General features: G+C 47.2%; 1 protein-coding gene across 1 annotated transcript; it reads left to right on the top strand.

The window, feature by feature from the left end:
* The first annotated feature begins 57,978 nt into the window (after positions 1 to 57,978).
* Positions 57,979 to 110,305, top strand: LOC135914755 (cytochrome P450 3A41-like). Its single transcript, XM_070528775.1, has 10 exons — positions 57,979 to 57,995; positions 59,242 to 59,341; positions 60,943 to 60,995; positions 64,714 to 64,810; positions 69,579 to 69,704; positions 74,619 to 74,856; positions 90,163 to 90,293; positions 93,335 to 93,431; positions 107,076 to 107,213; positions 110,172 to 110,305. The coding sequence occupies exons 1-9, from the start codon at positions 57,979 to 57,981 to the stop codon at positions 107,144 to 107,146; spliced, it is 930 nt and encodes a 309-aa protein (XP_070384876.1). The 3' UTR covers positions 107,147 to 107,213; positions 110,172 to 110,305.
* The last annotated feature ends 33,874 nt before the right edge of the window (positions 110,306 to 144,179 follow it).

The following is a 144,179-nucleotide window of genomic DNA, read 5'->3' as shown; positions in this document are numbered from 1 at the left end:
TGCTAATCTACAGTTGATTGGCTGAACCTTAAGCCAAACTTCGAATATATTTCAAAAGTTTTTTCTGAGCACACTGTCCTCAGGTGTCATATGCTAGTGAAGAGAAAAAAAAGTTGATTTTATCGGTTTGTCATGTTTGAGAAGTGTGGAGTAGGCCAGTTGTGTGAAGTTGCCTGTTCTAGCCATCTCTTACGGTGCAGGGCTAGCCTAGTTACTGATTTTATGCAAACGGTACATGAGCCTTTTGTAGTTAACAAATGAAAATTGGCTGTGGTATAGCTCTGGTTAAACCTGGTTGAATTGCGAAAGCAATATCTGCATGGCTACGCTTGTAGTTCTGCCTGTGGTGCAACTTGATGTTGGACTTGGTTTAGCTTGGAATTGCTTCGGCTTCTCGTCGTTTTCGCAATCGTTCTGCTTGTTGTTCCTCTGTTTCCTGGGCACGTTGCAACCTCTTTTTCTCATTCTTCCTAGCTTGCATAGCTTTCGCTTTAGAATGTAACTGTTGCGAAGCAATAGAGCAACTAGATTCAGATATAGACTCTTTGTCGGGAACTTCCATGGTGTGACTGATGAACCAACGCATAGCGCACCGCTATTGGGGGTGAGCTACACCACTGGAAAAGCTAGCACCACTGTCGGCGTGACGTTACATGAGGGATCACGTGGACATAGCGGCCGCGTCGGCTGCTTCGCAAGCGCCGAAGTGAGCTGAAAGCGAAAGATTTAAGTCCCACTTGCGCCGCGGTTCTGATTAAGTGGTGAGGCTTTAGCGCCTTGGGTGTCTGCTTGACAACATATGAAAGTACTATAATAGGTAGTGGCTGCCTTTGGAGGCGTGCAGCATGGTAGGCTACTGCTCGGTGCCGCAGTGTCGGACGTACGCAACGGAGCCCGGTGTCAGCCTTATTCACATGTAGCCGCAGGGCAAGAAGCTGCGTGAAGCTTGGCTGGCGAAACTTAGAACCGGCAGACTGCCATCGGCTACAACTCTGGTATGCAGCAAGCACAGACGTGAGGAACATTTCTGCTACGGCGCCGGGACTGCGCGATGTTCGGTGAGTAGCAGAAAACGCGCACTGAGACGCTCGCCGGCGCCCGCTGCCCGGCTAATGTCATGACGGTTTGGTTTACGAACTTCTTGATGCTAGTTACTGGCAAGTTCACTGGAACGGAAAGGGAGCGGTAAGACGCACATTAAAAGAAGGCACGGCATATGGTCATGTTTGTGTTATGAATTAGTGCACTGGATTGCAAAAACAAGCAGAGGGAAATCGCACGCTGAGAAGACAGATAAAGATACAGTGCGACACAACTTGAGAAATAATATTGAAATGTCCAAGAATTTAGAAGACAAAAAAAAGATTGAATTGTCACGACGGCACATCATAGTCGCCGTAGCTAGGCGTCGAAGTCCTTATAAAGGAATTATCTTTGAACAGTTCTGGTAGCGTCCACGCAACAATGGTTGCTAGTGTAATGTCAAATATGCTCATATGATGAGGCCTAAAGCTCAGGGCACGGTGCGAAAACGCGCTCTCAGCGAAAGCACAACTGTGCGCGGACATGCATGCAGACGCGCAGTCGGTCGCTGCGAACCCGTGCGATCGCTGGATTGAGGCTCCATTTTGTTATGCCCCATTTGGTTATACAGACAGCCCATTATAAGAACATATTTCACATAGTTTACTCTCAGCGTTTGTCTACCTTACACGCAAGAGGCCGGTTCGGGAGACTCCATCGCGGCGACCGCGCGCAGTGGCGTTCACTGTACATTCGTTAAAGAGATAGCGTCTGTAAAGGATTCTGTGCTTTCAGTTCGCCCAAGATTATTATATCGACAGTCAAAATTTCCCTCGTTTTGAGAGTATCCACATAAATGTCCAGGAGGGCTGCCGCGTGGTGTTCTTATTGAGCACCGTAAGCGAAACCTATGAGGAGCGCGCCGCGTGATCCCTCATAATACGCAAGGGAGGCGCTTCTGACAGATGGCGACTCCGTACCTCTTAGCCGCAAATATATCTCAGTGAAGCCGCCACGGAGCGAGCGCAAGGCGAGGAGGTCGTCATGTCAACGGAGACCACTTGTTAGGCGCGGCGCCGGCTCTGGGGCCACGGCACACGCGACGAGCGAGTCCCTTCTAGCTAATGCGGGGAGCAAGCTGACGTCACGCGTCGTCATAGCAACGGAGAAAGTTGACGTCACACCACCTGCTAAGCGCAGTACCTGCTCTGGGAGGGGGGGGGGGCACGGCATACACGACGAGCGGTTAGGCCTGGCGTAGTATTGCTTTCGCAATAAAAAATGCAATATCAAGTTATAATTCTAATCCTATCACTTACCATCTTAACAATGTTCCCTTAGATTTCATCATGTCATATAAATATAATGGTGTACACATTACAAATAATTTAAATTGGCCCAATATAGAGTATGTCATTTACAATGTTATTCACCTGCTCAGGTACTTACAGTGCAACTTTTACAAAGCACTGTCTACCTTAAAACACCTTTACAAGGCGTTAATATGCTCAAAGCTTGAATATACATCTGCAATATGGGATCCCAGTCGCGTTAGTCTTATTACGTCGCTTGAACGAGTACAAAATAGCTCTCCTCCTTCATTCTTTCTAAACCGAAACTAACCAGCACTTATTCGCCATATTTCGCTATTTCATAAAATTTTCCGTCATACCACACTTCACGACGACTTCATACCGCGGCCTAAAGTACATTTCAAACTGTATCGATCATTGCAGTAACGCCGGGATTGAGTCTTGCTGCACGAAGTCTTCCTTTCAGTCTTTCATACCCCGCACATCTCAGGAATGGTATCACCTTCCCTCAAATATCGTAGCCATCAAGGATAACAAACTTTTTTTGCAAACCATTAGCTCAAATTGTATGATCATTGTCTTACCAAAACTCACTGCTCTTGTTTGTTTGTTTTACTCTACTGCTTTGTAACCACTCCCCTCTTTAATGGCATATGGCCCTGAGCGTACTTTAAATAAAAAGTAGAATAATAAAGTGAAAAGTGACTGCCAGGGTTTCAGTGAACTGAAGTAACGTTTTCTCAAAATTGCACTGAGCGGTTTTGAAGGCTTTAAAGTTATTTGCAGTTTCACATAACAAATTAACGCTATGAAGGAGCATGCGATGCTTTTTGGTAACGCCCGTAAATCTGATTTGCAAATAGCAGATGCCGAAATTTGTGCATTACCAAGTAAGAGCTCGCTACATGATGAGAAAAAGAAAGTTGAAACTCAACTTGTTACTTCTCCAACTGTCATAAAACGCCTTTAAAATCAAGCAAGCTTGTATGCCAAATTTTAGCATTCCCGCTTGGTACGATACAAAACTACAGACTGGTGCTTTCCTCATAGGGCTCACAGCCCTCTATCTGGTAAACTTGCAAACATTTCTTGGTGAGGCACGTAGTTCAAAAGGATCTGTTGTCATCTTGGTGACCGATGAGCTTCTTGTGTGGGCAGCTTGCAAGCCAATAATCTCTCTTTTGTCCTTCTTCCTGAAAACAGAAATCGTGAAGCCATGACAAACATGTAAGCAAAGAATGGTGAAAGAAAAGTTTGTCCAAGAAATGAACAAATCACAGTTCCAATTGTAGTGTTCAGAAACATACCTTGCGAGGATTCTGGCTCTGTGGTGACACTTGTCTGTTGACCTGTACGTCCAGAGACATTAGAGTCCAAAGGGTAATCAATCATGAGCAGCATCTTGGAGGCTGGAGGCAGAAGAAGAACCTCAATTACTATGGTGGAAGCGTGGGTGAGTTTGTGATTCATGTATGACTAAGAACAGCGCACAAAACACTCCATGACAGAAAAGCACACACACACAACACTGTTTTGAGTGTGCATTTATTTCAATGGTATCCTTGTGTGTCCCTGCTTAGTGAAGCCTCGAATAAATTTTTTTGCCAGCTACTAGGTGTTAAACAAGTCATTTTATTATGTATGACATGATAATAATCCAACTGTATCACCAGAAGTACACTTGCGCTAATGTGCTGTGAATTTATCGCAGTGTATCATTCATGCAGACACAGCCAAAACTATTTATTTCTTATACTGTACTCCGTGTAAGGAATTTTAGCAACGTGGAAAGATAACAAGAGCCTTGTTTGAATTGCCTTTGAAGAGCACTAACTTTATTATGATTTCCCACTTTGAAAAAAAAAGTGACTACAGGAATCTGTTTCACCCGCCTCGCACCCGAACAAATTGAAAGTTGAAAATACGAAGCAGTGTTTTTTGACTCACCGGTGCACACACCCAGAGGCTGCAAGGTTAATCCGCTTTCTTGGGAGGTTTTCAGACAGACTTTGCTCGGTTCCAGCAACGAGGTATCACGCTAGCTAGCACTTTTTTTCTCTAACAACCCGTTACTACGTGGCTCGACGCGGCAAATCACTGACGATGGAAGCCGTGCATGTAGCCATTACGCCAGTGAAACGCCGCAGCTGATAATATTCACCGTCTTTAAACACGATCGTCTGGTAGCGGCTATCGAATATCGGACGCATAAGCTGGCTGATATAACATTGTTGCCTAACTAAAACGAACCCGTGGGGTGCTGCATCAAGGAAACGTCCACCCTTTCACACGCAACGAGTGCTCTCAGGGCTTACGCTTTCTCGAACTCGCTTCTACCACCACCATCGCCAGTTCTTCCTCCCTGGAGTTTTGTACAGCTGAGTGACAACAAGCCAACTGATATACATCGCCCGACATCAACTCACGCGGCGGCATCGCTTCGTGACCGAATTGTAGATCAAGATGCCCACCTGCCGCTTGGCTCCATTGTCCTTTACGTTGATGCAAGCATTAAGGGCTGTGAAACAACCACTGCAATTTATTGCCCATGCGCACCTGCCCTTAATAAGACGACCCGGTTTCAAGTCCAAGAACCTCCTTCCTCCTTTTGTGCTGAGCTCCTTGCTGTCCGAGAAGCGTTGTGCTCTGTGGCCGCCTTTCCCTTGGTCCCCACGGCCCGCATCGTCATCCACACTGATGCTCTCCAGGCGACGCGGCTTCTGCGACGCGTCAGTCGCAGCCCTGACATATGCCAACAGATCCATCTTCTGGCGGCACGCATCCCGCAGTCAATATCTGTCGAGTGGATCCCACGCGACCTTCTAAGCTTCCAAAGCCGTGCGGATTCTGCGACCCGTCTAACAACCTCTCCATCGTCACCGCCTCAACTCTTTCACCTAGATGATGCCACCCTCCTTTTAACAAGAAAGGAGCACCTCCGGCGCCGCACACGTGCTCTCATACCTCCGTGTGCGGTAAACTTTCCCCGCGGTCTTACCCGTGCAGAGGAGGTTGCGCTTCGGAGGATCCGGGTCGGGGTTGCCCTCACTCCTGCCGTGACTAGGAAGTGGCCGCACTTTCGCCCGCTATATCCTCGTCCTGAGTGCCCACTCTGCAAGTCGCCAAACGTTGAAGCCGACATCCACCTCCTGCTGTGGGTTTGCGCTGCTCTGAAACCGACGAGGCTCCGGCACCTCGCAGCAGCGGGGCTCTCGCCGCATAATCTGAGCCATTACACTGCTTGGACGCAGGGACCGCATTATCGATCCCTCTTGGACTTCATTAGGTCAGCAAATCTATTTTCATTCATATAATCATCCTTGTTCACCCCCATCCCATACCCTTGTATGCCCTGAGGCATTTATCCTCGCATTAAAAAAAAAAAAAAAAACGTCCGCCCCGTTCGCAAATATAACCACCGAACAATTTGAATCGATAAACGGCACGGACTGCAATCGATACAAGTGGGCTGCTGCTTATCGCACGTCAGTGAGGTCTCAAAACCTTTATTCATGCAATTAAGCACAGGCTTCAATAATGGAAGTTTAATAAAAACAATTCTCTGTTTATTTTGCAAAAGTTATATGTTAACAATGTTTGACGGTAATTACGTGTACATTTATAGAACAAATATTTAGCCGCGTTGTGCGCCCCTAGCAGAAAAAATACAAATTAAAATATGCGACCAAATAACAGTAGCTCTACTGGCGCGCTTATGCTGGAACGCGCCGCGGTTGATTTTTCGCCCTCTGTGGCAATTGCTAGAACATGAGAACGTGCCGGGCCTGGTTGTATTGCCTTGTTCGCTGCTGAAGTGCCTTTTCCACTGATATGACTTCCACGAGAAAGTCTGCAATGGTCTTTGGTGGCTTGCGTATTAGGCCACCCAATAACTCCTGCTTGATACCACGCATCAAGTTCGTGAGCTTCTTTTCTTCCGGCATTGAAGGATCCGCGCGTTGGATAAGTCGGCGCATATCTTCAACAAATATTGCGACGCTTTCGTTCCAGCGCTGTACTCTCACCTGAATTGCCGATTCTGCCCGCTCCTTGCGATCGAGGCTGGCGTATGTGCTGGTTAGCTACCGTCGCAATTCATCCCATGTCTATAGGGCCGCCTCACGGTTCTCAAACCATGTCCGCGCATAGTCCTTGAGGGCAAAGTAGGCGTTGCGTAGCTTGCGCTCCGGAGTCCAGCCGTTGAATTCTGCGACACGCTCAAAGTGATAGAGCCAGTCCTCAACGTCCTCGAAGGTGTCCCCATGGAAGGATGTGGGGATTCGCGGCTGGTTAAGGACGACCTTAGTCAGTGCGGTTGAGAAACAAGACGGAACTGATGTACTCATCCTTCTGACTTGAATGGGTAGAGGCTTTTGCTCAGGTGGCAGTCCCTGTAGTCGACGGCTTGTCCGTACGTGAACAGGAGTCAGCTCGACCAGGCTTTGTACTGGGCTTGTAGACGGTGTTCGATCTGGGAGTGGTAGCATGTACCCAGCACCTCCACCAGAAAAAGGTCAAGCAGAAGGCTTGACAAGAAATAAGGTTCCTGAAACTAGTTGCAACACACAAATTTCTTACTATGGAGGTTGCGGAACGCTCAGTAAACAGATGGAGACCGTCTTTTTATGTGGCATTCCTCAGCAATTTTTTGGCCAAATGGTTGCATCATCATCATCATCATAAAAACTTTATTGTAAGACTGAGGAGTTTGGCGCACGCAGGCACCTGGGCCCCCGCACGACCCCACTCCACTCAAGCGTTTATGTTGCTTCGCTCCATAACGCTGGCAGCCCGATCAGTAGCCATGGTCTGCACGACCGGGTCTCCAGAGCGCAGCAGGGTCTCCATGTCCTCCCAGGTCTTCAGGTGTTCGAGGCCCCGCGGCGCAGGATCCGCCGGGCAATGAGAAAGGAGGTGTAGAGCAGTAGCGCGAGGTTCGGGACAGAGATTACAGGCTGATGTGAGGAAAAGTGGGTGATAGTGAGAAAGAGTCAGAGGAGATGGGAGAGTGTGTGTTTGTAACCGGCGCCAAATGGTTGCTTGTCGATTGCTAAGGGATTTGTGCGGTGCGGGGTACAGCTGACGCGCCGCCTTGGAGGCATTCGTCAGCTCTTTGAAAGTGTGCGCGCGCTCCTTCCGTGAATGCCGGATCGGAGGCCGCAAGAGCCCGGTTTAAAGAACGTCGGGCTAAGAGGTTGGCGGCCTCGTTACCAGGATTCCCGCAGTGCGCGGGCACCCAAATCAGCTCCACATGACGGGGCAGGGGTTCAACGGGCGAGTCCAGTATGCAAAAAGCAGGGACGTGGACTCGGCCTCGTGCGAAATTTAGGATTGCAGTTTTGCAGTCGGATAACACATACCGTGCTTCTGTGTTGATGATAGCTAGGGCAATGGCGGCTTCCTCTGCAGCTTCGGGAGAGGTGTCTGGGGGGAGTGTGTGCGTTCCAATCGGAGAGAGAGTGTGATCCACCACGACAGCGACCGCTTCATCACCCTTGCAGGCTGCGTCTTCCCATACGGCGTCCGGTTCCGAGCCGTAGTAACGGTGCAGCGCTGTAGCTCGAGCTCTGCGGCGCTTATCGTGGTGGTCGGGGTGCATGTTACGGGGGAGTGGCTTAATGAGCGGTTCGCGGTGTAAGGATTTTGGTATGGGGCGTAATGTCGGATCGTTGGCTGGTATCTGGATTCCAAGGAAGTGCAGTATGTACCGGCCAGTGTTGGTTTGTGTGAGACGAAGGTATTGTGCTTGGCGGTGCGCGTCTACAAGTTCCCCGATTGAGTTGTGGAGGCCTAATTGTAAGAGTCGGTCGGTAGGTGTATTTATGGGAAGGTGGAGGGCGACTTTGTATGCCCGGCAAATAAAAGCGTCCATGGCGTCAGTTTCACGGCGAGAGAGCTTCAGATAGGGGGTGGAGTAGAGTACACGGCTGAGTACAAAGGCGTGAACAAGTCGGCATAGATCCCGCTCCCTCATGCCTCTGTGGTGGGCCGAGACCCGGCGGATAAGGTGCGAGATTGCCCCTACTACCTGCCTGAGTCTCCGGAATGTAGTCGTGTGCTTACCATCACTCTGGATATGCACACCAAGTATCCTGAGGCTTTCGACCTCTGGTATCGGTCTAAGCAGTCTAAATCTAGCGCGCAGCCCCAGTCCCATCGGTGCGTGGTCAAATGGGACAAACATACTGTTCCGGTGAATGAATTATGGTGCTCTGTTAGGCATGTTTTGAGGCACCGGCCAGTCTGCTGCATGCACATTTGACCAAATATACACATGATCACAGGAATCGACTAACACTACCCCTGACAGACACAAGACAAATTTAGTGATATCTTTAAGCAAGCCTTTCTTGTCAGGGTGCCTATATATCCAGTGAAAAAGAAAGTATGCAGCATGCGCGCAGCAGTGTGCAAGTGAATTGAGAAAGGCAACCAGGCAAGCGAGGCTTCCTCGGTGAAAAATACCACCAAATTTGTACAATGTGTGTCACAGGCAGTGTACGGTAACACTTTCACATGTGGTCAAGCGCACGTAGGGCAAACTGGCCGGTATATATCATGTGTATAAGAGATCACCATATTTGATTCAAAAGACCAGTGTAGTTGTCCAACTTCGCCGTAGATTTCCACGACGGGGCTTCATGTTGGAGTACAATCGTTCATCTGTTTTCATCCACCGTAAAAATAGACAAGTGAAATCAATGAGGCATACCACATATATTGCAAGACATATGTGGGCGAGCCCCCATTTTTAATGCAATGAAAGAAAAGGCAGCTTGGACAAGGGATCCAAATCAGTCTGTGCCCATTTACTACTGAAGTAAATGCAGCATAGAAAATACTGACCTTCATATTAATTGTAAATAATTTTTTCTTTATTTCTTTATTGATACTGTTAACCCTCGCTTGAGGCTTGTTACAGGGAGGGAAAATAGTAGAACACAAGCAAATTTGACATTTTATGGCATCAGGTTGGGTGCCCACGAAACAAAATATCAATCGAGCATTCAAATTTGTGCACATCTGTCTGGTCTACAACAACATCATGTAAGGCATTCCACATTTCAGTTACATACGGGAAAAAAGAATAACGAAAAACATCAACACGTGTGTTATAAGGCTTGACGGCTCTGCTGCGGTTTATTATTTCGCTACGATTGGCAGGTAACTGAGCGTGTTTTTCCTTTTCATCTTCAAAAGCCTTTGAAGTATCTGAATAAAAATCTTAAGTCTGGCTTTTTTTACGGATTCCCAGCAACTCCAGCCCACACGAATGCAAAATTGTTGTTACCGAGTCCGTCCTTCGGTACCTTGAAGCAATCAAACGAGCAGCCATTCTCTAAATTCTTTCTAGATTGTCTATTAAAACGTTTTGGTGGGGCTGCAGACAACACAAGCATATGCCAAAGATGGACATATAAGAGTTTTATAAGCAATTAATTTGGCATCCTTCGTTGCATGTTCCAGCTTTTTCTTCAGTGAATACACTTTTTGTGAAGCCGTCAAACACAGGTTATCGTTATGCTTACGCCAGTCTAAATTATGTGAAATTGTGACACCTAAATACTAGAATGTATCTACATTTCTTAGTTTGTTACTTGAAATGTTATAAGAGAATGGCGCAACACTTTTTTTGTTAGTAACATATGTAAAAGTCGATTTGTTGTAATTGATCTCCATGTCCCATTGTTCCCACCGAAAGTGAAGGAAATGAAGGACCCGGTTAATTCTGAATTGGTCATCAATGTGTGTTACCATAGAGTAAATTAAACAATCGTCAGCAAAAAGCATCAATTTCACAGGAAACTCGACAGTCTCTGTAATATCATTAGCATAAACCAAGAACAGCAACGGGGCTGAAACGGACCCCTGGGGAACACCAGAGACCACTTCTAACGGAGGGGACAAGCACTCGTCCGCACGCTCAACCGGCCTGCGATTGTGTAGGTAGGCTTCAATCCATTTTACAATAGTATCATTTAGTCCTGCTTTATGTAACTTGAAAAGTAATTTGTTGTGCGAGACTTCGTCAAAGGATTTCGCAAAGTCTACGCAGATGACGTCAATTTGCTTTTGGGCGTCTATAACTGAAGTAAAACCATGAATAGGTTCTATGAGCTGGGTTGCTGGGTTGCTGTAGACAGTCCCTTTCGGAAACCATGTTGTCGCTGATAAAAAAGTCGTTATTTTCAAGAAAAACGAGAATATGCTTACTTATGATATCCTCTAAGACATTACAACAGACGCTAGTCAGGAAAACTGGGCGATACTTATTTGTGAGCAATCAGTTACCGCTCTTAAGAAGAGTAGTTGACTGCGCAACGCCAGCCTTGTGGTAACGAGTGAGTTTGCAATGATTTTACAAATATTATGTTTACGAAAAATGACACCCACTCCGCGTATCACTTTAGAAGTTCGGTTGGTATTCCATCCGGCCCACTAGCCTTCTTAGAACCTAAAAGTAGTAGCTGGTTAAACACACCTGCTTGAGCGACGACAAGATTTTCCATCCCACATGAAAAGGAAGACGACAGACAGGCGTCTGCGCAATAGCTGCTAGGTACTGAAAACAAACTGATTGGAAAAAATTATTAAAATGACTCGCAATATTTGCTTTTTGCGTTACCATTACATTGTTCACTTTAGACCTTGTTTATTTGTTCTTTTTTGTCATTCAAATAAAGCCAGAATTTTCGAGGTGATGTTTTCATAAAGGCATTTAATGTTTGGTTAAAGAACCACTCTTTTGATTCCTTCACAGCAGTTTTCAATGCCCTTCGCCATATCGACACTTCGGCGGAGATACCTGGCTTTTTGCGTAAGCGCTTTATTTTGCGCCTAATATGAATGATATGTCGAATAATCCAAGGGTTCCGCCATTTTATATATTTAACCGAGTTGGGATGAAACTGTCAACACAACGTCTTATGATTTTCTTGAGGCGCTGCCATGGTTCGTCAACCGACTCACAATCGCAGACAAGTTCAAACTGCTCAAATGACAATTCTAAGAAATCGATAATAAAAGTGTCGTCTGTCCGACTATAGTCCTTGACTCGCACAGGTATAAACGGCTGGAAACGAGTGCTTGCGCTAGATACTATGTGTACAAGAACCAACTTATGATCTGATAGAGCATCTTCCACAGATACTGTATAGTCACCTATTTTATTCGAAAGAAACACTAAGTCCAACGACGACCGAGATTCAGGCGTTGCCCTCGTGTTTTCTTTCACGATTTGCTTTAGATTGTGTGAGGTCATTATTTGAAGCAGCTTTTCGCTACTAGAAATTTCTACGTTTCCACGTAGTAAACTGTCCCAGTTAATGTTAAATAGATTAAAGTCCCCAGTCATTATTAGTCTGGTGTTACGGCCCAAATGATTGCATAGGAAATAATTCAGCTTATCCAAAAACTCGGGTGCAGTGGCAGGTGTCTTATATACTGCGCCAACAAGATATAAAGTGCTCGCGTAAGCAATTTTGCGCCACACTGTCCCAGGGATAGTACATTCAGTCATTACAACATCAATGTGCTGTTTAACAATAATCGCAATGCCTCCACGGTGAGTGTCTCTATCCCATCTAAACATTCGGTAGTTTGGTGCCACTATACAGTGTCTAGGTACATTGCTGTTCAGCCATGCTTCACTTACCACTGACACATGAGGGGTCTCCGTCAGCAGCACGTATTCTAACTCGGTTACCTGATTAACAATACTGCGCGCAATAAGCGACAAGATTCGGAGCTATTAAAGCGTTGAAGTACACGGAGAATCGCTGGGACTGCCTGAGGGACCAAAATCGTCATGCGTGTCATCTGTCCTTTGTGCGCGGTGTTTGTTCTTATCTCGGTGGATTAGAAGGAGACGTACGTTGTTTTCGTGGTCCCATACGTAGAGCTTATCATTTACCTTGAGCTTGTCGTCGATCAAAAATACCTTCCCGCCCTTCGCCCTTTCGGCAGAAGCACTCGCCCCCAACTTCCATCTCACATCGACTGTTTCCTTAGCATAATCATTGCTGGTACTAACTGATTTTCCTTTAAGTTTTTTGCAGATCTCAGTACGTGCTCCTTTTCTCTGGTATCATAAACCTTCATAATAACTGGTCTCGGTCATTTACTGTTTTTTTTTGCCAATGCAACGAATTCTTTCTGCAATTTTAACTTGAACCCCCAGTTTTTCAAGAAACAGTTCATCAACGACAGCTGCCCTCAAGTTCGCCTCTGAGTCACCGCTTTCTTCAGAGATTCCAAAAACCAACAAGTTGTTAGGCCGGCTGCAATTTTCATACTCGATCAATTTTTCAGCCTGCTGCCGAACTGTAGCCTCAAGATGCCCAATTTCCTTGCTCATTTCCTGTATCATGACAAGAAATTCAGTCAGTCGATCTGTCTGCGTTTAACTGCACGACTTTCTCGCTTATTGAGGATAGCCGGTAATCAGTCGTCGCCTGAATCTCTATAATTGTTTGCAGCAGCTCGACCGATTTAGGAGCGGGATTTTCTTCTATGTGTCCTGGCACTAATAGCAACAGCATGGACCAACAGTCAATAAGGATGCAACAAAACCTGCGAGGGTACGGCAGGATTTCCACAAATTTGTTGCCACTTCGGTAGGAACAATCAGTGCACTGAGGACCAACCGGCACAAAGAGCAGAAGCGGGTGAGCCAATGTGTCCGCAGGCCAGGTGCCTTGCCTTCTGATCCGGTCGTAGTCGTGTCACTCCTTTAGTAGGTCTGTTGCTGGTGACGTCTCACCCTGCAGTTCGTATCCCGCGAATTTAAAAAAAAATTAATTTTGGGCTTTAACGTGCCAAAACCTGATTATGAGGCACACCGTAGGGGCGGACACCGGAACTTTTGACCCCCTCGAGTTCTTTAACGTGCACCTAAATCTAAGTACACGGGTGTTTTCGCATTTCGCCCCCACCGAAATGCGGCCACCGTGGCCGCGATTATCCCACGAATGAAAAGTTCGTTGTCACGTGGTCAGAGTGAAACACCAAAAACAGCATCATTCCAGCGCTAGTCATCGTTACCGTGGCTGGCGTTTCATGCAGGATCCATGGCAGTACCTGCACAAGCAGCAGAAGCGGGTGAGCCCTGCTGTCCGTAGGCCAGGTGCCGTGCCCTCTTACGTGCAGGCCAGGTACCGTGCCCTCTGAAATTCAAGCTCATCAAATGTGTATTTGCCAGTGGCTGTTACTATGGGAACAAAGAAGTAACTGTAAAGGTGTGAATGATAAACAATAGTGTGCACACTACGTGCTTAGACCTGTGACATATTTAGCCCACTACACTTCCAATTCCTATATGCACAGCAAACAGTACGAGATTGTAGCAGAAACAGACAAAAAATGTAAATAAGAGGTAGAGCATAGGAAATAGTTTTCAAGGAATAAAACCACAATAAAAAGTGATAAATATACTATGTACAAAGCAAAACTAAAATTTAACTTGCAGGTAAGCAATTTATACAAAAGAAATACTAAACATTCGGAATGGTTAAGTATTTCATACAGAACACGATAATGTGGGCATAATGGCTGTGCACACAAATAAACAGCAAGTTCAATAAAGCTGCATAAACGTTTAGTCTCTTTAGTAAGCTGCGTTAAGTAATCTGTTGATAAACTTCACCATGTATGATACCAAGCCCACGTTTTGGAACATGTACATTTCATACACACCTGACATGACCATCCAGATTACACGCCATGCTGCTGCAGGCATATATCCACGGTGTCTGCATATCTGGGGGCTCTTCAATCTTGTGGTTTATGTTGTGGGTCACGGCCTCACCACTACAAAATGAGTTCTATGTTAGCTTACAGCAGTGGCACAATAATGCTGTGATATCGTGAAAGTATGCAATCAGCACCTAAAAGAGTCATGAAAACAATGTGTGCACTAATGTGGAAAGAGAGCAAATGCTTGAAATCATCGATGTCACGATAACAGGGACCTTTTGATCAAATAAAATTTTGGACACACCGCAGCAGCAAATTACAATTTAATATTTTTTTTCATTACTTCGTTTAGCAACTTTCTCCTGTCATGCTTAGTTAAGTCAAACTTCTGTCAATACATCTTGCCTTGAAAAATTGGAGGGTGCTTAAGCTTCGCCTTCAAGAGTGGAACGCGATAGCGTTATCGCACCCCGTTCGCACCGCCCACTCATTCGCTCGGCATGTTCTTGAGTCACACAATGACGAAACGTGTGCCTGAGCAAGCGGAATGAACGAAAGAACTCGGTGTCTCGAAGGGAAAAGCGATCTACGCGAGCCAAACGTTGCAATCGGCCCGGACAGCCGGGCCGCGACGCTCCATGAAGGCGTACGAGATCATGGGGCTGACGCCTCGATGGGATCGTCCTCTATTTCGCTTGGAAGCAACACGCCGACGCATGGCTCCTCGCCAGCAGCATGGCACATATCGCAGGGGACGCTTTCCCACCAGACGCGCTACGGTGCAGCGATCACGTCAGAGGCGCCCCGCATCGAACGCTGCACCTAGCAATCACGCTGTGAGCGGAAAGAAGAGCCGCGTCGCGCGGGGGAGTAGCGCGCCACCTGTCGGGGCAGCGCCGTACATTGCGAGGAGGGGGTCTTCTGTGTTTGCCGCAAAATGGCTCTGCGTGTGCGCAGAGCGCAGAAGAAATGTAACGGAAACATACTTTCCTACTCGTGAAACTGCGACTTCTGTACTTTACATGCTCATAATTGCCGATATACACTACAGTATAACTTTCTACGGCACGTTTCTAAGGCAACACCGCATTCACTAGAGGCGCTTTTGTCCTACTTGGAACCTTTAGGACTTTATTCATTATGGAGAAGTCGAATGATCGACAGACATGCCGAGTCACCTCGCTCGACAAGGTCTATCTTCCGAGAAGAGACTGCTCAAGTCCGTAGTGTGGTGGCTGCATATGATCCCGTCCCTGAATGGATTTCGCGTCTGGACGCTTGTGTTTGTTTGCCAGAATTTTGAACTGTCATTGGACTGCATACTAAGTGTGAATCTGTTTCTCATGTATGTTCATATGTATTGTAACTGCATTGGTTTGACAGTACGGATAATTCCATGCAATAGAAAAAACTCGAGGCTGAGTGGTAGCGTCTCCGTCTCACCCTCCGGAGACCCTGGTTCGATTCCGACCCAGCCAATCTTGCAAGTTGTGTTTTATTTATGAAGCGCCTTCTGGGATTTATCGCTTACGGCCAACGCCGCCGACGCTGACAACACCGGTTTTTCGGTTACACGAGCTCCTTAACGCTTTCGCGTTAAAATAAAGCTGTACTAGTAGCAAGAACGACAGAACGACAGAAAGCTGAGCTAGTTGGTAAGGATTCATTTTGCAAAAATAGAAGTGAGGCGTGCAGACAGTCACAAGAGTATAGAAGGGGACAACACGAACGCCGACTATCAACTGAAGGGAGCACTGAGGCGAAACAAGAAAGAAGACACAAAACTCATCTGCGCATGCTCAGTAATGGTAACACCACGTGTCAATCGGGCACACGTGCCGGTCTACGTGAGAGATAACTGTTAAGGCACTTAATGTCTTCCTTATGTAAAGTAATCGAAGGCTGACTCACGCACGCACTTCCACCACTAGTAGCAAGCTGTGATTGGCTTATATTTTTTCCCCAGACCTGTTCCTTAACCGAAAACCTCGTAAGCAGAAATTGTGCACAACGTCGAAGCATTTATAAACGAGGAAACGTTATTGAAGAAAGGATCGATGAAGACGTAGACGGGTCTTTGCTATGCAACTTTAGCAGATAAGCGGCAGCTCACGCACAGCTGCACAGGGTGAACACGATTTCCGAAACCTTTCTCAGCAGAAAGAAACGCTTATCAGGATTATCTATTCCGCACTGTGACAACAGAGTTGGGTACGCAATTTTGACAACCAGCGCGCATCAAGCATCAGCACAGGTTTTATTGTTGTCGTGGGTGTTCCACTTACTACGTTCGCAAGGCACTCTATACAGACAAGGGAAGCACACACAACACGCATGAACGCACGTGTAGTTGTGGAGCACGACTGCTTACCGTTTCAACAGTACGGCGAGGTAGAAAGGCGCTCTCCAAGTTTCCAGTGCTGCGTCCACGATGTTACTCGCAGCTTACATGCCACTGCATAGTGGACGAGCTGAGGCACTCTAATAATACGCATTACTTCTTTGCGACGTCCACCAAACTTTTCACGACAACCAGCGGAGACAAAGGGAACGCACTCCACGTCATGAAAATCATTGGTCTACATTTAGCTGGCGCGCCACGAATACGGCGTGTTTACAGCGAGACGCAAGCCAACTTCTGGTACTTTCGTGCACGCGAACGTGTCATTTCATTAGAGCAAACCTAATAACACATAATCAAACAAACACATCGAAGCCCCTCAGACTACCGAACATGCCGTATTTTCGTATTCTACCGGTCCCGTTGAATACGAGAATACTGGTGCCGCCAGCGCGCTCTGTACAATTGTGCGGTCGTATGGCCTCCGTGATTCCTACAATAATAACCACTACAGTTGGTTTTGTGCTATTTTGGGCCGAACTACATACCTGTTTCCCGAGACAAGAAGAAACATTGACCTGCTATATTGTATGCTATAGTTCAGGGAAGAAATAAATTAAGTGCAGTATTCTTGCTTTTGAATCGCTTATGCCGCATGCCGTCAGCAAAAGCATGACCTTCAAGATGTGAACAATTTACCCTGAAAAAGCTATCGCTGGCGTGTGATTTTAATGATTTCAACTTCGGTCACTGGCCTTAAAACCCCAAATGATGTTATGCGCGGCCGCTACCTGCACTACCTGCGCCGTCACTTCGTTTCTCATGGAAATAACTTCCTGCTGTCGTTTAAATGCAGCCCAGGAATTGCCGACACAACCTCGGAGGTACACGTGTGCAGTGTGGGATGTTTCCGTGCGCTTTCTAACTGGGTCCGTCGCGCAGCAACAAATATACGATTACTTTTAATTTTACCTGTGAAGGGCAGGTTACGCTTATGTGTTCCGTACCTTGCTTCCGTGGCGGTGTGCTTATCATGCGCGGATGGCGCTCATGGTGCCCGTGCCTTCTCTGTGCATTGTGTGACCCACGAAGATTACCCCCCCAAAAAAAGACTTCACGTCTATGCAGCGTGCATTTGTCGCATTTGAGTGGTGTGCGCCAGAAATGTGCGGCGGCGTTCGATGTGTTCCCACCCGAAGTGCTGTAGTCACTGCATTTCAGCAAATAGATATGACGCGGCTGCTAACGCGCAGTTTTGCTTAGTGTTTCTTGGTTGTCCTTGTGATTTACCTGCATATGCGGTCAAAACTCTAATGCGCGCTTCCATTATATTGCTTTGGTTTTTCTCATTTCGATTAGTGTCTTCTTCGCCTTTCTCAATGAGTGTCTTTTTAACGATGTTCTTGCTTGATGGTAAAAAACCTCTGAAATGGGGTTGAAATAATCAGGCTTTTTAATTCCTCGAAAAGTGCGTGAGTAGCAATTTTATAAGAACTTAGGGATACACCTCTGTACATCGAAGTAAAAAACAAAATATCTAAACGTCTTACAGTGCGTGAATCTTACGGTGATGTGTCAATATCTCTGTACGCTTCCACAGCACTGAGACACAGCACATATTTGACGTTAACGTTGTGTGAGGCAGGCCTCTCACCACGTTTACGGCATATGAAATTGTTTAATTTTGCTCTAATATAATGTACATCACTTTTTCATATCATTTATTTCATGTACAAAATTTTCCATGGGTGCACTGTTACCTTCCCAAGTTAGAAAGACACTTTGAGATATTATTCAACAGTATTGAACACCTTCTGTTGAATGTTTGTAAAGGGCAATTATAGAGCCGCTCTTAGAGAGGCCGCACTTTACCTTCCTTATATGTCCTATATAAACGTTCCTTTATATAATTCAATACATATGGCATATGATGGCACATCTTTACAATGGGAATAGAGAGCCAGTCTATAAACAGGCCGCCCTAAAAGTTCTGAAAACGTTCTTTAAACATTTTTCTACCGAATTTGGTACCTAAGATGTCAATACGACTTCTATAAAACGTTTATGGAGGGTGGATGTAGAGCCATTCCATAGACAGGCCGCATTTGAAGTTCTGAAAGCGTTCTATAAACATTTTCCTACAGAATGGGGTACATATGATGACAATAAACCCCCTATAGACCGCTTGTAGAGAGTGACTGGAGAGTCAGTCTATAGGCAAGCCATATTATAAGTATTAAAAACGTTGTACAAACATTATTTTATAGAATTTACTACATATGATATCAATACACCCTCTATAGAACACTTATAGAGCGCGATTGAAGAGCCATCCTGTAGACAGCTCGCGTTAGACGTTTTAGAGATATTCTATAATAATTACTTAATAGAATTCAGTACATATGACGTCATACACCCTCTATTGCACATCTAATGTGTGTGAAATGACTTGTTTCTATAGACAGGTTTCTTTAGACTTCTTATAGAGATTCTATGCGGACGACTCTATAAATCGCGAGTTCCTATAGAGTCCCCTTTCACTCTATAGGAACTCATTAGGAGTTTAAAGGAACTCTAAATCCATTTTAATAAGGGCCGCCTGGTTCCTGCCGACGAGGGGTCACTGAAGGGATTTAAGAGAGAGCCGCCCAGTTGGTCTGATGCGCTGTTACTGCTACCTGTACGCTATCATCTACTATCTGTAAATATTGTATAATGTTTTTCGTTTCTTCGTCTACAGAACGAGTCCGTCTTTCGTCCTCCACCCCGAAGTCACAACACTGGATGGCAACCTGTGGGATTCGAAGCCAGATAACGCCCGCTACACCGCTCAACGACAGCCACGAGGACCACCGGCGTCAGCTACTTTGCAGGGGGTGAATGCCCGACGTTTGCCTTTCGCATCGCCAGACCTTTGTCACACACGTAAATGCTGATGATCTTTGCTGAAGTATTCTGAAAGGGTTGTAGTAGTTTTGTCTTAGTTCGCTTCAGGCCTTGCATAGATTTCCGGCTTCGGAATCAAAGCTAATTTTGAGGCAAAACCGGAGACGAGCCGTCAGATCGCGATGGAGAAGCTCAGGATACAAGACTTTTTTTATGTTTGTCGGGAAATGGGCCTTTTGGTTGCCGGGGCAAGGCGAAAGAAAGTCATTCTGGACGTTGTGAGGGCACAAGAGGTAACTGAGGAGGAAGTCTAATAGGTTTGGGGAGAAATTATAGCGAGGATAAGTGAGAAAAAAATGCGTGGCGAGGCAGAAGAAAAAAAGGCGCGAGGAGGCAGATGAGCAGAAAAGGCGCGATGAGGCAGAGGACAGTGAAAGACGCGAAGAGCGAGGTTATGCTCTTAAAATGAGAACGGGAAATAGAGCAAATTCGAATCAGCTCGGCGCGTTCCAGTCCCCTTTCCGGTGGAGACGATACGCCTAAACTGAGAATACAGGACCTGATGCTGCCCTACAGGATAGGCGGTGATATTGCACTTTTTCTCGTGAATTTCGAACGTACGTGTGAAAAGATAGGGCTGGACGAAAGTCTTTCGTCTCAAAAACTTCTTTCAGTTGTCCCAGGAGAGGCCGCGGAAGTTCTCGCACGCTTGTCTAAAGAAGACTACGAGAACCATGGAAAGGTAAAAGCCGCGCTCCTTCGCAAATACCGCCTCTCTGCCGAGGCATATCGACAGCGGTTTAGACAGGCAAAAAGGGACAGCGAGTCGCACACTGAGTTCGCGTACGACTTAAAGACTAACTTAAAAGAGTAGCTCAAAAGAGCAGAAGTGTATGGCAACCATGACAAGGTGCTTGAATGCATAGCACTGGAGCAGCTTTCCCGAGTTCTTCTAGAAGAAGTTAGACTTTGGCTGCAGGACAGGCTAACGGAGGCAGACCTAGGGAAGGCAGCGCAGTTCGCGAAGGAATATTACACGCGCCGAAACTTCGAAGAAAAACCGATTCAGGAAGATAGGCTAGAAAAAATGACTTCTGTAAAGTGGCTTTCCCCTCGCAAACCAGTTTTACCGAATAAGAAATCATCCATGAGCGACGAGCTCAGCAAGGGAGTATCGACTAAGGATGAGGTCGTGAGGGAAGGGCTAGCAGAGACAGCCCAGTTGGCTGAGGCCGCTAAAGCAAAGGTAGACGTAGAGCGTGCGTTCGAGGCCCTAAGACCAATTATCTGCTTCCGTTGCAACAAGAAAGGCCATATTTCCTCAAATTTCAAGGAGCGAATCGCGTTCGCCAGCATTACCCATTCAGAAGAAACTCTGAAGCTGCTCGAGCCATATATCCAGGAGGTCGTGGCAAACGAGAAAATATGTCGGGCAAATCGCGATTCCGCCGCCACCATCGATGTGACTCATCCGTCCTGTGTTTCTAACTAAGTTAACAATATTACAGTGGAATTGCAGGGGTTTTAAACGTAAGCGGGAGTCTCTGCAACAGTATGTGGACTGTCTAGATGAGAGGCCGGATGTAATCGCGCTACAGGACGTTAATGTGGCAGTTAAACTCAGGTCATACAGTACGCATCAAACTAACACTTTGACTTGCATACTTGTACATAAAGACAGTACGGCTTCAACTATAGACCTCGAACTTAATGCTGAAATAGAACATGTGTTTACTCGTATCCTCCCTGTTAGGCCGCTCATCTCTCGAACAGGAAGAATGGACGGCGTAGGGCTGCATGATTGTTTTGTATATACTTTTGAAGTGCCGCTAGTTGCACGTGCGTTTTGTGAATGGAGAAGCGTCCACCCCCCAGCGCCTCGGGCGGCAAACGATTCTGTTTGTGAGGGGTCGGACGGCCCGCGTGGTGTCGGTAACGAGCCGAGGCGCGCGCCGCCGCGGGGGGCGCGGTGCAGAGGCGCAAAACGGATTCGGAGCAAATGCTTTTGCGCGGGCTTTGTTGACATTCCGCCGATGGTCATAATAGGGCCACGCGGACAAAGCTCGAGCGGGACGGTTGTATACGCGACGTTGTGGCGCCGGCTCTTGAGTCCCCTGCTAATTGGAGACGCAGCTGCTAGCAATGTTGACCACGTCTGGCGCGTACGGAGCGGGGGGTTCGCGCCCCTCGCATTCGGACGGCAGCCACGTGCATCTTGTTTTGAGCACTGGGGAGAGCCCGCTTTGTGTCGTGTTGCAACATGCAGTGCGCGCCGCAGAGAGGGGCGCGGCGTCGTTTGAAGAGCACCCGAGTCCGGATGCCGCCAGCGGTAATTAGTTTTCTACCAGGAAAAACCTTGAGGGGGACTACGGTACGCGGTGTTGGGACACCAGCGCCCGAGCCCCCCTTGCTGGCTAGAAACGCCGCTGAGGTGCGAGATGGCCTCAATAAATCATGCATGCCTGGCGTGTTTGACGAGGCCGTCACTGACCACGTGGAAATAGGAGGGGGAGAGGAAGATGTGGGAAGAGGGAAAACAGGGTGGTTTTCCAATAGATTCACTTATGAGAGTAAGCCCATCCCTTTGGGTTGTGGCTTAAGAAACTGTCAACTCTCATTGGCAATTGCTTCCGTGGGATGGGCTAACGACCCTACCGCCCTTTTTCTTTGTCTCTTTCCCCTATAACAACCGAGACGAGGTGCTTGTTCCTCAGTCTAGGCTGTAATCACTAAACCTGATAGAACAGTAAGACTCCGTACGATGCAATGCTAGTCTGGGCCGTAACCACTTAGTGGTAGAACACTGATACAAAACACACAAGTAAACAGCGCCTTACTCTTCTACTTTGTCTTAAGTTAGAGCCTAGGACAACTGTCGCTACATACGATCAACCGAGTCTCACTGTTCTACCACTAAGTGGTTACGGCCCAGACTAGCATTGCATCGTACGGAGTCTTACTGTTCTATCAGGTTTAGTGATTACAGCCTAGACTGAGGAACAAGCACCTCGTCTCGGTTGTTATAGGGGAAAGAGACAAAGAAAAAGGGCGGTAGGGTCGTTAGCCCATCCCACGGAAGCAATTGCCAATGAGAGTTGACAGTTTCTTAAGCCACAACCCAAAGGGATGGGCTTACTCTCATAAGTGAATCTATTGGAAAACCACCCTGTTTTCCCTCTTCCCACATCTTCCTCTCCCCCTCCTATTTCCACGTGGTCAGTGACGGCCTCGTCAAACACGCCAGGCATGCATGATTTATTGAGGCCATCTCGCACCTCAGCGGCGTTTCTAGCCAGCAAGGGGGGCTCGGGCGCTGGTGTCCCAACACCGCGTACCGTAGTCCCCCTCAAGGTTTTTCCTGGTAGAAAACTAATTACCGCTGGCGGCATCCGGACTCGGGTGCTCTTCAAACGACGCCGCGCCCCTCTCTACGGCGCGCACTGCATGTTGCAACACGACACAAAGCGGGCTCTCCCCAGTGCTCAAAACAAGATGCACGTGGCTGCCGTCCGAATGCGAGGGGCGCGAACCCCCCGCTCCGTACGCGCCAGACGTGGTCAACATTGCTAGCAGCTGCGTCTCCAATTAGCAGGGGACTCAAGAGCCGGCGCCACAACGTCGCGTATACAACCGTCCCGCTCGAGCTTTGTCCGCGTGGCCCTATTATGACCATCGGCGGAATGTCAACAAAGCCCGCGCAAAAGCATTTGCTCCGAATCCGTTTTGCGCCTCTGCACCGCGCCCCCCGCGGCGGCGCGCGCCTCGGCTCGTTACCGACACCACGCGGGCCGTCCGACCCCTCACAAACAGAATCGTTTGCCGCCCGAGGCGCTGGGGGGTGGACGCTTCTCCATTCACAAAACGCACGTGCAACTAGCGGCACTTCAAAAGTATATACAAAACAATCATGCAGCCCTACGCCGTCCATTCTTCCTGTTCGAGAGATGAGCGGCCTAACACGTTCCCCCTAAAGAGTATACTGGGCTGATTTTCGCTCAGTGATACGATAAATCACTGCCGCGATTACGTAATGAACATTCTAACCACCCCCTAGCCTAATTACATCACAAGAACAAACACTTTCAAGTAACAAAGCAAGAAGAGAGTAAAAAGAAATACACAATACATGTCATCAAACTATTAAGTACACGATTGCAGTTCCAAACTGTAAGAGCACTCTAGTGTCTCTGGGTCTTGAATCGGCACTCACAAAGTCCGCAATATACAGCGCCAAGTGAGCAGGAACATTCACGCCCATCCAGTTGGCATGGCACTATAGTATTACGCTGGCTTCCATGAGCTGTTGTGAAGCCTGGACAAAGCATCCGCGTTACCATTACTGACACCCTTCCGATGTCGCACTGACACGTGATATCGCTGTAAAGCCAGCGCCCATCTTGTCAATTTTGCCCCGTGTGGAGTCGAAGTTGTAAGGTACGACAATGGATTGTGGTCGGAAACAACGTTTATCTCGGCACCAAAAAGCCAGTAGTCAAACTTCTTTAAGGCCCATATAATAGCAAACGCTTCCCTCTCAATTGTCGACCATCGCGTCTGAGTCGGCGTGAAGCGGTGGCTGGCAAAGGCAATAGGCCCCTCCTTTCCCTCGGCTGTCATTTGCGCCAAACAAGCGCCCGCCGCCGTAGCTGACGCGTCTGTGAAAAGCCAGTAGGGCTCAGATGGGTCTGGAGTGCTGAGCGCCACGGCCTCGCACAGGGACTGTTTCAGTGTCTTAAACGCCGTCTGAGCTTCCTCTGACCAGGGTATGCTATTGGGTACCCCCTTCTTTGTTAACCGCGTGAGCGGGCTCGCCACCTCTGCACATTCTCGGACGCACTCGCGATAGTAGCCGCACAGTCCTAGCAGGCTGCGTAGCTCCTTTTTAGTGCGTGGTGTCGCCACATTCTTAATTGCAGCTATTTTCTCTTCGTGTTCTGGGGTTGAGAATCTTGGTGCGCAACCTAATTTCTCGAGCATCGACTGTGTGAGCTGTGATTTGAAATTAGTGCCCTGGTCGGAACAGATCATTTCCGGAACGCCAGTGCGACTGAAAATTTCAATCAACGCGTCGCAAGTCGCCTTAGCTGTCAAAGAACGCAGTGGGACAACCTCTGGCCACCCTGTGCAAATGTTCACCAAGCAAAGCGCGTACCTGTGACCTTTCGCTGACGGTCTGTCTAAGGGTCCAATGATGTCTGTACTGACAATTTGAAAAGGGTGATTTGGCCTAGTGGGAGGAGTTATAGGTACTCCGTCCGTGCGACGCCTGTCAGAGCGAATTTGACAATCATGGCACGAACGACAATGCTCTAATACCTCCTTCTCCATGCCAGGCCAAAAAAAATTACACCTAATACGCACTTTAGTTTTCCTTGGCCCTAGGTGCCCTCCGCATAGTGACTCATGAGCTAAACGCATCACCTCACTGCGCTTGTCTTTGGGAACAACTAGTTGTCTCACTCGGGTGCCTACTATTGAGTCCCAGTGGTGTAAGAGTCCATCAGAGACGAACATGCCGGATTTCCCACTCCGAGCATCTTCCCAACCTTTCTTTAAGGTAGCGTCAGCTAGCTGCCATCTGCGGAACTCTTCTCTCTGGCTTATTGACGCATCCCTCTCTTCATCAATTAGCTCAACTTCTCCAGAAACACCTTCCTCCTCCAAAGTAACATTGCAGGCTACTGCCTCGGCTTTCTCATTTGATCGCTCTATCCTCTGAGCAGGCTCGGCCGGTGCTACAATGGATTCCAGAGAGCTGCTGGCCTTGAATAAATGTTCCCAATCTTCCTTGGTCAACAAACAATCTGTGCCCTCGACGAGCTCATTAGTCAACGCGCAGAGTAGGTCAATGTTCTGGGGCTCCGCCGCCATTTGCGGGCTATTTAACTTTACCGGCAACGTTGCTAGCTTTGCCTCGATAGTTTTACCAAACGCAGACACCAATCTTATTGTGCCTGATGGCTCCACGATACTTTTCGGAAGGAGACTCTCGCGTATGACAGTTATTTCACTTCCCGTATCTAGAATCGCATCTGTGGATACGTTTCCGCATGAGATAGGGATCAACTGCAGGTTAGTCATGCCTTCGCCTTTGTGTTTCAAGGCCTCTACCTTTGCAGTGAGGACTCCATTCGGTATCTCACTTCCCGTCTCGTGGGCTATCGACACCCTTTGTGCCCTCTGCCTTGGCTCGATAGCCTTCTTTGGCTGATTTTCCTTGTCACTAGACATCGGGCAATCCTTAGCGAAATGGCCTGAGCTGTGACATACGTGGCACCTGAGGGCGCTTTTCGCTACGTGCGTCTGCTTTTGCCCCATCTCTGCCACTGATGACTTTGAGGCGTATCCTTTGCCTTTGGCTTGTTCCAAAGTTTGTAGTACTTTGGCAATCTCAGGTGGCTTAAGCCATCCCTCGCCTTCTCGTAGCATCACGTATTCAAGACCCTCTATACTAAGGCCCGCTTTTATACGATCCGCTACCATGAGTTCTGCCATCACTTCTACAGTGTCGGCTCCTCTTACTTGAAGGTAGTAGGAGAAATACGTTTTCACTCGCGACGCGAACTGTGACCACGTTTCCTCCTTCCGCTTCACTGCTCTCTCAAACCTTTGCAGATACTCTGCCGGAGAAAGCTTCAGTTCCATCAACACTGCCTGTTTAACTGACTCGTAATCTGTACTCTCTTCCTGGTTGAGGTTACGCAGTAGGTAGCGAACGCGCTCAGTTAGAGCTGGCATGACTAAATGCACGCGACTCTCATACGGTACCCCGTAAGTAGCAAAAAGTCTCTCTACCTCCTCAAACCATAAGGGTACATCCGCGTCACCCGGCAGGCGGAACCCTTTCAGCACTTTTGCGCATTGCTCGACGGGGTCGAAACCCATTCGCCTCCGATCGCCCCGCTCCGACTCAGCGCTGGACGACGTGCCATTGAGACGTTCAGCATTCGTCCTTGCCTGCAACAGCCTTTCGTACTCGATCTGAAGTTGTATACAGGTAGTCTGAGCATTGAGCCTTTGAATTTCAAGTTCAAGCGTTCTTGTATCATTCGGAATTTGCAAAGGCTGAGATGCCTGCTGCGAAAATTCCTGGCTCTGACTGGGTTCTCTCATTTCATTTGACTTATCGGAATTTAGCCTATCGTCATTTGATAACTCCCGATTCCGATCCATTTCCGCCACCGTCGCACCCTCAACTCCATTAGACTCCATTGTCTCTGCGCCCCCGCGTGTCCTCACCATTTGCTCTACACATCAACTGCCATGCCAACTTGAGAAAGACGCAAGAAATCCTGCTCACCCTTTGCTGAATGCACTGTCGTTTTCGGATCTCCTCCACGGTGCCGGGCTTGGCTGCTGTGGGATCTTCTCAAAGGTGCAGGAGGTGCTCGTTGGATGACTTGATCCCTTCACCACTGGTCCAGGATTCGATGTTGTAGAGCTCGCCGATCCTGTCGGCTGCGCCAGTTAAGTTTTTTTTTTTTGATTGTTTTGTTCTTTTCTCCTTGAAGTCGACCAAGGAAGATTGGGAACATTTATTCAAGGCCAGCAGCTCTCTGGAATCCATTGTAGCACCGGCCGAGCCTGCTCAGAGGATAGAGCGATCAAATGAGAAAGCCGAGGCAGTAGCCTGCAATGTTACTTTGGAGGAGGAAGGTGTTTCTGGAGAAGTTGAGCTAATTGATGAAGAGAGGGATGCGTCAATAAGCCAGAGAGAAGAGTTCCGCAGATGGCAGCTAGCTGACGCTACCTTAAAGAAAGGTTGGGAAGATGCTCGGAGTGGGAAATCCGGCATGTTCGTCTCTGATGGACTCTTACACCACTGGGACTCAATAGTAGGCACCCGAGTGAGACAACTAGTTGTTCCCAAAGACAAGCGCAGTGAGGTGATGCGTTTAGCTCATGAGTCACTATGCGGAGGGCACCTAGGGCCAAGGAAAACTAAAGTGCGTATTAGGTGTAATTTTTTTTGGCCTGGCATGGAGAAGGAGGTATTAGAGCATTGTCGTTCGTGCCATGATTGTCAAATTCGCTCTGACAGGCGTCGCACGGACGGAGTACCTATAACTCCTCCCACTAGGCCAAATCACCCTTTTCAAATTGTCAGTACAGACATCATTGGACCCTTAGACAGACCGTCAGCGAAAGGTCACAGGTACGCGCTTTGCTTGGTGAACATTTGCACAGGGTGGCCAGAGGTTGTCCCACTGCGTTCTTTGACAGCTAAGGCGACTTGCGACGCGTTGATTGAAATTTTCAGTCGCACTGGCGTTCCGGAAATGATCTGTTCCGACCAGGGCACTAATTTCAAATCACAGCTCACACAGTCGATGCTCGAGAAATTAGGTTGCGCACCAAGATTCTCAACCCCAGAACACGAAGAGAAAATAGCTGCAATTAAGAATGTGGCGACACCACGCACTAAAAAGGAGCTACGCAGCCTGCTAGGACTGTGCGGCTACTATCGCGAGTGCGTCCGAGAATGTGCAGAGGTGGCGAGCCCGCTCACGCGGTTAACAAAGAAGGGGGTACCCAATAGCATACCCTGGTCAGAGGAAGCTCAGACGGCGTTTAAGACACTGAAACAGTCCCTGTGCGAGGCCGTGGCGCTCAGCACTCCAGACCCATCTGAGCCCTACTGGCTTTTCACAGACGCGTCAGCTACGGCGGCGGGCGCTTGTTTGGCGCAAATGACAGCCGAGGGAAAGGAGGGGCCTATTGCCTTTGCCAGCCACCGCTTCACGCCGACTCAGACGCGATGGTCGACAATTGAGAGGGAAGCGTTTGCTATTATATGGGCCTTAAAGAAGTTTGACTACTGGCTTTTTGGTGCCGAGATAAACGTTGTTTCCGACCACAATCCATTGTCGTACCTTACAACTTCGACTCCACACGGGGCAAAATTGACAAGATGGGCGCTGGCTTTACAGCGATATCACGTGTCAGTGCGACATCGGAAGGGTGTCAGTAATGGTAACGCGGATGCTTTGTCCAGGCTTCACAACAGCTCATGGAAGCCAGCGTAATACTATAGTGCCATGCCAACTGGATGGGCGTGAATGTTCCTGCTCACTTGGCGCTGTATATTGCGGACTTTGTGAGTGCCGATTCAAGACCCAGAGACACTAGAGTGCTCTTACAGTTTGGAACTGCAATCGTGTACTTAATAGTTTGATGACATGTATTGTGTATTTCTTTTTACTCTCTTCTTGCTTTGTTACTTGAAAGTGTTTGTTCTTGTGATGTAATTAGGCTAGGGGGTGGTTAGAATGTTCATTACGTAATCGCGGCAGTGATTTATCGTATCACTGAGCGAAAATCAGCCCAGTATACTCTTTAGCGGGAACGTGTTAGGCCGCTCATCTCTCGAACAGGAAGAATGGACGGCGTAGGGCTGCATGATTGTTTTGTATATACTTTTGAAGTGCCGCTAGTTGCACGTGCGTTTTGTGAATGGAGAAGCGTCCACCCCCCAGCGCCTCGGGCGGCAAACGATTCTGTTTGTGAGGGGTCGGACGGCCCGCGTGGTGTCGGTAACGAGCCGAGGCGCGCGCCGCCGCGGGGGGCGCGGTGCAGAGGCGCAAAACGGATTCGGAGCAAATGCTTTTGCGCGGGCTTTGTTGACATTCCGCCGATGGTCATAATAGGGCCACGCGGACAAAGCTCGAGCGGGACGGTTGTATACGCGACGTTGTGGCGCCGGCTCTTGAGTCCCCTGCTAATTGGAGACGCAGCTGCTAGCAATGTTGACCACGTCTGGCGCGTACGGAGCGGGGGGTTCGCGCCCCTCGCATTCGGACGGCAGCCACGTGCATCTTGTTTTGAGCACTGGGGAGAGCCCGCTTTGTGTCGTGTTGCAACATGCAGTGCGCGCCGTAGAGAGGGGCGCGGCGTCGTTTGAAGAGCACCCGAGTCCGGATGCCGCCAGCGGTAATTAGTTTTCTACCAGGAAAAACCTTGAGGGGGACTACGGTACGCGGTGTTGGGACACCAGCGCCCGAGCCCCCCTTGCTGGCTAGAAACGCCGCTGAGGTGCGAGATGGCCTCAATAAATCATGCATGCCTGGCGTGTTTGACGAGGCCGTCACTGACCACGTGGAAATAGGAGGGGGAGAGGAAGATGTGGGAAGAGGGAAAACAGGGTGGTTTTCCAATAGATTCACTTATGAGAGTAAGCCCATCCCTTTGGGTTGTGGCTTAAGAAACTGTCAACTCTCATTGGCAATTGCTTCCGTGGGATGGGCTAACGACCCTACCGCCCTTTTTCTTTGTCTCTTTCCCCTATAACAACCGAGACGAGGTGCTTGTTCCTCAGTCTAGGCTGTAATCACTAAACCTGATAGAACAGTAAGACTCCGTACGATGCAATGCTAGTCTGGGCCGTAACCACTTAGTGGTAGAACAGTGAGACTCGGTTGATCGTATGTAGCGACAGTTGTCCTAGGCTCTAACTTAAGACAAAGTAGAAGAGTAAGGCGCTGTTTACTTGTGTGTTTTGTATCAGTGTTCTTTTGCTAACTCTGTATTTGACTGTGTAAATATTTCCGTTGCAATATATCCTCAAGTTTTGTTACCTCCAACCTGCCTCCTGCTTCATCAACGCCGATAAACACCTTGAAGAGACTTTGGTCGACTTCAAGGAGAAAAGAACAACATCAGCAAAAACTTAACTCTCCCTAACACTCGTTCCAGTAAAGGGGCGTGCGTACGTAACATATACAGCCACCCTAAACACAGGACAGCAGACTTCGACGAAATTTTTCGGAAAGCAATGCAGGCTGCAAAAACTGCGCCTCTCATTATAGTGGGGGATTTCAACACGCACAGCTTTCTTTGGGGTTACAACAACGAAAACGTAAAAGGCAGGAAACTGGCAGCAGCAGTATCGGATATGGCTCTTACTATTCAGACGGACCCGCAGCATCCTACAAGAATAGGCAATAGCGTTTCAAGGGACACATGCCCCGATTTAACGCTAGTCAAAAACGTTAAATATTGCGAGTGGCAAAATACGCACGAAACCTTAGGCAGTGGTCATTATATACTCCGAATTTGCCTAGACCACAACAAGCATCGTAAACACAGGGGACAAGCCCGGCTTACGGATTGGTCGCTTTTTCGAGAGTCCAAGGGTCCTCAAGTCGACTCACCTATTGAAGATTATGAGCAATGGGCTGAGTCACTTCTAGCTGCCAGAGAGAAAGTCACGAGCACGCTGCACACCTCAGAGGATGTCCCGGCAGTCGACAACCACCTTCTCCACCTCTGGGAGGCTAGGAGAGGCCTCACCAGAAGGTGGAAAAAGCAAAAACACAATCGCAAGCTTAAAATCAAGATCGCTGAAATTGCACGACAAGCGGAGGAATACGCGTGGACCTTAGCCAAAAACAACTGGCTAATCAAGTGCGACTCATTGAGAGGCGGGCTTGGCGTCAAGTCGACGTGGAGCCTCCTGCGATGCCTCATCGAACCCAGCAAGACGAGCGGAGAGCAGCAGCGGAACCTCAATAGAGCCCTCCACGGCTATGAGGGTACGGATGAGCAGCTGGTGGCAGCCCTGACGAGCAAATACCTCTCTACGACCAAAGATGACGAGCCTGTGTTGCAGTATCAAGGCAAAGATAATCCAGAACTCGACAGAGACTTCGAAGTAGAAGAAATACAGGCGGCGCTACTAACCATGAGAAGTGGTACGACGCCAGGACATGACAGTTACAGTCGGCTTGCTCGCCAACATGAACAAGAAGATGCTAGGCCAGCTGACGGATTATATCAATGAGTGCTGGAGAGCTGGCAGGCTGCCCCTGACGTGGAAATCGGCAGACGTCAGCTTTATCCTTAAGCCGGCAAAGAGGTAAATATTAACACCCTCCGTCCGATTTCGCTCACTTCATGTGCCGGCAAGCTGATGGAGAAAGCAGTGCATGCCAGACTATCAGCGTATTTGGAGGAAAACGATTACATGCCCCACACCATGTTTGGCTTCAGGGAGCGCCTATCCACGCAAGACGTACTGCTGCAGCTCAAGATGGAAGTTATTGACCCACCCAACAAACGCAGCAGCAGAGCCATCTTAGCCCTAGATCTCAAGGGCGCTTTCGATAATGTGAAGCACTCAAAGATCCTGGAGAACCTGCGGAAGACACAGTGTGGAAGAAGGACTTTTGAATACATCAGAGACTTCCTACTAGACAGACAGGCTCATGTAAGAATTGGAGATTTTAGGTCCCAGCCATTCCCTATGGGCACCAAGGGTATGCCACAAGGAGCCGTCCTCTCCACTCTGCTCTTCAATATTGCTCTTATAAATTTGCCTGAGCAACTCGATCGCATAGAAGGAATTCGGCACGCCCTCTATGCAGATGACATCACGGTCTGGGTGACGAAGGGCAGTGTGGGGCAGATGGAAGAGGCGCTCCAAGAGGCTGCTTCGACAGTTCAAAAGTATGCCGAGGAGTGCGGTCTGCGCTGCTCTCCGGAAAAATCGGCACTTCTAACCATGCGCAGACGAGAAGATGTAGCCCCGGTCAAAATTAGGGTGCACGATGCTGCGATCCCTGAAGTGGAGACAGTGCGTATCCTGGGATTACTGGCTAACAACAAGGGTGTCAACGCAGCAATGATTACTCAACTCCGTACATCCTGCGAACAATGCGAATGATCACACGTATCACCAATAAAACGAGAAGGATGATGGAGAACGACACTCTTCGGTTGGTCAAAGCCTTTATACTCAGCAGAATTGTATACATAGCTCCGTACCTTCGGATGAGGAGGTGCGATTTAAAACATTTCGATGTCATGATCAGAACAGCATATAAGAAGGCACTAGGACTGTCGGTCAAAACATCTACAGAACGCTTATTGCAGTTGGGGGTGCACAATACAACAGATGAGATAATTAAGGCCCACCTATTAAGTCAATATGCCAGATTGGCAGGAACGAAAACAGGACGCAAGGTACTAGAGGACCTAAATATCAGCTGTCCTTACTATACGACAACAAGACAAGACATTCCGAAAGAGTGGAGGGGTGAATTCGCGACACTGCCCCTTCCTAAAAACATGCACCCAGAATATCATCAAGCAAGGAGGAGGGCAAGAGCCAAGAATATGGACCAGATCTATTCTAAATTAGAAGGAGCCTTCTTTGTGGATGCTGCAGGTCCGGCGGGAGGAGTCTCCATAATATCGGTGGTGCATCAAGGGCAGGCGGGCAATGGACTTTCTGTTCGGCACGGGGAAAATGCAGAATTGTAGGAGACGGCGATCGCCATGGCGGCTTCGCATCCTAGTTCAGAATACATCATTACAGACTCGCAAACTGCATATAGAAATTAGACGCGGGGCCGAATTGCACCGCTAGCTTGCAGGATGCTCAAACAATCTGGGGTCTTCACTTCGCGCAAAGAGCTGATTTGAGTGCCAGGTCACGAGGGTATACAGGGAAATGAGCATGCACACGCTGCCGCCCGAGCTTTTCTCTCCTGGGGTCCCTCCTCCTCCCTCCCCGAAGACTCGGATTTTTCAGTGCCATTGATAACTTATGCAGACGTATTACAACACTTGCGCTTATCGCGACGAAAATAGCCGGGCCCAACTAAGGGATTAGACAAATCAGAAGAATGTCATTTACGAAGGTTACAAACCCTGTGATTTAATAACCCAGTCAAGCTACATGCTATTCAGCCACAATCTTTTTCGACCGAGTATAAATTCTGCGGGCTGAAAGCAGATTTGTACCATATGGTATGGGCCTGCCAGGCTAATAATGCCTTAGAAGCTATAAAACAGCCAACGTGGGAAGGATGGGAGGCAGCCCTGTCGCATACTTCGAGCCGCATCGAGCAGCTCGACTTCTGGATGTATTATCTTGCGGCGGGGCTGCTGTTTTTCCATACAAGCACCACGTGGCTACAACGAGGCGACGAGAGCTGTCATACTACATCTTCTTCGTGATTTGGGAGAGGGAAAGTACGCGTGATTATGCAGCCCATATGGGAGCACGACGCATTGTATTGGGGATGGGGCGGGAGATGAAAGATGAGGAGATAGAGGGGGAAAGGGAGAGTAGGTTTCAGGCAGCACAGGTCAGCATCATCCAGGGACGATGGCCGAAGAGTGAGGCAGAGGCTCAGGCCGAGGACTAGTGGGGGTCAAGGAGCCCGTTTGTGCATACATATTCAAGCAGGCTTGCCAGTGCTGGAAGGAGGTAGCGGACCGGGAAAAGCAGGTGTGTTTCTGAGGTAGCCAGGAGTGTGTACCCTCGGTAGGTGGCAGAGACTTGAGCGCGCTCCTGGGCTAATGCAGGACAGGTGCAGAGTAGGTGCTAGAGGGTCTCGGCGTCACCGCACCTTCTGCAGGCCCGCAAGGCAATGCGTCCCTTGGCGTGAAGTCTGGCCGCCGTCCACACGGAGCCCGTGCGCAGACGCAGGAGTGCGGAACAGTCCCGTCACGAGAGAGCATTCTCAGAGAGGAGGTTTGGGGCTCGGTTGGTAGCTACCCTGCTATCCGGATGGCTGGAAGTGAGCAGCTGTTTTAGTCGTTGCCTGGATAAGTCCCATGCTGCGACTGCTCTGGTGAGTGGAACGGTTGGATGGTGGGCGGCCTTAGCGAGGACATCCGCCTCCTCATTTCCGGCGATGCCTACGTGGGAAGGCAGCCAGTGAAAGGAGTTGGCTACCCCCCCTGCACAGAGGGCCAAGATTTTTGCTCTCAGGAGGGTCTCAGCGACTCCGTGCCGATCGTGATCGGAGAGTGCCTGGAGAGCCGGTCGCGAGTCACTTAGCACAGCCACTGGTTTTGTCGGGGGGGTCCTCAGCCAGAAGGTCTGCAGCCAGATGGAGTCCCGCCAGCTAAATTGCTGTGGAGCTCGCGCGAAAATGTTGTCGGCACTGCCTGCTCCTGCCGTCAGATGGGATGGTACCGGCCGCCGCTGCGTAGACGTTGGAGAGCACGGAGCCATCCGTGAACACGAGCCGCCTGCCGTCCAGCTCTTCCAGGAGTTTGCCAGTAGCAGCCTGTTGTAGTGCTGCTGCTGGCGTCCAGCGCTTTGATGCTCCATTCAGGAATAAGTGCACCTCTGGAGGTTGCTCGTGTGGTGGAGATGTGACCATGGGCACTGGTCGCTGCACAATCAGCTCCTCGTAGAGCTGACAGAGGCTCCCCATGCGAGATAGCGGCTGGCTCTGCAGTCGGCAGAGCAGAGCCCCATCATCTGGAGCCCGGTGCAGATGGTCAATGTGCCCAAGGGCACGCTGGATGGAGCACGTGCAGCGACAATGGCCATTAGCCAGCCTCAGCCAGTGTGGCAGCAATTCGGGAGTTCTTGGAAAGACCGAGGATGCTCCTTGCTGTACTCCTGTGCAGTCTCTCGAGCTGTTGCTTCCCGGCAGGAGATAGTAGACCCAGCAGCAGGGCATAAAGCAGGATGGATGTGGCCGCAGCTTGGTTCATCCGCAGCGCCCACGTAACGGTGCAGCCCCTGCCACGCTATTGCATCTTGCTCACTGCCCCCTGGACTCTTTGGACTTTGTAGGTGACAGCCTTAGCAACCGGAATCCAGGAGAGCTGGTGATCAATAGTTAGGCCCAGATAGGTGACCTCACCCTTCCATGGGACGGTGGTGTTCGTAATGCGCAGCTGTTTAACGTAGTGGCGTGCGGAGGCCAGCGGGTGTACAAGTAGTGTCTCTGTCTTTGCCGGGGACACAGAGAGGCCAATGCCACCGAGGTAGGAGATAACCGCTTCTAATGCCCTCTTTAAGGAGCCCCGGATGGCAGCGATGCTTCTACTAGGTCGTCGTACCCACAGCGCCACGTCATCTCCGTAGATAGCGCAGCAAACTGGATAGCGGCTGTCAGCCGGTAGTTCTGCTGCGAGCCCTGCCAGAGCCAGGTTCAAGAGGAAAGGGCTCTGCACCGATCACTACGGTACACCTGAAGTGATGTCTGTGATCGCTGAGCACCTTGCCTACCCGCACACGAAAGCTCCGGCCAACTGGTAGGCAGAGATGAAGCCCTGGAGACATCCCGTGACACCTAAGCAGTCCAGTGCAGCCACGGTCCCCTCGTGCGGCAGCCGGTCAAAGGCACTCTCGACGTCCAGGAGCAGCAGCATGGCGACGTCCCCACTGCCCCTGGCATCCTCCAGGGTGGGTACCACATCTTCGATGGAGTCCGCTGTTGAGCGCTTGTGCCTCAACCCACATTGCTGTTCTGCAAAGTACTCCAGCTGGGCAGCTACCCATTGGAGCCGTGATAGGGCCATCTTCTCCATCACCTTGCATGCTGTATAGGTAAGGGAAACTGGCCTGTAGGAGGAGAGCGAAGTCGTAGGCTTCCATCGCTTCAGCAAAGGCACCACCACAGCCATCAGCCAGCTCTCGGGCAGGACCCCAGTGCTCCAGGAGGAGTTGAACTGCTCCCGGAGTCGTACCCGTTGCGGTTCTGCAACGTTCGGCAGCATCTGGCAGGTTATGCCGTCGGCTCCTTCAGCACTCCGTCGTCGTGTGAACGCCAGCGCCGACTCGAGCTCGTGCATGCGGAGAGGCTCGCTGATAAGGGCGGAGATCTGTGCTGCCACCCACTCTGTATGGTGGCTGGGAGGCAGGCAGCGTCTTGTGGCGACTGTCGAGGGCAGGATCTGCGGGACTGGTGACCTCTCAGCAAACCGATCGGTTAGGCGCTCGACCAGGACCCGCTCGCTGATGCCCATGAGGATAGCCACGGTTAAGGACAGGCGTTGAGCACTTGGAGCATCCATCAGTGAGCTCAGCAGGCGCCATGCTCGAGCACCATCTGGATTGTGACTGATGGTGGAGCAGAGGCTCTGCCAGCTTTGGAGTCTGCGTCGTCGGGTGTGGCGGTGGCAGACAGCATCCACCCGGTGGTAGGCCGTCGATAGTTCCGGAAGCATGGTGCGCTGGGCCTTGCGCTCCACACGACGCCGAGCAGCTCACAGTTCTAAATGGCGAATATCCGGAACTGGTCTGCCCTCTGGGACAGTAGAGCGGATGGTAGCGGTATTGGCGCACTCCACGATCATCTGCAGCAGATGATCGTGGAGTGGAGCCTTCCGGAGTGCCTGCGGGGCACTCCGGAAGGCTCCACCTGGTGCAGATGTGCGGAAGAGCACCGTGCCGGTGACCGCAGGGTTCACTGAGATGCTGCATTCTCTAAAGCCCTTGCACGGCGCCGATATCGTTTCGACAGGACCAGCTGGACGCCATCCCCAGGTGACTCACGAGCTAGGAGGCCCCCACGTTCCACTGCCTTTGTAGTGGCTGCAGTCGCAAGAGCGTGCTGCGAGGAGTCGGACACCCGGGAAGTAGAAGCTTCTGAAGCGGTTGAAGTGTTCTACTTCGCCTTCTTCTGCAACTGCTTCTTTTTCTTAACTTTGACGGGAGGACCTTGGCTGGAAGCACCGACGGGGCCTAAACCCTCGCATCGGAAGTGTGTGCGGCAGCAGTCGTGGTAGCAGACAGCATACCGCCAAAATTAGCAAACGTGATTGTGTCTGTGACCGCAGGCGCGCCTTTGCTTCGAGGGAGTGCGAGGAAAGCGGCCGGCACCTTGTCGAGAGGCCGAGAGATGGCGTCCTTGCTCTCCATCGTGAAGGGAGCCGCAGCAGACTTCACTCTTTCGGCAGCCGGAGCGTCGTCTTGTGCGTCAGGCAGAGAGGAGGTAGCGACCGTCTCCCCGGCGTGTCGGGAGATGTTGCCGCCGTTGTCCGTCCTTTCAGCTTGGTCTTCAGGAGATTCGTCGTGAGAAACGCGCTTCTCCGAGTGGGGAGAAACGCACGGTGCCTGCTTGCGAGGGCCGGTCACCCCCTGGTCCTCGCTCTCGATTTCCCCGGCGCGTTTCGGCGAGCTCGACTGGTCCATCTCTTTTTCATCGTCTGAAGAACTGGGCAGCGGGACTGCGACACTTTCAGCAAGGGATCCGTCCTGCGTTAGAGACAGGGTGTTCGCCGGTGTCGACTCCACAGCTACTGCAAGGGCCACTGGGGTCTTGGTACTGTCAATTGGGGCCCCAGGCAGGGCGACGTCCGCTGGATAAGAGGTAGTGGTTTGCTTTTTAAGCCACTATTCAACAATGTTCTCTGCACGGCGCTGAAGCTATTCTCTTGCTTTGAGCTATTGCAGGGTTGCAGGCACGAGAGTCACGAACGATGTGCTCGCGGAGCGTCGGTGGCCCATGTATGGCGGGCGGCGCCCCCCCCCCCCCCACCGGCACGCGAAAATCCATGTTGAAAAATAACAGAGAGAGAGAGAGAGAGAATGCGAGAACAGCGCACAACACAGTCCAACACGTGGCACGCGAGCCCACTCCATACTACATATACCACGTGGCTCCCACGAGGCTACGGGAGCTCCCACTTCTCCGCGACGAATCAAGAATTCGACGCGGGCGACGTCGTCACCCTGCCCCGCCTGGTCAACAGCCCCTAGATAACTTAAGGCCTTCTGGCTGTGCCCTTTCTCTCTCCCCTTGAGCTACGTCACGCAAAACGGGCTCACGTAGAAGTTCCATGCAGCGTGGTACGAAGCTAGGAGCCGCGCACCTCTGTTGAAAATGAGACGCGGAAGACCCAGTGGGCGACGACGGCGATAACAATTCGATTAGTTCAGGGAACCCTGGCGCTCCTTGGAAAGCTTCGAGGTTAAAGTCCTGGCATGCTGCGACATGCTTCCGAACACACTTTTTTTTCTGGACGTGAACCATGCATGTAGTCTCTGCGCTTGTGCTGTGATTGCGGTTGTGTGTGCAGGAAGCCTTCATTGCCGCGGAATGTGCATTACGGTCATGCCAGGAGATGCCTAATAAGTGCTGCGTGCCGAATTGCCGGAGCAATTTCAAATCAGGGCCGAAAAATCATGCGTTCATGTTTCCGCAAAATCAATGACAGAATATCGGGTGCCAATGCTAAGACAACAAAGAGAAAAACTGGAATTCTGCGGAATAAGGCAGCGGCTTCTGTGTAAATAGTTGCACTACTGTTTTGTATCTCCATTGCTAAACTCCATTGAGGCGTTGAAAATATGCGGATTGCAGTACTGTATGTAACAATGCCTCGAAAGCGAAATTATTCGTTTAGAGCATGATCTATTGTAGCAGACTAGAGTGGACTAGCTCAGGTCGACTTCTCTGTCTTTCCTATCAATAAATTATGTTCTATTCTATATTCTAGACTGGAATAAATACATGTGTCCCGAGTGCGAAGAAGGGCACACCAGTGAAGTTGTCATGAGATACGTGTTATGGGGCAGTGCTAACACTTTGTTGAAGGACTTTGTGATCGCATGAATGGCAAACTCTTTGACGGCAAAGAAGCTACTGTAAAGAATGCAGCACTGTGACTTTTATATATAAGCCATGCTCCCTGTCATCATTTACCCAAGATTCGTTCTCAATCCTAAGGTTGAACCATATCATTTTCATGGACGGCCTTTTTAATAATACAGCGCGTAAATAGTTTTGCATAAATAAAATAATCTTGGAACACCCTTTGTTCTCTGTGGGCCATCTGCTCAACTATGCCCTAAAAACAATAACAGCGCTCTGGTTAGCGTTGCCCATAAGGGCGGGATCCCTTCATTCAACCCGCATTCCCGAACACGCCGCCGGTCTCTTCTCCGTGAGGTCACTCGCCGAGCACTCAGGCGTTCTCTTGTCTAGGTGGTGTTGACCTGGGCCCTGCCGACGAGAACTCGCCCAAACTGATTCCTGCCGACGAGGGGTCGCCGAAGGGATTTAAGAGAGATTAGATTCCAGCCGCCCAGTCGGTCCGATGCGCTCTTACTGCTACCTGTACGCTATAATCAACTATCTGTAACTACTGTATAAAGTTTTTAGTTTGTTATTCGTCTACGGAACCAGTTCGTCTTTCTCCTCCACCCCGAAGTCACAACAAGACGCTCTGTTAAAGGGTGCCGTTCCACGTTTCTCGACGACGAATGGACACGTGTACCGGCATGTGCTGGCGCATGTTCCTAAGCTGAACGCCGATCAGATCAACTTCGCATGTCATCCACCTACACACAGTGGAATGGCTTGTGAATTTTTGTAAGGAACAACAACTTGCTGCCGCCGGCGGGATTGACGCAGGCGCTATTGTAATGCCGGCGCAGTCGGCATCAGCTGCGTGGGCTGCATTTTTGAGTAAGAATGGCCTATCAGCCACCTCAAGCAAGAGCAGATGGGTTAGCCTGCATTCTGTCGAAGTAGGGTACTGCAACAGTGGCGGGCCTTGACTTATGCGACGTCACTCTCTTCTCTTCGCAAAACCAACAAATACCACCCTCTCAAGAATGAAGCGGAGGAGTTATAATGTTCCCGCACCTCTGAGGTGCCGTGATTGAAGCAGGGAGCGGCAGCAATGTTGGACCACGGCTGGGCCTTGCTTCTGGCGCTCACTGTATGCGCATGCTACAGCCTGGCCCGACGGTTGATCAGGTAACGCATTTTCTACTTTGCGTTTCCACGCATCCACATTGATGGTCGTCTTGCGATCAGGCTATGCTTACAGCACAACCCCAAGTCAGGCGACCATCGAACATACCGTAGTTTTAAACGTACGCGCGGCTCTGCACAAAAAAAGATCTTTCTACTTTAACACACTATTTAATTACTGCAAAACTGGGCAAGGATAATGCAACGACTTTGTTGCAATTTTGGTTTCCACTCGTCGACAGTGGTCCAAGTAGAACGGCACGCCGCCATCCATGATCGCAACGATCTGCTGGTTATTAACGAGCAGTTGATGGTAAGAACGGAATAGAATACAGTGAAAGGGAACACAAGAATATACAGGTCTTGAGAAAATGCAGAACGAGGTGCTACTTAGCGTTATATTACGTATAAATGCTTGAAAATGGACAGTTTTAGAGTAGCGTTTGCAACAAAACGTAAACACTCTAGGTACTTAAAAAAATAGCGTTGTCTTCACTGCGCATGCTTTTAACGTTATGGGCATTTTTGTGGTTTACGTTTGCTATGTTCACGTACATTATATCGCGAGTGTAGCGTTCTTATTAGGGAATGTTAGCATAGCATAAAACGCTTGCGGTAGCGTTGAGAATGGCTGCACTGCATGGCACATACTGCTCTTTTACATTTTACATGGATGGATGGGTGGATGTTATGAGCGTCCCCTTTGGAACAAGACGGTGGGTTGCTCCACCAAGCTCTTGTTATTATAATGCCTAATCTCCTACCTAGGTTAAACAAGAAAAAAAGAAAAAAAACTATGACCTCCAACAACCAAATTTTCTGATCCCCTATTGCGAACTGTGCTTTTGTACGCCTCCGTTTCTTGTCGCTTCCCTACTTTTCTTTCACCAATCCTCCAATCGTATCTTACTAATCCCTATTGCGGACATGTTTACTTTTCCACTGCTCTCGCTGACCCCCAGGTCTTCACGGAGGCCAGTTGTGCCTAAATAGACCGCTGGGCAGACGTCTTCACATTCTAATAAAGCATGCTCCATAGTTTCCCTAGCTTTACCGCTGCAAGCACATGCTTCTTCTTCATTCTTATATCAAGAATTATAGGTGCGGGTTCTAAGGCATCCCGATCTCGCTTCGAAAAGTAATGAGCTTCGCTTGGAGTTATCATAAATTGTTTCTTTCTTGATTTCTTTTTTTCCTCTTAAGTAGTTACTCATGGCAGGTTTCTTTTCCATTGCCACCGCCCATCAGATTATTTCATCCTCTCTGTCTTTACGCTTGACGTTCTTTGTTGCTGTGTTGCCCACCCTACAGGCCGCATACTTTCTTATAAGCTTCCTAGTTCTTTTCCTCTACTGTGAGTCAATGTTTTCCCTGTACAGATACCTCAACACTCTTTTCAGTCGTTCTTCATACCCAATTTTACTGCGAGCTATCCTCACTTCAAAACTAGTCCAGCCCATATCAAACTGCACAGCTCCATTTGTAGTCTTCCCGTGAGCGCCCAATGCAAGGCGTCCCACTAACCTTTGGTTCCCATCGAGTCCTGATTGTGCCCCTGATTTAAAGAAGCAAACAACTGCATTTCGAAAAGTAAGTCCTGGAACCACTACACCTTTGCACATACATCGAAGCACCTCGTACCTCTTATATCCCCATAGCGCTCTGTGCTTCATTATGGCTGCATTTCTCTTCCCCTTCACTGTAATTTTTTTTTCCTGTGTTTCCATATATCTATTGCCTTCTTTTATCCATATACCAAAGCATTTTTATTCTGTTACCCGAGGTATTTCCTGGACCTGTATCACTACTGTCTGTTCACTGTTTTCATAGACTACCATCACACCTGAATTTCTAACACTAAACTTAAAACCTAAATTTGTTGCCTTCCTGTCCACAGATATTAGCCAGACGTTGCAAATCACTTTACTTGATAGCTAGCAACACAATGTCGTCCGCCTAAAATAAGCCTGGAAGCTGCTGCTCTACTACTGTACCCGCTTGTTTGTATGCGAGATTAAACCCAATATTACTTCCTTCTGGCGCCCTCTATATCCTCACCATGTACATCATAAACAGCAGTGGGGATAAAGGCACCCCTGCCTCAGTACCTTGTTGACATGAACATTCTCCTCGTTCCTCATCCCTTCCCATTCAACGGAAACGGTATTTTCTAGGTAAATCTCTCTCAAAAGCTGTAGACAATCGTCACCTAAGCCTTCCATTTCCATAATACGCCACAAAATGTTGCGGCCTACGTTGCCACACGCTTCTGTAATGTCTAAAAAAGCTGCATATAACGGTCTGCTTTCTACTTTTGATATTTCAATACACTGAGTAAGGACAAATAAGTTATCTAAATGCCTACCTATTCTGAAGCCATTCTGAAGTTCTTTTAAAATTCCATTATTATCTGCCCATGCTTGAAGCTTTAACTTGATTGCTTGCATTTCTAGCCTGTATATTACCGATGTAATGGCAACGGTCTATATACGACTGAATTCTATTTTTCTCCGCCTTACCTGTATAAATTAAATTCATTCTACTTTTTCGCCAACTGTCTGGTATTCGCCTATCTTTCAAAGTTTTTTTCCGCTGCTTTCACCAGAGCTCCCTTACTTTTTCGTCCTAGTTTATTAATCAGCCTAACGGGAACCTCGTCTAGCCCTGCGACTGCGCGCTTAGGAATTTTCTCTTCGGCTTTCTTCCAGTTGAAATTTCTCAGCACAAGCTCCTTTTCCACCTGGGCCTCCTACATGCTTTTTTTCTTCAAATACAACCTCGTCATTGCCTTGGAAAGATTCGGCTGTTATTTTTCGGATGTAATTTATTGCCGCTTCTCCTTCCAGTGTGTTTCCATCTTTGTGTAGGATATGTTGTTGCATTGTTGTTGACTTCCTGCCTCATAATTTTCTGTGGTTCCAACATTCTGCCTGCGGCCTTCTTTTTCACACGTATTTCTGATAACCCACGTTCACTTTCACCTTTTGTCTTTGCTTGCACCAGTATTTCAACCACAGACTTTTTCTCCCGGTATATTTCCCATTTATTGGTTACTTCATCCTGTTGCAACTGCGCTTTCTTTGCCTGCCTGTGCTTTCGGGAGGCTCTCTGTCATCGGAGATCGCTTCTCGTATCTCCCTGTTTCACCAGCTTTTCGGTTTCTTTTTTCCTTTCCAACGAACATGTTTCTCTTTCCGTATTTCTGTCGTTATTGCACTTAGAAGCTCATTATATTCCCACTTTTTATTTGGCCATTTGCCAAGTTCTTCTTCGACTCAATTGACTATATTTGTTATTTTTTCAGCGTTCATGTTTGGACTGGCCATATTTGCGCTTCTTGCTCTCTTTCCCAACTACTTATCCCATTTTGAAAATGATGCGCTTATGGTCGCTCCCTATGCTGCTATACCCTTCATCAATGACAATTTACTTATCAACTTATCATGAGTTCCTTCTGTCATCAGACAGTGATCAATAGTTGATTGCCTGCTTCCCACTTCCCACGTGATCTGCCCTTCACACTTAGGCCCCGTATTCATGATAACAAAGTTATGTTGTTCCCATTGACTTCCCGTTGTTGTCCGTATAGCGATCTAAATCCTGTATGTGGGCATTCATGTCACCTAATAGGACAATTTCAGCACCATTTCCGAAACCATTAATATCAGCGCTTATGTATTCCACTAACTCTTTATTGTTCTCTGTGCAATTATTTCCGGTCCCCAAATACGTAACGCCCAGCTCAGTTTTTTCCCACTCATTGTACGTGATAACGAAATATGTTCTTGACGTGTTGAATTTACTTCTTTCCATTTGGCTCCTTGATGTATGAGCATTCCGACTCCCCCTCCCTTTCTTTCGGACTCTTTCCGAAAATTCTTTCCTTTGCACTCTTTCCAAAAATAATGCTCAATCACTGGTGGCTCTTCCGAGTCTCTAAGGTGCGTTTCTGCAACCGCGTACACTTCTATTGTTTCTCTATTTAACTGCTCCTCAATCTCTGCCCAATTTTTCTTCTTCTGCCGCCCTGCATGTTTATGTAGCCTAGTGCATGGCGAGCTCTCTTTCTTGCTTTCCTCCTTTTGCTGTTATTTACGGCGATGCTATACTGAAGTTCCCTGGGGGGCCCTCTTCATTACCACCTACTCTGGCCTCCTGAGCGCCCGTGGCCCCCTAAAAAAGCAACAGCGCGACCAGCAAGTCGCCAGCCCACTTCTCGGCCCACTAACGGCCCACTAACGCAAGCATATGCGGCGCCATCTACACGTAACTACGCAAAGTGCAGGCAAGCCAAATCCATACGAAATGTCGAGCTAATCCAATGCCGAATCTTTTTTTTTATTCTTTTTAAATGCGAGGGTAAATGCCTCAGGGCATGCAGGGTCATGGCATGGGGGTGAATAAGGATGATTAAGTGAATGAAAAAAAGATTTGCTGACCTAATGAAGTCCAAGAGGGATCGATAATGCGGTCCCTGCGTCCAAGCAGCGTAATCGCTCGGATTATGCCGCGAGACTCCCGCTGCTGCGAGGTGCCGGAGCCTCGTCGGTTTCAGTGCAGGGCAAACCCACAGCAGGTGGTGGATGTCGGCTTCAGCATTTCGCGACTTGCAGAGTGGACACTCAGGACGAGGATATAGCGGGCGAAAGTGCGGCCACTTCCGAGCCACGGCAGGAGTGAGGGCAACCCCGATCCGGATTCTCCGAAGCGCAACCTCCTTTGCACGGGTAAGACCGCGGGGGAGGTTTACCGCACACGGAGGTATGAGAGCACGTGTGCGGCGCCGGAGGTGCTCCTTTCTTGTTAAAAGGAGGTGGGGGACGCATCCTTTAGGTGAAAGATCTGAGGCAGTGACGATGGAGAGGTCGCTAGACGGGTCGCAGAATGCCGAATCTGCATCTGCCTCGCTAAGTCAAGCGAATGATTGAAAGACAAGCTTTGGCGCCATCATAACGCAGCTACAGGAAAGATGAGCAAACATGAGCAAACTCTCTGGCAAAGTTTACTGCTGTACGCTAATTGAAAACCTATCTCGAAAATAACGCCCGTTTGTCACTAGTACGCCGCTGTGGAAGCATCATCGCACAAAGTTAAAGCAAGTACGCACCATTAGTGAGGAACGAATAAGCCGAAAAGGGCAGGCCGACGGCTCGAGAGCTCCGAAGCGATCGGCTCGGAGTGACGACACGTTGCCCCTACGTAAGGCTCCCCTCGCGTGCGTCAGCTTTGAACGCTAAATCACTAAACTAAAATTGCCGCGCGTACAGCCGCTCGAGGTCCTCGGCAAGTATTCACGGGATTTTTCATGCACGGGCAAACACTTTTGTGTAGCACGTATTGAACAACATAAAGCTGTATCGGGAGTTTGTCATGTTGCTTACAATTTTCTAATTGACACTTTTCATCTAGTTAAAATAATTGAAAATTTGATTGACTAAGGCTAATTATCTAATTAGTCGGGTCGCAAAAATAGCCTGAATATCTCCAAGCGACCGCAAACAACAATACCTTGCTTCTTTCCAGCTGAGTAGCATTTGGATATCTTTAGGGTTTGGCACAAGTAAAACACTCTATGTATATACAGAGTGTTTCAGCTTAAACTGGTGAAACTTTAATAACCTCCCCAGTGAGTTACGAGAATACAGCCAACTTGGTATTGTTCACATTCCTCTTGACCAGCAAAATGCTGTATCCTTTACTATGACCTCAAGTAATTAATTAGCAGCAGATAATTAGCCAACCTTTAAAGTCTTGATTTAAGCGCAGAACCTTCAATGAACAAGTTGTTTAGCCTGTTTGAAAAATATCCAAATAATTTCTTTCCTCGCTGATAGCTGCTGTAGTTTTAATTTTTCGGGGCTACAAAGAAAGCGCACGATATTAAAAAAAAATACCATGTGACTACGCGCAGCGTCATTAGTGCAAACATTCTACCAACGAAGGATCGACGCTGCACGGAGACTGAAGGCATAAGTAGGCTCCATGAAAAAATGACAGGCGATGGCTGCACTCATCATCTCCGATAATCTTCCATCCGGCTCGAAAACCTCCTCACCCTGAAAGACGTGAACAGCAAAAAACACTGGCACAACTTTAAATATAGCCATGCATTATTTATTGCGTGTCGCCTAGATCCTCGCACCAGAGCACAACTACTCAAGCGAAGGAATGGCTGTGTGAACACCCGCCGCGGTTGCTTAGTGGCTATGGTGTTGGGGTGGCGAACACGAGGTCGAGGGTACTAATCTCGGCTTTGGCGGCTGTACTTCAATGGGGGCGAAATGCGAAGACATCCATGTACCGAGATTTAGGTGCACGTCACGGAACCCCCGGTGGTCCAAATTATTCCGGATTCCCTCGCTACGACACGCCTCATATTCAAATCGTGGTTTCGGCACGTCGAAGCCCGTAATTTAATTTATTTCGGCTGTGTGAACGTGCGCGAACGTTTATTCCGACCAGGACGTGTGCATGACGACGGTCCCATTGGGTACGTCTTGCGGTGGCTGCGAGACACTTCAGCAGCTGATGTGCATAGCCGTATCTACCGGGGGGTAATGGGGGCACTTGTCGCCCCCCCCCCCCCCCCCCGTATGCCAGAAGGGGACTTTGCCCCCCCCCCCCCCCCCGTTCTCCCACTTTTGAAAGCGGGGACTGGCACTTCGCTCTGGCCGCTGGAAAGTCGAACAACAGTACAGCTGAAGCTGAATTGCCTTTGTTAATAGAGTGACAGCATAATTAATGCTTTTCTTTACTACGCATACCCTGCTTGGGCAGCGAGGATTGTCTTATGTGCCTTGTGGGGATGTCCTACAGTGGGCAACGCACGGGATTCACAAACACGTTCGCGTTGCGGAGAACGCCTGGCGCTGGGCGGTTCCCGCCCTATCAAGCTGTCAAGCTGTCAACTTGCGCAACTTACATCACGCCCAGCTTATTGGGGACTGCTAAAACAGTATTCGAAACCTTAATCAGCTTGCTACATTTCTCCTGGGGGTTCGGATAAGGTATTATATTCAGCCGTGCCCAATCGTTGGATCATAAATACTGGAACTATTTAATCTATGTCTAGAGATAGCCTGCATGCAGTTGTATTCTGAGCATCTTATCACTGTCAAAAATCTGATCAAGCCTCTTACCGGTATAACTGTCGAATTTCAGTGTGTTATCACGACTTATCGGAGACAAGCTCGCGAAAATGACCAAGGTAAAACGCGCAGAGCCATTCCAGTAGCAATAGAACATTGACTTGAATTTTACATGTAGGCATGTGTAACTTCTGACACACCGTGGTTGCTCAGTGGCTATGGTGTTAGGCTGCTGAGCACGAGGTCGCGGGATCGAATCCCGGCCACGGCGGCCGCATTTCGAGTGGGTCGAAATGCGAAAACACCGGTGTACTTAGATTTAGGTGCATGTTAAAGAACCCCAGGCGGTCGAAATTTCCGGAGTCATCCACTGCGGTGGGCCTCATAATTAGAAAGTCGTTTTGGCACGTAAAACGCCATAATTAATTTTTTATTTATTTACTTCTGTCCTGGAGGATTTCCTTTGATTGCTGTTTCTAAATATGAGCTACACATCACTTGTTTTTCGACAGGAGTAAATACAGCAGATATTTCGCATTTTGAAAAAAAAAAACATGAGGAACACTTTTTAGTGATGTGTAGCGAACATTTTCACTGGTTAGGTTGCTTCTGTGCTCTGAAAACAGTTACTGAACAACCGCTTTCTCTCAATTTTTATGAGCTATACACTGACTTTGTTTTCCCCCGGTGTCCTCGGTAAAATATGCGGGGCACGGTGTTTATATTTAGCCGAAATATGATGCAATGTTTCGAGTGACAAACCATATGTGTTTATTCTGTGTAGGTTGATTACAGCCTTTGTAGGAAGTTACTGATTGAAGCCTTCCAGGGTGTCATACGTGCCGCTAATCTGAATTTTTCCCAGACTCCTGGAACAACAGCAGGATACACGGACGGGAAATACCGTGCAAATAGAAAAATTTTAAGGGCAATGTGTCGCGAAACTTTCACTTTCTTGTTTTAAATAGAAGTGTCACAAATAATTGCTAAACCCTCGTTTTTTTTTCATGCATGTTCGTGCATATTACCAGTTTTGTAGTTAATTTCTCCGGTGTCCTCGGTGAGCTAAGCAAGGTATCTTGTTTGTATCTGGGGAAAATCAGCGGCATGGTATGGCCATTGTGTAGGCAATGTTCCCCAAATGGGTGGGTTAAATGCGCATTTTTTCAGTAGAACACGTATTCAAGTGATCAATGCCGTTATTATTTGCCGTTATTTGAGACTTAGATGGCTGCGCTGGCATAATTACAGCTACAGCTGAGGTCAAATTTTGTGCACATAAGCGTAAGAATACGACAAGTTCATGTGCGATGGTAAATACGTGTTGATCAGATGCAGTGTTAAAAAAATTGTAAGCAAATGTTCGAAAGTACCGCGCTGCTACATTTAGCTAAGTTTCCCAGTGCCCCAAGATGACACTGCGTTTGAGATATTTTATACTTTGAAGGAATAGGCAGCCTCTCAGGTGTAATGCGTTGCGCACTCTCAACGTTTCTGGCTTATTTAGAGGAGTTACGAATAGTTATTGAACCGTAATCTCTTTTTAGTCTACTTTTTCATGCGTTATAAGTTTCCCTGGTGTCCTCACTGAACTAAAGCAGGCAGCTTCGTTATGTTTGGTGACTATAAGGACAATTAATGGGTGTTGTGCAGGTGCAGTTCAAAATAGATGTGTTATTGAGGCTTTCGCAATAAATTAGCTATGCAAGCACTCTAGAGTGCATGGCCATGTCTAACAAGCGGAAGAGAATTGAGCCCGCTGCCTGAGCAGCACTATAAAACCAAACAAGTGGCCAAAGGCTGACACCCTTTGACCACTTGTACGCGTTTCTTCATCAAATGATTCCATTTTCAGTATATTTCATCACTTTTTTGGAAAAATAAATCAGTCGTTTATCTGCGCTCGCATCGTCCACTTCCTTTTGTCCGTCGTCCGGGTTGCGCTTCTCATCGCTAGAACCGTGTTTAGCTTATATTTGAGGAAAAGAAAGGGCACGTTACGGGCACTATGTAGGTAAACTTCAAAGACAAGGGACGAATTATGACACTTGCAGAAATTACGCATTCAAGCAATCCAGAGCTTTATAAATTTGTTTTGCGAACAAAAAGTTCATCCCGTTTCCCTGGAAGATATGTCAACTGAAGAAATATCAAACCTAGCGGAGGGGGGAAGGCAGGGACGTAGCACACCATGATAAATGTTATGGTGAAGTAACATGCCTATTCATGAATTACTGGTGTTTGAAAATTCCGAACAAGAAGTGCTCTAAATCATCACATGCGGGCACATTTTCAAACTACAGTAACGCATATAAGGGCAAGATTTAAAATATGCAATATAATTCATAGAAACTGAAACTTTTATTGCAACTGTTTGATAGAAACAGCTTCGCTGGAAATCGGGTTGTAAATCTGCAGAGTTGCACAGACCTGCTGTCTTTTTTGCAATGATGGCGCTATAGCCTCTAGTTGGTGGTATTTCTCGTGTCATCGTCCATGGGCAAAAACATGGGCCGATTCCGGAAGTGACCGGAGGGGAAACCGGCTTTAGCGAAAAGGGCATACATTCATTTGAATTAGGCATAGAACGTTCCTTTAAATAAAAAAAACACGAAAGCATCTGGACCACGCATTGATGACAAGACTCTTCTGATAACAATGCGAAGCACGTAGTGTTCCTCGCATACGCTTCACGGTGAAGATTAGTATTGCGCAAGTTGGCTCGGCGACGGCAGCTTGCAACGTGGGGAGTGATGTTACAAGCGTTTTGTATATAATAGAACCAGCCTAGCAACTGATTATTGTTCTAGCAACGCTATGGGTCGGCAACACATAGGACTCCCGAGAAGCAGCGCCATTACGAGGTGTGCTGTCAAAATTACCATTATTCCCATTACTTACTCTTGACCGGCGATACCCTGGCGGGACAAGAAGCTCTCGTCCAGCAAGTACGTCGATCAGCCATGGCCAGTGGAGTCCTGGAGTGAGGGAGGACACCACCCACTCGATCTCAAGAGCAACCACCTCGATGGTTCGAATAAATGTTTTTTTTCTCTCTCTCTCTACCATTACTCTAAATTACCATTGCTACCATTACCTTAATGCAATAAAGCATTACATGCCCGCCTTAGCAGTTGTGGTGGTGGTTCTCATCAACTTCACAGGATATTGACTTTCGCAGGGCTGGGAGGGCGAGCCAATTTTTTTTTTTTAGTTGTCTGTGAATATTGGAAAAAATTTGTGTTGATTGTATTTCGCTGCGTTTAACCTCCACAACACTATTATCTAAACTAGCGAGACATTTGTGCTGTAGAGTTAAACACCAAATACAATTATTTGTTTACTTATGACAATTGTTTGTAGCAAATGTGTATTTTTTATGTGCGCTGTACTGCGGCTACTGGGAGGGATCCGGGACCTCCGTGGGTCACTCATTGCTTTGTTTCCCTGTATCATCTTTAGATTTTATGTAGCTGCAAGAAGTGATGGCAAATTCGGATGATTTTTCGGGCCCCCATGGTCCACCATGTCTGATTGATAGATAAGTCTATGGCTGTTAAATATAAATATAACTGACAGAATCATTTCCAGCCTCTTTCACTTATTGTAATAATAATTCGTATATATATATATATATATATATATATATATATATATATATATATATATATATAGATATATATATATATATATATATATATATATATATATATATATATATATATGCCAACAAACGCTGACGCCAAGGACAACATAGGGGAAATTACTTGTGCTTAATAAATGAAATGAACTCCTAAATATAAAAGCGGCCCCCAAAGAGTTTCGCCGCGCTTTTCGCCGACTATTCCAGCTGTTTCGCAAACGACACTTGTATTGCCTAACTCGTGTTGGCATCGGTGTTGCTGTACAAAAAAATTCAAGCCGCGTGAAAATAAAAATGGTTGTCGGGAAGACGATGGATGAACGCGATGATCGCCCGGTTACCGCGAGAAGGATCGCACTAGATCCCGCAAGACCCGACACCAAACAGCGATGCAGCCGTTATGAGAAACTACACAAACGTGTAGACAGCATCGAGAAGAGCCTCGAGGAACGTTTTACAAAACATACGGCTCACATGAACGAAATGTTCAGTAACGCGCTAGCTAAGCTCTCTGAACAAATAACACAATGTTCGCCGCGCACTTGGCGCGCATAGACGACATAGAAACGAGGCTATCGCCAGCTGCAGGCAGAGCAATCAGAACAATGAGCAAGGCGTACGCTAGACAGCAACAACACAATCAGCAGCAGCAAAACACGCTCACAGACGTAGAGACGCAACCGCAGCTGCAACCGCAGCAGCAACCACGTCACCTTGATGGCGACGAGTTAAATTAAACGCAAGCATCGCCATGGCTACACACGCAACGAAGCACACCAACACTGGGAAACAACAATACACAATCTGGCAGTGGAACTGCCGGGTGCTATACAGGAGGAAGCGGGGTAATCCCCAGCAATTCATACGCAGCCGCGAGACGAAACCGGACGTGATCATTTAACAGGAGACAAACCATCCGGTTAAACTAGCTGGCTACAAAGCCACGGACGCGACCGCGACGGAGAACAGGCAAAGACGGAAACGGGCTACACCCTCCGTGGCGAGTGGCGCGGGGACGAGTGCGACGGTGGCGCGCCGGCCGTCTCCCCCGCCACGCCCATCGCCGGTCGCCGCCGTGCTCGTTCGACATAACGTCACTGTGGCGCAGCGAGAACTTGCCTGCGTAAAGATACCTCACGTGTTCATAGAATTGATTCCTAAGGGCGGCCGAGGACACTTTGTCCTTAACGTGTACAGTAAACCCACCCTGCAGCACAGATTGGGGACCTGCTGCGGGGCACGCGCGCGGCTTCCGGCGACGAGCCTCTATTTGTTGCGGGTGACTTTAACGCCGCCCACGGAGCCTGTAGCTACACCCGAGAAACACCCAAGGGCAAACACCTTTGGGAAGACTCGCAAGACCAAAGGCTTGAACTGATCGCGAATCGCGCCGATCCTACACGCAGAGGGAACAGCGTGAGGGCCGATACGTTACCATACCTTGCGTTCGTTTCGAATGTAACAACAGCGCACTGGCAAAATACGCAGGAAGATTTGGGGAGTGACCACGCGCTGATCGAGATCACGATAGGCACGGGCCCGAGCGGTCGTCGTACTAACCCTGAAGGCAAAGGTCGTAAGCTCAAACTCGTGAAGTGGGACACGACAAGAAGCGAGAAGAAGCGTGGCGAGGCGTCGAGCCGATTACAGACATAGATGAGTGGACCGAGACGCTCAGAAGGGACGTAGACGCGGCAACGACCGACGTTCCGCCCGAGGCGAACCTCGAAATAATTGACAGCAGGCTCCTACACATGTGGGAAGCGAAGCGAGCACTCCTAAAACGATGGAAATGTCAAAGACATAATAAGGCGTTGCGCAAACGCATAGCACAATTAGACAGATACATCGAAGAACACGTACTCCAGGTATGCAGGGCACAATGGGAAGACACGTGCAACAGCTTCGAGAGGCAGATGACCGGGCGAGCCCTTGGCGCCTTTTTAGACACCTATTAGATCCGGAGGAGACACGGGCCGCATAAGGCCACAAGACTCGTAGACTAGTAATAGATTATAAAGGCGATAACTTTCTCGAAGCAATACGTGACCATTACTTTAAGAAGGTCGAAAGCATCCAGCACGCCGAATACGACGGCGTCGCAAACGAGAAAGTGGACGCGTAATTTAGTGAATCAGAAATTCGGATAGTCTTGTTCGAATTAAACACTCGATCGGCGCCCGGCCCTGGCCAGGTTACCAACAAGACTCTCCACAACCTAGACGAAAAGTCAATCTCCCGACTCGCGGCCTACGTCAATGAGTGCTGGCGAGGGGGTTCCCTTCCCGAAGCGTGGAAACGGGCCCGCGTTATCATGATTCCTAAACCTGGCAAGCTAGTTACGCTCGATAACCTAAGACTGATTTCGCTTACGTCTTGCGTCGGCCAAGTCATGGAACACGCAGGTGTCACCCGCGTGACTGAATTTCTCGAAGATCATGACGCGTTCCCGCACACCATGCTAGGATTCCGCCGCAACCTCTCCGCACAGGACGTATTGCTTCAACTTAAGCACCAGATCGTAGACGACACTACCAGCTGTACTAAGGCAATTCTAGGCTTAGATATTAAAAAGGCTTTTGACAACGTTAAACACGAAGCGATCTTAAAAACAATTAGAACATTAGGACTAGGCCAAAGACCGTATAATTAAGTTAGAGATTTCCTCGCGGGCAGGCGCGCATGCGTCGTCGGCGACGAGGAATCGCCGGAATTTGAGACGGGTCCGTGCGGCACGCCGCAAGGATCCATCATATCACCATTACTCTTTAATTTAGTTCTACTCGGTCCACCCGAGAAATTAACAGAAATAGAAGGATTACATCACAGTCTCTACGCGGATGACATCACCCTCTGGGTTCCCGGAGGGGGATGTGACGGTCATGTCGAGCGAACGCTACAGGCAGGAGTAGATGCGGTTCAGAATTACTTGCGTGGAACGGGCCTCGAGTGCTCGGCTACCAAGTCCGAACTCTTACTCTACAAACTCACAAGGAGAGGTCGTAGAACCCTGCGCGAAGAGGAACGGGAATACTCCAAAATACACATTACATTGGCAGATGTTACTCCCCTACCGCACGTAGAGGAAATTAGAAACCTAGGGTTACACCTGCAAACAAACGGCTATAACGGAAAGACGGCGCGAATACTTCGTCGTTCGGTAAATTACAGGATCCGACTCTTGCGTAGCATCACGAATAGACACAATGGTATGCGTGAAGAGTGCGCGATCCGTCTCGTGCACAGGCGTACGCGATAAGCCGCATAACGTATGTTGCCCCCTACCTGAAGTGGATCGGGTCCGAAAAAATTGGCGGACGCTTAAGCTTCGCCTTCGAGAGTGGAGCGCGACAGCGTTCCCATCGACCAGCCAAGGGGTGTAAGACAATGCGCTAAGGCGCAGGGATCACTCACGAGTACAACAGTATTATCGATTGTAAATTGCATATTCTAGTTCGCTTGCAAAAGAATCGGTACGTACTTTTTTTGGAATTGTTCGCTGCTGTTTAGCTTCCTGCGGACGCTACCGCATACATTCGACACGTCGCTGGAACAGCTGCACCCCAGCATCACGAGGCAAGACACCAATTACACGCCTGTAATCTGTCATGTTGGCGTGGACCGTTTTAATTACATTCCTGTAGTCTGCAATGGAGGCGTGGACTTTGTATATTATGCGACGCAGGAGGACGCCGGATGAAAACACACGCTAGCATAACTTTCAGCGCACTACTGATTGGTTTTGCAGTTTTGCGACCAAGATCGCGTGACTGGAAGATCGAGCAGTGAGCGACTAGCCCAAAATATTCGCCTTTTGGGAGAAGCCACCATTTGCGACTGGTGGGTTTGCGACCAACATGGTCGCGCGACCGCTGTCAGTCGCCGGTGTGAATGAGCCTTTAATGTATACGTTCTTATAAGGGACTACCCTCTTGGCGCACTCAGTTGAAACTTTTTAATACTCGTCCGGCATATTGAAATAAAATTTTATAAAATTTTGCCAATGTAGTTACGCATGAGCTCTGCCTTGAAGTTCCATAAAATGAGAAGGTGCAGTCTTCAGAATTCCTGAGTATGTCCATGCTACAAGGCACGATATCATTTTTTCACGTAATACAAAGACATGCGCATGCTTGTTATTTTGTCCAGGGAATAAAATTAGAGTATAAAGGTGACTTAGCTAATGAGCAACGCACTGCTACTTTTCAGGAAAAGAAAATAGCAAATATAATACTTGAAGAGCACCACAATAATGGTAAGCATCTGTGGCAGAATGTCATGGATCTGGACCTGACACTGATCACTGACTCTAACTTCTGACCTAAATCGGGATATCCACGTGCAGAGACTCTACCCCTGATCTCATCTTTGTCAAGAACGTGAATGAGGTCAAATGGAATAACTTGGCTGAGAACCTCGGTAATGACCATTATATTTGTGAGGCCCTGTTTCCTATCGCGGGTAAAAGCGCGAATTCTCGTACACGTACTGGGATAAATTCCGCAAGCTTCGGGAGGAGTGGCCTCCCTCAGATTCCCGACCTACCATAGTGCAATCGATGGGTCAGGTCCAACAGGATGTTCGGCGTGCAGCCTCTAAGGTCTGCACCGACCTTCCTGTTGGGAAAATGGACAGCAGGTTAGCCTATCTGTTAGAGGACAAACAGTCCATTCTCAACAGATAGAACTGTCACCAACTTAATCGTAGGCTGCGCAAAAAGATATGTGAGATTAACAAACACACTGAGGAGCATTGTATAACCCTCTCTGAACAGCAGTGGGACGAGGTTTCCGATTCGATAGACGGCCCCATGCGTAATGATAATACTTGGAGCTTGCTTAAGCATCTGCTTAACGAGACCAATACTAAGTCTTATCAGAGGCATGTCATTGCTAGAACCAGACACGTGGCCGTACGAATGACCTCTGAGGATGAGATATTCCGCACGCTTCCTGACAAATATCTCCGAGTCGGCTCAGGGTGGTCTCCTTTACATCTCGATCACCAGGGCCAGGCCCAGTTCCTACCTGGATACGGAGATCCGTAGGGCTCTACATGAACTCAATGATAGATCCACACCAGCGTCGGATGGCATCTCGAACAAGACATGGCGAAATCTGGTTGATAAATCAATCGCATACCTGACAGAGGAAATTCATGAAATTTGGAAGAATGTAACTGTCCCATTGCCTTGGAAGACTGTTCTTGCAGTACTCATCCCCAAACCTGGCAAGACACCTAGCGTTGACAACTTGAGGCCCATCTCGCTTACATCCTGTGTGGGTAAGGTAGCGGAGCATGCGGCCCTGCATCGACTCTCCCTGTTCTTGGAGAATAACGACATTTACCCACACAGTATGATAGGATTCAGAGCAGGCCTATCCACACAGGATACCATGAAACTCATTAAGCATCAAATCATCGACAGCGACTCTAGCGACACTCGGGCCATTTTGGGACTTGATCTTGAGAAGGCCTTCGACAACGTTCTACACTCGCATATCCTAGCCTCGATACCTCGGCTCAATCTAGGTGAGACATTTTACAACTATGTTAGATTGTTCCTTTCGGATGCCCTCCGGGTGGACAATCTCGAATCACAACTGCTGGAACTTTGCGAGAGGGGCACCCCACAGGGGTCAGTAATTCCCCCTCTTCGTTCAATATAGCCATGGTCGACCTTAGCAGAAAGCTTCTAGAGATTGAAGGCATCAAACACACTATGTATGCTGACGATATAACTATATGGTGCACAGGAGGCACTGATGGTCAGGTTGAGGTAGACTTACAGGAGGCTATAGACACTATCGAAACCTATCTCGACCTCACCGGTCTCAGATGCTCCCCCGTCAAGTCGGAGCTCTTACTGTATAGTCCCAAACGCGGTCCAAGGCCCAAGGGGCCGACATCGTTAGAAGACAGAGACATTAACCTATACACAAGAGACAGTTGCCGCATACCCAGAGTCAATTCAATCAAGGTCTTGGGCATGATCGTTTAGTCAGGGGGTATAAATGGCACGACTATAGACAAGCTTATTGCTAAAACTGAAAGTGCCATTCATTTACTTCGGAGGGTATCAAATCGGCAACATGGACTCAAGGAGGATTACTTCATTCGACTAATGAATTAATGCATGCCTTCTTTCGCTGACACTTTACATACGTGGCAGCCATGCATCGATGGAAACGGGCACAGCGGGATAAACTGAATGCAGAGCTTAGGGAGATTGCTAAGCGGGTTCCTGGGCTACCCGTATACCCTTGTACAGAGCGCTTAATGAAGCTTGGCATTCATAATACTCTGGAAGAGATTGCAGAGGCCCAGGAGCGCGCACAGCTAACTCTCCTCACTACAACGAAGGCAGGGAGATCCATCCTGCCCGACCTCAGATATCAGCCCGGTAGAGTAGCGGACCAGTTCTCTGACGTTCCTCCGTCAATTCGTTGGAATATTATGGTCGCGCCCATACCTAGGAACATGCACCCCGATCATAATTGCGGTAGGAGGATGGCAAGGGTGGCCAACCTCTTTAGGCAAATACACAGTGGTCAGTGAGAGGTCGGCTTTGTGGATGCCGTTTCTTGTAAAGGACGTCGGGTGTTCACCGTAGTCACTGTCGATTATTGGCAAGGAACCACCAAGCTGCCTCGGCTGGGACGAGGGACTCCGAAATTGCTGAACAAATGGCTATTACACTAGCCCTGCTGGATAGTTCATGGGATGTCATCTATCGTCATTCAAGGTCAGCAGTCAGAGCATTTAAAAGAGGCACTGTTTCCAAACAGGCCATCAGGCTTCTTGGGGGCAAGGCAATAACGCACCACTTCATTTATTGGTTTCCCGCACATCAGGGTCAGATAAAGGGTGCTCCTCCCAACCTCAACGAGTCGGCTCACGGGGCTGCGCGTGAACTTGCCCACAGCGCTAGCTACCCTCGATGAATCGGAAGTCGACTCCACAGAGAACAGGGACACGCCGACCACTTACAACGAGATTACTAAACACTACTATCTCAGCCGTAGAACTGACTTCCTTCCTCATCCGCGGCTCAATAGACCTCAAGCATTAACGCTCCGTCTACTACAAATGAATACGCATCCCAATCCGTCGCTATTACATGAAATCTATCCGGATACTTACACCAATGGTACTTGCCGCGATTGTGGAGAAACAGCCACGTTGGAACACATGCTCTGGCGGTGTGCCAGGTCACGCTCTATCATCGCTAACAGCTCGGCCAGATGGGAGGCGGTTCTCCGCAGCCTTCTTCTGGCTGACCAACTCTGGGCTGTGCAGCAGGCCCCCGATGCGGCCGCGAGGCTCGGCGTCCGGGTTCCCACGTGGGAGCGGCCCGCTTCGTGAAGACTAACGACCTGCCGGACTTCAATAAAGTTTCAAGATACCATACCACGAAAAAACTAAAGCTTGAGTTTCGTGTTCCTCCAGTCTGGGGAGAGAACGTGGAACTAAGTCCTATGTAGCTCGAAGAAAATATCACCGATATCACGGAGCACGGTATCGAACCGCTGCCAGCATGGCGCAGGACGACAGGCACGTGCAATCCAACCACTCGACCGTGGCTGCCATCGTTTCCGCAGTGATACGCTTTGATTTATTAAGATACCACGTGAATTTGCAGGACTGTGTTTCAAACATCGCTTTTTTGGAACAGTGTTACGTGTAGACGCGTAGAGAGTCTAGATAGTCATCAATCGGAAGCTGTCTCCGGACTACGCACATTGTAGCGGCTATCACGATAGCAACCGTTGTTTTATCGCAGCGACCATTTTTGTCTCGAAAATCATGCACAAATTTTAGTCGTTTCCATAGGCTCATTGTTGAAACTTTAACCGCTCTGGGAACAAAATTCTACATTTCCACAGTATGATCACTGCATTTGTCTCGTGTGCATTCTTTCTAGAACATGTCCTTCACCTGTCTTTTTCAATTATCAACCTGTACATTTATTTATACTTGAAAAATTCGCCCGTTCCATTCAAAACACGCTAGCTTCGTGCCGCGGAGGCTTGGGGCGCTATAGCTAGTTCGTGTCCAGAAAAGGTGCATACGGGCAGTTTTATCGGCCGTACCCATTTGTAAACATTCGCTGGCTAACTAAATTAACCAGCATGGCATCACGCACAAACAGGCAAACACGAACACATCACTCAAGTACTGCGGACACTCGCTGACAAAACGCTGGCGTGAGGAACAGCGACAGCAGTAGCGAGGCAATTGTCCTTCGTGCTGTCTCTCATTTGAACGCGAAATAAGTGGCGAAAACACAGAGCACACGAAACCATCAGACGTCGGCTCGCCTAGGCTTTGTGCCTACCGTGAATCGTTTCCAAGACGGGGCCCGTACTTGCACGTTCAGCCGCGATGGAAGACGACGCACTTCCTCCCTTGTGCACGTGAAATCGAGCCACCATCCTTCTCGGCTCACGTTTGCACGCTTTCACTGGAACCCACGGCATGCGCCCACAATGTTATCGCACTTGGGCTTCATACGGAACATCACAACAGTGGCGACGGTGAGGCCGACGGCTGAAATGCGCCTGGAGTGTCCATATAATCACTATCGCACTAAAAAGGCGATTTCATGTTCCACTTCTGTGCTGAGCGCACTGCGCAGGACTTAACAATCTGGCTGATATGTTGACAGCAGTATATGCTATCTGCAGAAGGAGTTTTTTCGCCAATCCCCGGGGCTGGTTTAGGTGCCTCTAAAGCTATTTACTCGAAACTGCAAACAACGTCGCATACTTATTTCTAACGCTTCTCATGGCTGGTGCAGGATGCGTCAAAAATGCTTTGACGCCTTCGAGGGCACGGCAGTACCCACAGTGCCACTTCACAGCTTCATCAGTGGAAACTCGGACGAGTTTTGGAAACCGGTATGTAAAAAACGAATTGCTAAACTACACCGAAAATTCTGTGCAAAGGTGTCAGCCACCGCACTACATTGCAAAAGAAAACGTGCCATGTCTTGTCACAGTAAAATGTGAAAACAAATAAAAATAAGAGCAACTCTACCGCGTGTATGCTGGAAGGTGTTGCTCGGTTTCGCTCGGTAACTGGTCGGTAAAATTGTTCCCTTGCTGAAAGAGTTTTAAAAATTGTAAGCACTGACCTATGCACCATAGTGTGAAGAGTTGTTTTATTTTATTGTTATGTTTGAGTAGAACTTTGTACGTGTCAATGAAGGAAAAATGCTATGCATTTAAAACTCATCGTCTCAGATTGTACGACATATTCAAACGTCAGCTTGCGTGGGTAATATTACCAAAGTATATAACCAAACCCGAACCGAAAACGGTACTCGAACCGCGCTTTTGGGCTAACTGAACCCGAACCCGAACCGTTATTTTTGGAACGTGCCTTATCCCAAACCGAACCTGAACCGAAAAAATAATAATAATAACCGGTTCGGCACGATACTTCTCAAGCATATGAGGCACGAACGGGCTCCAAAGAGCTGCGCTCTCAGACGGCACTTTTGGTGTGATTTCGCAGCGTTACGTACAAAGCACTGAGCTCATTGTTTGTGACAAGCATTGTCCATTCTGAAAAGTTTCAAACCCTGAAACTACAAGCAATCCGTTCAGAACTCCTTTGCGATGCTTGTCCAAGTATGCGCATAGCCGAAACGTGTCACGCATGAGGCATGTACTGCAGCCGCGTTCCACTCTCACGCTTCCCTCTGTACACGCTGCGGCTTCTGGCGGCGCAGCCGTGAAGTCCACACATACGCAGCGGCGCATTCACAGTGACCCAGGTTGGCATCAAGGAGGTTAATTGAGGAGCGGTGAGTACTCGGTGGCACATAACCTGTGGCGCCTACCCACGTGGACGGCGCACATTGTTGTCCTTCACCATCATCGAGATCAGTGAACATTTTCTTTGAGATAGCTAGATAACCGGAAAGAAAACTGGTCGGTCAATGCATATATGAAACGCTGTTCAACAACAAATGGAAAAGCTGAATGACTAGTAATGGAAAAATGGTTTCCATGGTGTGCATACGGTAGTAATTTACGCGTAAATAAAAGCTTTCTACCTTACACAAGCGCTAATTTTGCGAAATGCGCAGATCTTAGCCGACGGCAAATCATGCAAGGGATGAAACCTTGTTGAAACCTTGTGAATCCTCTTCGGTGGTGCTTATTGGCTATGGTACAGCACTACTAAGCTCGAGGCCGTGGGTTCAATCCTCGCCGCGATGGTAGCATTTCGATGCGGTGGGATATCTAAAAACGCTCCCATTTAGTTGCACGTTAAAGAGCCCAAGGTTTTCGAAATTAATCCGGAGTTCTCCCCCTCCTCCCACCCCCTACGGGCGTGATTCATAATCGGATAGTGTTCTGGTACTTAATGTCCCATGATTGCAGTAATTTTTATTTCACGACACCTTGTTATCACTGATATTTAATTTTTATTATGTTCTGTACCTCTGCCTGCGAGCTAAACTGTTCATTTTGTATTTCTTTTACTTCAGAACATCATCAAAAGCTTGGGTCGGTGGATAAATGAATACGGTGATATTTTTGGGTGAGTCATTCAGTATGGAACCGGTAGTATATGATAGTCTCGTCAAGCTGAGCACGGTAACTTTCTCCTATTTTGTTGATCGACCCCATTGCGGCATTTTGTTATTTCTTACCTTGACGAATAAGTATGATGAATGTCACATGACGCTCTCGTTACGGCAAATGTTCACTTCTCCTGACATTGGGTACATTATAGCCTGCCGCATATTGAGCACGCGTACTCTAAGACAACTGCATGGAGTAAGTCTGTACTAGAGGGAAGCACAATAGAAATTCTGTGTAAAAACGCTGAATGGCTCCCTTTAACTCAACAGCTTTGCTATGTTGTAGTGGCGAACTTGCGTTCAGTGTTGAAAATATTCGATAACACTCTTATAAATAACTTACTGCAATTTAAATAGTGGAATCGCCTTGAGTTAAAATAGTTATACTGGGTGTTTCGTCTACCTAAACCAAGCTCTAAAGAAGGTTGTAAATCTTAGGCGGAACGCTCCAAAAGAATATTTCTTGTAGTCCTCTTCAGTTAATCAGAATATTTTACGTAGTGCGATTACGTACCTGATCGCCTCAGTTCAATTATGCTAAATCCTAAATATCAGTTTTATGGCAACAAGTGTAGTCGAAAAGTTGTATAGAGTGTGCTAAGCAAGACCAAATGAAGCTGCTTCAATAATCTCATCTTTTACGCAGTATTTGAAGAAAACATCGCAAAACAGACGAGAACGAAAAGAAGACAGGTACAACGGACTAGCGCTTCTTCTCGTTTTTGTCGCTTTTGCGCTGTTTTCTTCAAGTATGTTACGCCGACTCGCCCACATCAAACTCCTCCTGCTTTGCGCAATACTTTTTATCGGGCTCTAAGGAAATCCCGCAAGATATCAAAAATGAACACATTTTCATGTGTTCATTTCATGCATCCAAAAATCATGCATCCCAAAACGAAATCCAACATACCTATGAAAAAAGAATGCCAGACGTGAATGTTTCGATGGATGTTCATAGCCGGGCTGTCTCTTTTGCTAGCACGATGGGTTTACATTTTCACAACGACGATGTAAACAGTACCTTAATCTTGTTTTTCTGCCATTTTTGCGGTAATTGTACGGGCTTCGTTCTTGGAAACGTGATGGAGAACACTACATGGCTACTGGTCAGATTCGCAGGTGCACCTTGGCATCATTTTTTTTAAATCATATTTCTTTGGAATACGAAAAAATGAACGTCATAAAAGAGAGCATCGTTATAACCACTTCATTGAATGTTTCTTAGCACGCTCTACAACTTTTCCAATACAACCTATGGCTTAGCACACATCTTTTTTACAATTTGAATAGCTTAATTTTACTATTTCAGCACTTTAGTGTACTTAAAGACAGACAAAGGGTACCAGTCTATACATAGCTGGGGCCCGATACTCATCTTCTTTGGCGTGATGATCATTTGTGCTCAAAATTACAGTCATAACAGAAGCGAGGATTTAAAAGAGACAGTGACATCATTTATAAAGTTCGTGTATACCAAAATATCAATTTTAACACAAAATTATTCCTTCAGAAATAAATATTCTTGGGTGGCTCAACACAAGGTCACTCTGGTTGCCACATTCCAAGTACAACACTCGTGAACATGGCCACAAGAGCCGCAGGAACATGATAACACAACTAAACGCACAAGCAAATATATGTCCCATTCCAAAAGAACGATACGAGCAAGAAAAAAAACAAGAAGATGGCAGAAAAGAGCTAAAAGTGCTACTATTTGATTTACTAACTCCAATATTGCCTATTCCTCGAAAAACTCTATAATTGCTTGCGTAGGAATTTGTTGCATTTTTGTCTGACGGCGATGGATCCAAAAGCTTTCCTAATGAGTAGTGGGCGTCTATATGAAGCATTTATAGCACTGACGAAACCCTGGTATGGGGATTGTCACACTTTGCCAGTGTAAAGGTTGTGATTCTATGTGTTCAACCTCATCACATAATCATTTCTTGCTGTCAGATCCTCTTGTTTTAAACAAAAAGCTCTTAGTGTAGGCTGTAGCTAGCCATAGTCTATGAATTGTTTGAGCGGAGCGGCTGTTTCTATTTGGTATATGGAATTCCTTGCCTGGGTTGCAAACCGATTTGCCCTGGAATATCGGCTCCATATTTATAAAAAACAACGAGCGTAACTGTTCGCTTTAGGTACTAGCGACAATGCATGATTTTCGTGAGCCGTATGCGCCAACTTATCAGTAGTGATATTCGCTGTTTTTCGCACTGACTTGGAATCCACGGGAAAATTGTCATGCTAACTATCTCTTGCTATAGCGCAAGCCTTGCGTATTCCATCGTATATTATTATGTAGGTATAATAATTATGAATAATTTGCAATATATCTTATGCATAAATAATATGTATATTACTACTCATAAGGAGATACCTTTCATGTATCATACTGAGGCTTGTGAATCAATCAGATCTGCCCAGCTAAGGGGTCCTTACTTAATTAAACTTCAAAACATATCCAGTGTAACTTATGGACACTACAAGCAATATTAATTTGGTGTTATTCACTTAAAATGTATTTCTTCTTTAGAGATTCGTTCAAGTCGCGTGAACCACTAGCCACCAGTGTGTCATACGCAGTTCACCTGAATGGTGTGATATGTGTTTCATAAGAGGGTGTGGCGTGCTCGGCCTGGTCACTGAGTAACTTCGAATCACGTGATGTCAAGCACCGACTGGTGATAACATGGCTATGGTACTACAACTTTTTGCTCACTGAACAGGAGCATCCAACAATATTTTCTGTACATCTCGACAAGATGATGAGCATGTTGTTAGATAATAAGCATAAACGAGCGTCTTTATCATGCCGCGGTCTCTTCCACTTCATACTCGCCGGACAGTGAGGCGGAAAGGATGTCGTCTCTCATGGGCGTCTGCTATGCCGCCGCCTGCTGTGCACTCCATCCTCGTAGAGTTGGCAAAGTGGGTGTATACGCCGGAATTCCACACTCCGCGAAAATTAGCAACCTCATCCTTTTTAGCAACTATTGAAGCGATTGGGAATCCTTGAGATCAAGGGCTTGATGTTTCGTATTTGGCTGAATTTACACGACGGGCCAAATTCTGCGCACAACCATTACATGGTTGAGTCCCGCCGAATCATGTCTTATGCAGCGACCGTGCAGACGAGCTGCTAGCAGCGCGATTCTTCGTAACTGAGCCACGTGAGGCTGGTCACGTGGAGTGAATCCACCATCCCTTCCATGGTGTGAATTTTGCTTTAGGAATCGGTTGTCTGTCTCTTTTGTTTAAATAGATAATTATTTACCCGTTTAATTAGTGCACCTCGAGGTATATCAATTTGTGTGGCCCCTGGTTTAATCGCTAAAGTACCTCGCATTCTTTTTTTTAAAGAAATTTCCAGCGCACTACAACGGGCCATACTGATTTCGAAGTGGGGTAAAATGAGTCGATGACTGGCTGTTTTACGGTGTTCAGCTTGAATACATTGTTCAAAAATACTCTGTAGCAAGTACGTCTAGATTAGCAGGATCAACTTTTCGAGAAGATGATGACGGTTCATGTTTTACTCAAGCAGTGCACAGGAAACGGAGGACAGAAACCGAAAATGCTTCGAGTCCTTTGTGATCTGGGTACTCCGTAAGCCACAGACTATTTTCCTATGGATTATGACCTCTCAGTGTAACATTCTATTTCTCCGACCAGGTTTTTTCTAGGTGATACCCCTTTCATGGTAGTAAAAGACCCGGAAATTATAAACGAAGTCTTTTTCAAGGAGTTCAGCAAGTTTCAAGGTCGTGGTGTGAGTACACGCTCTTGTGCTAATACCATCCATCGAGCGATTTTTCTTTCGCTGTATGGTATGCTTTCAATTGCATGACGCGTTCTTTATGCTTGTGGGAAAGTCAGTGATTTTAGTACTGTAAATAAATGGCTCGCACAGTGTTACCTTTTTCCTGCACAAGTGTGTTGAAAACAAGACCAAAGGCTATGACAGCTGACATTTCATACGTGCATGTGAAGGACACGGAAAATTTAAGAAAAGAACAAAATGAAGCGAAATTCCAACCTTTCAATTTGAACAAGTCCTGATGCAGAACGGTAGGAGAATATACGTATTCGGATTGCAATTTATATCGGAAGAAAATGTAGCATTGACCTTTATGCGTGCTCGCGTCACACCGTGCAAAGCATGCATATAACGAAAGTGAACGTGTACCCTCTACCATATACGACGACCTCTCAAAACGCAGACAGGTGCATCGATTGCACTTCTGTGAGATTATATCAGTGCTTGGGGTGTCACACTGGCATGACATGCATGGGCAAGCTATCGATGTGCCGATAAGCCAGCTATAAGCGTGATATGTCTAACAGAAAGTAACAATTGAAGCATTTGCACGATTGTAACGCCCACCTTTATTCGGATAAAATGCGCGTTCTAATTTGCATGTTTGTTACAATCGTAACTAATTTTATTCAAAATCAAAAACGAAATTCATTTTAAAAAAAAGCTCATTGCACAGTAGCGTGCCACACTGCCATCGAGTGGATCTTGTTATTATCTACCTTGGTTTGTGGTCGCCATTTTCCCGTTCGCTGTACGAGTGGCACTTCTCATGCATTAGAAGATCACTTTTAAAGAGGCTCCGTCAGACTCCGACAGCCACTATCCGATAAGAATCATCGGTGTGCTTGCCTGTGTGTCTTTGTATGTTCCATAGAAGTGTTTCAACGCGGTACGCGTATACTCAGGTTTCGCTACTTAACGGGCATGGTAGAATCGGCACCAAATTGTTTTATTGCGATAACAATTATATGTATACTTCAGGCGCATTTTGACGCGATAGCGTTAAAGAGCCCGTCTCGCAGAAAATTTGGTGCCGTCATCGGACTTCGTTTCGGCGAAAATATTTTCGAACTGCCCATACCTAGTCCCTCCATGTGACGCAAGGAATTTACTGAACTAATTCAATTTCGCAAGCTAAATTACGCCGACAAATCGTAAACTATGACTTACACACAACTTGCAGACATGATAGCTCTCCGATTGTAATTTCAGTATACCAGAAAAAATTCTGTTGCGAGAAAACTCCAAGAAACCCCTTTTCCAGCGTTTCTACGTTTCACAAACCAACCGCGGCATCCACCATTTGCGCGTGTCGGCGCGCGCGTGTCTCGGGAGGCCACGGAGCGGCGCGCCCACTTCCTTGCGATACCTCCAGCTGGCGCTAGCCTCCGTCACATCGCGGCCCAAGCAAAAGGCAGTGCCTCTACCAGAAAGCCCACCTTTTTGCATAGCGTTCACGGCGAGCGTTTTCCGGTAAAAATAAGGGTTAGATACGCTCCGGTTGCCGCGAAGCGTGAGAAGCAGTCAGGGATCTTTGAATGCTATTGCGTTCCACCCTTAAAAGCGAATCTGAAGTCTCCTCCAAATTTTTGGCATCGCCATCGGCGTCGCCGTGATATTCCGCACAAAGTCCAAGGGCGATAACACCCTAGCCGCGCGTTGTATGCTGTATGTGCGACTGAAATTACGAGAGAGAAGCACACGATCGCGGCTCCATCTCGCGCACGCGAAGGAGGAAAGCGGAGAGCAAACGCGCCGTCTTACGTCGCGCGAAAGGCCGTGGGGAGATGGGAGGGAGGGGGCGGCGCTGTGCTCCGGCAGCAACTGCGTATTTCGCGACCGGGCGCACGGGAAACTCACAGTCTCAGCTCTATCTCACGCGCGAAAAGGAGGAAAGCGGGAGGTAGCGCTGGAGGGAGGGGAGGCCTCTGCCAACCAGTGCGCACTCTGTATGGCCGCGCGCAGGCGTGCTCTCCGTATCTTGAAAGGAATATGCAGACGGCTCGTACATTTCTGCGCGCTGTGTTCTCGCCTCTTGCTTTGCAGCGGTATACAAGGCGCAGATCACTTCGCTCGCTGCAGCCGCCGCGCTTGCTCACAGCACCGTTTTAACAGCGAGTGTCTGCGCTCATCGAGTGGGATGTGCTCATGTTTGCTTGTGCACGCTAACCCATGCTTGTTATTTCATTTAGTGAGCGAATGTTTCTAACTTCATATCGTCGATAAAGCTACCATCATTAATTCTTATAACTCTCTCTACTACTTTCTTATTGCAATCGATGCTTCGCCTTTGAGGAGAAACTGCCACTTTTTTATATTTGAGCGACAATTAAACTGGGCGTTACAATCGGGAACGCGGTAGAATTGTGCAAATATTGTACATTTCAGTCAAGATGTCCCAGAGTATCCAGTGTCTCGTAGGACCGTCACGCCAATTTTGCGGCGGTAGCATAACGACGATCATCTGTATTCCATGGCTCTTTTTTTGAACTTTTTAAAAGCCGTCACCACATGTGCGACCCATATGTACGAATATTACAGCGATGGCTGAAAAATAAGCACATAGGGTACTTGAGCTTCTGCTGGCTTTAAAATTAGAAGCTCATGTTCCACCAAAAAATGCATTCAGTGAGAGCCTCCTTTTCATTTCTGTCTTAGTGGGGTCTAACAATTGAATTTTTTTTTTTGCTATAACACGGGGACACGATGTCGAGTTGTGAAGAATAGGTGCTCTATAGCACAATGCAAAATTATTTGAAGATAGCAAAGTGTACAACTACTTTATAGGGGAACAGTGGACTCTATTATGCGAGAGTAAAGTAGTCAATAAGTTAACGTTGTAGAAAAAAGCACTCCATTGCCAATGTGCATGTCACGTGTAGGAAGGTAGTTTATCTCTGTGGCGCAAGCCCAATAGCGCTTCACATTATGGATGGCAAGTCACTTCTTTAACGGGCCCCTGACCCACATTTCTTTGAAGCTTCAAGGACGCCGTTAAATGAGTAAGCTAGCTCCCACGAATATATCGCCGAAATAATGTTTTGAAAACACCTAGTACGAGGGTAAATGCTCCGATCAGGCGGTGTTTACCTTTCCCCTGCGCCCTCAACGTTCTCCTTTCCGAAGGTGCAGAGAAGCGCCGCTGGCGATAGACGGACGATACCCCGCTTACGGCGTTGCGGCGAGTGGGCTCGTCGTGGCACTCCTCGGCGGTCGCGGCATTTACGCTGCGCAACGCACGCAGCTAGGTGTGGCTGGGCGCAACTGTAAGTTTGCTTCAGGGTTGGAACGCACACTCGCGTTCTCCAGCCTTGCCGTGCTGCGTATCGGCTTGGTCCTGCATGGATAGCAGGCAAATCCAGGTTATGCACTCTGTAGCGCATAATATGAAGCTCAATACGAAACACGTCTAGCCTGCTGCGGCCCGGAGTAATCGCACAGTGGCGCGCGACTCCATCTCACAACTCCTTTGCTGCAGTGTCGAAGGTGCGAGGAGCACAGAGGCAATATCCTTGCGCAGCAGATATTGCCTATTGATATCGAATAATAAAGATTAGTTAGAGACGACGGCTATGACACCCCGATAAGGAGCGTAGCCAAGAGAGAGAGAGAAGTCATAAGGGAACAGCAGGGTGGTTAACCAGGCTGAACCGGATAGGTAAATCTACAATATGGAAGAGATAAAGGGGATTGCAAGAGGAGAAGAAAGAGTAAAGTTTCCTTCCTAGGTCGGCGAGCGCCGCCGATCGGCTAACGCTTCTTGATTGACATCAGCTATTGGCCAATAGCAGGCGGGTATGGCAATGTACCTTATGACAAAATATGGCAGCCCCGTAAAGGGTGAAAAGGCTTCTATTGAAAAGAGCGTCTGAGAAAAAGTTCACCGACGGTTGCAATGATCCATAATGCGAAATTTGAGTGGAGCTTTATACACGTTTTCATTTCACGATATGTTGGCGGGCACGGACAATCTGTCTCGTGCGGCACATTCTAAACGGTGCGAAGTGTGGCGCGACTGCCTCGCTAATCGGTTGATCGCTAGAGGCAGCGCGTGGGTGGGGCGTGGGTGCGATTAACAGCAGCCGCCACAGACAAACCTGCGCACACGCAGCGCTTTGTTTGCATATATGGCATCGGTGGATGCGTTCACCACATGCCAACGGTGAAGAGATGACGGCGCGCTACTTTGGGCGCCATCTCGTAACGGTCGTCGCCGTAGAGGCCGCTTTTCGCGGCACTATACACTTTTCTTCTTACGCCTGCACCATACCCTCGGCTTCCGCTTCCCGCCTCATGGTTCCACTGTAGCCTCCTCCTGCGCTTTCCTCCTCGCGCTCCCTTCGCTATAGTCGTCTTTCATCACCCGCTGCGCTTCGCGTTCTTTCTTTCATCCTTTGCTTTGCTCGTTCTCGCGGTAACACCGAGGGCCGACGCCGAGGGAGGCCGACGCTAAACGCACGAACGTGCGCCGAAGGGCTGCGCTCTAAAAGGTGAATTCGCGCTCCGCTTGTGAATCGTACGCGCCACGCACGAGTGCAAAATTGTAGCTGAGATGTTCACAGCAGCGCATGCTATCCGCGGAATGTGTTTTTTTCACACCTAGCTCGACGGGTAGTTCAGACAGCTTTTAAGCCCCGATAATGGCAGTAGTTTTCTAACACACACATATATAGCATATAATATGCGTGCAACCAATGTCGTGTTGTTCGTTTTGCCTCAGCGCATGATGCACATCTACGAGATGGACCCCGTCTTTTCGAGATACATTGTCCTTTCCAAGGGTGAGACGTGGAGGACCTCGCGGGCCAGCATGTCACCCTTCTTCACTACTTCCAAACTCAAAGCGGTATGTGAGCGCACTCTGCTTTCTGTAGTTGTTACCGTTGGTTTGTTTTGTTGCTTTTTAGCAACACAGTGTAATTTTGTTTCAATATCGACACGAATAATTCAATAATACCTTTCAAGGTAATGTGAATTTCAAAGAGAAATGTATTCTACGAACGTCATTGCATAACGGGGCAATTAAAAGTGAGAGAGAGGATGTCATCAAGGGTGTTTCACTTAACTTAAGCCAAAGCTTTAAATTATGCGAGTACCTCGTGGCTGGACAGAGCTAAGGTAATTGTGTTTGCCGTCGATTGGATATACTCAAATTACTTTTGCAATCCGGCTAATTAGATAATTACTCGTAATTATTTAACGACCTTATGAATTATTATAATGACATGAAAAGCGAAAATTAGAAAATTGTAGAGCAACGTAAGAAACTCTCGATGCAGCTTCCTGTTGCTCAATACGTGCTCCATGAAATTTTTTTTCCGAGCGCGAAAGAAGTCCGCGATTACACGAAAAGTGCCTCGAGTGGCCAGTCGCTCGGTAATTTTGCGTGTATTCGCAGGCTTCTTTCAGGCTCAGAAAAACACTTTTATGTAGCATATATTGAGCAATTGAAAGCAGTATCGGGAGTTTTTCACGTTGCTCCACAATTTTCTTGCTGACACTTTTCATCTCATTCCAATCATTAAAAAGGGGATTAAATAATTAATGCTAATGATCGAATTAATTGTCGATGACAAACATTACCTTTGTTCGGCCCAGCTAATTGACATTTGCATATTTTTAAAGTCTGGCGGAAGTTACGTGCAACACCCTGGTAATGAGCAGGCTACGCTAATGACATTGCAAAACCAATGTAGTTTGTGTGATAATTGTCTTTGAATAAGCTTCATTTGCTTAGAACATCTATAGAGTCAATTAGAGATCACTTATGAAGGAACTGATAGCGTTCTTTTAAACGAAGAGAAAGAAGAATATATCATCGGGTCTTACGTGCCAAAATCAAGGTTTGATTACGAAGCACGCCATAGTGGGGGACTCCGGCATAATCTGGACCATCAGGGCTTCTATAACGTGCCCCTTAATCTAAGTACACGGGTGTTTTCGCATTTCGCCCCCACCGAAATGCGGGCTCCGTCGCCGCGATTTGAACCCGCGACCTCGTGCTTAGCAGCCCAACACCATAGCTACGAAGCAACTACGGCGGGTAAAGAGAAAGGAGACATCAAAGGCGTGTGCCTGATCCAGAGTACCAACAGAGAAAATTTATTAAGCATTAAAACTAAGCAAGCGTAATCGGAAAGAAGTGCCTGAAAACGATTAAATTCCTGGCTTTTAGATGCTGAAGCTACCACATAATACGAAACACGCGGTATAGTGGGCACTCGGGAATTATTTTGACCACCTGGTGTTTTTAACGTGCGACTAAATCTAATTATAGGAGTGTTCTTTGCATTCTGCCTCCATCGGAATGGGGAGAACTGGCGATCCCGATCCCAGCAGCGCAACGCCATAGACATTCAATTACCGCGGCAGGTGACGTAAAACAATCACAAGCTGCCAGACGGAGCGACAACCAGTATGGCTACCCTCTCTGGTGGCGTTGCCGCTTTGGCGTTGCACTGCTAAGCCCGAGGGTGCGGAATCAAAACCAGGGAGCGGCCGCATTTCGATGAAGGTGAAATGCAAAAACGCCCGTGTACCATGCATTAGGTTGGCTTAAGGTATCCCAGGTGGTCGAAATTAGTTCGGCGTCCCTCACTACGGCATGGCTCATTATCATATCGTGGTCCTTGCACGTAAAATGTCACGTTAAAGAAATAATAGGTGTGGATATAATAATTTCACTTTCACGAGATCAGCGAACCCTTCCGGTTGTGATATTCCAGTGACTGTCGATACGGTAAGGAACTATTTGAAAGCGTCTGCATCTTAAGAGGTACCTACAGTTTGGCAACCGCAGGTGCGGAAGATTTTAGCGAAATTTATGCATGTAGTCCGTGATAAGCGAAATGAGGAAGTGGGTATGAAACTAAAGTTTTTTTATGATTTTATGTGGTGGCTTCCGGCAAGTTCGGTTATGTTCGAGAAACATAACGGGAAAGCGTTAGCATATAGAAAATAGATAAAATGAGCGCATTTTTGAACACCTTGCAGTTTGGCAACGTAACACAACTTGTGAAGGGACAACCGTCGCATAGTTAAAAATAAATGGCCATCGTTTGCATATTTATCTAGGTATCCGGGTGATGATAAGGTAATGTTGTGCATCATTTGTATCCGAGTTTTTTTTTTTTGTGCTCACGTGCAACCTCTATAAATGTGTTCAGGCTAGGAATAATTGGGTAAAGGTAATACACTCGCAAATAGGGCTAAAAAACCCATGACTTCCGGTGAACTATATTAAAGATAACTTTTTGGTGTTGAAGGCACTGTGGTTGCAATAACATAACAGCAGTTCCGCTAAATTCATAAGATTATTTCTTACCGTCCGTCAAACTCCTATTGAAACAACGTACGAAGAAGGTGCTTAATATTCTCACTAAAGTGATTTATATCCTAATGCAATCACTCATCGGTGTAAGGCGACTGCTTGAACACGTGTTACAGGTCCAATTCATTCACATAAGTTAAAAATAATAGTCGGTAAAGGACCGACCCTTCAGCGACTGCAACGGACACTATAAGGACTGAGCAACCTATGGCGTTCAGATTCACATAGTGCGAACACTTAGATAAAACCTTGTAAATCAATAAAATAAGGCTTGATTATTGTAAATTATACTTCACAGTAGGCTAGAATAACTACGGTGGCAGAAGCTTCCAAACAATTGGTGGAAATGACGTCCGTACGATAACCTAGACCCACTGAACAAGCTATCTCGTGAGCGAACTAACTGTTGGCAATATTATTGCTGTGCATCTATTGTACTCGTTGTACCGTTGCTTGAAGAGTAAATCGAACGAACTAACTGCGCTCATTGCCTCCTGGGCAACCACCTCGGATATGGCTCCCATGCAACAAGGGCTGCTATGGTCGTTGGTACGCGTCAAGAGAACTTAGCTAACATCATTCGTGCGTTGACACGCGACAACGATGTAGGTGGATTTCCCATTTCGCCCCCACCCCCTATTTTCAGGTTAACTTGTTTTCGAAGAATAATAACTATTGCTTTTTTTCTGGTGTTGCAATCGTTCTGTCGCGATTCCCGATGGCGCTGAGGGCGTCGGCTGCGAACGTCAGCCTAGAAAAACCAATCACTATTAGCAGAAGCCAACACCAAGATCAACTGCTTGTCACTTTCAGGTCGTTGTCGAGTCAGGCAATGCGCACAGTCAATCCTTTCAAATTAATTTTGGGACCACTTGGCTCACGTGGCGCGGGCGCTTAGCTACGCGGTTCTTTTTCAATTTCTCACGCTCGAATTGAAAATAATTACGCAGGACTTAGCTTTAAAATTAGACACTGCGCGTTGTCGAGGCAGGGCGCTGCCTGAGTATGATACGGCCTCCAACTACGAACTTCTTTCAGACCATGCTGGTATTTATAAGTACCTTATAGAGGCCTCGTGAGGCATTGTGCAAGGGGGGTGGGGATTACATTAAATACGTACCTAAATATCAAGATACATTAACACTTTAATAAAGTGATTGATTAGTGCAAAAAAGATACGAATGGACCAAATAACTTAACGAGATACATCATATAAACACGGGAGTAAGAATAGCATTCACAATTGAAAGAAGATAAAAATATAAAAACGCAACACCGGAATTTTAACTCAATAGGAACAGTAGTATGGAGAATGAAAACCATTGACAAAAAATCGTTATCCCGCAAAAAAAGGCGCACATATAGGCAACAAGGGCATTGATGAATGTGGCAGATGCAATACATCAGGTTTCGGTGCATAGATGTATATATTTTTATGCGAAGCATATTACGAGAGCTCACCCCAGCTCCTCAGGCGCGGTGGTGTCGCCTTGAAACCACGTGACACCGTGACGTCACGACAGAGGAGAAGTGGCTTTTGGCTCAATTCTTGCAAGATGGGCTGGGTGGGAATCGAACCAGGGTCTCCGGAGTGTGAGACGGAGACGCTACCACTGAGCCACGAGTACGATGCTTCAAAGCGGTACAAAAGCGCCTCTAGTGAATGCGGTGTTGCCTTAGAAACGAGCTGTTTCTAACGCTCAGGCGTGCGTCGCTTGCTCAGGCGCACATTTCGTTGCCGCGCCGAACGCTGCGTTGCTCGACGCTCACCGCGTCCAATGCGGGGCGTCCAAGGCGAAGCAGAGTAACGCATGAGTTGTTTCTTCGTCTAGCCGAACCAAATATAGCCAAGCAACAGCAGTTCACCAGGCTAAACAGTGGTTCAACAATTAAAATAAAGGCTAGTATGCTTCGCATCCTGGGCTCAACCTTACCTAAGCCACAGCCATTTTTTTTATTATTGCAGTACTTTACGTGATATCGCTCTGATACGATGTTATCCGGAAGATCGTTCCACAAACGGATAGATCACGGAGGAGCCGATAATTTAAACGCAGCAGTATCACCGTACACGCGCGCCAAAGTTGTTACGTAGTCTGCGTGAAGTTCGATAAGCAAGATTAAAGTGTACAGAGGGTGCCATACTGCTGTGAATAAATTTGCGGAATTGTGATAGAAGAGCAATGTTACGACGAGTAATTAATGACTCAAGCGAAAGGTATGTTGTTGAACTTGTGTTATGCAGGGTGGGTGTCTGTAATTATGCACATCGATTGGCTGCCTCAGTCACGTCCTAAAACAGGCCATCGCGGTGGCCGTTCTAGATACGGTTGGACAGCATGCCATGGGCCTCAGCTGTGGACATTGCAGTGATAATTTAAGTTATGATTGACCCAGAGGTATATAATGCCCGCTATTTTCTCCACGCAGGTGATGCCCTCGTTGCTGCACGCCCAGCAGCAGTTTATTGACGTCTTAGGTGAGCACGCTGATAAGGGTGTCGAGGCGGACATCAACAGCCTTTGCGAGCGGTTGACCTTCGACGTCGTTGGCAAGGCGGCGTACGGTATAGACACCAATGTACAACGGAATCCTGAATACCCGATGTTTAGGAATGCCCTCGCCATTCTACCGAACCTGAACGCTGGATTCCTTTATAACCTTGGCCGTAAGTGACGCCCCAGTAAATCGAACTCCTTTGTCAGGTGCTCTCAAATGCGCTTGCAGTTTTCACATGGACAAATGCTGCGTCACTCTCACTCGTAAATATTGGTAAGCAGCTAATGCCGAAGAGCAAAGACAAGCAGAGAAAGCCACATGCAAAGATGAGTCGAACGGGAGTATAAAAAAAAGGAGAGATCGTGCACACTGACATGCACTTTGATTGTTCATTTTTAATTTTATTTTTCAAGAGTGGTTCACGAAAAGACTTACTGATGAAATTTGATTTTGTATAGTGACAAGGTGCAGCGATGCTTTTGTTTGTTACTTCCTAGCGTCCCTATGCGATCTTGTAACTCGTAGCTTGGCAGCCTTTGCGATCGTCATGCGTTGTGTGCGTCACAAGCACTCGGGTGCCGAGAATTGCCTGTTTTCCAGTAAAGCAAATCTGGACCGTAAACTTGACCATGCCAGGGCTATTTCAGTATAAACTTCTTTCTCTAGTTACAAGTATCGCTGACAGAGAGTTGATAACTAAAGAGTTGTAGATTTGACTATTGTGCGACATTGAGCTTTGCCGAAGCAAGAATTGCAGCAGACTGAGAGGTACATTTGGTTGTTTATCTGTGCAATGAAACATAATTACATTGTAATAATGCATGCGACCCGAGATGGAAAACAATGATTTTTAGAGGGTTACATTGTGAAATTTAAGCGAAAATAATTCAGTGGCGATTAGCGGTAAATGCGCGAGAAATGCGTAACCGGCAACAAATGGGCTTACCGAGCGTACCAACCACACACTGGTGAACATGTTGCCTGTGTACGTCGCATCGGACCATAAAGACTGCGACGAAATTTTGACGTTATTACACACGCCTCTAACACTGCAAAGCTGGAAACTAGTGGCTGCGGCCCGTTTTTCTTATTCTACGCTCGCCCGCCGCGCCACACACCGGACACCACATTTTCTTTCTCAAACCACGACGATATCTCCATTGGTGGGATTATGTGCCTCGCTGAAAAAGTTCGATGCTTGCCCCGCATGCGTACTATGGCTTCACGAGACCGGACAAAAGCACGCTGCGACAGGCACCATTCCCCAGGGGATCAAGTCTTGCTGGGGTGTCCGGTGCGCAAACGTGGCCTGTGTCAGAAACTTCTCGCCAGCTATAAAGGCCCCTGCGCTGTTGTTGACAAGCTCAGTGCAGCAAACTATCGGCTGGCGCATCTAGCCGCAACTGGACGACGCTCCGCCAAGACTGATGTTGTATATGGCACGCGTCTGAAGCCCCTCACTCGGGGAACTTAACTGACTCGCGCGGCAGGCTTCGTCTAGGGGGGGGGGGGGGGGGGGGGAGGGAATATTACGGCAAATGTAGCGCATGAGTCGAAGAAGTGTTGGTGGAGAACACGAGAAAGAGGAGGCCGATTTAACCACGCTTCGTCAAGCCCGCAACCGACTAGCCCATCTAAGTCTACTACTGCCTCCAAGCAATAATGGCCGATTAATGTGTTGAGCTTTAATGTCGCCCTCGTTTCGCATCACGTTTACAGTTAATGACGCCGTAGTGATATTTCTAAGAATGACTTGCGCGTAATACATTCTCATAAAAAAACAGAGCACAAAAGAAAGCACAGCCGTTTTAAATGCGTAGACAATATCAACCTTACATAACAATGAACCATACACGTAATCCTTCGGAAACTGCGCAGTTCTTTAAGTGCAGAAACTGGTGCACTACAATTCCAGTCTGGATGAGACGAGCGCAGGTGGCTTTCTAGTATTTTTCTGATGGCCCGGCAGTGTTGTTTTAGAGTTTGGGAAAATGCGGGCACCAAACACAAAAAACAAAACAACACCAAATAGCCTGTCAGCCCCGCACGTATAACTTTGTTATGTCGTCGTGATTACGTAGCTTAGCACGAAAATACCATCTCCTTGCAGTAGTCTGATGGATGATTACCTGACGCATTGTTTGGTGATTCTTATGCTGCTTCGAATGGTTCCAAAGTATACCGCTCTGTATTTCATTTCGTACAACAAACAACTTCCTTCTTTTTATACATTGGTTTACTTTGTCCTTTTGTACTTTCTGCGCACTGTGAGCTAAACTAGGGCGCGACGAGTTGATGAGGATATCGGTGATTTTGCAGTCTATCATTAGCGCACGTTGCCGTATGTATCAGCCTCACGTACTTCTTGCCACAGCACAGCCATTTGACACGCGCTTCACATCACATTTAATTTAACACGCTCGTCTTCCGTATTAAAAACTTTGCATATTTCTTGTAACCTATTTCGCACACCGAACAGTACATGTGGAAAGCTTCCAGCAACCTTCACCTTTGCGACACGCCACGTATACGTATGTTAGGGCAGCGCAGCAGTGCTGGCCTCTGAAACAGTTGACAGCGTCTACAGCATTGAACAGCGAGATTTAGTGGCGTAGTTCGGAACCTCACGCTTGACTAAGTGGCCTTGACAAGTGGTCTAGTCTGCAGGTGTTTACATGGAAGCGTCCCTGCAAGTCTTAGCTGCGGCTTTTTGCTCGAATTTCTCTGGTTGTGCATAAAATAACCAATCGAGCTTTATGATACCGACAACCGAGCTCTCCCCTTGTTCCAAGTGAAAACGTGCAAAGAACAAAATAAATCGATGTTTCGATGCCGTACATGCGTTATTTACATTTTGAAAGTACAAGCGATTGCCTTGACAGTGGCAAAAGTTATATGTGTAGTAGTCAAAACAACCACAGCACCGCAGGGAGCTCCCTCCTCGGCAGTGCCTTGTACTTCGGAAAAATGGCGTCCGCAGACTCGTCCAAGCTGCTCTTTTACGCGAAATGAACGAAGCAGGTGGCATTGAACTTGCTTGGAACAGTGCGGAAAGAATGCTGTGAAGGTGCAAGCACGAACTGTCCAATTAAGAAAGCAGCTGCACGTACGAATCAGCGAGCGGGTCATGCGTAGGCTGAAATTAAAGAGGGATCGAGAGATAGCGCCCCCATTCCGTGCGTTGAGTGCGGTATTGCACTCTGGCCGAGCGTTTTTTTTTAATCCCCCGTCTCCGCAACCCACCGTCTCCTCTGTGTCTCTAATATGCCCGTATTAACGTTTCCAGAGCGAAATTCATCGGTGCTACCACATCTGTTAATCCCGTTCTGCAGCTGTAGAGTCTTAATAGATGCTGCCGCTGCCTGAGCAGCAGTGGTGGCCGCTAGCAGACAAGGCGCCGAAAGATCTAGTCGCTCTCCCAATTGTTCGAGAACACTCGTAGCTTGCACATTGGTGAGAACTTTTGAAATATTGAGTTGCTAGGGTTTGTTCGACTGCTGATGAGATAAGGCTGCCTGTGTAATTACTACCTTTCGGCTCACCGACCTGTTACTTTGGTCTTTCTTTTTGGTCTTACGCGTAGACGACTTCATTAAATACCGCCTAGTGCAGTATGCAGCTACTATCACGTCAATCAATCCTGGTTTCAACCGAGTGACACCTTTGCAGTGCTTTTCTCCCTGTGGTCTTACACATCCAGGAGGGGTGGGATTTGTTGGCATATACATCGATCTCCATGAACTAACACTCAACCTCATGGCTGAGAGGTTGTGGTGTGATGCTTTTGAGAAAGAGGTGGAAGGCACAATGCCCGGTCATCGCGCCTATATTCAGAAAGGTGCATTGTAATGCAAGAAAGAAGGAAGGAAAGCAGCCACTCGTGTGCCATGCTTTGGATGCATGTTAAACAACTCTACGGATTCCAAATGAGTCTAGAGTACAAGAGCAAATACATTTTCATAAAAACATTAAGGCACAACTAATCTCACGATTTCTGTCGACGCTAATGCGATTAGCATTCTATGTAGCGACACAACACACTATTACGACAAAGAAATGACATTCGTTGAGCAACAAAGGTAGTATGACGACAACGGCATCACGACGATGAGGGGACCATCCTTAAATGATGAAGGTGGTACGACGGCCAGTGACGATGAATACAGGAGGATGGCGACGAGTGTACGAAGATGATGGTGCAACGAGAAACAGACGACGAAGTAGGAATGAAGACGATTGTGGGATCACGAAGGCATGACAACGACAACATAAGCACAATTGAACCATGACAGCATGATTACAATAGAATGGCGCAATCGATTAAAGCATTATGACGACGACGGCCAGACGACGATGCGATGACATTGGTGAAGTGATCATGATGGTAAAACGACCGCGTGAAGATGATGGCATAACTACAATGACTGCAATGTGTGACAGCGATGGCGTGACAACGGCGGCATGGCGTGAGTTGGAGGACGAAGTTAGAATTACTATAGAACGATCGTGACGGCATCACAACGACGGCACGGCGACGAATGCATGACGACGATTGTAGGACAACAGCGCAATGTCCACGCTGGCAGGACAAAGGTGTAAGGCCAATGGGATGACGACGACTGTATGACGACAATGGCGTGACGATGACCGTATCACGAAGCTTGTGTGACGACGATGGCGAGGCGACAACGGCATGACGAGAGTCGTGTAACTAAGAGTGACGACAATTGAACAACCACGACGACATCACGATGGCTTTGTGGCAACGAATGGACGACGGCTGTATGACGACAATGGCCTGAAGACGGCCGCACGATGTTAGAAAAATGACAAAGCTGGAACGACGACGATGCGACTACCATGACGGCATCACAAACACGAACTCATACGTAGTGGCCCAAGTGATTAAGAAACTTGAGCTACAGGGTCGCAGTAGAGTGCGCGATGACGGCGGCATGATAACTGTCAGCATCATTAAGTTAGAATGACGACGGTGAAACTACTACGATGGCATCATGACCACGAGCACATACCTAGTTACCCAAGCTGGTAGAAAGCTTTTTTCCACTGCGTCGAAGAGGCTTCATTAGCTAGCTAGCTAGATAGATAGATAGATAGGAATTAAAGCATTTTGAGCGACTCTAATGCAGCTCTACATTGCTTGCTTTCCACCTTACTCCGTGGAGGCTATGAACAACCATTACTACAAATTCGAGAGCTCCTTCATCGCCTCGTCGAGCAATGACACGACGTCACATTTCAGTGGCTCCCTAGCCACTCTGGCATTATGGGTAATGAACAGTCCGAAGAAGCTGCTCGATGTGCTCATGAAGACGACGTGCAGTAGTCAATCCCGCTGTCAAGAAAAGATGCAGCAGCGCAACTTCAAGTGGTTGCATACGATGCCTTACAATTGTTGTGAAACACAGCTAGTTTCAAGCACAGACGTCTACATCCACAAGACCCCTGTGTGCAACTTCAATCTCTACTTGGACTATGCTGACCCGGGACAACGGTACTTTACCGATTGTTGCTTCACGTCGCATTTACGAGGTCGTTTGCTTTCCGCATCGGTTGGGAGGATAGAGCTGCGTGTGACCACTGCGGCGACGAGGAAACTATCGAACACGTTCTTCGTCCTTGTCCCCGATACAGCACACGCAGGCAGTCACTCACGACCGCACTGGCACGTCTTGACGACCGACCGCTTTGGGTGCAGACATTCCTTGAACGCCGACTTATTGGCGGCGAGGAGTTACGGAGTCGCCATCTATCGGAAGCGCCTCGCTCGCGTAGTATGAGGGATCACGCGGCGCGCTCCTCATAGGTTTTGGTGTCAGCGCTCACTGAAAACACCACGCGCGAGCCCTCCCGGGCATTTCTGTAAGTACTTTCGAAACGAGATAAGTTTTTTTACTGTCTAAATAATAATCTTGGGCAAACTGAAAGTACACAATCGTTTACAGAGGCTATCTCTTTACCGAATACGTACAGTGAACGCCGCTGCGCGCGGTCACCGCGATGGAGTCTCCCGAACCGGCTTCTTGCGTGAACGGTAGTTAAACGCTGATAGCAAGCTATGTGAAATATGTTCTTATAGTGTTTGTATAACTAAATGGAGCGTAATAGAACGAAGCCTCAATGCAGCGATCGTGCAGATTCGCAGCGACCGACTGTGCATCTGCATGCTTGTCCGCGCACTGTTTCGCTTTCGCCGCGCGTGCGTTTTCGCACCGTGCCAAGAGCTTTAGGCCGCAGAATATGAGCACTTGACAGTATACAAGCAATCATTGTTGCGCGGGCGCTATCAGAGCTATTCAAAAATAATTTCATTGTAGAGACTTCGACGCCTACGGGGACTGTGATGTGCCGTCGCGACGATTCAATCTTTTTTTTTTCTTCTGAATTCTTTGCCTTTCAATATCATTTCTCGAGTTGCGTCGCACCGTATGTTTATCGGTGTTCTCAGCGTGCAATTTCCAGCTGCTACTATTTTTTGTAATCCAGTGCATCAATTCATAACACAAACATGACCATATGCCATGCTTTCTTTAAATGTGCTTTTTACCGCTGCCTTTCCACTCCACTGAACTTGCCAGTATCTATGGCATCGGCAAGTTCTGTGGGAGAGATGTAGGGTTCTCCTCCGGTACTCTTGGGAGAAAGGAATGACAACACAGTAGTGCAAACAGTCACAAGGGCATTTATTGCACCTTTCATAGATCAATGCCAGCGAGCCGAGTTGCTATCTACAAAACATGCCGATGGGCGCGCGACAAATCTAGAAGTCCGACTCACCACGACCGGAAGCGAGCGAATATGTTCGCTCCATGCTGGATCCCAACGCCTGGTCGTTCGCGTGTTCGGTCACGCCAACGGTGGCGCGTTCCAAGGCGGCCACGCGAGGCGGTCTCGCAGAAGCATAGATTGGCGCACGCGCGGCACGTCCGAGCTGCTTGCCGTATCACCGCCAAAGAGAGCGCGCCTTGTCTTTACCGCCCCCAAGTAACCGCGCAGCGGCGCGACACTCGCGCCATCTCTCGCACCGCGCCTCAACCACTCCGACCGCAGCGGGCGCCAGGCCACGCGGCGAAGCCAGATTACAGGAGAAGCGTTATGCGGGAAAAACATATCAGGGGACGCGCGAGAGTCGCGCATCCCCACAGTTTATAGACCAAACCGTCATGACATTAGTCGGGCAACGGACTCGGGCGAGCGTCTCAGTGCACGTTTTCCGAACATCGCAGACCGGGCGCCGTAGCAGAAATCTTCCTCGCGTCTGTGCTTGCTGCATACCCGAGTTGTAGCCGATGACTTAGAACTGAGGTGAAACAGCGCGAAAAAGACGAGGAGACAAGGAAACAAATACCACAGACAAGCGCTGACTGCCAACTGGAAGTTTATTTGAAAATCACCGGACATTTATAGCTTTCATCAGCATAGGCATGCGCACATCATTCACAAAAACATCTGAAAATCATCATTTTAATCTTTCTTCCAAAAATGTTATTTCTTTTCCCGACAAGGCAAGAGAGGGAGAGCTCACACATTTATCGCCTTCCTTTCTTATATGAAAGGCCTCTATTATCTCCCTTTCCTTCTTGCTCTTTCCTTTCCCTATGAATTTAGTCTTTTCAAATAAGGGGGTGCATTGACACTTGTTACAGTGTCCAGCTAAATGACTCCCATAGCCGTTCTTTAGGTTAGTGCTGTGTTGACGAGCTCTTTCATTGAAGCACTGTCCCGTTTGACCTATATAAGATTTCCCACAGCTTAGCGGTATTTGATAGATGACATTGCTCCTGCACTCAGTGAAACGTGTTTTATGATTAGTGGTGCACAAGTGCCTTTCACGCTTGTTCATGCGATTGCATATCGAGGACAACTTGCACGGGGCACTGAAAACCAAATTAATATTATGTCTATTAGAAACTTTCTTCAGATTGTGAGACAGCTTGTGTAGGTATGGCACCACTTGCACTAGTCTTTTGTCTTTGTTTTTTTCTTGGGAAGCATCGGAACTTCTTTTCTCTTTCTGCAAAATGGCTTCGCATACTGAAGTGATCACAGAACTGGGATAGCCTGCGTTCTGTAGTCGCGATATCGGGAGGACTTAAGATCACGTATGAATTGCCAATTAACAACCGTATTCAGTTTCTAGATATTAACCTCTGTTTTTCTTTGGACGAGCACGTATGCTTGCGATATCATCCCAGATCTAAGAAAACTTTGTTGCGTTACGACAGCGCACACTCTAAATTGATTAAGAGAGGCTTAGCGACAACGTGCATTAAGGCAGCACTTAGTAAGTCATGTGAGCATGAGTGCGATCATAGTTCTTTAAATCAGATATCGCGACTACAGAACGCAGGCTATCCCAGTTCTGTGATCACTTCAGTATGCGAAGCCATTTTGCAGAAAGAGAAAAGAAGTTCCGATGCTTCCCAAGAAAAAAACAAAGACAAAAGACTAGTGCAAGTGGTGCCATACCTACACAAGCTGTCTCACAATCTGAAGAAAGTTTCTAATAGACATAATATTAATTTGGTTTTCAGTGCCCCGTGCATATTGCCTGTAGTTCTGTTGTCTGTAGTGTGACGTCCTGTAGTAGAAAGTTCTGTAGTTCTTGATCAATATTTAATTAAAAATTGACAGAGACGTCCGTAAGGTTATGTAAATTTGTTAGTACAAAAAAGAAAAACATAAAAGTAAAAAAAATAATAAAAAAACGCCTTCGCGTAGCATTCGAACATGCGACCTCACGATTCCCAGCCCGTCATCTTACCACTCCACCACCGCTGATTTTTTTTCTTTATTGCCTGCTAGGCATACAACAAAAGCAGATACAGTGCATTGTCACTTTTAAAAGTGCTGTCACATCACTTTCAGCACGTAAGGCGTTAAAAACGCAGTTGTTTCATCATAGAGAGTTCCCCTAAAAGGGGGTACCACTCAGGCTTTTCAGTTTGAACTGTGTACACTTCTCTCAAGTATTCTACACTCTCAATGAAATACTCTCGTGCCGGTCGCGAATTCAAGTCCTCGTTCCGCACGGCCATCCGCGTCCTCCACACGCTGTGGAGTACTAGTGCCATGAACATGTCGTAGGGCACACCCCCTACGTTCTTGACAGGCAGAAAACGGATGCCGTACGGGGTAATGGGCAAGTCTTTCTTCAAGGTCCTCTGGAGGATGTCCCAGAGAAAGACTGCATCACAGCAATCCAGAAATATGTGTTCAACTGTCTCCGGCTTTTTGCAGATGATGCAGTCCACAGACCAGGCAACAAAAATGCCCTTTTCTCGCAGCCAAGGTTTTGTAGGGAGTGTGCCACTATGTAGCTGGAAGAAGAACGTTTTTACTGATGGTCGTACAGGCATCCTTTTAACTCTTACTAAAACATCGTCCCCTGGACCCCTTGGGTACAATGATCGGTATACAGGAAGCGGCAACATGGTTTCTACAAGATCTTTATATAATTTCTTACGCGTCACCACAGAGAGATACTCCATTGAAAAGCGTACTTTTAGGATTTCAAAAGCATTAATGATTTCACGCATATAACCTGACATGCTTTTCGAGGGTACGTTTTGGCCATGTGAATAGTACGACGTGCTGATGCGCTGATGTTTACATTTGCATTTTGAGAGCCAAGATCCGCTATCACTCCACGGCGTCAAGTGCCGCATTTCTAGAAGAGCAAGAGTGTTCGTACCATCGACAGGTACATCGTGCAGTGCTAGAACATCGATTTTGATGTACGATATCCATATTAAATAAGGAATTCAGAAATAGACAACGTTGACTTTTAGGGTTATTACTGCTAGTTTCGACACTGGTCTCTCGTTGTTTATACTTTTGAGCGCGCATATAATTCGTGTGTTCAATGCAAAATAGCTACATAAACATTCGTGGATGAGAGTTCTTTCTGTCAGCATACTTGCTTCTCACGGCAGCACTGTACCAGATTAATGAGACCCGAGCGAGACAGCTTTTCACGCAACTTTGTGGAACAACCCAAATCTTCTTTTCCGCTTCGCATAAAGCTTGTGAAATATTCCTGGAAAATTAACTAATGTGTCAGTGTAACAGCACATGTAAGTCCACAGGCCTGTGTGCCACATCCTACCAAAAAAAAAAAACGGATACGCAGCCATTCCCGCAGATGGTATGATTTTGATCAGCGGCCGATTTTGAGGAGGCCGGTAGGGCGTTGCTGGTGCCGCGTCGTCACGGCACATTTATAACTATTCGCCACGTCGACTTTAATACCGGTGTGGGTGCCATCAGCATTGCCGGCTTCAGAGAAGCGCGATTGAATACCGCGCAAGAGAAAAGTACAGTGTACACCACCGATGCGAAAACATACAATTTTAAAGCACCGCGACGGAAAGCGCTTCTGTTGCGACTTCGGAACTCTTGGCCATCGCGACCGAATGTTTCTGCTGCGATGTCAGAATTGGTGTCGTAACGTCGGAGTCGCTGTCAGGATATAAAGCTGTTGTTGCGACTTCAGAACTCTTGTTGTCGCGACAGAATGCTTCTGTTGCGAAATCAGAATTTCTGTCGTAACGTCAGAAATGTCTCCCAATTAAGAAATGTCAGCAACTTCTGTCGTACAACAGAATTTCTGTAGTTGCGACAGGAATTCCTTTTGTCTTTTTCAACCGGGCACTACAGAAGCTTGTCGCATCACACAATTTCAGTGCACTTCTGTTGTCATCATTGGGTACATGCTGCGGCGATAGGTTTCCGTTGTGGAACAGTTCTCTGTAGTACAACAGAAGTTTGTCCATTACTTCAGGAACACTTCTGTTATGACAACTGGGGGCCTGTTGCAATGATAGGTTTCTGTCGTACAACAACATTTTTCTGTAGTACAACAGAAGTTGGTCGCATTACTTCAGGAACACTTCTGTTGTGACAATTGGGGGCCTGTTGCCACAATAGGTTTCTGTAGTATTTCAACAGCTCTCTGTAGCACTACAGAAGTTTTTCGGGTTACTTCAGGAACACTTCTGTTGTGCCAATTGCGGGCCTGTTGCCACAATACGTTTCTGTAGTATTTCAACAGCTCTCTGTTGCACTACAGAAGTTTTTCGGGTTACTTCAGGAACATTTATTTTGGGACAACAGGGTGCCTGTAGTGATGACAAATTTTTCTGTAGTACTACAAAAATCTGTTGTAGAGCTTCAGCTTTCTGTTGTAACAACAGACATACAACAAACTGTACTTCTGTAGTAGCAACAACAAATGTCTGTTGTACATCAGAAAAGTCTGTCGCTCCATCAGGAATCTGTAGTTACTACAGAAAAATCCTGTTGTACAACAGAAATTTCTGTAGTACTGAACACAACCTCTGTTGTCATTTTCAACTGGGAAGCGGGAAAATTTCGCCACTAAATGAGGACCTCAGCGTACGAGGAAATTTAAACTCGTTTTCAGCTTGCTTCGGCGCTCCCAAAGCAGCCGACGCGGCCGCTATGTCCACGTGATCCCTCCTAGCACGTCACGCCGACGGTGGTGCCAGCTTTTCCAGTGGTGGAGCTCGAGGCCAATACAGTCGTCACACCACAATACAGTGAAGGCACTCTTGAAATTTTCACGTTCGAGTGGCCTATTGGAGAGACTGTTTTCCTCATGGACATTCACCACCTTCCCTACCTTTTTTCGTTTCTTTGCTTTTTCTTTCCGATGTTTTTTTTTTCGTCTTTCATTTCCCCTTACTCTTCCCCCAGTGCAGAGTAGCAAACCAGAATCTTATCCAGTTAACCTCCCTGCCTTTCCCATTCCGTTTATCTCTCTTAGATAGATAGATAGATAGATAGATAGATAGATAGATAGATAGATAGATAGATAGATAGATAGATAGATAGATAGATAGATAGATAGATAGATAGATAGATAGATAGATAGATAGATAGATAGATAGATAGATAGATAGATTCAACACGCCTGAAGTAGGCAAACAATTCTAATCGCAAACAAAACAAAATTCGGTGCCTTTCCACTCTGTGAAGAATGATGACCAGCGAAGCTGTGTATGTGGGCCCCTTAATGGCGAACTGCACCACCGCCGCGACTCCGCCCGGCACTGCACTATCTTCGGAATCGACCCACGTATGTGGAATGCTTAACGCCTGCTTCACCTCCGCCGAGGGTCGGGGCGGAATTGCACTATCTCTGGGATCGCCCAACGTATGGGGAGTTTTTGCTTACCACGCCAACAACGACACCTAAATTTCTTTGGAGGGTAGAGGTATACAACTTCGCTATAAAAAGTTCACTTGCTAGGCTTCATAATGGTTTCCAAATAATTAAAGAAACCTACCGGACAGGCCGCCATTGGAATCTGAACCTGGCAACGTTTAACGTTAGAACGTTATCTAGTGAGGCGAGTCTAGCAGTGTTATTGGAGGAATGAGAGGGTACTAAATGGAATATAATAGGGCTCAGTGAGGTTAGGAGGACAAAAGAAGCATATACATTGCTAAAAAGCGGGCACGTAGTGTGCTACCGGGGCTTAGCGGAGAGACGAGAACTAGGAGTCGGATTCCTGATTAATAAGGAAATAGCTGGTAACATACAGGAATTATATAGCATTAACGAGAGGGTGGCAGGTCTTGTTGTGAAACTTAATAAGAAGTACAAATTGAAGGTGGTACAAGTCTATGCCCCTACATGCAGTCATGATGACCAGGAAGTCGAAAGCTTTTATGAAGACGTGGAATCGGCGATGGATAAAGTCAAAACAAAATACACCATACTGATGGGCGACTTCAATGCCAGGGTAGGCAAGAAGCAGGCTGGAGACAAGTCAGTGGGGGAATATAGCATAGGCTCTAGGAATAGCAGAGGAGAGTTATTAGTAGAGTTTGCAGAACAGAGTAATATGCGGATAACGAATACCTTTTTCCGCAAGCGGGTTAGTCGAAAGTGGATGTGGAGGAGCCCGAATGGTGAAACTAGAAATGAAATCGACTTCATACTCTGCGCGAACCCTGGCATCATAAAAGATGTAGACGTGCTCGGCAAGGTACGCTGCAGTGACCATAGGATGGTAAGAACTCGAATTAGCCTAGACTTGAGGAGGGAACGGAAGAAACTGGTACACAAGAAGCCAATCAATGAGTTAGCGGTAAGAGGGAAGCTAGAGGAATTCCGGATCAAGCTACAGAACAGGTATTCAGTTTTAACTCAGGAAGAGGACCTTAGTGTTGAAGCAATGAACGACAATCTCATGGGCATCATTAAGGAGTGCGCAATAGAAGTCGGTGGTAACGCCGTTAGACAGGAAACCAGTAAGCTATCGCAGGAGACAAAAGATCTGATCAAGAAACGCCAATGTAAGAAAGCCTCTAACCCTACAGCTAGAATAGAACTGGCAGAACTTTCTAAGTTAATCAACAAGCGCAAGACAGCGGACATCAGGAACTATATATTGATAGAATTGAACAGGCTCTCAGGAACGGAGGAAGCCTAAAAACAGTGAAGAAGAAACTAGGAATAGGCAAGAATCAGATGTGTGCGTTGAGAGACAAAGCCGGCAATATCGTTACTAATGTGGATGAGATAGTTGAAGTGGCTGAGGAGTTGTACAGAGATTTATATAGTACCAGTGGCACCCACGACGAGCGTGGAAGAGAGAATAGCCTAGAGGAATTCGAAATCCCGCAGGTAACGCCAGAAGAAGTAAAGAAAGCCTTAGGAGCTATGCAGAGGGGGAAGCCAGCTGGGGAGGATCAGCTAACAGCAGATTTGTTGTAGGATGGTAGTCAGATTGTTCTAGAGAAACTGGCCACCCTGTATACGCAATGCCTCATAACCTCGAGCGTACCGGAATCTTGGAAGAACGCTAACATAATCCTAATCCATAAGAAAGGGGACGCCAAAGACTTGAAAAATTATAGACCAATCAGCTTACTGCCCGTTGCCTACAAAGTATTTACTAAGGTAATCGCAAATAGAATAAGGAACACCTTAGACTTCTGTCAACCAAAGGACCAGGCAGGATTCCGTAAAGGCTACTCAACAATAGACCATATTCACACTATCAATCAGGTGATAGAAAAATATGCAGAATATAACCAACCCTTTTATATAGCTTTCATTGATTAAGAGAAAGCGTTTGATTCAGTCGAAACCTCAGCAGTCATGGAGGCATTACGGAATCAGGGTGTAGATGAGCCATATGTAAAAATACTGGAAGATATCTGTTGCGGCTCGACAGCCACCGTAGTCCTCCACAAATAACGCAACAAAATCCCAATAAGGAAAGGCGTCAGACAGGGAGATACGATCTCTCCAATGCTATTCACCGCATGTTTACAGGAGGTATTCAGAGACCTAAAGTGGGAAGAATGGGGGATAAAAGTTGATGGAGAATACCTTAGCAACTTGCGATTCGCTGATGATATTGCCTTGCTTAGTAACTCAGGAGACCAATTGCAATGCATGCTCACTGACCTGGAGAGGCAAAGCAGAAGGGTGGGTCTGAAAATTAATCTGCAGAAAACTAAAGTAATGTTTAAGAATCTCGGAAGAGAACAGCAGTTTACGATAGGTAGCGAGGCACTGGAAGTGGTAAGGGAATACATCTACTTAGGGCAGGTAGTGACCACGGATCCGGATCATGACACTGAAATAACCAGAAGAATAAGAATGGGCTGGGGGTGCGTTTGGCAGGCATTCTCAAATCATGAACGGCAGGTTGCCACTATCCCTCAAAAGGAAAGTGTATAACAGCTGTGTGTTACCAGTACTCACATATGGAGCAGAAACGTGGAGGCTTACGAAAAGGGTTCTGCTTAAATTGAGGACGACGCAACGAGCTATGGAAAGAAGAATGATCGGTGTAACGTTAAGGGATAAGAAAAGAGCAGATTGGGTGAGGCAACAAACGCGGGTAAATGACATCTTGGTTGAAATCAAGAAAAAGAAATGGGCATGGGCCGGACATGTAATGAGGAGGGAAGATAACCGATGGTCATTAAGGGTTACGGACTGGATTCCAAGGGAAGGGAAGCGGAGCAGGGGGCGGCAGAAAGTTAGGTGGGCGGATGACATTAAGACGTTTGCAGGGACAACATGGCCACAATTAGTACATGACCGGGGTAGTTGGAGAAATACGAGAGAGGCCTTTGCCCAGCAGTGGGCGTAACTAGGCTGATGATGATGATGATGACCGGACGTAGTTCAGTGGAAAAAACTGCATATTAAACGCGACCAGGTAATGCTGAATGTATTGCTGTCAGAAGCCCGTTTTTTTTTTCAAGCTCTAAATCACTGCTTTCGCGACATCCATAACATTTTAGAATATTGCAGTCATGTGAGCCCAAGCGGTCGCCACATACATGAACAGCAGACCCATTTATTTTCTTCAAGAATATGTTAAATAAATCTCTGAATGTTCTTAATATTCATTAGTCTCGGAAAATTTGTTGCCGTCAAGGAATGTTATGTGCCATGTTTCAGAGAACTGCTACCACTGGCCTTGGCTTTTGAAATTGCCTGTGAAGCTCATGGGCCTAATTTATGCCAACCCCATCGCAGACATGAGGAAGAAGGCGGAAGAGATCATCCAATACCGTCGTAAAAATCCAGAGGTTTGTGATACACCTCTTGTTTTGCACATCTTGTTGAAAAGTGTGGAGTGAGGAAAGGGGAGCCGTGACGGAAAGGCTTGTTATATGGTACTGTCACAAAGCCCGTGATAAGTTGCTTGTGAAACGGGGACATTTGGTGCCTTATATCAAGAAAAACACCCTAATTCATATCAACTTGCTGCCGGGAATCAAGAACTTGGTGTGATTGCTCACGAATAACTTTAGAGCGTCGGTGGCTATAGCGGCTTTATTTCAAAGACAAACAGCATGTCGCTCGCTGTAAAGCAAGGAGATAGCGGCTACTGCCATTAATGGGTTGTTTTATAAATGAACGGCGTCGAATCTTCCATGATTTGTATCGATGATCGTGTATTGGTTATTCACGTCACGTCCGGTGAATTTCGAGAAGACAATAACCTGCACAGGCAGTTTCCAACAAAAAAAAGTGAAGAAAATATACTAGGGCAGGAACTTATCAATTGAAGATTGTCATATCGTGCGTAGCATTCTTTGGAATCATTTCTTATGAAGCTTATACTCTACCCATGAAACAAGGACTGGCTTATTTTAACAATAGTTTGGGCCATAGAGGAGGAGCAGGAGGAGTAGATGTTAATGAAGTAAAAGGGGGAGAGGTCGGCATGGAGAGCGTGTCTTTAGACTGCTACTCATCACTGGGGAAACGGGAAGTCGGAATTACAGGGAAAGGGAGGTGGCTGGTTTATATTTTATGGTACAATGAGCTACTTATATATACGTTGTCCAATACGCGGATGCGCGCTGTAGACACAATACACGCAACAGTGATCTTGTCCACACAAAAACTTATCGCGCAAACACATCTCGCACTGTCTGCACATCACACAGGCTCTAGATGCGATCGTCTAAACCAGTCTCACGTAAGAAGTTCAAAAGTGTCTTTATCGCACGTTGGGCGTGGTCAACTCTTCTCCACGCGCAATTATATCTTCCGAAAAGGGGCGGGAGTCCAAGCAGTCAACACAAGACTTAAGTGTTGTTCGCGCGACCGCATATGAGAGAGCACGCAATGTACGTGAGCTATTGTCTCGAGAGTGTGACAGACGCTAGTCAGGGTGCCGTCCTTGTCCAATCTTGTGAAGGTATCGATGAGTGTACGCCACACCGAGCCGTAATCTATGGATTAGTGTTTCCCGGCCTCTCCGCAACCGAAGTGTAACCTGGATTCGCAAAGCACAGTAAAGTCTATGGAGGCACTCTTGCTAGTGTTCGAGGTTGTCCAATTGTCGCGCCATTAGATTTCAATGTAGTTATGGAGCAAGGCGTCGATGTTATACCGTGAAAAATGAATTTGTATAATGTCGCCATCAGTATGCGCCTTTTTCGCTTCCGTGTCACCTTGTTCAATTCCAGCTATTCCACAATGGCTAGGAATTCACTAAAAGCACGATGGTATGCCCGGGTTGGGGCGCCTCAGAAAGCAGAGACATGATATCATTAACCAGACGACTATATGCGGTGCTGTGATTCATATAATTGCTGATGAGTTGCAGTGCTGCTTTTGACTCACAAACACTGTCCTTTTTTCGAGGCCGTAGAGCTTCCTACAATATTTATTACAGAGAACTCGACTGGTGCTGTGATAGTTCAGACGCCATGGGAATGATGGTTAGTACAATCATGGATTTTTCCGATATACGTGCTTGTGGCTTCACACGTTCTTGTGGATTTGTTTATTTAGCTTTATCTGCCTTCAATGTCTTAAATTTCTAAACAATCTTTAGTTGTAAAAAAGAAAAAAGAACTCTATGAACACGCATCATCGCTACTAATTGCAGTAGTTCAGCCTGTGAGGTGACTAAATCGAAACGCGCTTAGCGCATCAATGGGCTCGCTAGCCCGCAAGAATATTGTAAGTGACTTCTCTGTCACTTGTCGATGCATGCGTCCGTGGCGTAGTGGTTTCAACATCGGGCCTGGGCACTGGATGTGTTGTGTTCGAATCCTGCTATCGGACAATATTGATGGCGGTAAATTATTTATAAGTATTTATAAGAAAGTATATTGTATAAAATGATGAGCGTACAAAGTCACGAAGCCGTTTGAAGCCAGAAGGGCGAAGTTTAGGCAAATCCATGTGTTAACCATCATTCCCATGCTGGCTGAACCAAGCCGTTCGCAGGTCTCGTAGACACCAGCGCCAGGGTTTCCTATGGTCGAAACATTTATGGTTTGAGCTTCGGGTGCATGCGTATCGTCACTTGGCTGCTTTCTCACAGAATATTGCGCTGGGGGCTCGTGCGCCCACAAGCAGGTGGCGGTAGGCGTGGAAAAATTCCTCTAATTACAGGAAGTCACCTATTCAAACCTAGATGGCGCTACTGGTTTTTCGAGACACTAAACTGAAGGGCCAACAGAATGGAGAAGAAAATGAACCCGGGCAACTAGCCAAAATAATGCTACGCATTAAAAGAGCAGGAAATGTGGTACCAAATGGTTTCAATTGCAGGACCTTTCACTATATTTCTGCATGTTGGACAAGCCCGTTGGACTAGAACGTGTTTGCTGCTAACCATAAGAGACATGGATGTAACAGATTTGTCATTCTTGGAAATTCATCGGAAGTCAAATTAAAGGGTAAAGTTTAACGGGTTAAGATATGCTAAAAGCCTGCCTCATTGATCCGCTTCATTTGATTTTCGGTCACGTATTAATGCCCGCGCGTTCACTCATGATTTGACACCTCTACCAGCCACCTGTACAACTCGCCTTGCAACGTTGACAGTCCAAATCTCCAAATAACTCAGCATGCAGTAGCATTTACTTGCTAATTATCAGGTTACAGTGAGCGCAAGCCAAAATATTGCACTGGTTAATATATCATTGCTACAAACAGGAAGATCATTTATGTACCTATGTTATGTCCATTTGTATAATAAAAGAGAAATTACATTTCACTGGAGAAATGTACGCGGTTGGTAAGATTATTCCTGGAGGTCTAGCAGAAGCTTTAGACCTTGCGGTCACCTAATTTGTCTGCTGGTTACATATTTATTTTCCAGGTGAAAGTACCAGACATGGCTCAGATGCTTCTTGATGGTCTTCTCCGCGCAGAACGTTCGGATGCGGAAAAATGCTTGGCCAAAGCAGAGAGTACAGGTACAATATAGACTTAATGGGGTTTTTTCCGGAGTCGTTGAATTAGTAAAGACGGATAACAGCATCTGTTGATCTTAAATACAAAAAAAAGATACGCTCTCATTTAGCAAATAAATACGGGAGAATACGGGAAAATCAGAGTTCGTTTGTATAAGATTATTTGTGTCTGCCAAATCCTTGGAAAGACTGTTCAAGCATGAGCTCATTAAATGAGACGCGTACTTACATATTTTATATAGAAGTTTCTATTTTCTAAACACCGCGTTCTTTGGGGCGTATCTCGCTTGGTGAATATCTTACCTCTCCGAAAGCAGTTACAGGAATCGTCAGTTACGAACTGGCTTGAAGGATTCCCCCTCCAGCCCTGAAAAACATTCGGAAATCGCACGCTTCAGAAACTACAGCTAACTGCATCCTCTTTTGTCATCTCATTTGTCTGTATTTTCGGTGAGGCTTTCTTTGTAAGCTATGTGAGTAAATGGCGGTGGTGGCGCAGACTGTCGTGCCAAAAACAGCTTTTCTCGCTCATACATGACAGCAGGTGGAAGGTACCAATGTTTAATTTCGAAAGTGGCCCCAAAGGCTCTTGTCCCTGCGAATATTTTACTGTGGAAATATCTCCATGAATGTCCAAAAAATCAAAAATGATAATAAATTTCGCAGGGGCAACGAGTCTGAATACAATAAACTTCTATCAGAGAACCCTGCACAAAACAGTAATTGTCGACGAATATTTTGCTGCAACACATTCAAAAGTTTTGAAGTGAGCTGGTCAAAGTGCGAGACTATCAAGCGTGGAAAGCAGGTTGCACGGGCTGCATACTCATAACTGGCGCAGTGGCAAAAACTAACTCTAAATGTCCGAAATAATGTCCACAACACGAGCTAATCAGTGCATATCTGGAGTGGTTACTGTTTCGGAGTGCCCTTTAAGTATACAAAAGGCTGAGACAAGTACGTTTTCAAAGCCGTCGTCTCTTGAAAGTTATCTCATTGCGAATCCCGTGACTCGCGCCTGCGTAAAATAACTAGAGGCATGCGAATATTCAAATTTTCTGAAACAATGGAGTAATGATTGCGATTTGAATAGCATTCAATTCGGGCAAAAAAGCATTCAAACTTCTCGCATATTCGTTGCTGTTCAAATAAAAGTGATAACAACCCTTAGTGGAGTCGCAATGGAGGCAGACTGATGCAAGTGAAAGCTGGAAATAATTGTGGCGCATGAGATTATTTTTGTTGTGCAAAAGCAAACCTTAGCGAACGCACACCACTGATAACTTCGGCTCAGTGTTTTGCAGTCCTTAATTAGGAATGTTTAGTTTGTTGTGCAGCTTCAATACGAATTGTCCCGCCCATTTGTCCGGAGTAGTTTATTATTGGACATGTCTCACCCTGTTTCTCCCCTTTAAATCACTGTGCACTTCTTTAGTATCAGGCTTCTCTCCTTCAACAAACTCAACAATCTACATGCATCTGGTGGAGTACAGCTTCCTTGTTTCATTTCTGTTATTTTTAATTGTGCGCCCGTTAGCAGAAAGCAATTGTTTCTCAATTACAAAGTTTTCAATTAACCGGACATGCCAAGTAGTCTGTTTCATTTAGAGAACAGACTCCACACAAACTTTGCATTTCACAAGGATGAAAAAACACTCGATATTCGACTCGATGTTCCAAGACCATTTGTCTCGAATATTCTTCTTCTATTCTATTCGACAATTTCTCGATTCGAACACCCCTAAAGATAACGTTTACTTCTTCTGTAACCTTAGTATTTACTTTCTCTCCGTAGCTCCTCTGCCTCGCGAAACTCTGAACGAGCTGTCCACAAACTGCATGACAATTTTCGTTGGCGGGTGAGTTTCAATAATTGCCAAATGAGACCGAAGAAAAAAATTAACGCACCCATTCTATTGTGCTTTTTTTGAGCGCTGATATGATACGACACGACTGGTGTTGACCTACTGGTTTTACGTATGGGAAGACATCCAGATATCCAAGAGAAAATGCGCCGTGAGGTTCTTCAAGCTTTCGAAAAAGAGGTGGGTTTCTGTTGCACCATTTGAAATAAAATATACAGATTTGATTGCCACGGACGAACGCCTAAGCGACACACTTGCGCGAAAAAAGTTTTCACAATCCACGCTCACTTTGCTTAACCTTGTACCTTGATATTCTTTGCTCTTGATCGAAAATTCGTTATTTGAGCCGCCGAACAGGAGCTGACGATCCTACATATCTATCAGCGCTTCCCGCAGCTATTACAGTGTTTGTTACGATTCCATATCTTACATTTTAGACCAAGTCACTCGTTGTTATATTTCCCCTAATACCCAAATATTCGCAGCATAAATCAGAATCGTGCCTAAGAAATATGCCCATCGTGTTCATTCCTTTGTCATGCTTTGGTCATGGTACAGCACGACGTAACCTAGGAAAAGGAGTCGAACCAACTGTCATAGGTTTGAAGCCAAGCGTTCCAAGCCAAATATGCTGCAACCAACGGCCACAGCTTTGTGAAGAAGCCGGAATTGAGATTAGGCCAATTAGCCTGATTGAGTAATTATGTGCAAACACATAATCACAAGGTGTCATGGTACACCACGCGGCAACATAAAGTTCCAAATGATGAGCCGCCCTTCAGTGCCTGCATTATAGCTTGAGATGTAACACGAAATGAGTGCAACTCGACAGCTTTCATTGTAGCAATCTTGTATTGAATAAATCTGCTGTTTTTATGGTGTCATTAAACTACAACCATGGCGCAATTTGTATTATATATCTACGGGTATAGCAGAATTATTGCCCAAATTTTCGCCGTCACTAGTTTAGTTCGGAAATAGGGAGCCGCATGGAGCGTGAAGATATTTAATTGCATTGCACTACGTAACGAAGAATGCTTTTATGAATCAAACTATTTTATATAACTTCAATCACTATTCAAAATAAGCCTAAGTGCAATTTTGACAAATGACCGCAATAATGATGATGATGATGATTCTATGCACGATGGTTGGGGCCCCTACTCCAGGGCCCCACTGGCACGATCGCCTCGCTCCAGACCAAATGCCTCTACTTTTTTCTCCATGTTTCTTGCGATCTCTGTTACTTTCCTTGCATTCATTTTTAGAAATTTTGATGCTGTTGGTTTATGTTTTGCATTAGTATCTCACAAATGTTAGGGTTACACGTTCGTGATTGCTACCCAGACTATTTTTTCATGTTCGTTTAGCATTATTGAATCTTTTCGTTCGTAGACCATTTCTGAGACTAAGACGTAGTCGATACATGACTGCCTGCTTCCACGCTCTCATGTTACCTGTCCACGACACTTATTCTCCCTTTTAATTGATATAAGGTTCTGTTCATCGCATTGATCCAGCACTACCTAACCGTTGTAATCCGTATGTCCGTCTAACTCCTTCATGTACGCCTTCATATCACCTGCTAAAACAACGTGTCCAGTGAACTAGTTAATATCGCTTCTATTGTGTTCAATCAATCCCTCATTTTTATTTCTGCTTTCACTACCTGTCTGTAGGTGAGATTTCCCATGTGCCGATGATGTATAAATGCTCCTTACATGCCAATATTTCCTTTCGCTCTTCGTACCTCCCCTAATTAGCATGCCTACACCTCCGCCTTTCCTTGACCTGGTCAATCTATTGCACCCATCCTATATTAGATTGCCAATAACGGGTGCAGGCTCCAAGTCGAGTTGAAACAAAACTTTGTTTTGGTGCGCCATCTCGTACTGAGATGACAATTTAGCTTCCTCGATCCACGGTTGCTTTTATTTGGTCGCTTTTAGAAAATTTGTCGCACGGCTGCTTGCACGGCGGCTTGGTTACTTGGATGATGTTTAGTGTCATGCACTGACTTCGCAGTTAATTGAAATCAGCACACCGTGGATATATCTGGATTTATATTTCTTAGTGAAGGTAATACAAGACACTGCATTGCATAATGCTCATTTAGGTCTCGTGCTAGCGCCATTTACTTTCGAAAGAAGTCTTATATATATTTGAACTGTTTTCTTTATTTCTTTAGGGCGAACACCTGTCTGTGTACACTCTTAAAGAACTTCCGTACACAAACCAAGTAATTTCTGAGACAATGCGAATGTATCCGCCAATATTAACGTAAGTATACTTGACTAGTTTGGTTTATGCTTATATTTAGTACCGCTTTCCCAGCAGTATATCAGGTTTATCCCAACTGTTCTCGGTGCGCTAGGCCCTACAGCACAAAGAGCTGCCAGGCCACTTTATTGAAATGTCCAAAATTCAGTGGGCCCTTCCATAAATCTTTGAATGGCTGCCATTTGAATCGCAAGGAATTGGCAATATTGATGAAAATGGTCAGAAACCATCTATCTTACATAGAAACGGCCATGCCTATTAATTAGTGCTCCAATGTGGACTCGTTGGTGTGGTATCTTGGATTAAGATTGTAGCGCATATGGACGAGGAGGCGAGAAGGGACACGAAAGTGAGACACGGCGCTTACTTTGCGTACGATGGAGATAAGTTCTGGCTTGCTCTGCGTAGTTTCCATGGTGAATTTTTGTTGCAAGTGCCAAGACATATCGTACGCCACCCGTTAGGCTCATGCCTTCAGAAACATGAAGTCTTCCACTCACAGTTAGGCGGTCATTATTTGTATAAGCTCTTAGCTGCCGCAGCTGAAGCTGGCACAAGTTCTTAGTTCTCTGATAATATAGCCGCAAGGATAGGATAGGAATAAAGTTTATTTGTCCAACAAATACTTGCGCATTTGAAACTTGGCCACTAATGGCTCTCGGGTGTGTTGTATATATGCGTCCAGATAAGCCCTGTAAAGTCGACCTTGTCTCAGCCACTCTCCTTGCAGAATCTTGGGCACCTTTCTTCCATGTCCAATTGAAGTAATGAATCCCACAAACAGCATCCTGACACTCTCCGGTAGAATATTCGTGCGTAAAAAGAAGATTATAGAACGTGCTTTATTTCTAGTTCAACGGGCCCTATCCTACACGTACTTCGGGACACATGTGGTACCGTTGCCCTCATCACCGCAGCAGCATTCAGAGCCTGTTCTATAAGCTTCTGTTTACCCACGAAATGCCAGGGTTCTGTTTGGTGGATTTATTCCAGCAATTAGACATGGAAGAAGGGTTCTCAAGATCCTGCGTGCAGTGGCTGTGATAGCGTCGATTTTAAAGGGCGCATGTGGGTGCACAATGGCAATGCACCTTCGAACCATCGTTGGCCAAGTGTGAAGACCACAGATATTTGCGCCTAGTTGATCAGAGAACTGAGCACCTATGGCAACTTCAGCTATCATACAAATCAGATCATAGAATAAGATCATACAAATAAGGACCGCCAAACTCTGACCGGAAGTCTTCACCTTCCTGATGGCATCAGCCTAACGGATGGCACAAGACATGTCTTGGAACTGGAACATAAATTTGCCACGGAATTTACGCGGACAAAGCCATAACTTCTCCCCATTCTACGCAAAGTTAGCGCCGTGTCTATGTACTTGGCGTGCCTTCTTGTGTCCTCCGCTATATGCGCTACAATACTACTCCAAGTCTGTTAAGCCACGATGATCCCGTCTCCACCTCCCTTCAAGAACATCCAAAGCCTCTGCACAACGCGACCAATTACCATCAGCACAACGCTTCTGTCGACCAGGCATTCGAGTCTAAGGACAAAGAAGATGTGAACAAAATGACAGCTGACGCTTGGCTTCAGCTCTTGAGGCTTCATTTTCCAACTGAATGACAACGCGCTTGGACTGTATTAGGCATAATGTCTGCTCCTCGTAAACCGACAGATAATATCAGCAAATGAAGTCATTGCTTATCTCACTGGTATATGCTCTTCGCGTGCTACTGCACAAGCTGCAGACACTGACAACTTAAAGTGCATTTCAACTACTGTATGCCCTCAATTGAGTTCTCGCAAGTCTTCAGGAGGCCAGGCTTGAGAGCCTCTATAGCGATCGTATTGGCAGGTGGCCTGATGTACTATGATGAGCAATATGAGCTGCACCACGCGAACGCCTGACAAATAGCCTCGAAACATAGCTGGAGCGATACGCGGATGCCACTGCTGAAAACAAAGGGGAAAGGTGGATTCCCTTCCGCCAGCTGTTGACACTTCCTGGACCTTCCCGCCTGCATTTGTCGAAAACGGTAGCTTAAGCCATTTCACTGGCCGCCGACAGCTGTTAAGGCGGTTATATGTTGCAGTGACTTACAGCGAGTCATTTTTTTTCTGTCATCCTTTTTTAATTTTTTTCTTTGTGCAACGAACTGTCTGACGGGACTTTAAGATCTCGACTCGTATTTTCAGCCGATCCTTCCATTTCATAAGCCCAAAACGCCTTGTGCAGTCAGGAAATGTTTATTTTAAGCACAAATGCTTTTACCTCTCGTTGTCGGCGACCTTCAAGAGACCTTGAGCCAAAGACATGAGCCGTGCCGTTGTCAGATTGGAAGAGGACTTGGCACCCGGAGTGGCCGCGTTCATGAGCTTTCATGTACTCATCAACACAGCATCATTCGATACAATGACCCCGGCCCGCCCCCTCTACCCGGGTTGACTGGGCGAGGGGCTTTGATTCGGGCCAACGGTCCTTCCCGGACAGGGGGCTGTTGTGGTGTAGCACAACTGAGGAACTGCGCTCAACACGCAAACAGCCATGTCGGTCTTACAGGACACAACCCTGACTGACCCTCCGACTGCCTTGACGCAAACAGGCCAAGGCATACAGCCACGGAGAGCACCAAAGCCATCCGCGGGGCAGCGCGACCATCCAACGGTGCGCCACCACCGGTTCCGGCTCTGGGTTCTGCTGAGCCAAACAAAACCCCCTAGATCGACTGGCACACACAGCCGAGTCGAGCGAGCGTATGAGCATGCATCATAGCTTAATGGATAGCTTTCCACCTGGCTCATCGAAAATCACGGTAGGACGAGCCCCCACTTCAAGAAACTTCTTCTCCTCCAAGCGGTGCCGCTCCCAGGTGCGGTGGAACCAGTCCTCCTTCCGTGCTTTTGCGTTATATGGGAACTCAAACCAGATCATCCAGGCAACCAGTCAAAACTACAGAAAATGTGGTTTCTGACCCTCAACCCCTTGCACAGGAACACATTACATACGCTAGTAACTGCCCGAACAAGTTGCAAAAAGTATTGCTTCCCAGTTATTCCTAATGGTTGTTCACAATGTCACTAAACTGTAACTTCTAGTACGCTGAAATTTTATTCGTCATTTCCAATAGTGACGTTTAAAAGGCAGATACAGAGCATCATATACTCGATTGTCATCTTTTGGTGCTGAGGCAGCGTTGCCTGGGGCCGAATCTTATAACGGTTCGGTTGGAGAACCGTTCCTTTGGCCTCACCTGATTGGCCAAAATTTTGATTACGTCACAGGTCGTCAGAGGCAGCGGGGCGGTATCGCGATTTTCGAATACGTCACGCATCTGTCAATCATCTTCAAAGCGAACCGGTCGTAAGAACCGGCGAAGGGGTAGTCCGCTTTGGGTTCCGTTGCTGTGGCTTGGCTGTTGGCTTGCGACCCTGGCCGCGCGCGCCGGTCGCGCGTCCCCGGAGACACGCAGGCGTCGCGCGCGCGTTGGTTGCTTCGGAGGCTCGTCGTCTGCTTGGCGTTCCTCTTTCGGTGTCAACCACGGCTGGAAGCGCGATACGCGTTCGAAGTGACGGATAATGAGTTGCACCGCCCTTGCTGGCTTTCTAAGTAAACCTTTTGCAGGCTACGCTATCAAATGTAGGGGACTCAGGTGCAAGCGTACGAGTGGCCATTCCACGCAGAGGAAGGAATATTGCGCGCTGCGGTTCATTGCCACTGGCCTGCAGCTCCCAGAGCTCAGTCGGACGCGAAGCATTCGTCGGAATTGCCTAGATCTCTGCTGCCGACATTGTCCACAAAGTTGCTCTCGTAATTACTGTGTTGGCCCGTTGAAGGGCTGGGTCAGCTTTCCCGTGACCTCAGCTTCAAAGTAAATGCCAAGGAGACATTTGCATGGTGAGATCGAATTCCCAGTGCTATCGCCAATGTCAATAGCTCGCAGATCGCCGTTCAGCAGTCAGAAGGGTTCAACCTAGGCTGGTTCAGCACTTCCATCGTTCGGCTGATAAAACTATATAGTCAGGACGGGAAGATATTGTGGAGATCTCTTATTTGGCTGCCGTTTTTTGTCTGGTTCGGGAGTGCCGCACTTTGTTACTCAATTTTACGGCACAGCGCGCACCGTCAGCACCACACTATTCGATTTGACTTCACGCAGGCAATGCAGGGCCCGTGTATCGTAATGTTCGATTTCAAGTTCCATTGCTTTTATCACGCGACGCGCCGTGGGGCTTATCGCAGGGACAGCGGCAGCGCGGCGGCGAGCGAGTCATGTCCGAGCCGATGACGAAGGGCGAAAAAAGATGGAAAATTGATATAGTCGGCTAGTAAAGGTGTCCCTAAGAAACAGTTCACCGTTTTGTCGCGCTCGCTACTTGAGAAGTGCCGGCAGTGCGTTGCTGTTGCGTGCATCCTGCGAGCTCCTGGTAGCAGACGACATAGCGCTGCGCTCTGCCAACTCATTTACGCTTGCGATACCGCCTGTCGGCTGAGAATAAAAAAGAATGACATTAATAAATTACTTCTGCATTGCGTAAACGCCCGGCACCACAAGATTACACTTCAAAACTTGGCGAATAATATTTAATTTATATCTTACGTTTATTTAGCAAGCGGAAACATTCTGCAATTCCTCGATTAGCTCGTCATATAATGACGTACACTTCAGAGGTGGCACCCTCTCATCTATTGGTCGCGTCCTCCCCATCTTCCACCGCCGGCTTGGGAGTGGCGCATCTAGTGACGTAAGCGGCGAAGCGAACGGTTCGTATTCCGAACCGTTATAAGATTCGGCCCCTGCTCAACGCCGGCGGTCCGCCGTTTCCGCGGCTCGAGAGATGGCGCCACGCTGCGTGACCAAGCCGGCAGCGTCCTGCGCTCTGCGGATGGCTGTTTGGCCGAGACGACACCTGCAGTGAGGTTCAGTTCAAACAAGATTCTGTGCTGCGGTGTGGCGCGCTTTGGTGGGGTGTGCCGTTGCGAACATGTACTATACCCATACTAAGACGCTGGCTAGTATCATCTCCAATCTTATTTTCCGGTAGCCATTTCATGCTCACATCTACTCTTTATTACGGGAGAGCCATAATTTTTTTCCATATGAATGCTCCTTCCCTGTTTTTTGTGCATTCATCCAATGTTGTGGCAATGTTGTGGCAACGCAGTAGCAGTAGTTCCCGTACGAAGCTGCAACGGCTGGCATCAGTTGAAAAAAATTAAATTACAAACATGTGTTATTTTTGTATTGAGACCGTATGGGAAAACTGCTTGTAGAGGCGAAACGTACGGAAGCGGTGAACGCCCAAGGTTACGAACAAAGACATTTGTCTTTTGCAAACATGCTGTAGAAAACGCCTGACTCACCCGAAACAATACCACACATAAAATATGACGAAAATATCCGGTTTACCAGCATTCCCATATTCCCGGGCCTTATTTCCTGTTATTTAGGAGCACAAATACATAGACGACAGCACCTCTTCGGCTCAACTTGGCGTTAGCAGACGCCATATCATGCCATGTACACACAAAGGTGGCCAGAACAGAGGCTGCCAGCCAGACTACGCTAAACGCTCGGGGAGTACCTTCTACACGCACTCAAGACAAATGCGTTGGTGCAAACAAAGCTTGTTTGCATTCGCTCAGACGACGGAATTATTTAGATAAGAGTTCCTGGTTTTTGAACTACTCTGTGTTAGGTGTTGCATGTTCTGACGACGCCAGCAACACACTCCCGTGTTATCACTCTTGGCAATCGCTCATCGCGTTTTGGACAAGCGTGAGTACCGAAATAATGTATATGTTGTTGGGGGAAGGGAGCAAATAAAAAGCGTCCCAAAGTTGCCCCCGCAAGATTCAGTCAAGGTGAAACTAAGCAAGGGTCAACTAACCGCGCCACAGCGGCCGACCTGTCTTTGGTTAACTGTGTCACAACGCCCTGTGCAGCTAGCATGCCCAAAAAGTACCGAAATAGTTGCAGTAATGTTAGGGTCCATACATAGCTGGGTAAACATGTCCCAGTATGATTCAGTACACGCCTAACTAACTGTGCCACAGTGGCCTAGCTGTCATTCGCTAACTGCGTCACAACGCTCGGTGCCATGCCTTAAGTCTCATTTGCTTGAAATGCAGCTCAGACTGTCAAACAAGTATTCAGCGCAGACTGTCATACAAATATTCTCAACTTGCCAGAGTCCAAACCCGCAGGAATGTAGTGTCGAAGTGCAGAAGGAACGCAAAAATACGCCGAGAGCTGAAGAGACCAGAGCTGCATCGAAAAAAAAGACAAAAGGCACGTCGAACAGCCAAACGCTCACATTTGCAGCCGGCCTTGCTCGCTTCGGTGGTGGGAGCTGGCGCATGCATCTGGGGCGTCATTGACTTGTCGCTTGGTAACTGAAAAAGAATAAGTCGCAATGCATAGCTCATTTATACGCAACATGTTTCAGTTTCAGCAGGAAAGTATTAAAAAAATTAAACAGTGGCTGTTAACTTCATTTCACGTTATTATTTATCTGATGCTCGCGTTAGCTAACGGCAGATGTGAATACCATCGCGATTTATTTTCTGTTGCCAGTTTTCGGCGAATGTGTGCTCTTGTTGAATTTCTTCTTCTGTTGTGGCACCTTCGACAGCGGGGCGGTGGCGTTCAAAGCAATGACGACGGGAGAACAGAATCAAAAGGAAAATATTGATGGGTAAACTGTGGTAAACTTTTAGAAACATCTAAAAGAGGTAATACGCAGCGCAATATTGTTCTCGTGACAAGCTGTCCTTTGAAGACTGTCGACAGGATTGTCAAAACCTACCGAAACGATGGACGCATAAACGATGCGCCGCGCCAGAGACACATGTCTCTGGCGCGGCGATGGAAGTGCACCGCGATAACAAAGGTCACTGCAGCAAGTTAAGACGTGCAACTCCAGCAGTTATGTTACAGTTGTGTTGCTGTGCACGTTCACATTCCTGGCTATTTAGTCATCTACTGGCGAAGCAGCGCAAAATAAAGCACCCCCCCCCCAAAAAAAATAAAGGTGTCTTTCGTGCTTGTTTTTTCTTCCGCTGCTTCGCCGATCAAACATGTGTTCAGTATGTTCCATTCACTTTCCATTTTTTTTTCGAGGCTTCAACAATTTTAATGTCTTACAAAGTAGCCGATCTTAAATCTTTGTCTATTTCATAGTTTGGCGCAACGAGAACGGTCGACTGCAATGCCCGGTCCACGTGTAGTGCTTGCGTTGACAGCGAGTAAGAACGCGCCATTGCGTTGGTGTTCGCCGTCAACGCGAAGCACACAGAGTCATCTACCACATGCTACCATAGCTGCGCAGCACTAGAGAGGAAAACATATCCCCCCCCCCCCAAAAAAAAAGAAAAGACTGAGTCACTGAGAGGAGGACTAGTCCGCGTGTTTGCTTTCGGTGCCCAAGCTCCGGAGCCGTCACACCTGCGGAGGTGAAGGCACGATTTGCATGGAACACGAAGCTCTTTCAAATGAGCGCTTGCTTTATTCATTTTTAAACAACTCGACAAAGGCAAAGCAGCGTAGCAAATGTGCGTACCGTTTTCTACAAACCGAGCACATCAACACTTACCGCTGCTCATTGTCTGAGGCCGCGATGAAAACTGAGGGAAGTGAACAGTGTCAACAGCTTCAGTAACGTTTGAGTAACTGTTCGTGCACTTAGGAAAGCAAACTGTTTATCCGGGTTTGGTTCCACGTGGGAGTTCGGCGACACAAAAGATACGAAAGGAATGAATAAAGGTAAAATCAGACATCCACCCGTTCGTAGCAATTGCTACAAAGGAAACCCATACGGTCCGTATGGGTTTCCTTTGTAGCAGTTGCTACGAACGGGTATATGTCTGACTTTCCCTTTATTCATTACTTCTCTCCACCTTGCGGGTTTCCGCAAAACTGCTACGTCAAAAGATACGAAACAACAAAACATAATCAACAAGCGTAGAAGGCGGCTACGACGGCTGCGCTCGGCCTATCCGTCATATGCCGTTAATTCGCGGCGCCGCCACATGAAGGCGCCACCGGTCCAAACTCACGCCGCGCCCGATGCCCGTTTTTCTTATAGCAGCAAACGCTACGAAGAAATTATGCGACGTTGTACCGGCTTCATGATCGCCCAAGTTAATCAGCCTTTAACATCTCTTCGCTCGAGTGCGAATGCCATCGTAGTTTTGATATACCCCATGTGACATAGCCATGGGTACATACGATTGCATTACACGGTAGTCATGCTGGCGTCGCAATGTTTTTGTCTCGCTTACGTTCGTCCGCTATCTGTGCAGAAACCAACAATTGCCATACCGTCAGCTAAAGTTGAACGGCATGCTTAGAAATCATGCGGTTGCCGCCGTACGATCGTCTTCAATGTGGTCGTCGTCTTGCTGCTGGACCAGTTCCAGTTCGACCGCAACCCACAAACACAACTAATTTTTTTACGCAAATCGTTGACCCACCTGCGGTTGACCCGTGCGATGCCAACCCACAAACACAAGTGATTTACACAAATCATTGACCCACCTGTGGTTGACCCGTGCGATCGCGACCCACAAACACAACTTACTAATTTAAACAAATCGTTGACCCACCTAGTTTCGCTTTGCAGGACTCCAAACAATGATGGATAGCCCTGTACCTGCAATATGCTTGGCATAATGATTGCCACAGTGCGTGGGATCTGCAGAATCTTCTTGCTTCTTTATAATACTCAGTCTCTGGTGTTTATTCTTTGATGTATGGAATAGCCCTACGTTGGCCCATTTTCCTGGATGAAGCAAGAACAACAACAACCTTATAACTTAATTTGGGTCCCTAAGCTTGCTTCTCCCTACGTCTTCACTGCAAAGCGTTCTATGATCCAGTGAAGATGTAGTACACTGCTTGGAAGGTGGACTGATTATCGGAGCGTCACGAGGATCGGGGCGGCGGTAATGACACTCAGCCCATTACTGGGTCCGCTACAGACTCTCAATAATAGCGTGTTCCGAACGAACACATTCACACGTTTTCGAGCACAAAACTGCTGTTTACAGCTGTAAAACAAGAAAAAAGAAGAGGCAATCTACTTTTTCGACTTCTTGGCTAATGTTCAATTCGCATCTGAGTGTAAGACTCGTTGTTGGCTGTCTTATGATGCAAAACCCCTTGGGAAGATACTTATTACTTGCATCCGCAACAATGGTAATTTTGTTCATAAATATTTGTAGAGCAGCTGAACAGTGAAGAAAATGAAAATTCCGTTGATGTAAAACGTCCATGAGGTAACACATCGCTTCAGTCATGCATCTTTATACATAATCTTTGCCGTTTTCCATTGTTCCAGTCGCTTGCTGGTTCATTTTCTTTTTATTTTTACTGTCCATTTTCAGTATTCGCAAAGTATGCTCTATTATATTAGAAGTTGCAATGAGAATTTTCTTGTATGCACCTAATACTGTTTCTATGCAGTTTGACCCTATTGCCCTTGCACCTCTTTCCAGACAATCACGGTGTGCCGACGAAGACCATCGGTGCGGCAAGTACCTTATCAAAAAAGGAACTTCCGTGGTAGTCCCCACGTACCATATCCACCATGATCCTAGACACTGGGAAGAACCTGAAAAATTTAAGCCAGAAAGGTAAGTGACGTATGCTATCGCGTACACCTTCAACATAATCGAGAGAGTGAATCGGCTTTTGTGGATTCTACCAGCTATCAATACCGAGGGATACTCAAAACTTCCAAAAAACCTAGATTACTGCAAGAGAACGTATCTATCTTTAGAACGGCTGGAAGGTCAGCAAGTTCGTAGGCATTCACGTTATTCAAAGGCAGGCGTGCCAATACAGAGACAAACTATAGTAGCGAAAAGGACAACACTACAGCCCCTACGTTAGTGTCGCCCTTATTGTTCTTTTAGGGCTAGTGTGGCTGCTTGGTACGCCTACATTTCAGTAACATGGACGTATCTATCAGAGTGCTGTTCTATGATGTCTTCCTTGTCTGTGGTGTTCTAAACAAACAGATTACAGAGAAATTTGTAACGCATTCTATAACACTGAAATCACACCAAGATGTTGTAAATGTTCAACTGTAACAATTATTTCTCCCTTCATTCAACCGAACGAAACGCTGTAGTAGAATTTTGCGTTAGTGCAACTTCAAACCAAAGCACAGCAAAACTATTAACACAGAAGGAAGCAAATTTGAAACTTCAAGCCACTGTTGATAATCGAAAAAAGGGCATGTTCTATAGGTACAACAAGCTGAAATCTGTTCAGCATATATTCGGTTAATAATGTGGCCTCTCTGTTTCGCAGCTCTGTTGTAGGCAGCCTGAGATAACAGAGCAATCCAAGAAACTTACACCGCGCTGTTTCAGATGGTATACCATCTGCAAAGTACACATATTTAGAAGGGCTACCTTACGACGTCGGTTGTCGAGGACTACTAATTTGGCAACGCTTGCACCATGCTGTATGGGCATCACAGTATTTGTGAATAACCTACAACGAGGTTCTGTGCGCGCATGGGCTACACCTGTTGGCATGAGAGATCATCAAAATCCGTCATGCACGTTAACGAAAATGCTGCAAGCTAATGCTTTCATAATTTATGGCTAGGCAGCAATCACTGTGCGCCGATGTCAAAAAAGCTCATCCTTGCTTGGTCATGGTTGAAGCTACTTTACGTGCTCTAGTCACGGTGACCGTGTCGCACCACGAAAGAACTTCTGCAACTGTTTTTGAGCTTTTTGCTGTTTTGTACTAACGATTCGGAGGTAATTTTGAACACTTCAAGCTGACATGTTCTATTATTTATTATATCTAATCTTGATCGCTAACTCAGTTTTAGATCACGCCTTATTTATGCCTCGTAGTCTTAAGACCGTTTAAGTTTGGAGATTCAGCAGAACTCGCACTAGGCTAATGAACTAATTATTCGCGTAGTACAGCAAGCTTCTTAAGGGCAGCTTGTCAGACGATTAAAGTGACTAATTTCAATCACTTATCGATAGAGCGCGATAATGCAAACTTCGCTTGCGCGATGTTGCCTACAAATGCATTGAGAGCAACTGCCGTTCCCATGCGTCGGCTATAATAGGGGTACGCGTTTTCATGGGTCGAGGCTAAATAAAGCGGAATAGGGTGGCAGCGGGAGTGGAATGGAGGGAAGGGCGAAGTTTTGCGGGTGGGCTTGCTCAGCGTCCAAAATGGCGGTACGCACTAAATAAGAAGGGTACCCACCTTGCGTTACATACTTCACGACTTATCATAAGAAGCCAACAAACACTGACACCAAGGACAACATAGGGGAAATTACTTGTGCTTAATATATGGAATAAAGAAACGATAAATTAATGGAAATTAAAGTAGATGAAAAAACAAAATGTCGCAGGTGGGAACCGAACCCACAACCTTCGCATTTCACGTGCGATGCTCTCCCAATTGAGCTGTACTTCACGACTAGGCACACAGTAAGCGCATACGGTGTGCGCTCTTTCCCTACGCCGCCAACTTGCACATCTTGTGAACGTGCACATAATACTTCCCCTGCTTCTTTCTTTCTTCAATCCGCGTGGCATGAGAGGCCTGCGGCCGAGTTGTAAATCAGCTGTCGCTCCACCCCACAGAGGGCAGACCAAAGAGTGTTTATTGGGTCACTTTAGGCTCGAGTCGAGCCTTGTCTTTTTTTTCTGTCGATCGCGAGATACACGGCCATGACAGCGGGCTTCTGACCTCTTCGGAGGGAGAACGACGTATTTTTGTGTTTTCCTACCGTAATGACTGTGGATACCCCGACAGTTCCTTTAAGTTTGTCCAACTTCTGTATTGCCTTTCACCGCTTCTTCCATTTCATGTAATTCTGTTCGAAAACATCAAGGAACAATAAATGCGGAACAATGTATACAGAGGAACTACTATACCAGTTTGCAGGAAAGCCATCATGAATGACACTCCTCTGCCCTTTTATTTATCCATGTTTACTGTAGAGTTTGGCACCGTTCGCTGCTCTTCTATGAGAAACGATTGCTGCTCTCGGTGTACGAGATTTTAGGTGATAGTACAAGCTAAATAACAAGCCACATTGCAATATTAAATACCGACTCCTGTAAGTCCCTTTTGACATTATATGCATCAGTGAGGCGTTGCGCCACTTTACGTCATGTACATCCACTTTTAGTTCCTATTAGTGTGCAAAGAAACAGCAAATTTTCTTTTTAATTATGACTATGAAAGCTACTTCGTTAGGAATCCCAGCCATCATGATTATCTATTGGTTCGCTCACAGCAATCAAACAGGACAAGATCTGGTGCTGATTCAAGGTTAAAGTAAACAGAGTTGAGCAAAACTATAAACTGGAATTTTTTATGGTATACGTTTCTTTGCAAAGCCAGGACGGTCAAGCGGCGTCAACCGAGCTTTCTCTAAGCACATTGTACCATGCATTTTGACCTTGTTTGAGCCCGGACTGCCCACGTTTATGTCATCCCCGAAGGCGAATTTCAATGCAATCAGCCAACTTTACCTCCCCATCATTTGCTTTTTCTTATTATTTTCGTGTTCTTAGTAATGTCAGTTGCTCTTATTGCAGGTTTAGCCCTGAAAACAAGCATCTGATCAACTCAACTGCCTACCATCCGTTCGGCCTGGGGCCACGCATGTGCGTCGGCTCCCGTCTGGCTCTACTCGAGCTCGCCTCGGTTACTTCTCAAGTGCTCCGTCAATTCAAAATAACTTTGGCTCCAAGACAGAACGTAAGCCTTTTATTTATTTTGCGTACATTCTCTTCTGCTATTTTAATGCGCAGCATAGAGACATAGAATGAAAGGGAGTGATGTTAAGTGGTTAAGTTGCATCTGATTTTTTGCCTTTACTGGGGGAGGAGGTAGTAAAACAGAAGTAAAAGTATGAGAAGTGATGCGCACGACCAAACAACAGCGTTGTTCACCATGCCGTCCACAAATGTGGTCTCTTGCTGAGCGCATTCACTTTGAAAAAAAAAGTGATGCAGGGCTGGAGCGATTCCCTGCGGATTACGGTCGTGTCTAGCGTCCCAATACTTTAGCTTCTGTGAGGGCACTTTCACCGATTCGCTATAGCATGGGACAGCGAATGTTTTTTGTCACCGAAAGAAGGGCAGCAGCAGAGGTACGGGCCCAGTACAAGCCTCAGTTTACCCGCTGAGAGCAAGCAACAAGATACGAAAAATACGTTTCACACCATCACATTTCATTTCATGCATCGAGATGGCCCAGTAAGACAACATAGACAAGCTCTTCAACCGACGTACTGCAGAGCATATTTAGAACCGTCAATCATAGGAAAATCACCTTTAAGGTCCAGACTGACGGCGACGTTACAACTGTGCCCGTTGGCTGCACCAACAGTGGTGTGATGGAGCCACTCCAACCACCGGCGAATACTTCCTTGATCCATGTCTTTCTAAGCTTCCAACAGAAGTTTACTGCACATACTCGTCAAACGAAGGAGAAAGTGTACTAGAACGTAAACATTTTTTTTTATAAGACTTGTGATATCTGCTGGTCATTCTTCGAAAACTATTCTAAAAGCATTCCATTAAGATTTGCTACTGACACTATTCGATTCGGTTTCAAAGTTACTTTACGCACACCACTACCAAAGCCACCGATTGGCTGGCTTGTCTAAAAATAGTGTCGCTAAGAGAGTACTAGGCTTATAACAACGCTGACGCAACCTACGACCGGAGGTAGAGTGTGATGGGATTTCGCGCTAATTAGGCCGACAAAACTACTCATCAGCGATTCAAATACGGGAAATTCAGCAATCCCCAGCCACCCACGTCAAGCTTCCGGCGACGTCATTCCAGTTAAACGGAGCGTAAGCCCAGCGCGCCTGTTGACAAACAGAAAGAGAGAGAAGCGAAATGTAGTGAGGTAGTTTAGCAGTCGCTACTTTATCCGTGGGAAGCGCATAGTTGAGTGAACGAGAGAGAGAGAAGACAGGAGTTCAGAATATGCACACGCACTTGAGGGGGTTCGTCATTCTGTTGCTAGGTCATACGCAACGCGCAAAAGTGTCGCAATGCTATTCACTTGTCCGTTACTTGATTTCTGCAAACTTCGTGTCACCGTGCTGGACACAGCATAACAGAACGATGAAGCTACATTAACTAAGCGCTTTTCAAGCTCCGCTTGCTTTCACAGGATGAAGGCACGCCGTTTCTACAGCGTACCCCTTGAGTTTGCGTATGTACTACCGGTCAAATTGACGTAAAACCTAAGTAAGCAATTGGGGAAGAAGAAAGGTAATCTAAGAGTTCATTTTAGACTATCGATGTTTAGATATAGTGTTTTTGCGTCGAAGAATGTGTCTAGAACAAGGAAAAACCGCCAAAACGGCACGCGGTCAACACACGATAAATACTAGGGGTGTGCGAATATTGAAATTTTCGAATACGAATCGAATACGAATAAGGCGAAAAACTGTCTTCAAATATCGAATCGAATATCGAATCGAATATCGAATATATGTGTAGTATTAAAAAATTGCAAAACGAGGTAACAATAGCTTTATTGCCCTTTTAAAAATAATATTGCATTTTACGAAGTTGCTTCAGGTTAAAGAGGCACTCATTATAGGTAATGCACTCAGGTAATGTCAGGTAATGCTCTGTCAGGTAAACGCTTGTTACGGATTATCGCGAAGCAAAATTGACTGCTCAACATGTTCACAAAGTAAGGACTCTCTATGCACTGTGACAACATTTGTCCAGATAACATTTTCTAGGTGCATATTTTATTGCGCATACTTAGAAAGCCCGAAAGTACATCATATATTATTATGAAAGAGCCCTGGAATAAAGCTTGGTAAAAAAAAATCGAAACTGATCATGTCTCACGGGCCTGATGCAGATAGACTGGAACAGAGCGTACACATTCATAGTAAGGTTCGTTGCAGCACTTAAGATCACAGTGCTGTAACGCTGTGTCGTCGTTTGGTACCTTCTTTTGTCCTTGTTTTGTGTTGCGCTGTAACGAACCTTACTATGAATCCCAACCAACTGGCCCAATTTGCCATCTTGATGCAGAGCATACAGATAATGAGCGGATCATGTGAAGCTCTCAGTGAATAAACATGTTCTTAGGAGAATGTGGAGCAAGTATATAATTCTTTAATTGCTAAATTATTCACAGTCTGTCCGAATATTGGCCGTTTCAACCATTATTCGGCCGTCCTCGAATATTCGGGAATTTACGAATGTGCATTTCTCGAATCGAATACGCTTCGAATAAGGAAAATATTCAATTCGTATTCGAAATTTCGAATATTCGCACATCCCTAATAAATACGTATAGCTCTCGTTTGCGAAAGGCTGCTTGCCGTCTCGCAATAGCTTTCCTGAGCGACGAGGGAATGCATAGGTGAGTTAATGAATTTCTGAAACTCACTGCCTGTATCTTATGCCAAGCAGCAATCAAGTGAGAGCTCTTTCAATATAGACTGTAAAAAAACTGCTGTAATTAGTTGTCAGCTACTACATGATGTCTGTGTTTCTGAGAAAAAATCACACGTCCTCTAAATGTGCGCTTATCAGGGCAGTGTATTCATCGGACACTCGTTTGCTAAACAGGTGAACAGTATGCATGGCGAAGAGTTGGAAGACTTAGAACCACCTATCGGAATCGATAATTACAGACTTGCATACACTCCCGAACTCCGATGTCGAAGGGGCACGGCAGGTAATACCGTCGCCTCTCGGAGTGATACAACGCTTGTCATATGCGTAAATACGAGTGCTTTATTGTGTTCCAAAATTTTTGGGCGTCAAACAAGCGCGGTTTAAAGCACGAAATGCTTTTAGCTTCCGTTGTGGGCAACTTTCAAGAGACCTTGAGGCAAAATCCTGAACCGTTATCCGCGCACTCAAAACGAGAATGCAACGAGAACATGGGGGCACCGTTCCGAGATTAAAACCAGACCATCCCGGCAACCAGTCAAAATTAGACAAAATGTGGCCTTTGGCCACCAACCCATTCTACAGGACCGCATTACGTACTCTACTTAATGCCCAAACAAGTAACAAAAAATATTGCTTCCGACTTTTCCCAAATGTTTGTTCAGAATATCACTCAAGCTGTAACATCTAATACGTTGAAGTTTTATTTGTTATTTCCAATACCGACGTTCAAAAGGCAGATATAGGGCAGTAAACACTCGATTGTCATCTATTGGCGCTGCGACTGGGTTGCCTGTGCTCTTTTCAGCGCCAGTGGTCCGTGAGCCCCGCGGCACGCAGGACTCGCCGCGATTGGCTGTTTGGCCGAGACGAGACTTGCAGTCAGGTTCTGTCTGTGACAGGAAATTGCGTCTCTTGTTTCTTTTCGACTTCAAGCGTTTTGGGAGTGATTTAACTGGGTGATTGTTCCGCTCAACACTTCAGCAAATAATATGCCTGTGTGGACGAGGGTGCAGTAGTGAACTTAAATAAAACTGACTCAATGACTCTTCCGTGGCGCAGAACACATGCACAATTGAAAGAAATTTGAGAATATGTTTGGAACGCCGAGGCGCCTGCAGATATTCTAGGGGATGTTGAACGGCAGGCCAGCTAAAGGAATCTAGGAAACACTCATTTCCCTTCCTCCTCACAGATGACGCTGGGACCTACGCCTAAAGTTCTTCATTGACTTTGTGTTTCGGTTTCATAAAATAATCTAGCTTAAGCGTTCACGTGTTGTAATTCCCACGGAGCAGCTATTATGCTGAGGATATGGCCTGCCATTTAACAGCCTAATATGCACTGCATTAAACGTTAAGAGAGACATAAAGAGAGACATTTCGAAGACAATTAGTCATCCCTCATTGTTTTGTATTTGTAGCATTGAAAGACAGTATTTCTTATTGCGAGGCCGTTTCTGCAGTATTAACTCTGCAAAATTATCAGAGAAGCAAGAAGGGTTCCTAACACAAAGCACACTGACGCTACGATGCGACGAGGACACACCGCTGGACTGGCAATTCTGCTAGTCCAACAGAGCTTGACTATTTCAAGCGAGTTGCTAGTCCAGCGGTCTGTCATCGCACCTTATCTCCTTCTCAGTGCTTCTTCCTGGAAAATCCACCCTCTATGCGCAACCAACGGGCTCAGAAAACACTATTTTCAATCACGGAAGGAGCAGATCTAAGGCAATGCCGGTACATTGACCGTGCATGCAAAGTCATGAACCTTTCGTGAAGCTTTATTTTAAATGAACATTAATATGCAACAATATGCTGATGTGGAAATACAATACTAATTCCATTTCTTCTTAAGGATAGCCATGCTAATAATGAATTTTCTCATATTTTCCAGCGTGACCTTGAGCTGACAACGTACTCATTTTTAGGCGTGCCTAAAGAGAACGTGAAGATCTACGTGCAAAGGCTTTGCCAGGACAAATGAATTGCAATGGCTCTTCTAGTGTGGCAGCGAAAAGAGAAACTCTCCAGTCCCGAAGAACAGCAACCAGTGTCCTTCATTCCCAGGCCTTCCACGAGAAAATGTATTTGTGTTTTACATCGCGTACTTCAGGCTTGAAAACGTTGAATATGAAGGTGTCTTAATAGTGCACGTCTATATAAAGGTAAATAAATACAAATAATAAAATCGGTTGTGTCCTTAGCGCTTACAATACGCATCTGCGACAAAAACGAAATTCCGGCAGCGACCATCTCGGATATATACCAACGTTAAAGTGATTAGCATAAAAGCAATGCTGCGCCATCTGGTACCACTGCCACGAAGTCGACGCGGAAAAAGTGTCTGTATATATTACGTGGCGCGCCCTCAATTTCGCCCAGTAAATGAGATACATTAACACATTTTTTTTGTCATTGAACAGCGACATATAGCCAGTGACCGAAGATGGTGGGATAGGGTTATATACAGACACACATATCGCAAGCTGGTTAACCTTCACAAGGAATGGTAATCGCATTGAAAATGTTCATCGAGTGCAGTGAAATAAATGAACGTGGCACGATTTCCAGAAGCGGCGATGGAGCAGAATAGAGAAACGTAGCGGCCAGACCAATCAGGCGAAAAATAAAGAGGAAACAAACGGAGAAATTCTTTGAATGTCACCATTGTTTGTTGTACGAACACCTTCCCAACGAACGTGGCAAGGCGTTTTCAGCTGATGCTATTTAAATAAAATTCTAGCGCTTCATGTAGCAAAACCATGACCCGATTACAAACTGCGCTCTTGTGGGGGGCTCCGCATTAATGTCTCACCATCTGAGCTTCTTTAACGTGCGCCTAAATCTAGCACGACCGGCCGTGGTCACTTAGTGGCTTTGGTGTTGGGCCGCTATACGCAGGAGGTTGCGCGATCGAATCCCGGCCACGGCGGCCGCGTTTCGATGGGGGCGAACTGCGAAAACACCCGTGTGCTTAGATTTAGGTGCACGTTAAAGAACCCCAGGTGGTCCAAATTTCTGGAGTCCCCCACTACTGCGTGCCTCATAATCAGATGGTGGTTTTGGCACGTAAAACGCAGTAATGTTTTTTTTTTATCGAGCACGAGCGCTTTTGCATCTGCCGCGATGGAAAGGCGTCCGCCATGGTTTAGACCGCTACCTCAGCAGCTCAAAGTCACATACACTAAGCAACCGCAGTGGGTACCTATCTGTTCGAGATTTAAAGCCAAGAGTGCAATTTTCTCCTCCATCCTTGCGCGTAGTCACGCCGGAACATCCAGCGCATTTTCTAGAGCTTTTTTTCTTTGTTTGTTGGTTTGTTTGTAAAGGCATACTGCGCATGCCCGCCGCCCCTCCCCCAGCTCCGCGCCACTTGTGGACAACAAACTTCTACTTCCCCTTCCGCGCAGTGTCGGCTGGTTTTACGTCGCTTGAGTCACGCATTCAAATGCGACAAAGACGAAGTATGTATGTATGTATGTATGTATGTATGTATGTATGTATGTATGTATGTATGTATGTATGTATGTATGTATGTATGTATGTATGTATGTATGTATGTATGTATGTATGTATGTATGTATGTATGTATGTATGTATGTATGTATATTTTAGCAATGGAAACAAATAAAGAAAGAACGAAAGGAAGAAATGAAAGAAAAACAGGGAGGCTGAGGCTATACAGCTTAGGCGAACACACTATCGTGACACTGTTCCGAGTTGGGTAAAATTGGTCGACTATTTCTGAAGTGGAAATAATTTTTTTAATAATTCGCGGTTTTCATTGAATTAAAAGAAATAACAATCCTTTTGAATAAAAAACTCATAGAGTGGGCTCAAGAACGTCCGGTCAAGTTGTTTCCATGACTTGATCTATTACATATCGTATTTACACGAACCTAACGCCAATGTTCCTTTTGACAATTCCGGTTTGATAACGCATTTTGAGTTGCATTCATGTTCGCGGCACGAATATGAAGCAGTTGAAAATGCGAAGCATTTCTTTGCCTTGTCAGAGTCAAGGTTAAACGCTAGGCTGCTCAAGGTCGCAGAGTTTGTCGCCGATGCACGCACGCCCCCATGCGCTCGCTCGCTCACCGCTACTAGGTACTGGAACGACGCCTCCTTGCTCCACTCGCCAACGTAGGTACGCGCCCCACGAATAGCCGTGGCTCGGTGGCGCTAGGTTCGTTAGTTCGTTTGGCCTGTGCGTGACACGTGCCGTATTTCCCGCCATGGTACCGCGTATCTCTCGAAGCGACGGATTGTCGTACATCGAGAAGGCCTTGTACCTGCCCTCCTCCCTCCCACGACATCACCGAGGCCCTGGTGTCGCCCCGGATCCTGCTCATGTTAGTAAAACGCGTCATGCACAGCGACCAGTTTGCAATCGTAGGTGTAATGGTCTACGTTCCGATCGACGTGGAGGAGATGGCGTGCTCGCTGCCTCGAAACGTTGCACCACCTCCTCTAGTGCCAATAACTACAATAACAATGGCAGTAGATGGTAGTGTCTTCGTCATACAGTCTTCGTCGTGAAATCTGTCATCATTTTTTATTGCCGTTGTGGTCGTTCCATTGTCATTCTTCCAGCTTCGATTGTCATATGATTCTCGTCAAGCTGTCGTCGTCGCGTCATTGTCGCCATACACTCGCTATCATACCACTGTGCTCATGCCGCCATGATTATGGCCGGCCCTGCGAGCAACTGTCTCAGTAAAGTCGTCAGATTCTGGAGACAGTCTGTGTGTCGCATATTGCATGGGGCCGCCAGGGGTGCGATCGGAGATGGTTGTTCGGCGCGTTCGTTCGGTTACCGGCACGCGCAATCGGCCTACTCCGCACCGATGTCGCCAGCCGCGGGGCGCGGCCACGTTTTTGGTGACGTCAAAATGACGACACGCTCCTGTCAATCATCCTCCCACCGAGCATTTCGTCTGCTAGGCGCCGAACCCGATGGGAGCTGAAAAGATTGGAGCGATCATACGGCTTTGCATGGCGCCTCTGGTGGACTGGATTGGATCCAACAGGCGGCTGCGGCAATGACGCTTCCGTTGGGAACTTTGGTTGTTGCGCTGACGTTTCTAGAGGAAGGAGGAGAGCGGGTGGCGGTGCGAAACGCGTTTGAAGAAATGGCAGAAAGTGAATTCCGGCGTCTTTTTTGTTTCTCGAAATAAATAATTCGTTGGTTGTACAGATAAATCGACCCCATCATCGGTGCCAGCGAGCCACTGGATTGTTGTCGCTGCCTCTTAAAAATTGCGCCACTCCTCCCGTCGTTTTTCTTTCTTTTTTCTTCTTCCTGTGCGCGACACCACCTAGGGACAACGCAAATAAACTAACAGTTATAAATTGCAGTAGTCCCACGTACTAATATTTGAAAACGTGTTTGGGCTTGATAAAAAGAATAAATTTTTTTAGATAAAGATTTCATTGATTTGGAAGACGAGAAACATTTCATATTGTAGTATACTGTCTGGAAGCAGACGAGAAACGACGGAAGTAAACTTCCGGGGAGGCCACCGCTTCCTAATTGGCTGCTCTCTCCGCCTCGCTGTCACAAATTTTGCATGCTGCAACTTTGTGACGTTGCAGCAACTGAAGAGAACGCGTATCGAACTAAATATCTACGATCGTGCCCCAGGAGAACAGAATGACGCTGTGTCAGAGACATGAATTTTAAAAATAAATTCTGGGGTATTCAGGGCCAAAACCGCGATTTTAACCACGACTACTATACCTGTGAAAAGTTTTGAGACGTAACCGAGGGCTAATGGTGCTAAATTTCACCGACGATTACGATACTGAGAATTTCGAGCATAGCTATTTAGGTGTTTTGAATGGGCGATGTATTATGGCAAGGAATTTGGCTTTGAAGGACAAGGTGCTCTCGGCGGCGGCGACGCTGAGCCTCTGCTCGGACAGCTGGCTTAGCAGCAGTGTGAAGTCGCGCATGCGTAGTGGTTCCGGTGCCCACACCAGTGCTTTGTTTCCGCGCTCGGCGTCATGCCTGCTCGTGCCGGCACTCCGCTTTCTGACTCCTCGTTGTGCAGCACCCTCCTCTCCGCTTTGTTTCTGGCGTCTTTCGTGTCCCCGCTGCGCTTCGCGTTCGCTTTCATCTTTCGCTGTGCTCGTTCGCTCGGTTACACCGACGCTAGGCCGACGCCGACGCTCGCCACAGGGACGGACATGTAAAGCCCGCAATACACGTACTATCATGAGCAATATGAGCGGGAACACAGGAGCACGTGTCAGATAGCCTCGAACCCTCCTATGGCCGATACGTGGCGGCCGCCATCGGAAACAAAGGGGAAAGGAAGACGCTGTTGTAATAACTGTTGGCACTCCCCATCTTTATACAAAGTGCAGGCACTTCGCATCGCCAGCGCACATTGAAATAGCTGTATGATATTGCGGTTACTGATAACTGTGTGCAGCGTAGCATGGCCAATAGCACCACTATTTTGAAGCGTGAACATTTGATAGCGACTTCCCTGGGAAATCTGTCCGTCCGTAAGGAACGCCTGACACGATGTGCTCCATAATATACATATCAGGTTTTACGGGGGTATAACGGACCATATACGGGACATATGGAGGTGAAAATACGTTATTAGATTTTACTACGTTCCACCTGTGTTCTCATTAGGCAGGCAGCGAAATGCCTAGGTGTGAATGGGTAACTCTTTTCGATTGTCAGCTGTAGGACGCCCCAGTGGAATATAAGGTACCAGCAGTCGACGAATAGGTGCTCCAGCGGTGCAGGATTTCTGCAGAGGATGTAATTTCTTGTCCATGGCACAAGTATTCCTGGTTCTTGAAGCCATTTTTAATGGGAAGAACGTAATTGTACAGTTTTGTGAAACATGCACTGAGCATTGGTTTGAGACCAGTTTTTTTTTTTTTTTACAAAATTCAGAACGTCTTGCACTGGGTCTTCACACTATAATGTACGATAGATTGCATACGAATTAGGTGCCGAAGCCAACAACCTCTTTGAGAAAATTAAAGTGTACTCAAGTTCAGTACTATGTAAATATCGACAGACGGCATTTCGTACGCTCATGTCCGACGGCCTGAATTTAGATCACTCCGTTGCCGCCATATGATCGTCGTCACGGTCGTCGTGGTCTCACTCCTGTCGTAATAGGCCCGCTAGCACCAGACTCGTAACTGGTGGTCCTACACAAAGAAGTTCGTCCTCCCGGTAATGCTTTCTTTTTTTTGTATACAACATAACAAGAAGGCCGTGCAACGTACAGGCTTTGCGCTTTCTTCTGCTGGCAACGTCTGTACATGATACATTCCACAGCAACATACGCACGTATTCTCATAGAATGTGTCAATAAAATTTCTAATTGCCATTGCGCATCTGAAATGGTATTGATGGGGTGGCTGGGAATAACATCGTAGCGTTCGACAGTTCAAAGTTCACTGTGTTCCGGGGCAAAGCTAAAAGCTCATTGCCGTTCACCGTCATGCATTTGTAGTATTAAAGCGAATAGCTGTCTTTGGCTTTTTGGCTGTTTTCGTAATAGGTTGCCGATGGTCGGAATCAGTAAGGAAAGTGTTCTTTTGTTCCCTTTCTCACTCGCTCTTTACCTAATTTAAGTGATTTTTGCTATTGGTAAGCTGCCTTCGCCAATATGCCAAATGTCACCATTAACTGGCATCTGCTTTGACAGACACTTGTCGCATCAGATGATTCTTGTAAATACGGACCCTCATGGAGTTCAAGCGCTCTGATCGCAAGGTTATCTTGGTGCGAGACAACTCTACCTTCCACTATTTCATTTTAACTGTGCTATGAAGCGGTAGAATGCTGTTCTCATTCGCGGTGTACCACGATTACTTTTCGCCGGTTCTTAAAAAAATCTGTAGAAACCGAGCGCTATGGCGCTCTGACGTGACTGGCTGATCCACTTTTCAAGTTCGACTTTGACCCAATTTGATACAACTTGAAGCAGCAGGAGACACAAGATGAGGCTCCGTCGCGAAGTGAAGCGCCTCCAAGAGATACGCGATAGTGAGCAAGTGCTGGGACGTCTATGCTCGAGCACACATATAGCCGTCAAAAGTGTGGCCCACGTAGGTTGCGCTTTGGTTTCCCATGGCTTCCACATGCACGGGGACTCGCACGAGCGCCTCTCGTTCAAGTGTGCCTCGTTACCTCTAAATCTCGACGCCGCGACGCAGGTATGCAATCGGTGCGACGGTTCCTGCGTGTGTGTGCGCGGGCCGTTGTGAGCGTCTAATAGGCAACGTGATTTTCCCTTTCTTTGGAAACAAAGCAAGCTGTCCTCAAATGATCTCGGGAGCATTTAGCCTAGGAAACGTAGCTTTGTTTGTTTTCTCGGCGAAATGCTCCCACGATCGCTTTACTCCAATCAGGCGTGGGTCTCTAGCGAATGCGATTTTTCATTTCAGTTTTGCGACAACGAAAACAAGGTACGGGTGGTGGAATAGAATAAAAAACATCTCAGTGCCCTTACACTGTGTGAAGGAAAATAAGAAGCGAAGCTGCGTATGGGGACCCCTTAATGGCGAACTGCATTTCCACCGCAGGTTTGCACGGCATTGCACTGTTTTCGGGGTTCGCCCACGTATGCGGAGTGCTTAACGCCAGCTTCACCTCCCCCGCGGGTCCGCTCGGCGTTGAACTAACTCCTGGCTTGGCCCACGTATGAGGAGTATTTGCTTAACACAACGACACGAAAATTTCCTTGGATGGTAAAGGTATCACTGTAATAGTGCTACTTGACAACCAAATAGACAGAGACTAACCGAACCGACAAGACCTGTATATTTGGCTGTTCCGTTTTTAATCTCCCGCCGGCTAGCTCACCCTTCGGTATGTTCTTACCATTAAAATGCAGCGCTAGGGCGCAATGAAAAATAATCTCATGGGTGGCGGCAATAGAAACTTAACCTGCTATGAGTAACTACCTAAAAAACCGCGAATTGAAACAATTTATGATAGCACAAAGGGAAGCTCGTTCCTTTTTAATGTGAGAGCGGGTTGCCTTCATCATCATCATCATCATCATCAGCCTGGTTACGCCCACGGCAGGGCAAAGGCCTCTCCCATACTTCTCCAACAACCCCGGTCATGTACTAAGTGTGGCCATGTTGTCCCTGCAAACTTCTTAATCTCATCCGCCCACCTAACTTTCTGCCGCCCCCTGCTACGCTTCCCTTCCCTTGGGATCCAGTCCGTAACCCTTAATGACCATCGGTTATCTTCCCTCCTCATTACATGTCCTGCCCATGCCCATTTCTTTTTCTTGATTTCAACTAAGATGTCAGTAACTCGCGTTTGTTCCCTCACCCAATCTGCTCTTTTCTTATACCTTAACGTTACACCTATCATTCTTTTTTCCATAGCTCGTTGCGTCGTCCTCAATTTGAGTAGAACCCTTTTTGTAAGCCTCCAGGTTTCTGCCCCGTAGGTGAGTACTGGTAAGACACAGCTATTATATACTTTTCTCTTGAGGGATAATGGCAACCTGCTGTTCATGATCTGAGAATGCCTGGCAAACGCACCCCAGCCCATTCTTATTCTTCTGATTATTTCCGTATCATGATTCGGATCCGCCGTAACTACCTGACCTAAGTACCTGTATTCCCTCACGGCTTCCAGTGCCTCACTGCCTATTGTAAATTGCTGTTCTCTTCCGAGACTGTTAAACATTACTTTAGTTTTCTGCAGATTAATTTTTAGGCCCACTCTTCTGCTTTGCCTCTCCAGGTCAGTGAGCATGCATTGCAATTGTTCTCCTGAGTTACTAAGCAAGGCAATATCATCAGCTAATCGCAAGTTACTAAAGTATTCTCCATTAACTTTTATCCCATTAACTTTTATTTTAAGTTTATCCTTAAAACTCATGCTTATAAAGCGAGGTACACCAAGGAAGAGCAACCATTTGCTTGCTGCGGTAAAGCTAGGTAAACAATCGAAGATGTTTCATTATAATGTAAAGGTATCTGCCCAGCTGTCGGTCTAGGCTACTCAGGCCTCCTTGAATCCCTTGGGATCAGCGATCGCAGGGGGAAAGAAGACATGTCCGCAATAGAGATTAGTAAGCACCGATTGGAAGTTTGGTGCCAGAAACGTAGGGAGACCACAAACAATGGAGGCATACAAGAAAAGTTCCCAATTGTTCTTCAGAAAGTTTGACGCTGGGAATTCTTTTTTTTTCTAAATATAGGTAGGACATTAGGCAAAATATTAACAAGAGCTGGGTGCCGCAATCCACCGCCCCGTTTCAAAGTGGACGCTCATAGCATCATGCATCCATCTCATAGGGTAACACGCTCTAAAGAAGTACGTTAACTGTCTTAGTAAGAAATTAATCCTTTACAAAATTGCTCATCATATAAAAATGAATTTTCAATTACTCATAATACGTTGTCCTTCACGATATTATGCGTTTTCTTGATTCTTCAGTCATTCTAAATCAGTCTCTCGGAGTTAGCCTGATATATTATAATTTAAGGGTTTCCCACTTTACCTTGTCTAACTTTTTTTTTCAAGTCTTCGCTCCCCCCTTTACTGTGACCGTCTTCGTATTGGCGAATTCCCCTTACTGAAGATGGGCCATGGTTTGTGAAGCACGAAAGCAAGCTATGTCACTCGTCTGACTATGTACTCACTGCTTCTTCTCAGTATCGACACCCCTTCTTATGTGTTATACATAGGGAAATATCCATGGCGAAGTTATATTGTCACAAGCTTTTATCTACGGAGGGCTCGTCTGGTACACTTTGCTTTTTTCTTAAATGGACGAGACAATTTATCACTTCGTGTCGCCTCACCACCTCAAAGCTTTGTAGAAATGGTTTTGCATTAAGCTAATTTATTGAACGATTCTGACTGAAGAAAATCCGCCTGCATCCAAATACGTCCTTTTACCCCTTTACACCAATGTGAGAATGAATGGTTGCACTAAAGAGTGGTATATTTCGTATTTTTTGGTTACCCGATAATAATGTTTATGGACAACAAAACCAATGATATAAAAGAAAGGCATAAAGACATTTTGAAACATGCAAATGTTAGCCTAGCCAAATTTCTAGCACGCTGCTACCTAAGATCATTAGGATGAGGGCTCAAGTGTTAAACCTATAAAAGAAAAACACATAAAGTAAACAAAAATGAGTAGTAAAAATGAAAAACAGTGCTGGAAAAACCCTCATTCATGAAAAAAATTTAAATGTAGACGAAGAAGAAATTATGCCTTCGGTAATTGAACCCAATTCAGCCATACGAAACAAGACCAAAAATACTTCTCCGGGGGATGATCGCCTAGGAAACGCTGTCATTCGCAGCCTTGGCAAAGAGGCCATTCAAGAAATAACAAAACTCATAAATGACCACTGGGAGACGGAGACCATACCAGCAGAATGGAAGCACGTGGGAGTAATACTCATTCCCAAACCAGACAAGAAGCTCCGAGATGAAAATCTCACACCAATATGGCTTACATCTTGTCTTTGTAAGCTATATGAGCGGATCCTAATCCAGAGACTCCAAAACTACATGAAAGAGAGAGATTTGTACCTCTGCACTATGTTTGGTTTCCAGGGAAACTCTCGATACAGGACGTGCGCCTGCAACTTAAGGAAGAAGTGCTCAAGAATGTCACAATCCGAGGGGAACGCATTGTTATGGCCCTAGACATCAAGGGGGCTTTTGGCAGTTTTAGCCATGAAGCCATCCTCAGTGGACTAGACAACCTGAACTGCGGCAGACACATCCATGGCTAAGTAAAAGCATTCCTCTCGGTCAGAACAGCTACAATAGGCGTAAACAATGCCCACAGAAATATCTTCGAAATCCCCAATAAGGGTACACAACGAGGATCATTAATCTCACCGTTTATCTTCAACAATGTGATGATTAAATTTTCCAAAAAATTGGAGAACATTCCGGACATCAGACGTGCAATGTACGTAGATGACATTGCCATTTGGATCCCCAAGGGCACCTTGAGGGAAAAGGAAGCAAAACAACAAGAAGCCGCCAACCGCATCGAACAGTATACTCAAGAAAGAGGCCTGCAATGCGGAGAAATCCGAGCTACTCAGAGTCTGGAGACACAAAATTAATAGGATTGTACCCACAGACAGAAGTCTCCGCCTCAACGTGCACCTCGAGTGCCAGTAGATACCCGAGAAGGGCGTGATACGAGTGCAGTGGATGTGGCTCTAATCTAACCAACGGAGCAATACCACCCAGACACTCCTCAGAAACACAACGCTACAAGCTAACAGAATGATTAAGAGAATGGCCACTCGTCGGAAAGGACTGCGGGAACAGGACACTTTGAAACTACTAAGACACCTAGTCATCAGCAGAGTTAGGTATAGTCTCCCGTACCAATGGCTGCATCTCCATGAAGAGAAACGAGCGGAAGTGATCATTCGGAAAGCGTACAAAACGGCACTGAAACTCCCAATCAGTATGCCTACAGAGAAACTCTTCCCTTTGGGGTGCACAATACCTTCCAAGAACAACGGGAAGCTTAGTTCGAGGCACAAAAAGAAAGACTCCTGCAAACATCAACAGGCCGAGCCCTCCTCATACGCCTTGGCTATACCGAACAAATTAAGAGAATGACAACAGCTAAGATACCAGATGAAATCCGAAGGCAGCTCAGAGTGCATCTGATACCGAAGGAACGTAGACTGGAACTTGCACGAAGGGAGGCGGGCAACACGTGTAGCTTACATTCAATGCATGTATTCCACCAAAAACGGCGTAGTGTACGTAGACGCAGCCAACAGAGGTCCTAAACGAGGACGCAGAATGGCTACAGCCATCAACGCAAACCATCGCGGAATCACAAGCGGCTCAATAAGCCAAAACACCGTGACTGAAGCTGAGAAGCTAGCTGTCGCTCTAGCAGCGGGGGAGGGCTTCAGAACTGGCAAATCTTTAACAATTCTAACTGATTCTCAAGACGCCTGCCGGCATTTCCTGAACGGTAGAATGAGCCACCACGCAGTCCTTGTACTCCTCGACCCAACAGGCGGCGAAAGACACTACACAACACAACCACAGCTGATCCAACAAAAGATACTGTGTTTGCTGGGACATGCGGGAATAGTGGGGAATGAATAGGCGGACCCGGTAGCACGAGAATTTGCAGTTCGAGCACCAGAAGTATGCACCTTCGAAAGTCTACGGCTTTCTTAAATGAATACTTTGCTTTATTGGCGCACTACAGTGGAACAAGGATACTATATCCTCATCTACATAAATCACTCACGAGAGCGGAGGCCATTGATTGGGGACAGCTCCAGGCAGGAACTTTCCCCAACTTAAACCTACTGAGTAAAATTTACCTCACCAGACACTCAGCTAAATTTCTGGGATGCTGACAAAAGCCCACCTTTTATCGCACCACATGGGAATGCCAACAATAACAGCAGTCCACAAAATCAAAAATCAAAGTGCGGAGCAATGGAGGCACTGCTGGTCAGCGACCATTGCGAGGACCAAATTGTTCTTGTGTAGTGAGCCCGTGCGTTGGAGCCTTGTACAAAGGGCATCACCCATACTAAACACCGTCAAGAGCGTCTAAAAAGACCCTGATGGACTACAACAAGAGATCCTGCAGAAACCAATAAATGTTTTTCATGATGATGATATAGTGGAACGGTTTCGCGAACAGACAAAATTCTGCAGCATGTCATTGGCATTATACTTTAAAAAGTCACTTGTACATGATTCTCGAGTGAAACTCAGAACAAGAGCTTTCAAGTCCATGGTGAAAGAACATATCGCATTTCAAGATGTATTGCTCTGACGACGTCCTCAGATGCCATGAAAAAGCGTTCAGCTCGACGAAGACGTGAATGAAGAGCGGCTGTCGCGGAGTGTCAAGTGCCATGGCCCCTATTTGACTTGTGCCAGGCCGAACAGCAACGACGGCTTTCGGAGGCTTCTCTGTTTTTCTCTCTATCTGGCGAGAAGCACGTGAAAGTGTTGCATGCTGGGTTCCTTCCTGTTCAACTGTGTGTGAGTGTGGCTCTTCTCCGATCTTCGTCCATTCGTTTCTCCCCCAACGCTTCGTGATGATTCGATGATCATTCCGAGTTTCCTTCTTTCTGCGATCACGAGCCGTCTTCAAGAGACTTCAGCTGTGCATCGGTAACTCAAGCAAAACAGCCGCGTTAGGAGTCACCTTTCTACAGGCAGCGGCAAAGAGACCAGATAAAAACTGGATCCCGACGTGATGCGAGACATGAATAACTGTTGCGATCTCCTACGGCATCGATGACGCACGCACAAGCATGTTAGCAATAGCGCCATTACGGAAGAATTCCAGCTGCCTTGTACGAGAACCTCAGACACTCGCGTCTACCACGTGAAGCAGCACCTTTTGGCATGCAACTACCTCCTTTGGCAGTTAGGTCTCCAGCTTGGGGAGAGCGAAGATGACGATGAAGGAAATGTGCAGCTAGTGAGTGCTTGTGGAAAGCGCCTCGGAGGACAAGAAAACGGACTGAGGGAAGAGGAAAGGTGCTGTGCCACCATGTGTCCCTTCAATGGTCAACACGTCGCATAGATGGATTGTTGTCGTCTGTATGGGCTACATCGCTGTCAGTGCACTGCACAATGCATTTAATAAGAACGCTGCACAGAAGAGGGTAAGCGTCAGCAGGCAGTCAACTCCTGAGAGTTGAGACGTTCAGCGCGTTAGCGACGTAGAATAGCGTCCCTGTAGCAGATAAGAAGCTGTTATTCTTCAATAGGAATCACACGACGTAAATGGAATCGCACTCAGTCCTGACTTAATACCTGGTAGAAATTCCACCAATCAAGACATTGGACACTTGGAGACGAGCAAGATATACTCATCAATGCTGACATGGCACTCATCAATATTTCTTGCATCTTCACTTGCGGTTACATTAGCTCGGAAGAAGTATGTACGTGGCTAATAACTGCGCTCTATAGACTCTTATCATCACGGAGTTGCACCTGTAGACATGAACGCTTTGACCAATATGGTGGAAGCTTTGTCGTCTACGGACATGCCTTCAAGACTTAGTCGTTGTATGGCAGCTCGACACAGCGGGGTACTATTGTGAACGTCACATAATCAATTGTAGAAACTGCGCAAACACAACCGTACATGTGTGCTTACATGTGTGTGTGTACTAGCAGATTTGTGGTGTCTTGTCTCGTAATTATTAAGTTAATTTGCCTCTTATATTTTGTACCTTCATTAGCACACTAATAAAGATTCCGTAGTTGATTATTTTCTTGAATATGTAATGTAATGCTTGTAATATGTCTAATGCTGTGGTACCTGAATCACATATGCAATTACCGTATAAACGCGTGTAAGGGCCGCACTTTTTTTTACAAATTCGAGGGCCTATTTTCGGGGTGCGGCCCATACACGCGACATACGAAAAAAAAAATTTTTTTCAAGTAAAAACAGACCAATAAGTGAATGCGCGTTTATTTACAATAATCCTCATCAATCATCACTATTTACAATCAGTCATCATCACTCGCGGAGTCCTCAGACTCCGAGCTGGTGCTGCATTCTTCTGGCTCATCACCCCACAAGTCGTCGTCTTCAGTTCCGTCCAAATCGTTGGAAATCCCGGTCACTTTGAAGCTGCGGGATACAATGTCCGTAGACACCGAATTCCACGCGGTCAAAATCCAGCCCAGCACAGTCGCGAGCGGTGCCCTCTTGAGCCGCCAGGTCGGAGTCTCATCGTGATCGCCGTTTGCAATCCATTCCGAGTATTGCCTCCGGAACTCAACCTTAAAAGGTCGGTTAATGCTCACGTCCAGTGGTTGCAGCACGCCGGTGAGGCCGCCCGGAATAACGGCCATGTCTGTGCGGATACTGCCCAGTTGTTTTTTGACTCTATCCGTCAAATGACCGCGGAAGCTATCCAAGACGAGCAGCGATCGTTTGGCCAACATCGCGCCTGGGCGATTCTGCCAAACGCTCTTGATCCAATCGAGGACGAGCTCATCATCCATCCAGCCCTTTTCTTGGGCTCGAACTACAATTCCCTTGGGGAAAGCCTCATTCGGAATCCTCTTCCTTTTCAAAATCACATACGGGGGCAGCTTCCGCCCGTCTGCAGTGACGCACAGCATAACTGTGCACCGTTGGCGCTCCGCGCCAGTTGTCCGCACAGAAACGCTCTTCTTTCCTTTAAGCTCAACTGTGCAGTTCTCAGGACAGTCGAACCACACGGGGGTCTGGTCGGCGTTTGCTATTTCCGACAACATGTAGTTGTGCTCATGGCGCATCCCGATCACGTACCTTTGAAAGTTCAGCACCTTGTCGGTGTAGTCGGGGGGCAGCCTCTGGCACAGCGAGGTCCTTCGCCGATAGGATAGACCCTTCCTCTTTAAAAATCTCCGCAACCAGCCGACGCTACCTTTGAACTCCTCGCGGGGTATGCTTCTCGCACGCGCCAAAGCTTGCGTCTTCACGCGCAGCATGTCCGTCGTCAGCGCATATCCATTGTTCCGCACTTCCATTGCGTAGCGGAACAGCTCTTCTTCGAGCTCAGGATATTTGCATGGCTTGCCTCGAAAAGCACGCCTTTTGGAGCTGGTGGTCTTCAACGCATCCTTCTGGTTGCACCACCTTCGGACGCACTTCTCGTCCACGTCAAATTTTCTACCCGCCGCACGCTTGCCATGGTCGAGGGCAAACTCCACTACCTTCAATTTAAAGCCTGCCGTGTAGCTATTGATATGTTTGCCCATCGTGCTAGAATGGCAACGCTCGATGGCAATTCGTGAAAAATAAAGCAGAGCACACACGAGAGCCGCAACAACAGCGTGCGCCCACGCCAACAACGCTGCTACAACTCGCGTGCCTTCGACAGTCGCAAAACAAAGCCGGGGTGGCCAGCATGGTGGCCAGGGCTGATGATACCGATGACGATATGGATTGCGGAAGCTCGCGGCAGAAAGAAAATATGATGATGATGATGACCCGCGACATCGGCGCCATCCGTGGGCGGCATCTGGAAGCTTCCGTGCGCGCGCATTTTGAAGGCTAATCACACGTGGGTCGTGGAAAGTTCGGGGTGCGGCCCTTACACGGATATTTTTTTTTAAATATTTGCTTCGGGAAGTTGGGGGTGCGGCCCATACACGGGTGCGGCCCTTACACGCGTTCATACGGTATATATCGCATATAATTCCAATTATATATTGGGGCTATATCTCACGTTCTATAAAACTAAATGCAGAGACTCCCCAATTATTAGTTGCGCTCCCCGGTTCCATTTATACGCCTTACACTAACTGCTCCTTGCGTGTGATGAAGTGCACTCTTATTGCGTGGCAGCTAGCTAGGAGGCCATAGGCCGAATCAACCAAGCTGTTCGTCAGTGAATTTTGCCTTTTATCAATGGCATTCGTTTAAATGATGTAAAGAATGAGAATTGGCTAGCATTTGCTCTTACGAACATCAGCAGCCTAGGAGTTTTTTCATGAATACGTCCCTTGAACGTTTTCCTTTTGTGGAAGCGGAAAATAGAAGGAAGTGACATAACGTAATATATAGACTGCCGTAAGTTTACGCCATGTTTTCCTCGTAGGCTGTACTTATTATGTTTCTGCAGCGAACGAAGTTCTCTTGCTTTCATAGTTAGGGTTTAGCTGACCGGCTTTCGATTTCCATCATTGACTCAGGCTATAAACTATCACCACCGGTTTTACCAAGAATATAAGGATTCGCGCAAAGCACAGCTTTCCTACCGCATTCGCGAAAATATTACTACTTGTCTATTGCATATTGTACGGGCACATCGGTGCCCCTGAATACAAGGTCACCAATGCCGCAACGGTTTAATTTCGAGATTTTGATTATGGGACGCTTTGTTTAAAAAAACGTTTAAAATAGTTATGCGTCGATGTTCTTTCTTCATTGATGGAACGGTAGACTGCAGGGCCCGTTTCCCCTACCCCGTAAGCGTGGAGAAATAATTCACCCAGACAACACAAAACATCTTAAGGTAGCTTGGCCCAAACAATAAAACGTTCCTTTCCTTCGAGCGCTTCCTAACCTTACGTGAGGCCTCCTTACAGCGAAGGACCGATGGAGGAAGCAAGCGCACTCTGAAAGCTCCCTTCACCCGTCCTCGCCTAAGGAGCTGTTGCCGCGTGCCTGAGTTCGAGATTATCTCTTCAAATCTTTCCGCGAACACTCTTATTCTATTAAAAATGTTGTATCGTCGCACAATCTTTGAATTGAATAGCTAATATAGAGAAGCGTGGACGCTTTCTTCTACTTTTCTTTACTAAAGTTTAAGAAAAGTTGCGCATTACAGTGCGAAACTTGATGTGCTCCAGCAACGCTGTCACGCCGGCGTCTTGCAACGCCTAGCAACGCTTTCATGCCGCACGCGTGACTGAAACGAACATGCCTGCCAAGACGTACTGTGCTCGCGATTCTCTGCAAGTGGGCGACAGTGCGCATGCGCAAGCGAATGCCACGTGGTTAAGCAGTAAGGTGAAGCGCTCGTTCAGGGCCAGGAGCGGCGCAAGGACTGTTAAATATGGAGCTGTTTCCTGCGATTACTTCGAGTTCCCCAAACCACTTCGAGTCGCAGCACAGCTAATTGAGGAATGCCGAAGCAGGAAAGCACATTCCAGAGGAGCGGCCGAGCAAACAAGATTAAGGCAACAAGTTCACGTGCCAACAAGTTCGTGCGCCGCCGGGATTAGCAGGTGGGCCTCGGACAATGGAGCATGAGCAGCCCTCCCCTTCTCCTCGTTAGAAGTGCATTGCCAGTCTGCGAGGCAAGACCGCAGAGAGCCGCCAGGTGTGACACCGCGACACGGGCGCCTACCATTGGCTGAAAGTGGCGTCATCGGAGCGGACTCTCCCATTGGTCAAACATGACGTGACTTACAGTGCTCGAAGGGTTTATAAGAAGCCTTCCAGAGAGACCTGAGCATTCTGGGACATGCCCTGATTCCCTGATTCCCACTTTCACCTCTCTCGAACTTCTTGCCGCGGGCCGCAGCGTTCGAGTTGCTGCTGGCCCGTAATGTCTGTACGACGGTTAATTGACGCTCAGCTCTGTATATAATGTAAAATAAATCCCTCCCAAGTTTGGGTTTTCATCCCGAAGTCCCGTCCTTCAACCCCTACATCTGGTTGGCAGCGGTAGGATCGCCTCCGAATGCATCAGCTGGTGGCAGCGCTACGGATAAACCTTCGTCGAGAGAGATCCTAAGGAACCGGGAAGAGCGAAGAAGAGAGAGCCTTCGTCGAAAGAGGTCCGAAGAAGCTGGGAGTAGCGAAGAAGGAGCGAGCCTTCGACCCAGGGAGTCCGGAGGAACCGGGAACAGCGGACGAACGAACCGGATGACAGGGTGCTGCAACCGTAAGTGAGCGCGTGGTTTTTTTCCTTATGATTCGCCAGACTCAAAGGTTGTGTGTTCAATTTTGATAGTTCTGGGAATCGGGAGTTTGATGCACTGTGTATTTGCACAAATTAATTAAGGAAAACAGTTTTAACCACCTGTCGGGGCAGCTGCCATGGATCTTAGAGGGTTGACGAGGTTAGACTTGTTGTTGGTGTGCGACGATTTGGGAGTTGAGGCGGACGAACGGATGAAAACGCCAGCTATCATAAAGGCGATTAACGATAGTGGCAATGATGGCAAAAGCATTGAGCTTGCTTGGGAGGTGATACAGGAACCACGAGAGCGTCAGCGTCGTGTACGTTTGCGAGAGCGTCGTGAACTTAGGAGTAAGCGTCAGCGTGAAGAACGCGAGAATGAACGGAAGCATGAGCTTCAAGAACTTATTCTTAGGTGTGAGCGTCACGGACGTGAGAATGAACGCGAACTTGAGCGTGAACAAAAATATGAGAGAGAGAAGGCAGCACTGATCAAAGAGATACAGTATTGTGATCAGTTATTGGCATAGAGACAACGGCTGTCTGAGAATTCTGTAGGTAGTACAGAGCGAAAGAATGAGGAAGCATCTAGGAGATTTTCGCCAGAAGCCGACGAAAAGAGTAGTGCCTGTGAGATTGGCTGCCGATTCATAAGTGAAGGGAAAACGCTAGCTGCTAACGATGCCTTAGTGGCAACAGAGGCCGTTAAAGGCCGCAGAGAGAGCGACGAGGTGCTGTGCCAACAGATGACTGTGGAGACAGCTAGGCCAGCTGCGAACAAATTGGCACAGTTACCGAGCGTGTGCGTCGCTGGTAATGTTAGCGAGGTTGCTAGCGAAGAAAAGGGTACTGTTGACGCGACAGACGCGAGCACCCATGTCAGGTCATATCTGCGTGCAGAACTGAAGTGCGAACTGAGCGATGCAGTTGAGAGTAGTTTTCGGGATGGCGAGCTCCGTAGTCCACGAGAGAACAACTGCATTGTACAGGGATCGGTGCGGCTCTCCGCCAGTGTAGATAGCCTAGATAGGGATGATTCCGTTGTTAATCATTCGGACTGTGCGCGTGAAACAGCGATCGATACCGACGGGCTGTGCGCCGATGCACAGCGTGAGCTGGGCAATGTAGCAGAGGGCAGTTCGCAAGAGTGCGAGTTGTTTAACTCGAGTAAAGCCTGCTGCATTGTGCCAGAGTTGGTTGAGCTGTCCGCCAGTCGAGGCAGTAAGAGTGTTGATTTAAGTGAGAATCACTCAGACTGTGCGGGTAAGAGACCGATCCGGGCCGACGAAATGTGTACCGGCCAGCACGACGCACGAGAAGGCGACATGAAAGCGAGTGCAAAGAGAAAGCGCCGTAAAAAGAAGCGTGGTAAAGACCGAAAGACGGTAATTAATGTAGCGCCGCCAAAGATGGCGAGAACCCCAAATGGGCAGGGCGCGAGGAGAAGAACGGTGCGGTCGTCAGTGACGATGTTGACGCATCCAAAACGAGCGAGCCACAGGTCAAAGGGGGACCGCGAAGAATGTTCTGCACGGACGCGGACAAAGGGCACGAGGCAGTTAAACTCCTCGTTGTTCCGTAGTTCTTTTCACAGCTCAGCGTGCAGTTCGAAGAAACGCAAGGTGGCAGGACGAGACCAGGTGGGGAGTAGCGACGCGGTCAATCGAGTTCGTGTTGAAAGCGGGGCGCGGGGACGCAAATTGGTAGGAGACAGTAACGTCTTGGGGGAGCTGATGGTGAATCAGCCCTTTTGTTGTCTCTCGGCAGCCAGAGTGGCTTTCAAACCACGCCCACCGCGGGTTCGACTCAAATTATGAGTCAGACGGAAGCGTTTGGAAAGGGAGGCCAGGAGCGATTCCGTAGAAATGAAGTGCGTTGTTTTTTTATTTTTGAGCATCGGAAAGTTTTCGCGATTTGAGACTGGGATTTCTTTCAACGTGTAAGGTTTGGGCTTTGTTTATGTTTTGGTTTGAGAAAGCTCCGAGATTTGAAAGATGCGTTTTAAGTAAACATGTAGTCTCGCGAGATGCTCATTAATAAGTAAATAGGCTTTCTTTTTGTCTGTGTAAGTAACCTGAATGAAAAGGTTATCGTCGAAAGGCCTATGGTTAAGCGCGAGTGTTATTTAACCTTCTTTCTTTTTAAGTGTTGAATTTTCTAAGGTTAAGCGCGTAGACTTTCAGTGAGTGCATGATTTGCACGGAGAAGCGTTCTTAGTTTCATTAGCGCGTGTCCTGTGTGGACGGAAGGAAGCAGATTTATGACTGGGTTGCTAGTGTGTGTGGAGGGCAGCCGTATTCTGACTTCTTTAGTGAGCGTGCGTGGAAAGAGTTATTAGAAGACGCATTATTTTAAGGGTTCTGCGGAGTGTGTAAGTCCCGCAAGTTTAATTGTTCGTTTAAGTCACGTGTCCTAGAGGGACTAAAAGGAAGAAACGTGAGTAAGCGTAATGAAGAGTTTGCCTACGACACACGTATGCGTTCTGGATAGTGACGACAAGGCTAGCGCCCTTGTGATTACGCACTTGTGAGCTTGACCAGATTGTTCAGTGGCAACAATACGTGCGATAAGTACGCCACTGCGATAGATTGGAAACATGCTGTTCGTGTAGTTAGGCCACTTAAGTTATGTTCGGCTGTTTTCATTTGTTGTCTGCATCGTCAACGACCCTTTTGTTTTGCAACAACGATAGTGCTCTGGTCTTGTCGGCATTCGAGGAGAAATAGATGGCTGTTTGGAAGGGTGGTTACAACTGTTTTGTCAAAATTGGGGAACTAAATGATGAGGGTTGATTTTGACTCAGTAATAGCCTGGCGAGTCAGGGGTGAAGAGCCTGCGCTTACGCGTGGTGCAGCGCTGTGTTGTTTGGTTTGTTTGACGTATGTTCTCCAGGGCCCAGGATCCCGAGGGTTGTCAAACGAGGCTCGACCCCAGTACCCTGCAGCTTCTTTCAGCGTTCCTCATGGCCAGCGAACTGAGTTCACCGGCCATTCAGAACAACCGGGGCGAGGACGAGCTGTTAGATATGGAGCTGTTTCCTGCGATTACTTCGAGTTCCCCAAACCACTTCGAGTCGCAGCACAGCTAATTGAGGAATGCCGAAGCAGGAAAGCACATTCCAGAGGAGCGGCCGAGCAAACAAGTTTAAGGCAACAAGTTCACGTGCCAACAAGTTCGTGCGCCGCCGGGATTAGCAGGTGGGCCTCGGACAATGGAGCATGAGCAGCCCTCCCCTTCTCCTCGTTAGAAGTGCATTGCCAGTCTGCGAGGCAAGACCGCAGAGAGCCGCCAGGTGTGACACCGCGACACGGGCGCCTACCATTGGCTGAAAGTGGCGTCATCGGAGCGGACTCTCCCATTGGTCAAACATGACGTGACTTACAGTGCTCGAAGGGTTTATAAGAAGCCTTCCAGAGAGACCTGAGCATTCTGGGACATGCCCTGATTCCCTGATTCCCACTTTCACCTCTCTCGAACTTCTTGCCGCGGGCCGCAGCGTTCGAGTTGCTGCTGGCCCGTAATGTCTGTACGACGGTTAATTGACGCTCACCTCTGTATATAATGTAAAATAAATCCCTCCCAAGTTTGGGTTTTCATCCCGAAGTCCCATCCTTCAACCCCTACAGGACGCATGAAGGTAGCTTTAGGGCCAGACAATGAAATCTTCCTTACCTCAGTAAGGAAGCCTTCATTGCAGTGAGGCTACCTTATGTCACACTGAAAGGTTCCTTACTGAGGCGCCCTCGGTGAAGGCTTCCTTGGTGCTTCCTTGGTACTTCCTCAGCATAAGAAGCCAAACAATGAAATCTTCCTTACCTCACTAAGGAAGCCTTCATTGGGGTGAGGCTACCTTATGTCACTCTGAAAGCTTCCTTACTGAGGGGCCCTCGGTGAAGGCTTCCTTGGTGCTTCCTCAGCATAAGGTAGCTCCAAAGCTACCTTCATGCGTCCTTACGCCGCTCCTGGCCCTGAACGAGCGTTTCACCTCACTGCTTAACCACGTGGCATTCGCTTGCGCATGCGCACTGTCGCCCACCTGCGGAGAAGCGCGAGCACGGTACGTCTTGCCAGGCATGTTCGTTTCAGTCACGCGTGCGGCATGCAAGCATTGCTAGGCGTTGCTAGGCTTTGCAAGACGCCGGCGTGCCAGCGTTGCTGGAGCACATCAAGTTTTGCACTGTAATGCGCAACTTTTTTTTAACTTTAGTAAACGAAACTAGAAGAAAGCGTCCACGCTTCTCTATATTAGCTATTCAATTTAAAGATTGTGCGACGATACAACATTTTAATAGAATAATGGTGTCCGCGGAAAGATTTGAAGAGATAATCTCGAACCCAGGCACGCGGCAACCGCTCCTTAGGTGAGGACGGGTGAAGGGAGCTTTCAGAGTACGCTTGCTTCCTCCATCGGTCCTACGCTGTAAGGAGGCCTCACGTAAGGTTAGGAAGCGCTCGAAGGAAAGGAACTAGGGGTGCGCGAATATTCGGAATTTTGAATACGAATCGAATATTTTACATATTCGAAGCGTATTTGATTCGAGAAATGCATGTTCGGAAATTCACGAATATCCGAGGACGGCCGAATAACGGTGGAAACGGCGAATATTCGGATAGACTGCGAATAATTGAGCAATTAACCAATTGTATGCTTGCTCCGCATTCTCCTAAGAACATGTTTATTGACTGAGAACTTCTCATGATCCGCTCATTATCTGTATGCTCTGTTTCAGTCTATCTGCTTCAGGCATTTGAGACATGATCAGTTTCGGTTTCTTTTTCACCAAGCTTTATAATTCCAATTATTTTGGAATGCCCCATTGCCTTGAAGGTTGCAAAGGCAACTCAGGGTTGCCTTTGCAACCCTGAGTTGCCATTATCTGTATGCTCTGTTTCAGTCTATCTGCTTCAGGCATTTGAGACATGATCAGTTTCGGTTTCTTTTTCACCAAGCTTTATAATTCCAATTATTTTTGGAATGTCCCATTGCCTTGAAGGTTGCAAAGGCAACTCAGGGTTCGCTAACATTGATTCAAAATGTATCAAGGCTCTTTGTGCGGAGTGGAAATTTGATGAAGTGGCCAGCCTAGGCATGTTTCTTGATCCGCGCTTTATGGCCACAGTTCATCAGGCATCTGGTCAGATGATCTGGCTGAAAAACCTTGTGACAAGGGAGCTCCAGGAAGCCGTCGTGGAACACCGTGGGGACACCGCCGTGCCAGCGTCGACTTCGTGTCCACTGGTGGCATCGAGTGTATGGAATGCTTTTGACGATCTAGTAATGAACAAAGAGAAGACACATTTGGCATCTGCCCCTGAGAGGGAAGTCACAGACTACGCGCAAAAGCCTCTTCTGGAAAGGGGCATGAATCCTTGTGAGTGGTGGCAGTCCATTGGCCGCTTAAGGTACCCGCTTTTAAGTGCACTCGCCCGGAAGTACTTGGCGATCCCTGCCACTTCACTTCCTAGTGAAAGAGTCTTTTCTACCGGTAGAAATGTGACAGTGCGTAGAGAGCGTTTACTTTCTGGCCATATTGAGCAGTTAATTTTCCTTCACGACAATCTGTAACAAGCGTTTTACCTGACTGAGGGCATTACCCGAGTCCATTATCTATAATTGAGTACCTCTTTAATTTGAAGCAACCTTGTAAAATGCAATGTTATTTTTAAAAGGGTAATAAAGCTATTGTTACCTCTCTTGCAATTTTTTAATACTACACATGTATTCGATATTCGAAGAGAGTTCTTCGCCTTATTCGTATTCGATTCGTAATCGAAAATTTCAATATTCGCACACCCCTAAAAGGAACGTTTTATTGTTTGGGCCAAGTTACCTTCATGCGTCCTTACGCCGCTCCTGGCCCTGAACGAGCGCTTCGCCTCACTGCTTAACCACGTGACGGTTACTTGCGCGTGCGTGCTGTCGCCCACCTTCGGAGAAGCGCGAGCACGGTACGTTTTGCCAGGCACGTTCGTTTCAGTCACGCGTGCGGCATGGAAACGCTGCTAGGCGTTGCTAGGCGTTGCACGACGCCGGCGTGCCAGCGTTGCTGGAGCACATCAAGTTTCGCACTGTAATGCACTGCTTCTTTAGATTTAGTAAACAAAACTAAAAAATAGCGTCCACGCTTCTCTATATTAGCTCATCAACTTAGAGATTGTGCGACGATACAACGTTTTTTATTGAATAGTGGTGTTCTGGTGTTCGCCTAAAGCTTTTAAGAGATAATCTCGAACCCAGGCATGGCGGCAACCGCTCCTTACGTGAGGACGGGTGAAGGGAGCTTTCAGAGTATGCTTGCTTCCTCCATCACTCCTTCGCTGTAAGGAGGCCTCACGTAAGGTTAGGAAGCGCTCGAAGGAAAGGAACGTTTCATTGTTTGGCCCTTAGAGCTACCTTATGCTGAGGAAGCACCAAGGAAGCCTTCACCGAGGGCCCCTCAGTAAGGAAGCTTTCAGAGTGACATAAGGTAGCCTCACCGCAATGAAGGCTTCCTTAGTGAGGTAAGGAAGATTTCATTGTTTGGCTCCTTATGCCGAGAAAGCACCAAGGAAGCCATTACCGAGGGCGCCTCAGTAAGGAAGCTTTCAGAGTGACATAAGGTAGCCTCACTGCAATGAAGGCTTCCTTACTGAGGTAAGGAAGATTTCGTTGTCAAAATTGTCAGGACACTGGGGTGAGGAAGAGAGCTCCCAGTGCTCCCAGTGCCTTGCGCGCAACAGAAGACGGTGCGCTTCTTCCCCGCCTCCATCTCTCTCGCGCGCGAGATCGAGCCACCATCCTCGACCCACTCTCCCACGCTATCACTCGCACTCACAGCACATGGTGCGGGGCCATGATGTTATCGCACTTTCACTTTTTACGGGACATAACGGCGATGCCAACGGCGGAAATGCGCCTGGTCTGTCCATGTAATCGCTATCGCAATAGAAGAGATTATTGTAGTTTTGAAAAAACCATCACAACTACAAAAAATATTTTCTGTAGGCATACATGCATGGCTTATTTATCAATACGATGGGCAAATACTATAACTACAAATAATAGATATACAAGGATGAATATTGTTCACAGACGGGAGGAATCGCTGCTCGACTCTTTTGTAGCAGAGCATCCGGCGCCCGCGTCCGTAGCGTAAGTGAAGTGTGCATGTGAGTGCACGCACGAAAACTCGGTGGTCGTGTGCCCGCCAGAAAAAAATCAGACGAGCGAGAAACTTGCAGTAGTTCCTTGTTGGATTGCCAACGAAGAGGCAGTCAGTTTTCACGGGCATGGAGAAAGGAAACACAGGGACTGTGTCATCGTTGGTGTGCGGTCGCATCCCTTGTATATACCACCCCCGATCTCCAAACCAATTTATTTGCACCCCTGTGGGCAATAAGTGGATGAGCAGCGCGCAGTTATCCTCTCGAAGATTGTGCACCAGATAGACGTCACTGTTTACGCGCGCAACAAACGGAAATAGCAAGTACAAAGCAAGTCATACTGCCAGTGTGAGAGAGAAGGCTGATGGCGGCAAAGAAGGCGTGATGTAGTAAACAAAAGACAGTGGCAAAAAAAATATTTCAGCCACACGTGGTGGCAGAACTTATACCAAGCGAACAAGCGCTGAAAAATGGCGCAGTTTGGAAACCTGCAGACGAGATACTAAATTCAATGACTTGGCCACTTAGGACTTCCTCGCGGCTCCGTCCAGTTACATCTTCGAACATCAAAGAGTTAGCAGCTATTGAGTATAGAGATGTGCAGGCAGATGCGATACCGATGAAAAAAAAATCACCGACGATCACGATCCTCCCTAACACAAAATTTGAAAGTGGCTGCATACACGTTTTCGTTTCACGATATTTATATTGGCCGGCGCGGACAATCTGTTTCGTGCGGCGGAGCGATGTGTGGCGCGACTGGCTATAATCGGGAGATAGCGAGACGCGGCGCTTAGGCGACAAGTAGGAGAGGTCGCTCTAGCGTGGGCGCCATTCACAGCAGCCGCCTCAGACATACCTCCGCTCATGCAACGCTTTGCTTCCATACAGACGACGCGCGGTACTCTGGCGCCATTCCGCCGCAGAGCCAGTCTTGCGCGACACTGCGCTTTTCTTCTCGCGCATTTGCCGCACCTTCCTCCTCCGCTTTCCCCTTCGCGCTCTTCCGCTCTCGCAGCCTTTCGACACCCGCTGCGCTCCGCGTTCGCTTTCATCCTTCGCTGTGTTTGTTAGCTCGGTTACGAGGGACAACGTCGACGCTCGCCGCAGGAACGGGTGCCTAAGAGCTGCGCTCTGAAAACACTCAAGTCAAAACACTTACAAGCGCGTCGTGACTAGCACTGTTTGCGAACACCAGCGCAGTTGAGTTACTTAGCTCGTGTGAGTAAATATGGCGGTGCCAGTGGGGTTGTCTCCACCGTGTGCAGCGCACTAGGGCATTGAAGCAACATATCCAGGCATAAATTGTTAGTGCCATCTGTCGGTAAAGGGCGTGGAACACTCCCGTCACTCGATGGGGTACGTCTTTCACAAAATTGCCAACGACGCAACAAGTTTTCATGAACTCGAATAGCAAGGAAACGTCTAGTCTGGCTCTATTGCAGAATGCCTTAGTTGTTCCATGACCGCTTTTATGTACAGCTGAAACGATATGGTGGCATTTTAGAAAGCTGAGATAAGCGTTAACTATACGTTGAAGTCATTAGATACTGACGTAATCACCACTATACACTCTTCGTACATGCCTTGCTTGGTTTCACTCAGGAATGTCGCCAAGCCGAGCAGCTTTAGAAAGGGGCTTTAGCAGGGAAACTCTGCGTTGAAGCAGTATTACAGAGCCATGTGCCCTTTACGCGACCGTCGGCTGCCCAAGCACAGACTATAGCTAGCCTTCTTGCAGGCGAGAAAGAGCAGCTCGCCAATATTCAACAGCAGTATGGGAAGGGCACTTTTATAAATGAGAGATTCATCAAGGCGGCTTCATCGCGTGTTATGCCTGAACTAGAATTGTGTTGTTTTTTAGAACATGGCCTCCGCAGCGCCCCTTGCTGCACAATGGAGCAGGCGTTCACGCATGGAGCTCGCGATTTCACATTCTCGCAGAAACGCCAATTCAAATCTCGGGGCGGTACTAGGGAATGAAATCATGAAGTTGATTATCTTCCATTTTTAAAATAATTGATTATCTTTCATTTTATTTCGCTCCCAAAGCGGAAATACGATAACGTGACAGTAACTAAGGAAAAAATCACAGAAAGCACTTCACAAAGTAATTTTACTTCGCGAACGCCACGTGACCTCGACCCAGTGGTCCGTTGCCGGTGCTGTAGCGTTTCACTTATTCCGGCAGGAATAGGCGACGCCTGACTCTGGCGCGCACGGTGTTGAATTCCGGGCCGTCCTTCGGCCTGGATACGCAGGTCCCCACACTATCCACCGTGCGAGGCCTGGGCGTTCTCGGAACGTGAGGCACGACAAGTGGAAATCGCCTTGGGGGCATGTGCAGAGTCTCACTTGGTGCAGGCGGTGGTGGGCCCTCGGTTTTCTCCTTCCGCTTCGTCTTCGCCGTGGCTGCACCGCATCGTTGCCTCGGTACGGCTGGCTCTGAAGCGCACGTCGAGTGGTCTTGAAGGATCCCAGCCTCCCTTAGCCTGGCCAAGCGTCCGCGAGTCATGGCACCGGTGGCTCCGGTATCACGCGGACCCGATGGCCCATTGCTCGGTACAGAGGCGGCCGAAGGCACCGGGGCTGTCTTCTGATCCTTCGGCATTCTCAACTTGATGGCGCCGCTCGCGGTTAGAACAGGCCCCGGCGGAATAGCGCGTGAACTTTCTCTTTCTCCTCCACAGCAAATCTCTCCTTGGCACAAGTAATCAACAAGTAAAAAAGGGATTGATCCTTGCTTTAAAGGAAATGGTAATAGCATGATATTGAAACGTGTTTCGGAAGAAACAGTGGGCAGCTTCATTGAACGTGCACATCTAGAAAAAACCCGTTGTGATCCACACCTTTACTGGTATAAAATAGCCACAGGGCTCTTTTAAGTTCTCCGGGCTTCTTTTTTAAATACCACGGAATATCTGGGCTCCTTTAAACGCTGTCATTTGTCGAAATCGTCAACAATTTTAGCATTAAGGCCTTATCTATTAGGTCAGATAATTCAATGTCCGATAAATAAAGCTAATTTATTCATCATCATCATCGTCATTATCATCAGCCTATTTCATGCCCACTGCAAGACGAAGGCCTCTCTCTGCGATCTCCAATTACCCCTGTTCTGCGCCAACCGATTCCAACTAGCGCCCGCGAATTTCCTAATTTCATCGCTCCACCTAGGCTCCTGCCGTCTTCGACTACGTGTCCCTTCTCTTGGTACCCATTCTGTAAACCTAATGGTCCAACGGTTATGTAACCTGTGCATTACATGACCTACCCAGCTCCATTTCTTACTATTAATGTCAACTAGAATATAGGCTATACCCGTTTCCTGTGTGACCCAAACTGCTCTTTTTCTGCCTCTTGACGTTATGCCTAGCATTCTTCGTTCCATCGCTTTTTGCGCGGTCCTTAACATGGTCTCAAGGTTCTTCGTCAATCTCCAAGTTTCTGCCCCATATGTTAGCACCGGTAGAATGCACTTATTGTGCACCTTTCTTTTCAATGGTAATGGTAAGCTTCCAGACAGCATCTGGCAATGTCTGCCGTATGCGGTCCAACCCATTTTGATTATTCCCCACGCGAAGTGTACAAACTATGTCTGACTGATAGCAGACGCGTTTGCTGTAGCCTAAAGGAGCCTTTGTACTGCGACGCAGAGCCCTAACCTCCACACGCGTTTAAAATAATAATGAGGTGCACGATGCGCTCGCTTCGATCACGAAAAGGGGGGCATCTCAGTAGGCATATATCTCCAGTGCGTTTCGGAAATGTCTGCAACCAATTTCTTAAATCTTACATGCCTAAAAACTTCTTTGATTTTTCCGCCATAGATGTAGTTTTCTGATCGCCATGCGTAACTCATTATAGAACGATTTTTAAGCGGTTCTGGCCATGTAGTTCCGGAATTTTCGCGTGTGCCGGCGACCGTGAAATCGGCTAGGCAAAACATAGAGGCCTTCCGATGGCCTCGGACAGCACTTAAAAACGAGTAGGGCGCAAAATAATGGTGAAAGTGGTCGCTTCTCTCACCCGAAAGGCGACGAGACTCGGGGTGTTTCCATCTCTTGCTGCGTCGAAATGCCGAGTCGTCGAGAATGGATAGCTGCACTGTGATACACACCTACGTAAATACATGCGGAAGCTTACTCTTCCAAACGAATCGCAAGACTTCGCCACCTGGTTCTCTGCGACACAAAGCCCAAACCCCTACTCGCGTTTCAAATAATAACGTGCACGATGCGCTTCCTTCGGTCTTTACATTTAATTAAAATAATTAAAACTCATGTAGCGAAGAGTAGCGAACGCGCCTACGCCAAGTTTTGCGCCTCCGCTTCGCCGCGTCATAGCGCAAGAACTGCACGAGGTTTTGCCTGAGCACCACCAGCGTGTTCCTGCGGCTGCGCCTCACAGCTACGCCGAAGTCATGGCGAGGCCCCAACAGATGCCGACGGCTGTGCGACTCAGCTACGCGGAAGTCGTCACCCAGCCTCAACAACTCCCTCAACGAGGACCTCTCACGTACGCCGAAGTCCTCGCTATGCCCCGACAACAGCCGGCTATGCAATCACTTCACCAGGCGCCACGTCCAACGCGTCCTTCCACATGG

Source organism: Dermacentor albipictus, unplaced genomic scaffold (genome assembly GCF_038994185.2).
Source record: "Dermacentor albipictus isolate Rhodes 1998 colony unplaced genomic scaffold, USDA_Dalb.pri_finalv2 scaffold_14, whole genome shotgun sequence".
Taxonomy (NCBI): domain Eukaryota; kingdom Metazoa; phylum Arthropoda; class Arachnida; order Ixodida; family Ixodidae; genus Dermacentor; species Dermacentor albipictus.
Note: the sequence above shows the minus strand (reverse complement) of the source record. Positions and strands in the feature narration are given on the sequence as shown.

What these genes read in the sequence shown, in the direction of transcription:
- LOC135914755 (XM_070528775.1), top strand. An exon ending in ATTCCTTTATAACCTTGGCC is followed by an intron (nt 74,857 to 90,162) that starts GTAAGTGACGCC and finishes GCCATGTTTCAG; the next exon opens with AGAACTGCTACCACTGGCCT. An exon ending in GGCCAAAGCAGAGAGTACAG is followed by an intron (nt 93,432 to 107,075) that starts GTACAATATAGA and finishes ACCTCTTTCCAG; the next exon opens with ACAATCACGGTGTGCCGACG.